General features: G+C 38.6%; 1 protein-coding gene across 1 annotated transcript; it reads right to left on the minus strand.

The window, feature by feature from the left end:
* Window positions 1-25,052: 25,052 nt before the first annotated feature.
* LOC135711769 (neurogenic locus protein delta-like) lies at window positions 25,053-111,552 on the minus strand. The gene is made up of 3 exons (XM_065234735.1): window positions 110,654-111,552; window positions 51,619-51,921; window positions 25,053-25,175 (listed from the first exon to the last, which is right to left on the minus strand). Exons 1-3 carry the CDS (start codon window positions 110,708-110,710, stop codon window positions 25,068-25,070), a joined length of 468 nt encoding a protein of 155 aa, XP_065090807.1. The 5' UTR covers window positions 110,711-111,552; the 3' UTR covers window positions 25,053-25,067.
* Between the last annotated feature and the right edge of the window lie 32,627 nt (window positions 111,553-144,179).

Genomic DNA, 144,179 nt, shown 5'->3' on the forward strand with positions numbered 1-144,179 from the left:
CTTGCACTTGCAGTTGCTAGCGTCTCTAGATCTACACTTTTCTTCTCATTTTCGAATCTCTTTCCCTTCTCAACCATTTTATCCTTTCCAATGGGCGTTGACGGCGATTCTGTAGCTCTTTATTCCTATGGTAAAATCTATAAGTATACGTCAGACAATGCGTGAAACATAGCGGCCATCGTACAATCCTTTCACTCCACTGAAAATTCCCATAGGAAACTGTCAATATTTGCAAGAAGAGACAATTTCTCAACGGTGCTATCAACGCCAATAATATCAAACATTTCCAACTGGAGTGTCTTACTTGGCTCCAATGGTCTATCAGTTGAGTCAATGCAACCATCTTCAAATTATCTACATAGGGAAAATGTAGGTAATGTCGGCCTGCATGTCCCTAATTTGGGCCCATCGCTAAAAGTCTGCTATTTATCAATTTTATCTAGATGAACGCGTTATTTTGGACGTTACTAATGGATATTTTTGGTTCCTATTGAAAATTTAGTTGATTGCTGAATTTATGTATGGGCCCAAATTAGGAACACTTAGGCCGACATTACCTGCATTTCCCCTATGTTCCTCAGATGTATTGCTCTGACGGATTACTCTTTAATTAACGTACAAGCCATCTTGAAGAGCTCCTTAAGCGGAAGGTTCCACTTGAAGTTTTTGTTTTGTCTATGGTCCATTTCCGATGCTGCCCGGTTGGCCATTTAACCACGAGATAGAGTGACTGCTCCACATTATCGGGATAGAGACTGACCATGATCGCCTTCCTTCTTTTTTTCTTCGCTTTGTTTTCCGTCGATCTTGTTTTCCGTCGATCTTGTTTTCCGTACTGAGTACCAATGCTACCAACGCCAAAGAGGAAGCTCCTACATCCCACACCTGGACCCTACCTATCGACCCATCAACTCATGAACCGGGGACCAACCAATCACAGATGTTATGCCATCATCTTCCTTCACGTTTGACAGTTAGATACGTTTGACAGTTAGATTATTTACTTTGTTTGCGTCCAGCTTACAATACCTAAGCCTCCTTGTCCGCTCAACCCGTATTTTAAATTTGCCTCTGTACCTTTTTTTTAAGGGCTTAATTAATCCCACTTGGTTATTATATCGCCAATATCGCCAATGAATTTGACTGACCTTGATGTAAATAAACTTCATAAAATTATACGTCTTCTTGTTCAGCGATTCGTTCAGCTTTAAATACATGCCGTTTACTCATATTCTGGATTTATTCGAAATTAAATCATTACTCATAGCTGGGTATACTGTTTTAAGCGTGTACACAGAAAGCATCTGTCAAAAACAATGATTTTTTTTGTGGTTTCGTGACCTTATTTGTTAACAAAGTAGTACTGCAACTCACAACTACATTGGAGTCTGGTCAAACAGTAACGTCAAGTGATGCCTGCAACCCACCCGAGACGATTATTTAACCATGCTCGATCAATTTTCAGATGGCCTTTCCGACGCACCTTGGACCATTTCATATCACAAATCATTTACATTCCGGGAGTCTTCTAGATGCACCTTAGACCATTGTAGGACACAAACCACTAACACCAATATTTCGGCAGTCTTCTAGACACGCCATTGCATTTTGTTTTTGTTATGTCGATTTCCGATGGTTTTCGAGACACATACATCAACAATAATACCAACCAGTGGAAACTAACGATTTAAAATTGGCTCATTAGTTGACTAGCCTATTGGTCCCAAGCAAATCGATTAACGTACCCCATTTTAGTCGAAATTCTAGTACTACACTATGTTTGTTTCGATTCGCTATGAAAGTTTGACAGATACAATGAGGGGCTCATGGATTTTCCTATGTTTCGAGGGGTTCATCGATTAGCTTGGGACCGAAGATAGTACCAGAGCTGAGCCAAAAAGTTGAGCACGTTTCTTCAGGACCTTCCGGTCTTAGATGTACCTCTTTGATAATACCATAGAGGTAACTCTAAGACTAGAGGGTCCCGACGAAACGTGCCCACCTTTTTGGCTCAGCTCTGATACTCTCTTCGGTCCCAAGCTATTCGATTCACCCCTCGAAACATAGGAAAATCCACTAACCCCTCATTTTATCTGTCAAACTTTCATAGCGAATCAAAACAAACATTGTGTAGTACTAGAATTTTGACTAGAATGGGGTACGTTAATCGTTTGCTTGGGACCAATAGGCTAGTCAAGTAGTGAGCCAATTTAAAATCGTTAGTTTCGTATTGATTGTTGATAATACCATAGAGGTAACTCTAAGACTAGTAGGTCCCGAAGAAAATCATTATTATTTTTGGCTCACTCAGTACCAGAACAACGGTCCCAAGCAGTCCCAAGCTATTTCACTCACCCCTGCATGTTCTGCATGAATCCACACACCCCTGATGTTATCTGTCAAACTTTCATAGCGAATCAAAACAAACATAGTGTAGTAATAGAATTTCAACTAGAATAGGGTACGTTAATCGTTTGCTTGGGACCAATAGGCTACTAAAGTGGTGAGCCAATTTAAAATCGTTAGTTTCTTATTGATTGTTGATAATACTGCTCATGCTTCAGTGGTCTTCCAGGTGCACAATGCGTTATGCCAGACTACAAAACGATTTCAATCAAAGCTTCGGTGGTCTTCCAGACACACCTTGTGGCGTTCCTAACCACAACCAAAATTTCATTTGTTTATTTTTTTAGTTTTTGAACTGACTCCATGAAAATGTGAAATTGAAAATACAAACTTTTTTATTATTTGTGATAGACCAATGCAGTATTCTAAAAAGTTGTAGAACAATAAATTCGAAACAAATTTGCTCCAGACAGCAAATACCTATCTCTAATGGTTCATGAGTTGTGATTTGTTTAAACAAGCTGGTGAGAGTGGCCCTTAAAATATCAGATTTCGGTGAATATCTTTTCATACGTTCCATTCTCGTATTTTGGACACATTTAGAACTTATGATGACGCATATTTTTGCTTGATCAACCAGGTTGCTATCTTTTTTGTTTAGAAAGTTAATGGAGATTTGCTTTGAAAAAAAAAATGTGTTTTTAAATTTTCAACATCTCTGAATGGAGCAAACCGATTTTCAATCTTTTGATTTCATTTGAAAGATCGTGTTTTTATTTTTTATTTTTTGTGAACAAACTGTGAGAGCATTTTTTGTTAAGTGTATTTAATTTAAAAAAGTCACAGTTTTTAGCAAAAACTAGCCATAAATTTTCAAATAAAGGAAATATCAACTTAGTTGCTTCAGCAAAATAAGATGCGTCATAAAAAGTTCCTAAAGTATTCAGAGCAAAGTTTCTACGAGAAATGAACGTTTGAAAATGTATTTAAAGAAATCCAATTTTATAGGGGCCACCCTAACCTGCTTACTTAAAAAAATTATAACTCATGAACCATTAGAGATATAAATTGTATATCTTCATTATAAAAAAATGGTTATCTTCCATTTAATTCCACTTAATTAATTTTGGTATCCATGACAGATACGTATTTCGACTACAATGTGCAGTCAATCGCAATCGTGACTGTATATTATCTTGATAATTAATCATATCATCCGGCCATTTTCCACAGATATGGCGCTGTTTCGCTGGTAGGAAGTGATAAAATTCCCCATATAGAAATTGAGAGAAGTGGGAATAATCTGGGTATTGCGAACTCTGTCGGTTTAATTTTTCAAGTGAGCAAGAAAACATCTTGAAAATCTTTCGACGTTTCAAATTGTTTTGCTGGAACAGCTCACGAAATCGTATATACATGCTATCAAATGAACTCCTCCTTCTCTGCTCCACAAATAAAATATACATGGTGTTGGGAGTGCACCTGCTCACAAAGCTCACATGACTCTTATAAAGTTTGATTAAATTCTTGTTGCAGCAGCTCGTAACCCAGTTTTTGCATTATTATTAATATCAAATAAATCGTTGTATCACGTTCGATGATTTACATTATCCGCCTACAAAGGTTGATGTTTCGACAGTTTCATAATTATAATTCTTAATTTGATTTCAGTAGGTGGCAATACCTTTACTTGTGGTTCAAACAGTAACTACCCACATGACTTCTAAGCTTTTTTGAATGTTTGGCTCCCGTTTGACAGTTCGACTCGGCTCCCAGATGACAAGCATTTTGAGTTAGTTCGCAGTACTCAGGGAATAATTAGCTTTCGGTGCATATTCAGATCAAAAAAGTGAACGACAGCCTAAATAAATTAGTCAGGGATTTTGTCGTTCAGATTTTTTCCGGAAATTATTGTTCTACAAGCTATAATTAAATAAAAAATAAAAATAAAAAATATTTTCCCATTCAGTTTTATCTGCTTTACTACCAGTCCCTAGAGAGCCAAAAAATTAAAATTTGAGAGAGAAAATTTGCTCTCACGACCTCAATCTCTCAACATGCCATGTATTTTGATGACACTCGATTTGTTATTTCCCTTTCACAGATTACAAAATAGAGTACCTGACACTTCAAAACAATTCTGGTACCTCTATATATGCATTTAGATTAGCATTAGAAGTCCCTTCTTTTTACGTATTCTGCACAAAAGATACTTTCTGCCCCGCCCCATTCATAAAAATCTACGGGAAATTTTTTGAGGGGTAAGCTATTTTGTGTGCAGAATGTGTAAAAAAGGAGGGACTTCGAATATTAATCTAAATGCATATAGAGCATTTCTAGCTCAAATCGTTAAAAAAAAATGTCAATTTTGTCTCGACCCCTTCTGATTTGAATGAAACATTGCTCACGTGTTCGCTGCTACTAATGGTTGCATTTTTCATTTAAATATGATTTTTTCCTCCAGAGTAACTTTTGAAAAGGGCGTATAAAAAAATTGATTATTTTTTTTTCAAAAAATCATAACTTGAAAACTATTGATCTGATCAAAACGGCATATGAGAAGAAGTTTTAGGTAGTTAAATTATCTTTGCTGAAAAAAAATACACTGAAAGAAAAAACTTCGTAAATTAGTATTTAAAAAACGTAAACGATGATTATCTCAAAACACCCCCCCCTTCGATCTTTATAATTTTTTTTTTCAAGAAAATTGATGAAATACCCTTAAATTTCGTGAAAAGTGTATGCTGGTAACTTCCTTAAATATAAATCTATATTTTTTTTAAATTTTTGTTTGTTGATGAAAATGCATATTTTTTTGAAAAATAACAATTTATTTGGATTTTACGCATAATTTTCAATAACTTTGCGTATAAAAACTTTTTTCCTAAGTCCAGCCGTTCTCAAGTTAATGCAAATTAAAAAAATATAATTATAACAATTTTCAACATTTTAGGCCATTTTCAAATGTTCGTCGAGATGTCCAGCAACGAGATTTTATTTCATGATTGTATATTAAAAAACAAACAATTCATTCTCAGATATGGTAGCTGTCAGACTTACCCGTTTCTATCTAGAGGCAGCGGAAGAGAAGCACGTTGATGTGGTCAAATGAAATATTTGTTGAGATAAAAAACAGTATATATTTATTATTTTATTTTACAACTCATATTATTTGAATACATTGAATAATTTGGGTGTATCGTTTGAATTAGAGAATATTTTTACTGCAATTTGGTTGTTTGAAACTGGAATATAGCAATGATATTTTCGAGTTCCAGGAATTGGTTTCACTTTCTTAAAAATTGGATCAAATTCCGTGTCAGCCTTTTTGTATTCTTCCGTAGAAACATAACAAAATGACATTTTTGTTTGAAGATCTTCTTTACGACTATTTGCCCAGTCGTACAGTTGTTTAGGGTTCGTTATAGGGTGCTCGTGTTGCTTAGCTAAACTTACTCTGGTTGCCATTCTCTTAAGGGTACCGCCAATCACATCACAATGACCTTTGCCGTGTGAAGTTGCAAAAAAATGCCATTCAATTTCTACATTATGCTTATCTTTAAATCCACAAAGGCTAGCAAATTTTTTTATGTTTTTGTATTGTGATGCTGCTCCATCTGACATAAAAATACACTTTTGGACTGTTATTTGCAACTTTAAAAATTCTAATAATTTTGAGATAAGCAACTGAACTGCTACTGTGTCATGCTTTGAAATTGATTTAGGTAGAGGTTTACAACACTTGAAATTGTTATCCATCGTAAAAAACTACTTGCTTTTTAACTTGAAACGCTAAGAGAGATGAACTGAATGGAACAGGTGAAGATCGTCCCAATATATTTATATATATATATATATATATACAGCAATTCCATAGAAAAAAGTTATAGTGGGTCTCAGAATTTCATGAAAATTGGTATAGTTCTTCCTTATCGAAAAATATTAGACTCGTATTTTTTTATTGCGCCATTACGGTGACTATTTCCGTGTTAGGGTGGTCCAAAAAATCATTTTTTTTTCAAAAATGTCTTTTTTCAAAAATTTATAACTTCTGAACCTCTTGACCGATTTTTACGATTGACCCTTCAAATGAAAGATGTTTTAATGTAGTTTTAAGACAAATTATGAAACACTCGTAGATATTTGATTTTGTAGGAAATTAATATGTTACAAATGCTTTTTCTTGATTTTCACTGCGAGGGTCTTCAACAACTTCTTATTTTAGTATTTTTAATTGAAAGATCATTTAATTTTTTCATAACATATCAAAAAATTAGCAATGTCGGAGAAGCAGTTATTGTTCCGCAATATATGCACCACACGTGCATGGAAACGATGAAGACGCAAGGTAGTTCACAATGCGTCTCCATCGAGTCACAGCAGCTGTGACTAATGAAATCTATGAGTAACTTACAAGCTGGGTGCAACATTCAGTTCAACCTGCGGGCCGTCCATAAACCACGTAGACCAAGTTTTAAACATTGCAGATCCTACCTTTCCCTTCGTATACTCAAATTTTAAAGCGTTTCGTTTCAATACTCCTCCCATAGGGCCTTTTCCATGAGAAGTTGCGAAAAAATGCCACACGGCAGCAATGTCAAAATTTTTTTGCATGTTGCATCAGTACCTAAGAGTCCAAGCTGTACCTCATAGGTATATCACTCGTTCGTAGGCAATGACTTTTACATAAGCTCCAGCCCAATAGGCTTCGCGGTGTTAGTGACATTTGGAAATGTTTAGTGGTGTTTGTATTTATTCGCAATATTCATCTATTTACCTGAAACAGCTGTTTGAAGTGACGTCATTGCTTAAGAACAGGTGATATACCTATGAGTTACAGCTTAGACTCGTAGGTATATCACTCACTCGTAGGTACGATATAATGCTTCACGTAAAACAACGAATGTTATGAAAGAAATGATCAGTTAGAAATCAAAGTTTCCTACTAGAACAGTTGAATTGAAGAATATCTAAAAATGAAACGTAAGTGTTCAATGTGTGATGTTTGGATGTTGAGTTCATGTGCCAGAAAAATCACCAATAAATTGTACGATTATGCAGTGGAAAAAGATTAAAATAGATGAGAGTAGCTCCTTCATTTGTCAACGATGCTACCACAAATTATATGAACCCAATGATGCCGTGACCGAAGAAGCCGTTGCAGGACCATCCAGAATCGCTGCTGCAGGTACGTTATTTGAAAATTCATGTGATTCTTCTTTAAATTTCAATTCTTTTCTTCTAACTACTAACTTAAACTTTTCTTTTTTGCAATCATTTTTCAGAGTCCATCGAAGCAACCAGCATTGAATCAATTTCCGTTGCGGGACCGTCCAGAATGGTTCCTTTTCCCTGCCAAGGTAAATAATAAAAAATAAATCATTTGTATGTTTTTTTTCTAATAATCAATCATTTTTTATTTTTATTTTCAGAATCAGTGGAAACAACCAGTTCTTAATCGATCGTTACCACCTACAACGCACCTTTGTCGGACGAAAATGAATTCCTTATACAACTTAAGGATAAATATAAAGAAACAAGAGACAGCAATGAGCGATACAGGATTTTAACCACACTTCCCAAAAGTGGTCTACATATAGAATTATGAAGGAGTTCAATGTTTCCCAACATATGGCCAACCAAGCAAAAGCACTGCAGCAAGAGAAAGGAATAATGTCGGTGCCTGTAAAGAGGTTAAGCAGAGCTTCATTAGGAGAACCAACGATAATGCTTGTTCGTGATTTTACAATGGTGACGATATAAGTCGTGTTTGTCCGGGGAAAAGAGATTATTTAATATCTAAAAATGATGAAGGCGAAATCTACGTACAAAGAAGATTAGTTTTGTGTAACTTGCAGGAGGCGTACTCCATCTTTAAAAATACATATCTCGATAACTTTTTCAAAGGGACGTATCAGATTTTGTAAACAATGCATTTGATCGTCGATTTGGCGTAACTGGTAGCTCGCCCACGCATGCTAACACTACCATCAGATAGGGGAAATTTCTCCCTACCTGCTAGTAGTGTTAGTAAGCGTGTGCGAGCTACCAGTTACGCCAAATCGACGATCAAATGCATTGTTTACAAAAGCTGATACGTCCCTTCGAAAAAGTAATCGAGATATCCTGATATTAAAATAGGATTTTCCATGTTCGCCAGTAACCGTCCGAAACACTGCATTTTGGCAGGGACAAGTGGCACGCATACCGTATGCGTTTGTATATATCATCAGAACGTTAAACTTATTTTAAAAACACTACAAAGCAAACAATCACTCCCAGATGGTGTTGATTCCTATCACGATTTGTTTAAAAAAAAATAATTTGTCAAAATCCAAGTGAACAATGCTGGCTGTAGTGTTGCAAAAATTGGTCAGGAACGCAAATTTTGGCCACAGAACTAATGACTATTCTTAGTAACGGACATGTTGAATCAATACAATTCAAACAATGGCGTCAAGTAGAGAGATGCATTATGGACTTAGTTGAAATGGACACCCACGAGAAATTTATTGATACTTTTTTAGAAAAATTATTCAATTTATTGCCGCATAACTTTATAGCTGAGCAACAGGCCAATTACATGAAACACGTCAAAAGCAATTTGAAAGCTACAGAATGCATCATAATCTGTGATTTTTCGGAGAATTATTCTTTAGTTGTGCAAAATGCAGTTCAAGGCTTTCATTGGGCGAACGCCCAATGTACTATTCACCCTTGTGCTATTTATTTTAAAGACGAAGAATCTAACGATTTGAAATTTACTAGTTTTATTGCAATTGCTGATTTCACTAAACATAATCATGTCGCAGTTCGTTTATTTCTTACGCATTGTCTAGCGTTCATAAAATGTAAATTGCCAAGCTTACAACAGATTTACTTTTTCTCAGATGGATCAGGAAGCCAATATAAAAATAAGATGACCGCTTTTAATTTATGCAACATGCAAAAAGATTTTGGCATTGCTGCCGAGTGGAATTTTTTCGCAACTTGTCATGGAAAGGGCCCTTGTGATGCTTTGGGAGGAGTATTAAAACGAAACGCTGCGAAAGCGAGTTTGCAAGGCCCCACCATATAACAACGGCCCAAGAACTTTACTCATGGGCTATTTCTAAGCCAGATTCAAAAATACACTATCAGTTTTTTTCGGAATCCGATTACAATAAAATGGAAAGAAAAATGAAAAACCGTTATATACGTGTGAACCAAATTTCGGGGACACAGTCATTCCATAGTTTTAAGCCTCAAAACGAAAAGTATATTATTGTCAAACGGTATTCATTTTCAACGGAAGAAAAATGTGTGAAATTGTAATTAAAGAAAATAAATGCTTCATGTTTTACTTATTTTTCTTCGACCTCGTCATTATTTGTAGCATTTAAGTACTTCTCCCAGAGTTTTGATACCAAAACTAATAATGTCAAACTGGGGCCTGTTTTAAAGCCACGAAGACTTCAATGGGGGAGGGGAGTTCAGCCACAGTATACGCTCGGTAAAAATATTTTAAAATTTTAGTAAAGTATACGAGGAGGGAGGTAGGATCTGCAATGTTTAAAAATTGGTCTACGTGGTTTATGGACAGCCTCCAGGCTGAACTGAATGTTGCACCCAGCTTGTAAGTTACTCATATATTTCATTAGTCACAGCTGCTGTGACTCGATGGAGACGCATTGTGAACTACCTTGCGTCTTCATCGTTTCCATGCACGTGTGGTGCATATATTGCGGAACAATAATTTTTTATTTAAAAAAAATTGTATCGCAAAAACTGCTTCTCCGACATCGCTAATTTTATGATATGTTATGTAAAATTAAATGATCTTTCAATTAAAAATACTAAAATAAGAAGTTGTTGGAGACCCTCGCAGTGAAAATCAAGAAAAAGCATTTGTAACATATTTTTTTCCTACAAAATCAAATATCTCTGAGTGTTTCATAATTTTTCTTAAAACTACATTAAAACATCTTTCATTTGAAGGGTCAATTGTAAAAATCGGTCAAGAGGTTCAGAAGTTATAAATTTTTGAAAAAAGGCATTTTTGAAAAAAAATGATTTTTTGGACCACCCTAACACGGAAATGGTCACCCTAATGGCGCAATAAAAAAATACGAGTCTAATATTTTTTGATAAGGAAGAACTATACCAATTTTCATGAAATTCTGAGACCCACTATAACTTTTTTCTATGGAATTGCTGTATATATATATATATATATATATATGTATATATATATATATATATATATATATATATATATATATATATATAACTCTTATAAACAGTTAATATAAACTTTTCCTGAAGCCATCCAAAAAGCTTCTTCTATTAGAACAGAAATTTCACCAGTAATTTTGCTTTACTAAAAAAAATTGACACTTTACTAAAATTGGTCAAACTTCATGCGCACTCAGTGAATCAAGCCAGGCAAATATTTTCCTTTAGCTTGCCTTGGAAACGCACATGATTTTCATCCATTAACAAAATTGATGATATTCATCTGAATTTCACATAACATTCATGTTATCACATGCATTCTATAAGATTTTTCATACAGATTTCTTTGGCCACATAATTTTCATGTGATTTTGTGGTGAGATTTGCAGTTTCACGTGAAAGCTATGTTAATGCACGTGGATTTTTTCGATTAAATATGTGACTATACACTCACTATACCGATAAATCTTGAATATTTGATCAACCAACTTTCAATATTTCGGAAATCTATCCATTTTCAGTTGTTTTTTTTTTCTCTGTATGATACCTATAAAGACAGCTGCACGGGCAATTTTTTGATACACTGTATGTGTCTGGGAGTGTTTATGCACATTGAAGCAGAAGTATGCAAAAAAAAATATGTCAAGAGCCGCTGCTATCGCGAAATGGTGTACTCTGCAATTCATGCACAAGAAAAGGCTTGCTTAAGCAGGTTTGGGTTGAATCTCAGCAACTAAAGAGAGAAAGGGAAACACGAAAACGATTAAACTTATGGGCGTCTCGGCTTGTATGGATGGATTTCTCTTGTGCCTCTGTGAATGGAATGTCGTGGCAGGGATAACCTTACTCTAAACACATATTGGCTTATAAAGCCGTTTGGGAATGGTTTTGATAATCAAAACTGGCCATTTTTTGTCTTGGAGTATTTCAAACGTGAAAGATTTATTTTCTCTCTGCAAAGCCAAGAACGAGAAAAGGAATAACTTTTCGACCATATTAAAAAAAAAATTCCGAATCGATATTTTGCGTCAACATGGCATTCCCCGCCTTTACTTCAGTTCCTCTCACCTCTTTTGGGTTAGCGATTAACTAGTTCAACAACATAGATATAAAAAACGAATAAGCAACCACGAAGGCGAACTGGACGAGAACGAGCATTCCAAACTCATCGGGGGTAGTCCACGATTGGCGGGTCGATGTGATATCGACTTCAACGTGCGCGCTGAACACACACATTTTTTATACTAACAGACCGTTTTCTGTTTGTTTAACCAAGCATGCAGTGAGAAGATTTTAAGCTACATAGGAAGCACGGGAGTATTTTTTGTTAGTATGTAATATTTTTTACCTTTTCTTTTTGTTTTTTTTTTTTAATTTAATTTAGTATTAAATAAACATTACTGATCTTCACAACATAAAGGACACCATTACGGAGGTATTAGATGTGATCGAATTATTTGAGGTGCTATTTGTCCAACGCCCCCAGCTGGGCGAGGGGTAGATGATGACATACACACACCCACACCCACCCAAATGGTGAGTTGACAACCTAGCTCTGGTCCTCACAAGTTCCTACCTCACACCTCCCCGTGGTGTAGCCTGGGCAATGTTGTCCTTCTGACAATATCAAAGTGAGGGGATGCGACGCGAACACTGGCGCAGTAACCATAGCACGGCGATAGAGGAAATGCTTCGTCAACCCGCAGGAGTGCCAACCGGCACATTAGGATCGACGCCAGTAAGATAATTATTACGGCATACTGGACACGACATGGAATGATAGACACGATACGGCACAATGGATTGGAAACCACGCTACAGGGCTGACAGTCGTGCTATTCTGTTCCCTGAGTAAAGAAGGGTGACATCTTCTTGAAATTGGGAGTGGGCTAATAGTGCAGCAGCCCCCGTCCCGGTAAAACCTTGGTATGCCTCGGATACGTTCAAAACTCGTCACCAATTGGTGGTTGGTGAGTAGTAGGCTCAGATGTAACATTCCTGACTTACCACAGCAAGGACCCCAAAGTTTTCAAGGAGAACAGCCAGTCGTTGGGCTAAGCCAGATATTCACACCGATATCCAGCAGTAGCACATCACAAGAACTGCAACTTGGGAGATCGATGAAATCTATGTGTTCGTTAAGGATAAAAACAACGTACACAAAGAGATCAAGCAACTTGTGACTGGAATCAAATCCGGCACAACAGTGCCAGACCGGGAATTCCAAGAGTGGAGAATAAGAGCCGAAAATGCCGAAAAGGCTCTCCTGGAAGCCAAGGAGAGCATAAGACTGGCTGAAGCACATGTGACGCCGAAGGGACCAACAAATCCACGTCCTGAAAAGAGAGATAGGGACACGCCAGGAGATGAGGAGGAGCCCAAAAAGCGCAGGGACGACGAGAAAGGCATCAAGGAGATGGAATAGAATGGTGGGTGGCGTAAAGTCGAGAACCAGAAGGAGAGGAAGAAAAAACAGAAGGAAGATGAAGTTAGGAATAAGGAAGAGGAAGCGAGGAAGAAGGAAGAGAAGAAGAAGGAAGACAGGAAGAACAAAAAGAAGCCTAGGCCTCGTAGGGATAGAAGCAAGGGTGACGCTCTGGTTGTTGAGGCGAAGGACAAAACGTCCTACGCAGCACTCCTTCGGAAAGTGAGAGAGGATCCGGAGTTGAAACAACTAGGTGAGAACGTGGTGAAAACCAGGCGAACCCAGAAAGGCGAGATGCTATTTGAGCTGAAAAGGGATCCTACGGTCAAGAGCGCAGATTTTAAGGAGCTCGTCTAAAAAATCTCTTTGCGGGACGGCGAACGTAAGAGCCTTATCCCAGGAGTCAGTGGTCGAGTGCAGGGATCTGGACGAGATCACAACGGAAGACGAGGTACGATGTGCGCTGAAGGTGCAATGCAACCTGGGAGACGTACCAATGGCAATTCGGTTGAGGAAGGCGTATGGTGGCACGCAGACGGCGTCGATACGACTTTCTTCGGACGCAGCTAACGAGTGTGCCCGTTGAAAGCTATTCCTTGGGTGTCTAAGAAAATGAAGAGATGCTACAAATGCATGGGATTCGGTCATCAGACCAGAAACTGTAAAGGCCCTGACAGATATGATCTGTGCAGGAAATGCGGAGAGAATGGGCACTTTGCAAAAGACTGTACAAAGCAACCGAGGCGCATGCTCTGCAAAAAGGAGGACGGAAACGGTCATGTGACGGGAAGTTTCAGGTGCCCAGAGTTCAAGAAGGCGATGGTGGGCCATCAATAATGGAGGTAACCCAAATAAATCTCAATCATTGCAACACAGCACAGCAAATGTTGTGGCAGTCGACAACAGAAAAAAAAATTGCGACGTTGCTATCATTGCAGAGCCATATCGAGTCCCTCTTGATAATGGTAACTAGGTGGCGGATAGAGCAGGAATGGCGGCCATACAAGTCATGGGCAGGTATCCCATTCAACAAGTGGTGGCGGGCTCATACGAAGGTTTCGTGATGGCCAAAATCAATAGAATCTATGTGTGTAGTTGCTACGCACCCCCGAGATGGACGATTGAGCAGTTACACCAGATGCTAGATGGGCTCACCAGAGAGCTCATTAGACGGAGACCAGCCGTCATCGCAGGAGATTTCAATGCTTGGGCAGTGGATTGGGGGTGCAGGTGTACCAACGCAAGAGGGTATAGCCTGCTGGAAGCTCTGGCAAAGTTGAACGTCAGTCTGGCCAACTTAGGAACCATCAGCACCTTCCGCAAAGATGGTAAGGAATCCATTATCGACGTCACTTTCTGCAGTACGTCGCTAATGGCAAATATGAACTGGAGAGTGTGCGAAGAGTACACTCATAGTGACCATCAGGCGATCCGGTACAGTATCGTCGAACGGACACCGGTGGAAATATGGAGGATGAAAGTAAGCGAAGTGGAGGACGAATGCATTTAATAAGGATCTTTTCTTCGAAGCTCTAAGGGTAGACAGCAGCGTCCCGGGTCTAAGCGCGAACGAGTTGATCGAATCATTAGCAAAGGCATGTGACACAACTATGCCGAGAAAAGTGGAACCAACGAACAGGCGGCGTCCAGCTTACTGGTGGAACGAAGAAATTAGCACCCTCCGTGCTACTTGTCTTCTATCCAGAAGGCGCGTTCAGAGAGCAAGAACGGAAGCAGACAGAAAGGAGCGCAGGGTGGTGTTCCGATGAAACGAAAGATAAAGCTGAGCAAGTCAAATAGTTTCAAGGAGCTGTGCCGCGATGCCGATGCCAACCCCTGGGGCAACGCATACCGAGTCGCGATGACGAAGATCAGAGGTCCAACGATGCCGGTTGAAATGTGTCCCAACAAGCTGAAAGTCATCGTGGAGAGACTTTTCCCACAGCATGACCCAACGACCTGGCCACCTACACCATATGGCGAGGAAGATGAAGACAACGTTTAAGTCTCCAACGAGGAACTCATAGCAGCAGCGAAAGGGTTAAAGGCGAATAAAGCTCCCAATCCGGATGGAATTCCCAACGTGGTGTTGAAGGCGACGATCCAGACGTTCCCGGAAATGTTCAGGATGGTGCTGCAGAAATGTCTGGACGAAGGTCAGTTCCCTGATAGGTGGAAGGTACAAAAGCTTGTGCTGTTGCCGAAGCCCGGAAAACCGCCGGGGGATCCTGCATCGTATAGGCCAATATGCTTGCTGGATACTGTCGGAAAGCTCTTGGAGGGGATCATCCTGAACAGGCTGACGAAATGCACGGAGAGTGAACACGAACTGTCGGAGAGGCAGTTCGGATTCCGTAAAGGGAGATCGACGGTGGATGCAATTCGGACAGTGATTGACAGAGCCGAGAAAGCTTCCAAACAGAAGCGGAGAGGAGATCGATACTGCGCCGTGATCACGATTAATGTGAAGAATGCATTCAATAGCGCCAGCTGGGAGGCCATCGCCAAGGCGCTCCATAGAATGAGGGTTCCAGACTACCTCTGCAGGATTCTAAGTAGTTACTTCCAGAGCCGAGTCCTGGTCTCCGAGACAAACACGGGGTAGAAATCGCTTAGAATCACGGCGGGAGTTCCACAAGGCTCCATTCTAGGTCCCACGCTGTGGAACGGAATGAATAATGGCATGCTGACGCTCAAGCTGCCCAAAGGAGTTGAGATCGTTGGCTTTGCGGACGACGTCATCTTGACGGTAACCGGTGAGACGCTGGAAGAAGTGGAAATGCCGGCCGCCAGGTGATCGATACGATTAGTAACTGGATGCCAGGAGCGAAGCTGCAGATAGCCCACCACAAAACAGAAGTGATGTTGGTCAGTAACTGCAAAGCAGTGCAGCGGGCAGCAATCACCGTTGGAGAATGTCGAACAATTCTGGTCCAAACAGCAGCAAGAGGCGTATTCTGGCTAGTGTGTCCTCATCGATACTAAGTTACGGAGGTCCAGCCTGGATTGAAGCGCTGAAAACGAAGCAGAACTAACGGAAATTGAGCAGTACGTTCCGGCTCATGGCCATGCGAGTCATGAGTGCGTACAGAACCATTTCGATGGAGGCAGCTTGCGTTATTGCCGGTATGATCCCAATCGGCATCACCTTGGCGGAGGACTACGAGTGCTATATGACGAGAGAAACCAGAGGAGTACGAAAAGTGGTGAGAACGGTGTCGATGGCTAAGTTGCAGCAGGAGTGGGATGCAGCAGAGAACGGTAGATGGACACACAGGCTGATACCGATTCTTTCGACCTGGGTGAACAGGAAGCATGGAGAAGTCAACTTCCACTTGACGCAGTTCCTGTCTGGTCATGGCTGCTTCAGGAAGTACCTGCATCGGTTCGGGCACACAACGTCACTCTTTTGTCCGGAAAGTGGGAATGTGGAAGAATAACCAGAGCACGTGGTCTTCGAATGTCCTAGATTTGATGCTGTGCGAGAGGATATGTTCGCCCTTAGCACGGAGAATGTCATCGAAGAAATGTGTCGAGAGGAGGGCACCTTTAACGCCGTCAGCAGAGTTGTAACGCAGATCATGTCAGCGCTGCAGTAAAAATGGCGAGAGGACCAGCTAGAAAGTAGTAATGTACTGACACATGTGCGAAGTGAAAGCCGAAGCCGAGAGAACTCTCCGTTAGAGTATGCTGAATCCACTATCGGGGTTAACCGAGTAGAACGCGACGCTGGGTGCTAAATGGCTCACAAATTGGATAGACGATCAGCGAACTGGAAGCGCCAAATAGCTGAGGTAAAGTAAGGTGTGTAATGCACGGCCCCCTTCGAAGTAATACAACAAGTGGTTCCGGGGGAAAAGGGCAAGGCGTCCAAGGAGGTTTTAGTGCGGTAAGAATCCCACACACCGTGTCACCGCGACTGTGCGCCCAGTCATCAAGCGGTGGCACGATGGCCTTTTGAAGGTCCCACCGGATTGGTTACTCGATATTTCCTATAGTTAATACTTAAAGATGTGTATATATGCAAGCTAATCTATTCCCAAGCGGACCCTTTGAGTGCTATTCTTGATATCTAGCAACAGAATTCAACATAAATGCTTTAAAAACAATAAAAATAGTATAAGTTTTGATAATATTTTAAAAATATTCAGTATGAATATAATGAGAAAGTATCAAACAAATGAAATATTTTAAAATTGAACAAATATTACATCTTTAACTTATTTGTGAGCATTCCGGAAATTATGCAAACATCAATATGAATCAGTTATACAATTATAAAAGAAAAAAGTAAATGATGAGATATTGTCACTGTGGAACTAGCTCTTAGCTTCAGGTCAGGACAAGTAAGATTCCTTATTGAACCCTTGAGGCACGTGATGGTCCACCACTAAGTATAACATCTTAACCAGATTAGCAAACAAAAATGAGCAGGTTACAATTACAGATATAAATTCTCTCAATGCTTCACAGCGAAATAAATGTGAAAAAGCTTAGGCTTTTTGTCCACCTCAAATATTCATAAGCGTTCCCAGCGACAAGAGTTCATGAATAATCAACAAAGCATTCTAATATACTAGCAACTCCGCAATCTGATGCCATCGTAATTTTCAGCAACGTCAGGAATGCTCACGAACTCTACGTGCAGCCAGAAAACATATGTACTACTAATTCAAGGCATCTTCCAAATAAGCTTCAAAGGTAATTTTGTTTTGTTTACCCAATGTTAAATTCAGTCCTCTATATCCGTAATACGCGCGCGAAGCTCAAACCTTTATAGACTACTCAAAATAACTTTTTTTATTACTAGGGTAAAGCGCTACTTCGTCGTAATCGCCCATTTCCTTTCTATCGTTAATATTATCAATGATTTCACCGTGCACAAATCAATAATAGGTTTGCTCCCATGCGTTAGTTGAATAAATTTAGAAGTTGACAGAAATGTTCAATTTTTTGTTTAAAATCGTTCAGAAAAGAAGGGTACAGCGCAAGTTGTGCTTAGTATAACGGAAATTACATCAAAACCCTACTACTATTAAATCTGTTCGGCCATGAACACAATGCAATCAGGCAAAGTGGTGGACTGGATCGGAAAAGAGCCGTTTGTGACACAACTACCACGGAACCGATGAAGGTCACGATGACCAGGATATGGACTAATGAAAGAAGTTCTTTGCTGCTCTACGTTGGTTTATTGTTGTTTCTCTGCTATAATTTTACTGCCGCAGGAGAGTACTGCTCCTGAATACGGCACCGCTGGATGCAGCTATTGCTACTGCTGGAGACGACTGGTTTTACAATAAGTATCACGCGCGAACTTGCCCGACATATGACTTTTTATGGAATGTTCTAAAAACTAATTGCGTCGTAGGATATTTCACTTCTCGCTGCGAGCGTTTGATCGCGGACAAAATCAAATATTAAAAATCCACCATCAACATCGTAGCGAACAAAATTATTTTTCGCAGTGCTACAATAATTATTAAAAAGTCGTTGATATCGATCCATACAAAATAATCCGTTACAAATTTCGATAAAATACATAATTTATCAATTCATAAAAATAAATAAATTAGATGTTAAGCTCAGAATTCATATTAAGTTCAGCACAAGGGCGTGAATGTATCTGAGTATCAATCATAAACACAAATGTTGAATTTATTGATGATGTCCATTTTTCGAAAAGTTAACTGACTCAGTCCTATAATGGTAAATTAGCCGGTTAGAAAAATTATGTAGAATAGGCTTCCAAAAAATTGTTAGAAGCAATAGCTACATATATTAAAATATTACAAATTAACAATATGATCCAGTTCCCGAATTTCCATATGCTGCTGAAAAGACGCAACAGTAATACCAACCGGTGGAAACTAACGATTTTAAATTGGCTCACTACTTGGCTGAAACGTTCGCCACATAACTAAACATAATATGTTCAATTATACGATTACAAAATCTACAAGGGAGACGGACCTTTCCATAGGATCTGTGATCTATGCCGAATTCCTCAAACGGTGGATCACATTATCTGCTACTGTCCGAAATACGAAGCACCAAGAACCCGCTACGACATCCCGGGAAGCATCAGCGATGCCCTCGGTAACGATTCTACCAGAATTACAGCCCTTTTAGCTTTCCTGCGGGAAGCTGAGCTGTTCGATCTAATCTGATCACCTAACTCACCATCATCATCATCACCACCATACCAGATCACACTCGGAACCAGAGTCTCACAACCAACCACCCACATCAGCAACTATACAGACCAACGCAACGAAAACGGAATTCTCCAACAAAATGACAGAATTAAGACAGCCACTAAGCAACTAAGGGACCCCACCCTCGGAGGTTCCCTTCCAGGGCCACCAAATTCCGGGGCCCCACGCCCTTTTTCGGAAATCCCCTCTGGGATCCAAACTATGTTGTTAGGGTAATTTCCCTCTGGAATTCCCACTCCCCTCAAATAGGGGATTCCCCATCTGGGATTCCCAGAGACGAACCAGCCCAAGGCTGAATCTCTCTTTAATAAAAAAAAAAAAAAAAAAAAAAAAAAATCCAAATTTTTAGAAGCACCTGTTGGAAAGTGAGACACTAGGTAAAAATTTTCAAAATAATAGCAGTTTTTGATTTGATTTTTTATGTACTGCAAATACTTAAAACATTTTTAACTATTGTGTACATTTGTTGATTTAAAATCTCAAAATTGAGCTGAAATGCAAATAATTAGTACTGCTATTATTTTGAACAATTTTACCTAGTGTGTTGGCAGGTGCTTCCACAAATTTGGTATTTTGTAATCGTAAAATTGAACATATTTGTAGTTCTGTGGCGAACGTTCAGCTCAATTGATCTTAAGAGAACAAAGTTACAACTTGTCAAAGTTGACCATTTTGTATGGAATTCGGCATACGCTGCTATTATATTGCACACAAGTATAGTTATTGAAATAAGAAACTTTGTATGAGTGTATAATCAAAAAACATCATAAGCAATAAGAATACAACATTGAATTTGTGATAGCTATACCGGAAATACATTTCATAGGTTTGAGCGTTTTTACAAACAGCTGAAAACACGACAGTAGTTTTTTAATATGTTTGTAAAATATGTAACACATAGTACATAAAAACTACATACGATATCAACGGAAATAGCCTAAGCTACAATAAAGATCCAAAGTTTAGAAAAAGCGCAGAGAGTAAATTTAAACGTTATGTTATACTATCAAAGTTACCCGCATTATCAAAGATACCCCGTTTTACGGTACATATTTTCTTTGATTGGTAAAAAATCATCTTAGAAATGAACCTCACACGGGTAAGAGTGTAAAATAGTAAATAAATATAAATAGTAAAATTATTCAAAAATATCAAAGAAATTGATCATTGTGCATTTAAGTTTGTTTTCATCAAGTTTGATAAAACCAGCTACATAAACAATAGTTTTCGTTCGATTTTATTGGTAAACATGGTTTATTTGTTATGAAGTGAAACAGCTTTGCTATGTTATGTATTGAAACAGCTGCTGCTAGCATCATTAATAATCAAAAGGCTATGTTTATAAACAAGAATTGGTTGACACTCTTGCCCCATTGCAGTTAAAAAAAATTTGTGAGAACATTTAAAAAAAAAATCGTAAAAAACTATTGACGAGAAATAAATTGCATTACATTGCTGATTTATGAAGGCAATGCTATGAACTTACAGTACAGTGTACAAACTCCTATAAATATCCACTATTTGGCATATATAGGACGTACAATTTTTAGGTGGCACTCTTGCCCCACCACTATGCAGCCTAAAAGGCGAAATAATGTTCCAATGGTAAGTAAGGTGTTCATCACAAATTTCTGAGGTCATTTATTATTATCAAAGCCATCACACCACAAAGTAAAGCAAGTTGGTGAAAATCTGCTATCGTACACGTTGACCTTTATTTTTGAACATCATTTAATGATAATAGAAGATAATTAGAACATTTGTTTTGGTTTTATATTTTTACTGGCTTACCTTGTTATTTTGACTTGTGACCTATTTTTTTAAGCCATTTCATGAAAACGAAATTAATATGAATATTAATATATCAAACAGTAGCCCTATAATCCAATGCGAGAACACTTGGACGATACAAACCATCAACCTTGGGACAAACGGCTTAATTTCCTTCCGAAGAAAGGCGAAACCAGAGATATTTCTTCGAATACCGTAACGACTGATATGAGAGGCAGCGCTCCGCCTATATCTAATAAATGTCTGGTTCTAGGCTCACTCAGTTCGTTGTGTTTTTCTGTTGGTTTCTGAAAAAAATTGTAGAATTCAGGGACAACAGGTGATTGCGTCCCGAGCAAAGTCCAACATGTCAGGATCAAATTGAAATCACAATTTGATTTCAGTTTACGCATTTGGAACATCAAATTGAATATTCGTATTGTTATCAACAGGAAAAATGTACATCAAATTGTGTTTGCTCTCACTGATAGCAGAATCAGTTTTCAATTTGATGCCACAGAAAGATTGTTTTGCTCTCCATTTTGATATTTTATCCGTTAAAACGACCAACTGCAAACTGAGTAATCATTATCTGCAACATCACAACATCAAATTTAGTTCTCAAATTTGATCGCAGATTTTGCTAGGGTAAGGTCTCGTTCATTAGGGAATGATGTTAACAAAATGAATGAATGAAGCTGCATCATGAATGAAGCCGCAAATAAACCGAGGGGATATCGATGAAAAAATCGAGGAATGGCTAATAAAATATCTTGTCAATTTTCTATACACTTTTTGACGTTTAATCGCCTTTCTCTATTTAGCACAAATGAACGGTTTGTTTTCCCATTAATCTGTTTCCCTCTTGCTCTCACTTGCTCGATTGTAGTGTGTAGTAATGTGCACCGATTAAACATCAAAAAGCACTATTGCCTTCTTCCACAAGCTAAAAGTGGAACATAACCGTCGTACATACAGTATATGCATACATATACAAGAACCCTAGGTCACGAAAGCATCAATCAATGGAAACTGATATTTCCCTGTATCTACATTGGCCACGTACTGCACGACAACCAGTCGAGCATGTATGAAAATGTGGCAAAACAGTCGCATCTCACCGGTTCTACCTGGAATAATACACGATCCAGAGAAACCGTTGACAGTCTTATGAAATGAAAGTTTTAACTATTATCGTTTTCGTTTTTGCTGTGTTGCAACGCGCACCGCCCCAGTGGCGCCAACAAGCACGAGTTATCATTGACAGCTCAACTCATTTGATCGCAAACAAACGTAAACCCGACATCTACACCCTGAATAAATTTGGTGTACGGTGGGGAAAACCGGCAAAAACGAAAACAACATTATGATAATATTACGTTGTGTATCGTTGTTTGCTGAAGTTGTCCGAGTAGAGGAATTTGAATAACTAGCAAAATCACAGGCACAGAGAATGCAAAAAAATAGAAGGGAAGCGGCAAGGTTAAGACGTCGTTCAATGTGCAACGCGCTGTGCAGTTTACAATACATTGCTTATGACGTCATTGGGAAGGTTTTTGTTCGCTTTCAGGTTCAGGCGTGCAATACTCGTAGTACAACGAACGACAACTAAGATCACGGTTTTCGAAAATAGTAACTGTCGCCACAGTGTAAAACTGGCTAACTCGTTCTTCGATCAGATTAACTCAGAGAGTGGGTTTTAGAAATTAATCATACAACTAAGTAAAAGTAACTTTCTCTCTGAATTAGTTTGATCGACCGTAATAATAACAGTCGTGTTAAGTACTTGGCACTGATGGAGTCTGCAAGCAGTAGATGAAATTCGCGTATCTGTCAAAAGAATTATAACTTAATTAAAAAGAAATAATTTACGTTACGTTAGTCACAGCTGCTGTGACTCGATGGAGACGCATTGTGAACGACCTTGCGTCTTCATCGTTTCCATGCACGTGTGGGTAAATATTGCGGAAAATGATTTTTTATTAAAAAAAAATTGTATCTCCAAAACCACTTCTCCGACATCGCTAATTATTTAAAATCTTATGTAAAATTAAATGATCTTTCAATTAAAAATACTAAAATAAGAAGTTGTTGAAGCCCTCGCAAGCGGCACCGGCGGTGTAGTGGTAAGCGTGATTACCTCTCACCCCAGCAGGCCTGGGTTCAATCCCAGTCGGCGCCGCCGGGATGTTCTGAGGCATAACATCTCTGATCACGCCTTCCTTCGGGAGGGAAGTAAAGCCGTTGGTCCCCGGTTCATGAGTGGATGGGTCGATAGGTAGGGTCCAGGTGTGGGAGCTGCCTATCTGGCGTCGGTAGCATTGGTGCTCAGCACGAAAAATAAGATCGACGGAAAACAAATCCAAGGAAAAAAAAAAGAAGCCCTCGTAGTGAAAACGAAGAAAAAGCATTTGTAACGTATTTTTTTCATACAAAATCAAATATCTCTGAGTGTTTCATATTTTTGCTTAGAACAAAAATTTTTGAAAAAAGGCATTTTTGAAAAAAAAAATAGATTTTTCGGACCACCCTAACACGCACCCTTATGGCGGAATAAAAAATACGAGTCTAATATTTTTTTATAAGGAAGAACTATACCAATTTTCATGAAATTCTGAGACTCACTATACCTTTTTTCTATGGAATTGCTGTATATATATATATATATATATTTTTTTTTTCCTTTGGTTTGTTTTTTCCGTCGATCTTGTTTTCCGTGCTGAGCACCAATGCTACCGACGTGCAGGAAGGCAGCTCCCACACCTGGACCCTACCTATCGACAAATCAACTCATGAACCGGGGACCAATGGCTTTACTTCCCGTGATCAGAGATGTTATGCCTCAGAACATCCCGGCGGCGCCGACTGGGATTGAACCCAGGCCTGCTGGGGTGAGAGGGACTGTATATATATAAAATATAATATAATACATTTATACATAGGTATATGGCGAATGTTTCCATCGGTTTTAGCCCTTTCAGAAGGGATTTACGTTATGTTGTATGGGGTTTAAAAGAGGAAGTGAACCGAATACCAAATGCTACCAGCAATATAGGATTTCCTCTCGCGAATCAGGCAACACACAATCAAAGTGTAGAAGCGTAACCTGATAGTCAAAGTAGACATGTGAAGAGTCGTAAAAATCGACATACTACCTGGATGGCCTCCCAGTTAGCGGCAAGAATCGATGGATGGTTTCATAAAGCTCTGTCAAAGAATGGTTCTCTACATGTTTCCATCATATATGATTTTTTTGGAAATATTTCCAAAGACGTTAGCAGTTCATATCTGGAATAATTTCGCTGCAGCATGAATAATATCACGCTTCAGTTCACTTTTGAAAATATATGTACAAACTGAATAAATAATTAGACGAAGTAAAAGGCTGGCTGCACAAGAATATTACTTCGTTCGTTTTGTACGTTACTACCAAGAACGTGAATAAAGAAGAATAATAACTATAGACCGGAAATTTCACGATCAACTGCAACGAAACGAAAACGATTTTTCCTTCGTTTAAGCGCGGTGGTATCCCTTATGCGCCACGTCACGTGCGCATTTTCTCGGTTCGAATTTTGAGTCACATATACCACCAACAGCCAGAGCGTTCGTTTAGTGGTAGGCTGCTACTGGCGGGAACAAGCGGAATATCTTTATCAGTGTCAATGCCGCCAACGTAGTCGAACCCCTCGTATACCAGTCGAGCATGGTTTGATATCCGGAGCAAAAACGTATAAAAGGGAAGATACACACTACTAACTATACCCGGTTCTCGGAGAATGAAACGGAAGAAAAGGGATTAAACATGGCAGGTTCTATTTAAAATGTAATCTTCTTTGTCACTGCAGCCACAATAGGAATCACTTTTATGCAATTTCCTTTATTCTTGGCGTTGGTTGTTCTTTCCGTTCTACTGTACTATACATAATACATAATGCGAAGAGGAATCCTTACACCACCGAACCAATCTCGTTTGAGCGCGTAAAGGAAGCACATTCTCATGAACTAGAACGATCTAATCGAATAAATTGCATCATAAGTTTGCGAACTGCGGAGACAACCAGTATCAATCAAGATCTGCTATATAAACCTACCTACAGAAATAATCCTCCTAAAATGCAGTTATTTTTCAACTTACCGGGTGATCGCGATGTGCTTTCATTTGTGTCAAGCCATGCTTCCACAATCAACGTAAAGGTGCCCTGCAAAGCAAAAAAAAATATGAATGATGACGAATTGTGCAGTTTACGGGGGTGTTGTGTTTGTCACAAGCATGTTACACGTCTAAGCGCGCCGATTTCTCTGTATTTATTTATGAAATAAATCATCCAATCCAATTGAAAAAGAAGTATGTACTGCTGAGCTGCGCACTGGAGTGAACGGCATATTATTGAACATTTCAATTTCAATTACACCTTCACAGAAGAGCAAGGCACCGCCGTCGCTGTTAAAGACGACAACAACTCGTATAGTTTGGCTTGTACAGTTATTGGTGTCACGTGGAGGTGGAGTATTCATCTCTCTATCTTTCCAATAGGTGTGTTAGAGTTTCATCAATTGAATAAAATGCTGTGTATTGCTTAAGCAGTCCATAGTTGATGTACCGTAAAACGGGGTAACATTGATAGTTTTTTGAAGTATATTTTAAATATTTTTTACAGCAATGAATGTTTTTTTTGTTACAAATTTTATTTCTATGAAACAAGTGCTGTGGATCCTAGAGTCAATTCGTTAGTAATATGTTTAACGGAAATTATTGCATTTGTACTATTTTTTTAGTCTTATGACCAAAAATCAGTATTTTGATTTGGGGTTACTTTGTTAATGCTTGATGAATGTAGAAAAATATCTGTGATACTCACAATTTAGTTAAAACAATATGAAACTTTGAATGAGTATATATTCAGAAAACATCATAAGCAATAAGAAGACAACATATAACGGAAATGCATTTCATAAAAAGCACTCAAACCAGCTTTTTCAAACAGGCGAAAAACAAGAAAATTGTTTTTTACTATGTTTGGATAACATGTACCACATACTTCATAAAAACTGTATAGGATATAAAGGGAAATACCCTAAGCTACAATAAGGAACCAATGTTTCCAATTCGGAAATAGTGCAGAGAGTACATTAAATCTTTATATTCTACTATCAAAGTTACTTGCATTATCAAAGATACCCCTTTTTACGGTACTCGATTTCTTTATTTCCTGTTACAGAGGGATGGAGGGTTATCTCAATATGGCAGAGAGAAAAAACGCATCAAAGAGATAAAATTGCAGGTATAGGGGGAATGGCTCTAATGGGCCCTTCACTAAAAATCTGCTTTTAATCAATTTTATCTAGATTAACACGTCATTGGGACGGTACTAATGGATATTTTTGGTCACTATTGAAAATTTAGTCGATTGATGAATTTATGTATAGGCCCCAATTAGGGGCATTTAGGCCAACATTACATTCATTTCCCCTACCTAATACAAATTGATAAACTACTGCAATAACAAAATGGGTCCCTTGAGAGCAAACTGTGTAGAAATAACACTTTTAAAACGACTACTCGGTGTAATTCTATTAATAGGTCAGGATATTTTCATATACATTTTTAATTTTGATAATTTGTTATTACAAAAATATAAAATGTAAATCTTATCACGTGTAAACAAAATTCAAGTAAATTATGTTTCTTCGTAGACGAGCATGATACCCACTTTCAAAGTTGTTACCCGAAATGTACCATTCCGGGAAAAAAATAACCGGATAGCATCATTTTGCGGATTTAATAAAAAAAAAACAACGGAATAATTCAATGCTGCGCCTGCCCATACAGCGAACTAATTATAGCATGTTCAGCGCAATCGGTGGTTTACAGTGACTCTTCAATAGGGTCTCCGCACTATTTGACTTTGACCTGACTCGCCAGCTGCTTCGCAGAAGGTTTAGTTCGTTTTCTTTTCTAGATCGGTTTAGTTTGTCTAGCAATGTTTCTTTTTTTTACGAGATGACTATTGGCTGATTGATGTTTAGTTTTAGTACTTTTCATGTTTAGTTTAGGTTACATCATTGGGGCCAATGACGCCTGTTGATGTTTAGTCATAAATAAATAAATAAATAAATAAACACCAGAAAGGTCAGGAATTCGATTAACGAGAAGTAACCGACTGCTAGAAGGTTATCTACCAGGTTAGACGCAACTGCAAAGAAGAAGAATGTGTACGAAATTCAAAATGTATAAAAAATGTACACAAATAATATATATTCAAGTGTGCACAAGAGCACCTACTACAAGCAAAAATGTGGGAGACTTGACACCTGTTTTTTTTTCTTCATTTCTCTTCTATGCATTTGTCTATACCTACTTCTCTTACGAACTTACATACTGGTTTGAATCGAACGGTATTTAAGCGGACACGCGTGTACGTGCAACAAAACCACTTTTCCAATGATTTGAAAAGTACGCTTACGTATCTTGAAAGATCATTGTTTCGTCGAGTTTTAAACAGCTATTCAATTGATCTACCTATGCATGAAAAAAGGAAGCTGAAGCCATAAAATTGTTCATTGAACAAGATGATAGAAAAATATACTTTCATACAATTCAGTTGCTTGACGTGCGCGTCTTTTCAATAAACATGGTAGTGTAAGGTGGGATAAAATGGGGTCATCTACTTTTTTTTTGTCAACATCAACAGGCCTGATGCTGGTTTTAAAAAGCAAACCATCAATATGATTGCACTGAACTGTATATCCAGATCAAAATGACAGCAAATCGAAATCATAATTTGATATCAGTTTACGCGATTGACAAATTTTACGATACTGTATGAACAGAGCTCTACAGTGCCGTAGTATTTGCGATAATCAATTTTTTATGAACATTGTATATTAGACTAATGTACAATATGAAATTTTCGCTCTGCAGTGCTTAAACGGTTGCAAATCGGGCCCTAATTAACCTTCCCAATTATAGACTCATTTGGTTAAAAACTGACTATGTTAAAAATTATTTGAAGTTTGTATGGGAATATTCTTTTCTTTTATTCCCTTCTACACTTTTTCTATATTGCTCTTGAAGAAGCTTGGAAGCTATTCCTGTAGAAGATTTTCTCACTTATAACTTTGCTGAAGATTGTTCTTTAGTCAAACAACAAATGAAATAGTTATTAATAATTCAAGAGATTGATAATCTTCTGCTATGAACAAGCAACTGCTTTGTGGGCAACACTGTATTGTGCAGTGTGACATAGTAACCATGATTTTTTGCTCTATTTCACGCGCCAAAAACGCCAATACTGACTCAACTGCTATTGAGCATAATCATAAAACATCAGTGACTTGAACCATTAATAACTTTAGTTCCTTACATTTCTGCCTTCAGCAAAGTTGTAGCTGAGAAAATTTCATACCAGCGTAGCAAACAATTTTTTTTTGTAGAGCAATATGGTGAATTGCTCGAAGGATATGTACAACAAGTTTGCTTTTCCTATAGTAATCTCCATATGAATTTCAAATATTTTGTGCACCGTCAGTTTATATTCAAATTAATACCTGATCAGGACCTGTTTTGAAGCCGATTGAGCACTGCGAAGCAAAAATTTCAAATGTTGCATTGGATATCAGTTCAGTTGAGATGAAGCATGCAATCTTGGATTTCCTCACACCATTTCACAGATGCCGACAAGTGGGTTTGTTTAGTAAACATAATTCGTTATGAGAAGCACAAAACAACAAGTACAGTTTATTTTCCGAAAATAAATATACATAAACCATGGCTTGTTTATTTGAACATTTAAAAATCGATAAACTCTGGGAAGATTTTTTTTTCATATTTTGTTATTATTAAAAAGGAAATCGACGAATTAATAGAAATTAATGCAAAGAATCAATCAACGCGTTTCCTTATATATTACTTTGCGCTTACTGTAGAACGGGGTAATATTGATAGTTTTTTAAGCATATTCTAAATATTTTATACGTCAATTTATGTTTCTCAGATTTGATTTTTTTTAAATCCTAGAGTCAATTCTTTAGTAATATGTTTAACGAAAATTAATGCTTTTACATTATGTTTTTAGTCTTGTGACCGAACATCAGTATTTTGATTTGGGGTTACTTTGATAATGCTAGATGAATGTAGAAAAACATGCGTGAATCTCAAACAATTTAGTTCAAGAAATATTAAACTTTGAATGAGTATATAATCAGAAACACCTTAAGCAATAATAATAAAACATTGAATTTGTGATGGCTATATCAGAAACACATTTCATAAGTGAGTTGAGTTTGAGTGCTTTTTCAAACAGGCAAAAAGCAAGAAAATAGTTGTTCAATATGTTTGGCAAACATCACAGCTTTCATCGTGATGGGCGAAATGCAGAAGCGCGTGATCGGTTGGTGGCCGATCGACGAAAGAATGTGCATGTTGAGGATCAAGGGCCGATTCTTCAACTTTAGCATAATCAACGTGCACAGCCCTCACTCCGGAAGCACTGATGATGACAAGGACGCATTTTACGCGCAGCTCGACCGCGAGTACGATCGCTGCCCAAGCCACGACGTCAAGATCATCATAGGAGACCTAAACGCTCAGGTAGGCCAGAAGGAGGAATTCAGACCGACGATTGGAAAGTTCAGCGCCCACCAGCTGACGAACGGGAACGGCCTACGACTCATCGATTTCGCCGCCTCCAAGAACATGGCCATACGTAGCACCTTCTTCCAACACAGCCTCCCCTATCGTTACACTTGGAGATACCACAGCAGACGGAATCACAAATCGACCACGTTCTGATTGATGGACGGCACTTCTCCGACATTATCGACGTCAGGACCTATCGTGGCGCTAACATCGACTGTGACCACTACCTGGTGATGGTCAAACTGCGCCCAAAACTTTTCGTCATCAACAATGTACGGTACCGACGCCCGCTACGGTACAACCTAGAGCGACTGAAGCAACCGGATGTCGCCTTAGCATACGCGCAGAATCTCGAGGCAGCGTTGCCAGAGGAGGGCGAGCTTGATGTGCCTCCTCTAGAGGACTGCTGCAGTCATCACCGATGCAGCCGAGAGCACCATCGGGTAAGAAGTCAACGGAATGAATGGTTCGACGAGGAGTGCAGAGCGATTTTGGAGGAGAAGAACGCAGCGCGGGTGGTAATGCTGCAGCATGGAACCCGACAGAACGTGGAACGGTATAAACAGAAGCGGAAACAACAGACCCGCATCTTTCGGGAGAAAAAACGCCGCCTGGAAGAAGCGGAGTGCGAGGAAATGGAACTGCTGTGCCGTTCCCAAGAAACACGGAAGTTCTACCAGAAGCTCAACGCATCCCGCAACGGCTTCGTGCCGCGAGCCGAAATGTGCAAGGATAAGGACGGGAGCCTCTTGACGGACGGACGTGAGGTGATTGAAAGGTGGAAGCAGCACTTAGATGCGCACCTGAATGACGAGGAGAACGTAGGCACGGGAGACCAGCGCAATGGAGGAAACTACTACATCAGTGCAGCAGAGGACGGAACTGACCCAACTCCCACGGTTAGGGGGAAGTTAAGGACTCCATTCAGCATCTCAAAAATAACAAAGCAGCTGGTAAGGATGGTATCGCATCCGAACTCATCAAGATAGGCCCAGAAAAGTTGGCCACCTGCCTGCACCGGATGATAGTATCTGGGAAACAGAACAGCTACCGGAGGAGTGGAAGGAGGGGGTTATCTGCCCCATCCACAAGAAAGGCTACCATTTGGAATGTGAGAACTTCAGAGCGATCACCATTTTGAATGCCACCTACAAAGTGCTATCCCAGATCATCTTCCGTCGTCTATCACCTAAAATGACCGAGTTCGTGGGAAGTTATCAAGCCGGCTTCATTGACGGCCGATCGACAACGGACTAGATCTTCACCGTACGCATCATTTGTTCATCGACTTTAAGGCGGCATACGACAGTATCGACCGCACAGAGCTATGGAAAATCATGGACGAGAACGGCTTTCCTGGGAAGCTGATCAGACTGATCAAAGCAACGATGGACGGTGTGCAAAACTGCGTAAGGGTTTCGGGTGAACTATTCAGTTCATTCGAATCTCGCCGGGGACTGCGACAAGGTGACGGACTCTCATGCCTACTCTTCAACATTGCTCTAGAAGGTGTAATGCGACGAGCCGGGCTCAACAGCCGGGGTACGATTTTCACGAAATCCGGTCAATTTGTGTGCTTTGCGGACGACATGGACATTATCGCAAGAACATTTGGAACGGTGGCAGAACTATACACCCGCCTGAAACACGAAGCAGCAAAGGTCGGACTGGTGGTGAGTGCGTAAAAAATAAAGTACATGCTAGTAGGCGGAACCGAACATGACAGGATTCGTCTAGGAAGTAATGTCACGATAGACGGGGATACTTTCGAGGTAGTGGAGGAATTCGTTTACCTTGGATCCTTAATGACGGCTGACAACAATGTGAGTCGTGAAATACGAAGGCGCATCATCAGTGGAAGTCGTGCCTACTACGGGCTCCAAAAGAAACTACGGTCAAAAAAGATTCACCCACGCACCAAATGTACCATGTACAGAACGCTAATAAGACCGGTGGTCCTCTATGGACACGAGACATGGACTATGCTCGAGGCGGACCTGCAAGCACTCGGAGTTTTCGAGCGACGTGTGCTAAGGACGATCCTCGGCGGTGTGCAGGAGAACGGTGAGTGGCGGCGAAGAATGAACCACAAGCTCGCTGCACTCTACGGCGAACCCAGCATCCAGAAGGTGGCCAAAGCCGGAAGGATGCGGTGGGCAGGGCATGTTGCAAGAATGCCGGACAACAACCCTGCAAAGTTGGTGTTCGCTACTGATCCGGTTGGCGTGGAGCGCAGAGAGCACGATGGGCGGACCACGTAGAGCGTGATCTAGCGAGCATTGGGCATGACCGAGGATGGAGAGCGGCAGCCGCAAACCGAGTATTGTGGCGTACTATTGTTGATTATGTCTTATCTTAAATGTGATGTTGTACAAATAAAAGTATATATATATATATATATATATATATATATATATATATATATATATATATATATATATATATATATAGCACGAAAACGGCTCATCCAATCGAAATGACGACTCAGAAAAAGTTGCAGCAAATTGGAAAGCCTTTCAATGCCACTGAAAAAAAATCGTCAAAAAATGAAAACTGTTAAAAAAATTCAATAACAAAAAACATTCTTAAGATTTTTAAACTTATATTAATTTGAATACTAACTTTTCTAAAATGAACGCAATGAACACTTAAATTGACCAATATCGTAGAACATATACTTTTAGAAAATGTTTGAACTTTGTCTCATTGCCCCTAGTGAACAATTATGCTAAGTTTTAATTCTGAGGGGGAAAATAAAATCGATTCGTTACTTTGCGTGGAACTGCTCAAGAGAAGCCAATAGCCTATTTTTAACTTATTCTGCACATTTCCATACGACTTTCAGGTTTTGCGCGCCTAAGGAAAGGACGACGCAAACGTTTCAGTAGCATATTTTTCTCTGTTGGAGGTGCAGACAATGAGCAAAAAACATGTAAATACCAAGCCCATCATCACATGCAGGAGAAACAATCCCTGACGAAGAAGTAGAATAAAAACGTTGCCTGAAGCAATGTGTTTTGAAAATGGCATTTTTACAGACACATTGGCTGAAGGTTACCATCTATCGACGTAAAAAAAGTCAATGTAACACAAAGAGAGGAAAGCAATTATTGTTAATCCAATTACTAATCAAAGCAGTGCTGTTATACACTAAATACACACCAGGCCACCCGCAAATTAACGGCACCGCTTGTTAGCATGATGTAGTCGGATGGTATAACAAAACTGCAATACATGTTGATAGAAAGTAAGAAAAAATGCAAAACAACAGCATTATGGTGAAATAGGAAAGCTACGTTATACAGCAAATTTTTAAAACATCCTACCGCAAAGTGCCATATTTCTGCGCAGCGCCTAATTCCACGCTTTTCACCAAAATTTTACAATATTTAACCATTTTATCTAAATTTATATTTTTGCCCATCCCACGAATAATACCAATTCCATTAAAATTACATACAATTTATAATTATTTTAGAAACTTTCAAAACTGCACGAAATTAGGCCTTAGGTGCATAGAATTATGGCACTTTACGGTAAAAATCAATGAGAAATTATTTTCATTGATTATGGCGATGTTAAATGACATACTTTTTGCTTACATCAACACATCAACCGAAATGAAACTTTGCACCTTCTTCTAATTTAGTGTTCTTTGAGTGCTTTCATATTCGTTAATTGAGAACATTCTATGCGTTCTATTATATAATTATAATAATATATATATAGTAAAGACACTGACAAAAAAGCCTTAATAGGAACATCTTGCATGTATTAATTGATAGAAGAATTTTAACACGACATTGCTATAGAAACTCACTCATTTATACCTCAGATCGATGGATATAATCTCTCATTGCTTCTACAATATCTTTTGATGAATCACTTAAAAATATACGTTACGCTGGCTTGCACGAGCGTGTGTGTTAGAAAAAAAATCGTTACACAATTATCGTATGTGGCACAGTGGAACGGAATGGGTTGATTCCCCTAAATTGCCCAAACGAATTCTTCTTCAAACACTAAACACTCATGTAGGTATAAGTTCGTAATAATCGTTATAAGTTGAAAACGTAAGAAAATATTTCCCCATTCCACAATTAGAGGAAAAATGTACGTTTCTTACTTACTGCGTTACTTGAGTGGTATTTAAAACTAGTATTACACGTATTAGCATGGGGATCAATCAAGGACATTTGAAAAATGAATGAATGTTGTTGTAAGTAGAACCAGCTTCACTGCTAAATCGAGTGTCGCATTATATAGGTGCAGGATGGAAAACGTCATCAAATTAATACAAAAAGGTGATGAAGGTTCATATCGGGCCTCCTGTTCTGGAAATAAGCAGTCGAGTTCGTATACCACGACAGAGCACGCTTTTTACGCATACACAGATCTGCTGCGTGCCAGGCTATTATGTTGTTTGTTACACAGAGAGTAAAACCTGAATAGCAGATGTTTCCTCGCAGCAGAACAAGTGACTTGCTGTAAAAACACGACCGAACACACATATATGTTTAGCATATGGTTTAACCCCCATTGGCGATCCTGTTTCATTAATGAAAACGAACTGTGTGTATGCGCTTAGTCTGTATGAAAATTGGTAGGTACAGTACAGACCATAAGTACAAGTAAGACGCTTTTAATATTTAGAGCTGTTATATTTACACGTGTGCATGTTCCGGTTAAATTTTGAACCCATTATTGACATAGTAGCAATAAGTAAAAGTAAAAGAAAACACCGATCTCTTCTTTTGAGCCCCCCGCTCATACGTACCGTACCGCACAAAAAAACCGTGTTATTTGCAGGGCTGTTACAAGATTTTGGAAATGTTGGTAAGCGTGATTGCCTCTCACCCCAAAAGGCCTGGTTCAATCCCAGTCGGCGCCACCGGGATTTTCTGAGACATAAAATCAGTGATCACGGGGGAAGTAAAACTGTTGGTCCCCGGTCCTTGAGTTGATGGCCTGGCGTCGGTAGCATTGTAGCATCAAGGAAACAAAACAAACAATCGAATCCGTTTCCCTCCCTAGTCTTTTTGCGCAAGCGTTCTTTAATACACAACAGGTGAGACTCCGCTCTATTCATACTGTATTGGAAAACCCTAATCCAACATATGATGATGTAGAACACAAACGAGCTGTGTTTGTTCACGTCGACTGATACTGAGTGGTTGCGGTACAAGCACATATCGTCGATAATAGACGATTGTTTTGTATTAGAGAACGCTTACGCAAAAATACTAGGGAGGGGAACGTATTCGAATCTCAAATGTCATTACCCAAATACATCCGTAAACCATAGGTCCATCGTTGTATAATTGGCAATACACCCGTGTACTGAATGGGAATTGTGAATCCCACCGGTGCCGTTAGGTTTTTTCGCAAATTTTTTCTCTCTCTCTCTCTCTCTCTCTCTCTCTCACACACACACACACACACACACACACACACACACACACACACACACACACACACACACACACACACACACACACACACACACACACACACAATTTTCATTGCTTAAAAATACCAATTGTATTACTGCTACATGACATTTCAAGCTTATGGCTTGCTTATACCACCATTGATAGTGTCAGCACTGTAGTCTACAGTTTTTATGCTATGTTTATATGCGCATTGACGACACGTATGCGTTAAAAAATATTATGTTAATAATCATTAATGAGACTTATATTTTTCATGATTAGCTTGATTAATTAAAAAATATATATATATAATAAATATTTAATTCCTACATGTACGCGCTTGTTGAACATTTATCGAGTTTATTTTTCCGCGCAACAAATCAAACATCTATGTGGACGGAGCATAATTTCTCAATGCATAACATCATTTAAAATTATTAATTTTTGGATTATCCAAAACATTCCGGATATATGATCCTGAAGTTCTGTTGACTCAATAAGACATACGATGATTTGATTTAATGATAGAATGGGTAAACCTTCGTGAAGCCCCATAATATAATTTGATTGGTTTATTACGGTTTCCAAAATGACTGGAGTTCAGATCTTTTATTTTTTATCATAGTCACTTTTAAACTCTTGGACCATTCGTGACTTATCCAGGTGAGATTTGAACTCATGACTTTGATGTGACAGATAGAGATTCAGATCTTTATATTTACAGACTAACCAAGGTATTCTACGATGTCCTGACTAATCTTGTGATTCTAGTTAACACAAAGCGCAGAAATTCTTTTTTATTTATTTTTTGGCCAATCATGAGTTTGAGATCGGACATTTTTATTGGTATGAATTTGCTTCTCTATCTTCAAGTAGCTTCGTGACAAGATATGTCTCGGTTAGGCTTTATATTAACACTACTTTTTTCGGAAAACTGTAGCAAAATAATTCAAAAAATGTCCATACAATGACAACCAAAAGAAATTCTAAAAAAATACTCTGTAAGCTATCTTGGTAGCTCCACATGCTCCAACAAGTGAAAGAAAAGAATAGATTTGTTTTGTAATTTGAGGAATCTTGATACTTTTTTTTTTTTTTTTTTTTTAAACTAGTTCGTTTATTTACTAGGCTCAGTCGTGTGTGACACTTTGCGGAGCCAAAATCAGTAATGTTTGATTAACATTTTAAATAGCAGTATTTCTATGTTAGTATTGGGTACCAATTACTCGTGGCGGGCTCGAGGTTAATAGGTAACAATTTCAATTGGAAGGATCTAGGTAGGAAACTGGTTTCTGAAGCCTCCTTCAGATACTACTCTCGGACGGTTGACCAAATCCTGGCTGGCAGGGGCAAGTAGCACAGGAACAGGAGGATAATAAGACTGGGACACAATGGCGGGAAATTGTTTGGAAAGGAGGGGATAGTCACATCAAACTCTAACATCAGACAAACAAAGGAATTCGTAGATCGCTTGCATGTAGGGAAGATCACGTGTTCCCAATACATCTCTTACTTCACGGAAGGGTTGTCTACCTCGGGCCACTAGGGTATCCAATAGTCGTGCTCTGGAGGCGTCATTACCCGGGCAATACCAAACTGCGTGATCGATGTCATCATAACCGGTTCTGCACCTACATATATTGCTGTCAACGAGGTTTATTCTATAGAGATGTGCGTCTAGCGAGTAGTGGTTGGACATAAGTCTTGACATCACTCGAATGAATCCCCGACTTACATCCAGACCTTTGAACCACGCTCTCGAAGAAACATTTGGAATAATGGAATGTAACCACCGCCCAAGAGATACTTTACCACAGTGAAAGCATAATATGAAAATTGTAAACAGAAGTGTAAACAAATTAATATAATTATATATATTAAAAAAATGATTGATTCCATGTAAAATTGCCAGTTTATAAGGGTTTAAATGATTCTTGAAAACCAAATTATGGCCTACAAGACTAGGATAAAAACAAAAATGTTACTTAGGATGAGTATACATTTTCTTTCCCGGTGCGATTTGGGTTTTCCCGCATTTTTCCTGGTTTACCGACAAATCCGAATTCCTGGTTTTTTTCCGGATTTCCCGGTGGGATGGACACCCTGCATTTAGTTCTTTTAATTGATTAATCATGAATTATCTTTACTCTTTCCGTTTTTGATTTGTAAGCGTACCAAATTTGTAGTATTTTTTTTTTCAAAGAGATAGTTAATGAAGAGAATCTATCAAAATCACTTGCACCCCTGCTTCCAAGTTTGGTTACAAGATTACAACTCTGGAGGGCATTTTGTGTGGTCGTTGGGGGCCTGTGGTTCTGAATATGGACTAGACTGGCCCACAAAAATCAAAGCTCTTATTTTCCACGAGCCGACCCCTAGATTTGTGCCATTAGGTGAGGAAAACACTCTCTGAAAATTTTAGCTCATTCGGATATTACACGAGCTGGCATTAGTTTGATTTTTGTATGGGGAATTTGGATAAAATGCATGAAAAAATAACTCTCATACACTCTATCGATCATAAAAAAGTTTCCTTATTCTCGATATGATTCAGATTTTCAAAACTTGTAGTTCAATTAATGAGCAACAACTTTGCTGAAGATTGCATCATGGATCCAGTTAATTTTATAGTGATATTCGCATTTGAATGTAGGGTTACGGTATGTAATGTGGGTCTAGTCCTTTCATTCGGCCTATCACGCAAATAAATAATTAATTAAGGAATATTACACAAAAAATAAGGAAAATATTGATCACTGATGATTGATAAATGTGTACCACACACAAATCAATTTATATCACAACATTTCAATACATTTTCAGCTCTCGTAAGTAATAAAACTGGTTGAGAATATCACTCTGTTCGGAGTTTTTAGCCGCCATGACTTCTAAGGTTAAGATGGGAAGGTTGCACTGACGATCATCAAATGGCCTGATTATGGCATTTATTGAATGGAATTACCTGATAATACACACTAGACGTAAAACTCACAGTTACTGTTTGAATATTTTATGTTTATTTTAATTGTTTAACAACGTTTTCACAAGTAAATCATGGACCCAACTTTAGGGACACATTTCTTTTCTATGTTCCTAACTTTGGCCCATGAAATTCATTTGACAGCATATAGCAATAAGAGTAACGTCAACAATGTGGTTTGCATTTGGATGATAAGGAACGAACAGGAAGGGAGTTTTTTCTGCCAAATCTGTATAATGAACATCACCAATGTTTTGATTTAGATATTCTGCGGTCGAAAGACGATAAGCGAAATTTTTAATTTTTAATTTTTAACTTGAGTGATTTAATGTAGTTTTCGTAAAATTTTCTCTAAGAAATGTTTTGAGGAATGAAGAGTATTAAGTTAACAGTGATAGTGATAAAAAAATACATAAGAAAACGTTACCAAGAGCGTTTTTTTTTGAGAATCAAACAGGATAGGACGAAGTTGCATCCATAAATAGACCCAATTTGGGGACAATAGACCGATATTACATACATTTCCCTGGTGAGTTTTTGTCTTAAAAAAAGTAAGTTTTTCAACTTTTTGCGGTTCCTGATAGCAAACGACATGATAAGCATATCTAAGCATACCATTTAGCAGTAGAATATCGTTTGCAGGTAAATTAATTGATGAGTTATGATTAAAAACGTAATCTATGGCTGCATATTAGACCGAGGTTAGGGACGTATACCCTATATGAGCATTTTGTGTATGTAAATTTCAACCAAATCTCTTATATAAACATTAAACCAAAAGCGCCAACCGGTGTAACGTCAAAAAGAGCTGAAATATTCAGATAGTGGTTATAGCACCAAAAAAACACGACCCTGGATGTTAAACTGTGGAAAATATGAACTTTTATTTTTAGTGGTAATACGTGGTTGTTACCTTGCCTAAGCTGCTTGTATTTTGTTGCAAAATACGAGCAGAATGCACATAATTGAATCGTGATTGAATCGTGATGCTGACTTCAGCAAAGTTGTTCCTTATAGCTTAAGGTATGTGTAGTGAAAATTCTGAGCTAAATCGAGTTTGCTGAACCAGTTCTATGCACGATAGAGTGAAGGAATATTATTTCTCCATACGTTTCAATAAATATCCCCAAGTAAATTTTAAATCAAAAGCGCCAGCTCGTGATACATCCAAATAAGCTGAAATTTTCAGAGAATGGTTTTCTCACCTAATGACACAAATCTAGGGGTTTGCCCGTTGAAAAAACAATGATAAAAAATTTCCCCCATTTAAATGTGGGCCAGTCTAATATGGACAAACAGGCACAGATACATTCTATTCCAACTCTTTACTGTTATAAGCTTGTTGGCCCTGAAAAGGTCCGTTTTATTGTAGACGACATCCATGGCCGCTTACGCTTGGCGTGTTCAGAGTAGGTGACAGCATTACGGATCACATTTTCCAGGAACACCTTCAGCACACCTTGTGTTTTCTCGTAGATCAGACCGGAGATACGTTTGACATCACCACGGCGAGCCAGACGACGGATGGTGGTTATCTCGAAGAACTTTGCGATGACGCTTGGCACCTCCTTTAACAAGACCTTTTCTTCCTTTGCCACGACCAGGCAATTGTTGCTTGTTGGGTGTAGAAGAGTGGACTAGCCACCACCTTCCTACTGCTGCGAAGCGAAGCGAAAATGAGTTGATGCTAGTAGTAGTAAAATTATGTTTATTTCTGTTGATTATGATAGTACATTGATTTTAACATTTTAATTGATTAGCCTACCTGGCTCTTCATCTTTGTTTAATTTGATATTTTAATTTAATATTTGTGTTTTTCAACTAGTTTACAGAATAACCCTTTGGGGGTGTGTTTTGTTTGAATTGAAAAAAGTGAAAATCTACCTAACTACGAATATAACCTAACGTGCTAGATTACGTATGATCTGATGATTTGATCTCAGACAGGTGTCTCTGAACCTTTCCAGGATGAATACTCTCCGTTCTTCTAATGTCTGAATTCGAGCCAGGAGGTGATCTCAGAATTTTTAGTCCACCGGGGAGTGTTTAGGACCATCCTGAGGATCTGAAGCGTATACATATTCCGAAAATGAGGATAACAATAACAAATCAACATTTTTGGCTAGAGCGAAAGTGAGGATAACAAACTAAGCACTTGGGATTATGCAAGTGTGCGAGTTATAAACTTCAGAAAGGTCAATTGATATAAAAACCATAAGATCGATTCTTTGGTACCGATTTAATCAGTGGATCGATTCTAGAGCCAAATATAAGATCGATCCGTCAAAGATCGATCTTTCTCTGAAGATCGCCCAATCCTACGCTTGACACCTCATTTACCAAGACCTTTATCTCCTTTGCCACGACCAGGCAATGGTTGCTTGTTGGGTGAAGAAGAGTGGACTAGCCACCACCTTCCTACTGCTGCTATTGCTGAGCACGACGCCGTCCAAAGCAAAAATGAGCTGGTGCCAGACAGCAGCGCTTTTTATATCATTTCAGATTAAAGCAGAATAATTTTCAACCAAGTGATTATGACGACTGGGTTTGGGAAGAACGTTTATTTGATGAAAACATTGCAAAAATTATCACTTTTTATTTGTACATTGGACAATGCTTGACATTGCCACTTTTTTCAATAGTTTCTCGTAAAAAAAATCATCAGTTGGCAGTTAGATCGTTAGACAGTCTACGCTATAGAAATATTTCTGATCGATTGGTGATAAAATTATTGAAATTGGTATAGGGGCAGCTGAGTTATTAATGTTCAAATTCTTTCATAATTTTGTTTCATGTTCCATTTTCCGTTTCCACAAAGTGTATAGAAATAAAGGTGTAGTCCTACGTCAAAAGCGTGAGGGAAGGGGTGTCGAAAAATCGAAAAAAATTGTGGATGTCATATTAGAATCGCCCCTTACTTAAATTTCATTAAATAAATTGACAAGAGAAGATGACGAAGACATAAGAATCCCCGATAATTTCAAATAATATTGGTAGATAAACAACAAAGGTACATCATTAATATTAACGGCAAGATTTGAGATGGTTCCATTGTTCTGAGACTTACTAATTTGTTACAAGTTGTCAACACCAGTTAGGTTAACTTTGACATAAAGTTATGCAACTGTCATAATACAAAACATGCAAAATGTGTGTGGATGCTGTGCCACAGCACGCCTGTTCGGTTGCCGTGAAGTGAGCTTAAACGTAGCATCGCCACGCATTTTGCAGATTTGAATTGCGTTGCGTTTGTAACGGAGTAATTCGTAGATTGCATACTGGAAAATGTCATGTATATACTTTAATGCTCTTATACTGATTGTAAAAAACAACTATTTGGTAGTGAATAATTTTCCAATCAGAGTTCAGAACAGGTAAAGCATGACAATTACCATTGCAGGCCATGCCCATCTTCTCCGTTACGGGGAAAGGAAGGATATTGATGATGTAACATCTACTTAATGGGAGGCAAGCGTCTCATCGACGCCCCCATTAAGGAGTTAGATGGTAGGGTAGGATATGGGCCAGGATTCGCTTAAGTAGGCGATACGACCATTGTAATACAGTCATACCTCGATATAAAGCAACCTCGATATAACGTAACTCGATATAACGTAACCTTTTTAAGTCTAAAAATTGAAAAATATCAACTCACAATCGATTATTAACGTTACAAATCCATTTTAAATTATTTTATACAAAGTATTATTAAATTTTTCATATAACGCTGGGTTGAATAAACATCATTTTTATCCGAGAGAGGCGCCAGCTCAATGACGGATGGTTTGTTTTCTTCGTCTTCTTTTTTTTTCCTCTACCCAATCGTGTTGTTGGTTTGCGAAGGCAAGCCTGGGCCCGCACGAAAAAAGTTGTTTTCAAAAGGATTATAGCCCCATTTCCAATGTTCGGCCTAGTTTGCAGTGACAGTTCATGACTGGATCTCGATGACGTTTGCGTGATCGATAGCAAAGTTGTCTCATTTCTCTCAGATTTTTATTATTTCAGTAATCGCTATTTCAAAACTACCCAAATTTGTGAGCAAATGCCTCCAGTGAACCAGAAGTAGTAGTAACATTACGTTTATTTCCATTGACTATGCTTTTGACGTATGGCTGTCTTTCTTTACTATATTGGGGATCACATTACGAAATACGAAATGGGCAAATGGGAGGCATGTAACGAAAAGTCTATAAATGGAGAAATAAACCAATACATACTGGGAAATATTTCTTTCGACGGAGAAAACATCTAGCAATTTTGACCAGTGGCGTCGCCTTAACCACATTTTACCTGTGCACCAACTCTCAAAACAGAAACAATTATCAAAATATTAAAACAGCAAAAAAGGTTATCTTCCATTTAATTCCACTTAATTAATTTTGGTATCCATGACAGATACGTATTTCGACTACAATGTGCAGTCTTCATCAGTGTCATTCCCACTAAAGAACTTATCAAAATTCAACCCCCTTAAGTACTCATCCACTAGGTAAAAAAGTCAAGATCATAGGTACAAAAATAAAACTACAATGTGTTGAATCGGAACCTACCTAACTAATAAAAACCAAAGATTTAAGTAAGCTAAAGGAGAAAAATCTATAAAACTCTCTAAAAAGGAAAATCCCCAAAGGCTTGGTAGCCATCATAATGAAGTAATGAAATTGGGTTGTTAGCGGAATGCTAAATAAAACAGCAAAAAAGGTTATCTTCCATTTAATTCCACTTAATTAATTTTGGTATCCATGACAGATACGTATTTCGACTACAATGTGCAGTCTTCATCAGTGTCATTCCCACTAAAGAACTTATCCAAATCTAACCCCCTTAAGTACTCATCCCCTAGGTTAAAAAGTCTTTAAATGGAAGATGGAATTAAATGGAAGATAACCTTTTTTGCTGTTTTATTTAGCATTCCGCTAACAACCCAATTTCATTACTTCATCAAAATATTGCTTGCAATGGATGGATATCGAGTTAACTAGAAGTTTAAGTGTATTTTCAACCGATTCGAGTATGAATATGGCATTAAATCTGTTTTTGAAAGTTGGTGCACAGGTAAAAAGTGAGGTTACGCGACGCCACTGATTTTGACGTAGGACTATGTCTGGGATTTCTATATGGAGGTACACTTTGTGAAAACCCAAAATGGAAGGTCACTATTGAAAATTGCACGAATGTGCAACTGTTGCTATGATAATTTAAATTATCACCGATTGCCTGCGAAAAGGGCTTTCCCTAACACAGATTTAAAAATTGATTTCACTCCGGTCTTGCCAAACGGTGTGTATTAAATCACTGCGTGTGGTGAGTGGTGGTGTTCGGTCGTCATCAGCAGCAGCAGCAGTGCTTCGGCGCTTGGCGTTCTCCAGTACACAATGAAAGCCTGCCCGCATGCAGGTAGCAGCATGCTCTCGATTCAGCCTTCGATTCTACGAAGAAAGAGGACGAAGCCGCACCGCTACTGATCGGATTCAGTTGCGCGTCGTGCGCCACAGTGGGCCATCTATGCCAAGTGCATCGCCTTCGTTCCAAACAGCATACACCCTAATAATAGTAGCTCAGCTTTACTCAATCATCACGACAAAACGGTCCTTTTCTGGATCACCATAAATTTGTTAAAAAGCTCCTTCTGCAGTTAACAAATAACATTTTTCATATAAGTTTTCCATTGCGTACAACCCCATAGGGCTGTCCCTTGTAGTTTTTTGATGTATGTATAGTACAAATAGTGAAAATAGAACAATTGAACAATTAAGAAATTTAACAAATAAAATATGAATATGTCGCGTACTAATAAGAATCGCGAACGGATGGGATGAATCTATATTCTCTCGCACGGACTTCACAAACTAACACTTCTTCCTTGTGTGGCACGTTTCATTAGGCACCTAGATTCGCTTCAATGCATTACCAATGCATGAATTTGTATATTGTGTGGCAAGCACAATGATACTCTATGTCCAGGGAAGTCGAGAAAATTTTCAACCCGAAAGATTCCCTCGACCGAACCGGGAATCGAACCCACCGCCTCTGGCTTGGTAATACCGTGCCTTTACTGACTAGGCTATGAGACCCCGGTAGAAAACTCATGGGTAACAATGCAGCGGTTGTACTAAAAAGTTGATTTACTTCGTAACGTTGCTTTATATCGAGGTACGACTGTAATGTGATTACAATTATAATTCCTCATCACATTCATTAAGACGACAAAAAGACAGATAAATAAATAAATAAATAAATAAATAAATAAATACATAAATACATAAATAAATAAATAAATAAATAAAACTTAGGAGGAGCTTGGGAGTAAACCCACGATGTTTTACTCAGTGGGGACTGGATGCACCCAAAAATCTGGAAGAATCCAGTTTAAACAGGAATGTTGGCATCATTGCTCTTTACATCATAAAAATCGTGATAATTTTTCCTAAAAACTACCATAAGCGATTCGCTCCATTGAAATGAAATTCTCAATGTGTGTGATAGTCAGTCTCTTCGCGATTTTCTCGACATAATTTAATGCTTCCGCGATTTTCGCACCTGAAAGTTCAAATCCCCGAAATTCACGATATCCGCGCCTGTTGTAACAGGTTTGTATGGGGAAAATAGCGTAAAAAAAATATTGTGATCGGTAGAGATCGAACAACGATATCCAACCATATTTTGGAATCACATACCCATCAAACTGCTCCTATCGCAAAACGCAGTCTATATAAAAATGGGTATGATGTATGTCTGTTAGACTGATGCAAAATTTGACTTTTTTGCTCCACAGTGCTTAAATGGTTTCAAATCGGGTCCTGATTAGCCTATAAAAGTTACAACTCATTTGGTTAGAAACAGACTTCGCACAAGCCATTTGAAGTTTACATGTAAATTACTATGGGAAATCTCAACTTTTTGTTAATTTCCTTCTAGTCTTTTTCCATATTGAGCTGCGAAACAGTTCAATAGCCATTCTTATAGAAAATTTCTCAGCTACAACTTTGCTGAAAATTGTTTCTATGTAAAACGAGACAGGAAAAAGTTATTAATTATTTAAGAGATTGGTAAACTTATGACATGATCTAGCAGCTGCTCTGTAGGCAACACTGTATTTTGCAGTGTGACATAGTAGCCATGATTTGTGTGTCCTACGCCCCAGAAACACCAATGTTGCCTGCTGAGAAATTGATTGAGCATGATCATAAGACATCAGCGCATTGAACCATTGATAACTTTCTATCCTTGCATTTAATCAAGAAGTGGTCTTCAGCAAAATTGTAGCTATTTCCTACAAATACAGTTGCAAACTTTTGAAGTTAATTATTAGATAAACATGAATAAAAATCTTGGTTTTACCATAATAATTCCCATACAAACTTCAAATGGTTTGTGCCATCTCAGTTTCTCACCAAATGGGTTCAAATTTTGAGAGGTTAGTCAGGATCCGATTTGGAATCGTATTTAGGAGCGAAACATTTCAAATTTTGCGTCTCTCTAATGTCTGTATGCCTCACCCTGGCTTACGTTGGAATACACCAACTCAAGGTGATTGCACTACTTAGGTACGATTTTTTTTAATTGTAATCAGTCCAGGACTTGTTACAGTAAACAACAATTATGTATCTACCGTAAACGTGGGTTACTAAAAAACAGAACAAAAAAAATTGAGTGTCATTAGTCATAAGATAAGATCCTACCTCGTAAATAACTATTTGGGCCACCATTTAACATGCATATTTTGAAGTGAAAATGTGTTGACAGGTAAAAATAACTGTTCTCTGCCAATTTCAGGTCAAATTCTACAAATATAAAGCCATATCACATTTTAAGTGCAGAAATAGTGCGCGGATATGTTGCTGTTCATATTTCCGCTCATATGCATCAGGATTACAGTCAGGAATCCTTATTGCCGGGGTAACGGGGGCGTGAATAAGGAAACCCACAGCTTAAGGGATTTTCACTAATGGGGGCTGTGGTGGATTATCTCATTTATTTCAATATATAAAGCTATACTGTTTTCGACAAAGTTGTTGTACTGGGATAGACCAACAAGCCTGTGTTGTGATTCAGGTTTAGTTGGGAACATTTTATCGTTGGTTAAAAAAGAAATAGAAAGTGTTCAGTATTGCCTTAACCAAGTGTTCAACTGCGATGAAACAAAACTATTTTATCAAAAAAAAAACGCTTCAAAGATCTTATGTCTCAGAGCATCTGAAAACAATGCCGGAACCGAGAGGGGACAAACAAGGGTTCTCAATCATGATTTTCTCTAAAGCGAAATTTACAGGAGTAACTCTCCCTGGGCATTATCTGGAGGACTGGATAAACAACTGCTTCTCACCACTGTTGGAGTAGTTTTGCGCAGCCAAAAAACATTAGCTTCAAGGCTTTGCTGAAGCTCTCTTGATAACGCTCCATCTCATCAGCCACCATAAGCAATCCCAACATAATGCTTCTATACATGCCACCAAAAATCACGTCTGTGATTCAACCCCTTGATCAAGGCATCCCAATCCCAATTCCAAAAGTGAAGCTGAAGTATGTCAAGAGAAGCTACAGGAAACAGCCGAGAATGAAGGCCTTTCACTAGCCGATACACGAAAGTAGTTCAGCATCAAGAATTGTTTCGACTGCTTGGATGTGGTTCTAAAGGACATAAAACATAAACGTATTTCGCGAATTTATAATACAATGAAGACGACAAGTAGGATTTGCAGATCATGTCCGAAATTCAACAAACTCACTGAAAGTTTGGTGCCCCGGGGATAAGAAATACGGTGAAATCAACGAATTCATAAGATATTAATCGGCTGCAGCAGATGAAATTGTTAGCGAACTGGACCCATCTACAATGAATATGGATCCACGTTAACTGTGCTGAACTGATACGAGGCTGTACATAACCACTAAAATAGTTGCAGACATAGATTTTACGCCGATACACGTCGTCCCCATTAATAGTTTTCGTTAAAGCAAAGCCCGCCATCTTCAATTTCAAAATGGCACACGTCGTTCCCTATCCAAAAATACCCATATTGTGGAATTGGACAGTTTTTATTGAACCGATGCCCGCCAGATTTGATTCCAAAATGGCGACTTGAATAGATATATAGCTTCTACACGTCTTCGCCTCGCCGAAAATACCCATATTGTAGGGTATTTGACAGTTTTTCTTGAATCGAAGGCCTCCATCTTGGATTTCAAAATGGCATCTGGCATCGATTTCCGGCCTCTACACGTCGTCCCCTTTCCGCAAATACCCATATTGCAGGGTATTTGACAGTTTTTCTTGAACCGATGACCTCCATATTGGATTCCAAAATTGCGTCTGGCATCGATTTCCAGTCTCTATTCGTCATCCCCTTTCCGAAAATAACCTTATTGTAGCATATTTAACAGTTTTTCTTGAACTGATGGACGCCATCTTGGATTTCAAAATGGCGACTGGCATCGATTGCCAGCCTCATACCCATATTGAAACAAATGAGATAATCCACCACAGCCCCTATTAGAGAACATTCCATAAGCTGTGAGTATAGTTATTTGCGGATAGCCCGGCAATAAGGATACCGGCAATAAGGATTCCTGACTGTATGTCCAAATAGAATGTAATGCACTACACCGCCTAAAGCTTTACAGACGCTCTCGAAAAGGCGAGGAAATGTTGTTCACTACTAGGTCCAATACACTGAAGTCTTTTTTTACACGGTTTTTTTTTTACGCGGTTTTTTTTACACGGTTTTCCACGATTTACACGGTACGTTTTTAACGATTTCTCGACAACGATACAACCTATCGACTTGATTCCAATCACATTATCCGTTTCAAGCTATTTGTAATCGAATGGCATACTTAAAAAAAAAAATCACAATTTTTGGTGTACACACAGAATTTTTTTAAATATGTCTATATGGACCATACCATGCTTTAATTACAAATGGCATCAAAATCCGATTTTTTAAAAACATTTAAGCATGCGAAAAATCAAAATCTCGTAGGTTTTTTTTTACACGGTTTTTTTTTTACACGGACCGTAAAAAAAGACCTGAGTGTACATAATGCACCAATAATGAAAAATACATGCTAAAGTAGTAAGTTTAATTGTGAACTACGCCGCTAGAGGCGCTTCACTTTCATATTACTTATGACAGGCGCTATATATAGTATCTCGTGATCATGGCCATGTGGAAAGTTGCCGTCTTGAGCAAAGTTGTTCAGGTGAGCACTTCCTTTCGGACGGTGATCATACTAGATCAGAACTCTACCACTTTGCGGTGCAAGTGTTCACATGAACTTCACGCTACACAGCAAAAAAATAATTTTGATATCACATCAAAGTGGATGCACTACAATCATGTCGAAAATTTCATGTAATTTTTATGACCACATAAATAAACAAATGCAGTAAAAGCAGCGTAATGTCAGTTCATGCATTGTATTAATGATAATTTTGTCCTTTTTAGCAAGTAATATTACACCATATTTTCGACATGATTGTAGTGCATCCACTTTGACGTGATATCAAAATTATTTTTTTGCTGTGTAGTGTTCACGCAGAGAAATGATTTGTAAATTCAAATGGATATATGTTTGGCTCAGGGCCTAATATATTTTTGGTATTGATTGAAATATATTATTCGGTTAATTCAAAGAAAAATATTTGTCTATCAACAAACCGGTTGTAGAGTCAATAATCTGTTTGTTGATTCTAAAAACCATTTTGTTGATTCAAAAATATGTTTTGTTGAAATAGTGATACAATATGTTTGAATCAATAACAACATACATAAGGCCCTGAAACAAAAATCCATTTTTCTGCGTATTCACATGAATATTGTTTACGTGACCAAGTCCTTTCGGATGGTAGTCATACTAGTTCTGAAGTCTATCACTACGTGACACTAGTGCGCATGCGAATTTCCTGAATATGCTGTCTGGAAAGCCTGCTCAAATAGGATGTTTCTGTACAATGTGAGTATTTTCGGAACAGGAGTAACGTGTATAGGTCAAAAATCGAAGTCGGACGCCATTTTTTACTCCAAGATGGCCGCCATCGGTTATAGAAACACTGTAAAATACCCACAATATGGGTATTTTCGGAACGGGGACGACGTGTAGTAGAGGTCGAAAATCGATGTTGGACGCCATTTTGGAATTCAAGGTGACAGCTACTACACCACTTAGCCGCTAAACCATCGGTTTTAGGAATACAATACTATAGAGGTCGAAAAATCGATGCCGGACGCCATTTTGGAATCCAAGATCATGGTATTGAATTCAATTGTCATATTTCAAAAATCAGTTCCTACCCCATTCAAAAATAGATTCCAAACATTTACAACAAATTTTCATGTACCTACTGAATAATGTTTATTTACAGTGAAAATTAGCTTATTAAAATGCATTTTATATAACAAACCGGTTTAAAATAATTCAAAGTACATCACCCCGTATTTTATAATGTGTATGTTATAAAATTATGACAGATAAACTGAATCCAATTTGAGTTATCTGTGTTGAAACAAAAATCGATCAAATAGCGAACGCTGTAATTTAAAGAATTGAAATTCATTAAAATAGTTTCATATTAACATATGTTTGTGATTTTTACTGATCTTCGTTTACACAAGGCATAGGGCTGTATTTAAATTTACAAACATTATGGTACCAGACCTATCAACCGGCTTATTTTTCGCTAATGTATGCCATGAAAGTTGTAAATCGTATACTGAAAAATTAACACGTTACAAGACAATATGTTACATTCATGTGATATACATTTCACATGTAACGACGGCAGTTCCAAAATAGCAAATAAAACTAAATTTGAAGTAAATAGCAAAGTATTAGTTGGGACGTAATAACTATGAAGAATAAGAAGAACTTATCAAAATTTCGATTTAAAGAAACATTATTGCAAAGGGACACTTACTTTCCTGGTAATAGAATTCTGAACTAAACTTCTTTGTGCATCTAATCAACCCGGCCAAAGAAAGCAAGTCACTTAGAACACTAGTGCTACCGGGTGAATGAATTTTCAACTAAACTGGTCACCAAACAATAAGTCTTATAAATCTGATCAACTTTGCCAAAAACAGCAACCATCTATCTAGTTGAGCAAGCAATTATAAGTAAATCGTATACTCACATCTCCTGGTGTGAGAATTCAGAACTGAGCTGTCGACTATACAACGAGATGTCGACTTAAAAAAGCCATTGGTCAAATGGCACTAGTGGTTAGTGATTTTTTCGAATGAAATAAGATAGGTCTTTACTAGAACACCTTTACTAAGCCAGCTAACTTTCACCTAGTCATGCTTTTAATCTAAAGCAAATAATTAAAAGTTAAGTCTTATACTCGCGCCGCCTGGAGTGAGAATTCTGAACTGAGCTGTCCACTATAAAATAGATCGTGTTGACAGCAACCTTCTATCTATTCACTCTGAACAATTTTACCTAAGACAGTAAACTTATATCTGAGACCTATTCTGCACCTCAGTAGTGACAGCGAGTCACTTCAGGTCACTCGCGGCGCAGAATAAGGGGTCTAGTTGTACTGTCCAGTTACAGCAAGCAATAAGATGTCAAATTGCACACTAGCGTCCCCTGTTGTGAGAATTTTAAACTTTGTTGTAGCTTTAGGTAGCTGCACAGCAAAAAAATAATTTTGATATCACGTCAAAGTGGATGCACTACAATCATGTCGAAAATATGGTGTAATATCCCGAGCAAAGTCTGAAATCAAATTGAAATCTAAATTTGATGTTGTGATTTTGCTGATAATAATTGCTCAGGTTGCTGTCGTTTTGGTCGTTTTAACGGTTAAAATATCAAAATTGAGAGCAAAAAAATCTTCCTGTGACATCACATTGAAAACTATTTCTGCTATCAGTGAGAGCAAGCTGAAAACTCAATTTGATATCAATTTTTCCTGTTGATAACAAAACAAGTATTCAATTTGATGTTATGCTAAGGCAATGAAAACAAACCCGCAACAACATATTTTTGAAGAGCAAATGTACAGCAAAATGAAAACAAAATTTGTCAATTGCATAATCTGAAATCAAATTAGGATTTCAGTTTGATGTTGATATCAAAATTTGATTTCAATTTGCTGTCATTTTGATGCTGGACTTTGCTCGGGATTACTTGCTAAAAAGGACAAAATTATCATTAATACAATGCATGAACTGACATTACGCTGCTTTTACTGCATTTGTTTATTTATGTGGTCATAAAAATTACATGAAATTTTCGACATGATTGTAGTGCATCCACTTTGATGTGATATCAAAATTATTTTTTTGCTGTGTGTAACACTTCCTTCAGCAAAAAGCAAATAGATCCGCACGGCAAGAGAGCACGATGCGGACTGAAATGACGCCTTTCTGGGCCAGGTAAATGCGACGACGACGATGGAGACTGCAGCGACTATATCACCGTACCGCATGAAAGTTGAAAAGACCGCGAAAAAGAAGAAAAAAAAAAACTTTCCAGTTACGCATGTTTGCACGCTCACCCAAATATTGTTGGCTTTGATGATTTATATTTCATGGCACTTATTAAAGCACTGATTCCGTGACAAACACTACTTGTGCATAACTTACCGGCCATCCAAATTCGAACGGAAATCGTATCGGATTTTCGAATCCTTCTTGCTTGCTTTTCTCGGTCAGGTTTAGCGAACTTCCTTCGAGAACGGGCGTAATGACATCACCGAACGTGCACGGCGATGAGGTGTCAATCTTGGCTTGATAATGTTTCAAGCACGCACGAAATCTCGTTTTGCATGCGCCGATACAGTTGCCGTTGGAATCGGATCGTCCTGTGCAACAAGCGCCTTCGTTATCCACTCCTCGCTCGTTTTTGAAGTATTTTAGTTTCAGCTCAAACAGACCCGAGCTTTCGATCTGCAAAAGAAAGGAAAAGATTGTCACGATTAGAACGTCAAATATTTGTCAAATGTTGGTCTTCCAGAAACAACTTAATAAAAACCATAGTTTATAGGAGTAAGCAGAACACACAGATTTCAGTTAGGGACGCACCTATGTTGGCCATGTTTTCATTATATTTCACAGTGTTTATATGTTTGAGATTTCAACTTGTGTCAAGATTATTGATTCAATTTTTTTTTAAGTTGGTACATTACACATCGCCCGCAAAACGCACGAAGATTGTGATTTAATCATTTTTGTGAGGTATGGCCAAAATAGGAAACTATGGCTAAAACTGGTCCACTTACCCTATGTGAAATACTGGATTCCATCCCCGCAGCATCTTGTACGCCATATCACATGTACATGACTTTTGCCCGTAACACCCAACAAGACGATTATAAGTATCAGACTACTTATAAAACAGACTTAATTAGACAACAGATTCCAAGAAATGAATAAAACAAAATTTAAACTTAAAAAAATATATATTTAATTACATTTGTTTTCTCTGCATTGCCTACTTTCGTGTCTTCCTGTCAGTAGGTATAATACGGCCGGTAAGAGTAGATATGTGAGAAAATCTGAGCGCCTTTGGTAGCCAAGATTATACTGTGCACCACCGTTGTGAGTAACACAAGAGGAGAAAGAATCTTTGGCATGCTGTTAATTCCCGCGAGATTATTTGATCTCTCTATATAAAATAATCATCATAAAATAGAGCCACAACTGTCCCGAAGAAGGGAAAACAAAACTCATTATCATAATTAATCATAAAATAGACAAAGAGCAGCAGCATCTAACCGAATATTATCTCAAACGCATTTTCGACCACCACCAGCTAGCAGGCACGAACCGGCAATGGATTCTGTTCTGTTTTTTCTGTTCCCTATGGGTAATGACGATGTCCGCTTTACTGACACACGTTCACACACTAAAAGTTCCACGAGCGCCGTTGATCAGCTATTTATTACTACCATATTAATCACGAGAAAATCTTCTCTCTGAAAAAAAATGATTAAAATCAGTGTCAACCTTTGCTAATTCCTCAAAACGATTCATCTAGTTTTGTTCCAATTTCTCTTGTAGCGGATTCGTCTTGTCAAGACTAACATTTGGCTTAGCTGGAAACCACTATTTGTTCATATCATACATTTTTTAACCCTTTGCACCCTTTGACCGAGGGGGCGACACATCTAAATCTCAATTCTAGATGCTCAAAAAATCTCACCCTAGCTAATCAATCTTCGAAAAATCATTTTTCATTTCTCGCATCTACTTGCATCGTGCTTCATCTTTTTGCAGGAAATCTTCAAAATCGACATAAATCTTCCTTCTATCTACTCAGCGTGCGTGCAGCTAGCCACAGCAAAACACAATCTTTTCTGCATCGTAGATAGAGTCGCCCCCTCGCCTTTGACGGATTTGTTGCTTTATTACACTGAAAAAATTCTACACGTCATCATATTGTGTCTCCCAATTAATTTTGCACTTATTGTGAAACACATCCATTTCATGTGTGAATCTTATGCAATGAACCATGCCTGAACACTATTGATTTGAATTGAGACACACTTGGATTCAATGTTCTACAATATTCTACATTATCGACTTCTACTTTACCTTTCTGAGCAAGAAATTCACATCGCATTGAAATACAAAACACCTTAAATCCATCTGTTTTGAACAGCAGTGTGATTCAATGTGCAATACACTTGAATAGATAGTGAAAGATTTACAACATTTCACAGATTGAAACACTAGAAAATAACGGGTAAAACACATTGAACCAAGGTATAGGTACTTAAAAAAAATGTGATTGTGCTTTTAAAAATTCAAGTATTCAAACACATCGATCAGACGTGTGGAATTTTTTAACTGTATACACTTTTAGCATATCCATATTCAAAAGCATGGAGAGAGCAGAAGAAAAAGCACAGGTCTGCTAATTGCCACGTTCGGGGTTCGAGTCCAGTTGACAACCTTATTTATATTTTTATCGACATAAAATTCATTTCACTCCCTAAAACAAATGTTTCATTCTCAAATTTTCTTGCATTTGACCGCAGATCGGTATAGATGAGTGCACAGATGGACTTGAGTTCACTCACTCGACAAAAGTGACACAACAGCGGGCCCTGTTTACTTAAAATGAACACATGAATAATACTCGCGTAACATTTGAAACGAGCCTGTCACCTTTTGTACACAAAACTTGTTAAGCCCTTTTCGCGCGAACTACTACTCACTGTAGCAAGACAACTGTCGGTAAACTGTGGACTATCCTCGCTGTTTGACTTGATCAAGTCTAATAACCTCTAATAGTACTCAACCTGCCATTTGTGTTCCGTCGATCTTACCGTAGTGATTAACAATGCTACCGACACCATGGAGGTAACTCCCACACCTGGACCTTACCTAACGATCCATCAACTAATGGACCGGGGACCAACATCTTTACTTCCCTTCTGAAGGAAGGCGTGATCAGAGAATCCTCAGAAAATCCCGACTGGGATTGAACCCAGACTCTTTGGAGTGAAAGGCAGTCACCCTAGCACAGAAGTGGAAGTGTGAACGAATCAGTGTATCAAAAAATGGGAGAACATTTTTCTTCACCAAGCGATGCTTGTGGATGCGCTTCACACGGATTTTCTATGGACACTTGGCATGCGCAATTCACACAAATAATATGGAGCTACTTTTGGATCCGAAGTTCCACTTCTGTTCTGTTCAGTCACGCTTATCACTACACCACCGATGCTGCTTTTTTGTTTCTAGAGCTAATTGGTTACATGGTTCAGCAAAATATAGTTGCAGAAGAAACCAAAATTGTAGGATGCCTAGAAAATCAGTTATACTAAAACACATGATTTAAAGGGGCCTTTCACGAAAAATGATACATATCTCGCAATTTATAAGAGCTAGTAATTTTGAGTGTTCAGCAAAGTTGCTTAAAATAACATTTGCTACAACTTTATTGAAGACGTTAAGTCTCTATCTGAATCAGATAAAAAAATATTTTTTTGATCTCACTTTTAGGTCTACATCAAAAGAAGCGGATTAACATATGCAAAAACATCTATGAACAAACTATACCCCTAAAATCAATGTTTGAGAAGCTATTAAAAAAGCGCACGAAAACGGCAAAAAGCAACACTGTGCGATGAAGGCAAGAATGACAGCTTTATCAAAACCGTATACTTCATAATTTATCAATAGTGATGCACAGATAAAAATTCTTAATTATAATTGTGATGTAAACATTCATTCACGTAAACTTGTATTTCATTTCACGCAAACGAGCAACTAGTATGCAATGTTGTTTACAAATATGGGCTTTTGTATACAATATCTGCAACATTTCATGAAATAAGGGGGTTAAGTACTCATCCCCTAGGTAAAAAAGTCAAGATCATAGGTATAAAAATGAAACTACAATGTGTTGAATCGGAACCTACCTAACTAATAAAAACCAAAGATTTAAGTAAGCTAAAGGAGAAAAATCTATACAACTCTCTAATAAGGAAAATCCCCAAAGGCTTGGTAGCCATCATAATGAAGTAATGAAATTGGGTTGTTAGCGGAATGCATTGTAGTCGAAATACGTATCTGTCATGGATACCAAAATAATGAAGTGGAATTAAATGGAAGATAACCTTTTTTGTTTTTGCATTCCGCTAGGATACTCGTAAGTTTTTGAAAACACAGTTAGATCCAAAAACACACAAAATCAGTAATTTCAGGAATGGTAAAGATGGCTCCATCATTGTTGAGTGTGCAACAGGATCTATTCTAAATGATGTGAAACCAAATATAAAGCCTCATTTTTAGCTGTTTGTGGAGTAACAGTATTTTCGAAGATAAAAAAGCTTTTTCCGGGTCAGGATGTAAAGAATCTGACGTAAGAAGTACTTAAAAAACGATTTGATAAATGTGACTCTGAGGTGATTCATAGCTACAGTAAGCAAAAAAAAGTTTATCCACTCTCCTACCAATTTACATTTTTTTTTTTGTTTCTCTGGTGAAAATCAGTTTAATTTTATGAGTGTTCCTCCATGATTTATCAATTTATGTTTATTTATCACATTGCCATTGAAAATACGGCGTTTATATCTTTTCTTGAGATTTCATGTGATAAATGATGAAAAAATTACGCAAAAATAGTTTATCCACCCCCAAACGGATACTACGATTTAAGTGTGTTTTACAGAGTTTTAGTGTGTATTCTGCTACTTTTTCGAATGTAAACATTGTGTCTAGCTGTCATTTAGTGCTCTTGAAGTTTTCGTGCTCAAAATTTCAGTTTCGTGTTCAAAATTGGAAATTACGTTTGCGATCAGTATCCGAAATTTGATTATTGAACATCACAAAACTGGCAATTGTGACGCTGGACAATATCGGCAATATCACGGTGGCGATATTGCCGATATTGTCCAGCGTCACAAAGATACGGTCGCTAGAATTGTGCAGATGTACAAAACGCGTGGTTCTATCTCACCAGATAAGCGATCGGGGCGTCCTTCAAAGACAACTGGCCGAAATGACAGAGCTATCTTGAAGAAGGCGGAGCAGGACCGGGGACTATCAGTTCCGAAAATTGCGAAACAGATTGAAAGCGAGTTTTCCATTCAACTGACATCACAATCCGTACGAAATCGTCTTCATAAGAAAGGTCTTAAGGGCAGAGTAGCTCTTAAGAAGCCATGGTTGTCGGCAAAAAATACCAAAAAAATATTGAATTGGGCCCAGGATTACATTTCATGGACCAGTGATGACTGGAATAAGGTGATCTGATGGTAAACGAAAAAGAGAAAAAGACATTGAGGATGCCGGAGCGGTCTCTGACTCTGAACTCGATTTTTATGGATTCCCAGCGGATTCATTCATCTACGGAGAAGAGATTCCAATCGATAATCCTGTTACAGAAGTTAACCAGAGTCCACTGGTAGTCAGAAGATCGAATAGAAATTCCAAGAAGAGGAGAAAACGAGATTTTGTATACTATTACTATTACACTCGATTGAGGTGATTTGAAACGTTTTTTTATGAATCTATTTCATTATGGAATAATTTGAATTCAGCTATTTTCCTTCGATTTATAATTATAGTATTGAGTGAACAGCTTCTTGTTTAGATTTAAAAGAAAAAAAAGTCGAATAATGTTTTTTTCTTGAATCAGGGAGGAGTTGTTGTGGTCGTGCTGAATAGCAAGCACTCACGAAACAAGATCAAAATTAGTAAAAGAGAAAAAGGGATATATTGGTGTCTACCGCTCGAAACTGAAAATAAATGATGAGTTTTAGCTTGAACGTAAACTGAAGTAGACGTTTATTTTTTATTTTTTTTTTTTATAGTCACTTTAACACTCTTGGGTCATTCGTGACTTGTCCGGGGGTGAGATTTGAACTCGTGACTTTGGCGTGAGAGGTATGGATGTTAACCACTACGCCGGGTGAAGTAGACGTGTTTCCATTTACTTCTAAGAAAGATACCTATCATATGATTATTCGAGATACTTGTCCTCCTCGTAATTTAGTCCGCTTCGTAGTTAAAATAGAATTATTTTTGGGTAGTTTGAGGCAAAAACTAAGAAATTTTACCATATTTTTTAGTACCTAAAATTGTGTTATAGCCGATTACAAAGTGAAATGTCAATCGATTTTAATAAAACCAGTTTCATTTCAAAGCTAAGATTGGCCATCATAGTCGTATGTATCAAATTAAAAACAATACTATAATAATTACGTCATTAATATTAGCCATTTAACGATAAAATAGTGGTCCTCGAGGACAAAACCCACTTAAATCCCAACTTCCCGTATTTTTACCAGAATTAAACGTCTTTAATTAGATTCCTCGGGGTTTTCCGTTTAGAAATGATATGATTTTTATTCAGTTTGTATCTAAAAACCCAACCAAATGTGCTTTCATATATTTTTATTGTTTTTACTGAAAATGATACTGCTGAACCTTAAGAATTGTAAGTCTTATTTTTAATTTGATACATACGATTATGAAGGACAATCTTAACTTTGAAATGAAACTGGTTTTATTAAAATCGATTGACATTTCACTTACTAACCGAAACACATTTTTAGGCACTATAAAATAGGTTAAAATTCCTTATTTTTGTCTAAACTAACCGAAAATTATTCGTGCCGTGCACAACCACCAATGCCTAGGATTTATAGTAAAAAAAGTTGACTTTTGATGCATAAATATCCCATCATATCCAGCGGCGTTTTGAGATATTTATTTAAATACCTTATATTAAAAAAAAAATCCATTTTTTTTTAAAAAAATGGATTTTTTGTGTTTTTTATTTGTTGATATGTTTTAGGGGACAAAATGCCATCTATTGCACTATAGGTCAAGATGGAGAAATGATGGATTAAAAAAGTTCTGATTTGCTTTAAAAATTCAAGTGCTGAGCACCAATGCTACCGACGCCAGGAAGGCAGCTCCCACACCTGGACCCTACCTATCGACCCATCAACTCATGAACCGGGACCAACGGCTTTACTTCCCATCCGAAGGAAGGCGTGATCAGAGATGTTATGCCTCAGAACATCCCGGCGGCGCCGACTGGGATTGAACCCAGGCCTGCTGGGGTGAGAGGTAATCACGCTTACCACTACACCACCGGCGCCGCTACTTTGCGAATATTCGCCAACATTAGAGTCGATTGTTTCTACCGATGTTATTGATGGTACAGTTACTAAAGATTCCTGACTTGAAACATTCATGATGATATGTTGTTCATCGCAGTTTGATAACTCGTCGCTACCATAGAGTTCGGTACGTTAAGAAAGCTGTATACGACAAGAATCACAAATTTTTAATTTACTGTTAAGTTGGTTCTGTTCCGCAAAACCCAGATCAACCAATTTCTGTATATTAGTATCCGTGAGATTTCGGCAATTTTTCGATGAACTTTTTTTAAACACGATTAGGCACTTATAATGAAAAGTATTCATTTTAACTACCAATTCGTCTTCTGAATTACTGAACTTAAGCAGGTCACTTTCACAGATACACTGCGAATTATATTCTAATGTTGACTACGTGTCAGATTAAGCTTATATATGGACGTAAGTAGCTTAGCAATAGGTAACATGTTAGCATTTTAGCAACAAGTTTATATCTATGAGGTGCATGAAAAAAGGTCGCAAAGGTTTTTTTTATATATATAATGCGTTTATTTTTATAGGCTCATTTGCTGTAGCTTTGCAAAGCCGATATTCATTGTGTAGATTACAAAATTACCTAAAACTAACGTTAGTAAAGCGGGGCCGATTACTCGCGGCTATCTCGAGGTTAGGGGTAACAAATGGATGGCAGGGTAGGGATAGTGAACACAAGGTTTGAAGAGCAATGTGCTCTTGATCTCGAACTAAGCGACACTCTGATGAAAAAGACAAACATGGGGATACACCGATGAACAGCTAACAACTTGGGAGAACACAAGATGACACTAACTACTAAATCCTCAGATTTATTCGTTTTAAAAACACATAAATTCAATTCAAATAGTCGAGGTCTCGGCTCGCCAAGAAATCTCTAACGGGTATCGCGGGTTGTTTTCCTCGGGCCAAGAGGGATGTGGATAACTCAGATTTGGCAACACGGTGTAAGCTACATGACCAAACAACATGCTCGATATCGTGATAACCACTGCCACACGCACATAAATTGCTGCCTGAGAGCCCAATTCGATAGAAGTGCGAGTCTAACGAGCAGTGATTGGACATAAGCCTTGATATAACGCGTATAAAGTCGCGGCTCATGTCCAACCCTTTGAACCACGGTTTGTTTGACACCTGTGGGAGAATAGAATGTAACCATCTTCCCAAATCACCATCATTCCATTTTTGTTGCCAACTGATGAGGACTTGCTGACGAGCAATGGAGAAAAATTCGTTGAAGGCAATTTGTCGCTCGAAAATATCGCCTTCCATAGCACCCACCTTAGCCAGCGAGTTCGCTTTCTCATTACCTGGAATTAATAATGATCAGAAGGCAGTGAGACAACTCGCTCTACTGCGTAAGATATGGCTGCGAGTTCCGCAACGTATACGGAGCATGGTGTTTACAGTTTATAGGAGGCGCTATGAAATTAATTAAATACACCAAATCCAGTGGAAGCATTTATGGTTGACTCATCTGTGAAAAAACTTTTATCGTTACTCACATGGTGGTACTTGATTGCAAAAATTGAGGGAACAACCATCGACCGATAGTTGTCTGGTATTCCATGGATTTCATGCATCATGGTCAGAACTATAGAAGACTTGGAAGCAATCACGATTGGAGATTAATTAAGAAGGAACAACCTCCACCGTCATGTACTCATTGTACAAACTCATGAATCTTGTTTGAGGATTTCGGTCGAGCAGCTTCTCAAAGTGTTCTATTACCAAAGCATTCATTACTTCACAACGGATGAGAAACCGGAAGGACAGTTCAGCGAAACGATCTGTCAGTGAGAGAACACCCGCGAGTACTTCGAGGCTCATCGTATGAGTCGAGTGCATACAGCCTAGCGCAATACGAAGGCAACGGTATTGAATCCGTTACAGCTTAAGGATGTGTGTTTTTGCCGCGGATTGGAAGCAAAAGCTGCCGCACTCTAAAACCGAAAGGATGGTTGTTTCGCATAACCTGATCAGATCCTCCGGGTGTGCTCTCTATCAAGTTCCGGTAATTGTACGAAGAAAATTAATCCTTTGCTGGCATTTTTTGTTCTTCTTCTTCTTTCCTTTATTTAACGTCGGTCTCTGTTCCGCAATCTAGAGCCAATCACCGACGGACATCGATTGCCATCCATTGACGGCAATCGAATGTGCAGGAAGGCAGCTTCCACACCATTCACAACACATATGGGCCGGGACCAACGGCTTTACTTCCCATCCGAAGGAAGACGTGACCAGAGATTTGTATGCCTCAGAAAAATCCCACCAACCTCGGCTGGGATTGAACCCAGACCCATTGGGGTGTTAGAAAGCAGTCACGCTTACCACTACACCACCGGCGCCGGCTCAGATACGCAATATGTTTTCCCCATGTGCATTTGGAATCGAACCAGACGCCTAAATACTTGAAAGATATAGTTTGAGTGATTGTTCTACCCTATAGTTGAAGCTGTAACTGTGTAGGATGATGCTTCCTAGAAAAAAAAAACCAATCAACTCAGTTTTCCCCGCAGAGAATTCGATACCCAGCTTCATAGCCCAAGTAGACAAATTGTCTAAGGTATCTTGCAATGGTCCTTACAGGTCCGGTGCACTTGGCCCTATAACGGGCACAACGCCGTCATCTGCAAGCTGCCTTAGCGAGCAATTTTCATCAAGACAACCATCAATGTCTTTTACATAAAAATTATGAAGAAGGGGGCTTAAACATGAGCCCTGGGGGAGACCCATGTAACTAATTCGTGAAGTTGTCGAGTTTCCATGAGAAAAGCTCATATATTTCTCAGACAACAAGTTGCTCAAATAGTTGTTTATAATTGGTGAAGGCCCGCTATCCGAAAGGACATCGATACAAACAGAATCAAAAGCCCCCTTAATGTCCAAGAAAACTGAACCCATTTGCTGTTTTTGCGCATAGGTCAGTTTAATTTCAGTTGAAAGCAACGCAAGACAGTCGCTCGTTCCTTTGCCTCTCCGAAATCCAAATTGCGTATCTGAAAGTAAACCATTCGACTCGACCCATTTGTCTAGACGGAAAAGGATCATTTTCTCCAACAATTTCCGTATACAGAACAGCATCGCGATGGGACGGTACGAGTTATAAGCTGACGCAGGTTTACCGGGTTTTTGAATGGCGATAACTCTTACCTGCCTCCAGTCATCCGGAAAAATGTTGTGCTCCAGAAATTGATTGAATAAGTTCAACAGGCGTCCCTTCGCGACGTCTGGGAGATTGTTAAGCAAGTTGAACTTGATTCTATCCATTCCTGGAACTGAGTTGTTACATGAGAGAAGCGCAAGTGAGAATTCCACCATCGAATCGGGGAATCTATTTCGTAACTACACGACGGACGATCACGAACGTTGGTTTGAACCGACACCGAATCCGGGCAAACTTTCCGCGCGAAGCTGAATATCCAACTGTCTGAGTACTCCTTGTCTTCGTTGACCGGTGATGACGCGTTTCGCATTCTCCTGCCGTCATTCCAGAGCTTTCTCATGGAAGTCTCTCGTGACAAACCATCGACGAACCGACGCCAGTAACCAGGTATTTTTTGGCTATAACCAAGCCCTTAAAAGTTTTCTCGAGGTCGGATACTACTCGAAGTCCCCGACCTTACCGTGTTGGCGGAAGCGTTTAAACGTAGCGGACTTCTCGCTGTTTGCGTCCTTATCCCACCACGGAGTGGGAGGTCGTTTGCGAACGGAAACACCCGGAACGCGTTTCGTCTGTGCTTGAAGACCGCAGTCAACGATAAGTCGCGATAAAAAAGGAGTACTCATTCAGCGGAGGGTGTATCTCAACCAATTCAATACCACCAACAATCGTGGCCGCAAATTTTTGCCAGTCGATGAGGTCGTACGCAATGTCAACCGAGCGAGTGGAACATGAACCACTGGTAATAACGGTAAAAATAATACTTAAAAAGCAAAAAAAAAAAAGGAAAAAAATGTGCCAGGCAAGTTAATCAACACATTAATCACATTGCAAAAAAAAACAATAAGTGAAAAAATAAGAAAAAAAAATGAAAACTTTTTCAGAAAAGACAAAAAGGTGTCAGAGAAGTTAATCAACACTGTATGAAGATTAATCAGGTTGCGGAGAACGGAACATAACCGTTTGTTACTTAACTCTCCAAACAAGCGCACGGAGTGTGGCTGATGACGATGACTCCTGATGTGAGGATGATGGTGATGATCGTTCTATTGTTGCCCTCGAGTGTTTGCAACAAAGCACCGGCTGGTGAACTCGATGACCTTGATTTTGCAATGGCGTGATGCGATGAAATTTGTTGTTTAGAGATGTACAGCTAATCTGCCGGACTCGGCCGGAAATGACTGCTTGCTTTCTCGAACGATTGGGCGACAATTGCAATTCCACGATGCTCATAACACTGCTGTATACTACAACACCACTCAGTATGAAAGCGAATAGAAAAAAAACCTTAATAAGGGAAAAAAAAAACTAGTACTGATAACGGAGTGCAAGCAATCCCGAGCAGGAACGAATATCTCGATACCTTAAATTGGTATGGATGAGCCTGACATAAGAGGTAAAATACCAAAAAATAATACCAAACAAATGTTCCCACAAAACTATTCCAATACCAAATTATGATAATGCAATACCAAAACAATACAGCACAAGTATTCTTTTGGTATCCAAATACCAATGTTTGGTATTTACAAAGTATTTTGCATGTAATGTTTTGGTATTCTTCGTTGGTATTTTACCTCTTATGTCATGCTGTTCAATACCAAATTTTGGAATCAGATCAGAATTAGGTATTCATTAGTAATTTTCTCCTGCTCGGGATACTAGACCGAAACAGTCGAACGTTCGATGCGGAATCAGTGTATTTTTTTTATATTTTAGAAGACATTTAATATATTGATGAGCCATTTTTATTGTAAAACTAGCTGAGTGTGCCCGGTCTTGCTCGGGATTCAATATTAGCTTGAGTTTATGCGCCGATCTAAAAAAAAGCATGCTATATTGTACGTAGCCCCCCCCCCCTATTATCTAAGGGGCTACCCTCTATGATTATCTCCTTATACCCCCACACTCGGCCCCACATGCCTAATTTGGTTCCATTTGCTTGATTAGTTTTCGAGTTATGCAGAAATTTCTGTTTCATTTGTATGGGAGCCCCCCCTTACACAAGGGGGAGGGGTCTCGAACCATCATAAGAACCTTCCACGGCCCCAAAAACCCCTGTATACAAATTTTCACGCCAATCGGTTCAGTAGTTTCCGAGTCTATAAGGGTCAGACAGACAGACAGACAGAAATTCATTTTTATATATATAGATAAATAGATAGATTTCTGATCTTTCCGAAAAAAATATTGTTGGAACTGGAGAAACGCGAAATACATTTAAAAATGGCCAAAAAATAAACACTTAAAAAAACATCTACTTTCAAAACCGCTATATCTCGAAAACTTAGAAATTTTTTACTTATGTGCTTTTTTATTTTAAATTTGGTGTAATTTGGTGTGTGGACCAAGTTTTGCATATATTTTACAAAAAACTTGAGTTTTTTTTTTGAAAATCAGAACTTTTTTTTGTCTATTATTTATCCATCTTGACCTATAGTGCAATAGATGGCATTTTTTGTCCCCAAAAACATATCAAAAAATAAAAAAATAAAATAAAAATCTTTTTTTTTGAGAAAAAATGTTTTTAAGATTTTTATTGAAATCTAAAAAAAAGTTGGGTATTTTTTTTTCAAATAGTCTTATTTATTACCTGCAATATTTCCGTAGACACCAAACCCATCGGGCAAACAGTTTTCAAGTAAAAAAATGTCTAAAGATAACCTTGATATTTTTCTATAGGCCCTTTTCAAAAATAAGGCTGGATTCAAATTGGCGATATGAAGATGCAAAATGGCATAGTCAGTCATAAGGAACGTTTCTGCAAATTTTCAACCAAATCAACCAAAAATACAAAAATAAACCGATTTGCGAATTCGTAGGGAATTGCTCTCTTTATTTATGACTAAACATCAACAGGCGTCATTGGCACCAATGATGTAACCTAAACTAGACAGAAAAGTACTAAAACTAAACATTAATGAGTCAATAGTCATCTCGTAAAAAAAACGAACATTGCTAGACAAACTAAACTGATCTAGAAAAAAAAACGAAGAACTAAACCGGGCAACAACTTAGCAACGAGCGAGCTAAGGAGCAGTACAACGATTTAAGGGGAGGTTCGTTTAGATTTTGTCGAAAAAATCAATTTTTTTTACATAAAATGAAAACTACACATGTGTAGAATATATGTGTCACAGGAAATTCCGATACAATACGTATTTTTCGAGTTAGAGCGTCTCGAACGGACCCATGTCACGCCAAAAACTTTAAACGTGTTTTTCTCGGAACCATGTTTTGAGAACTCTTGTCAATGATAAGTCTTGTTCTATTCATCCGATTCGCTTCATCCAAACATAGTTTTAAAGTGTATACTTTTCTTTACGGCTTATACCTATTATTGGCATGAAAAATTGTTTTTTTTTTCAATTTTTAAACGAGATCAAGCAAAAATAAAAGATAAAAAATTAATTTTTTTTTGTATGTATGTATGTATGTAAGGTAGCCACCATCCCTTCAAAGATCTTGTCTTGTATGCAGCTCCACTGAATAGCAAGATCAATTTGAGCTATCGATCTGAATTCACAATATCGCTGTATGAAGGGCCAAAAACGGAGGGGTGGACCCGTAAGCAGAGACACTTACGCGAAATCCACGGGAATTTAAGAATCTCCTTCCAACGATACGATCCAACAAATCGAATAACGCAATTCGCAATACTTATTAAGCTTCCTACAGGATGGTTTGTTAAGAAGGGTGCGTCAATCTCACTGAAAATGTTGAAATAGAATTCACACCACCACAATCGAATCGGTAGGATAAGGAAAATGATAGTGTTTATTCCCTTCTAGACTCCGGTTGTCATACCACTCCATCGTCCAATTTCAGGTCAATTGATACCCTGATGCTCCCTCCCAACCCAGTATTTATTTGTATAATGAAAATATATGTAATGTGCAATGGAATATATCAGAACATTAATTATGAAATAATGAATATAATTTTATAAAGATACAATAGTTGATATTCTGCACTGAAAATAATAAATATTTTACATATAATAAGATGCAGCTCTATGTTTCCTCAGCTCCCAATATCAAGTGGATGTAACACTGAAATTTCAAGGTTATATTAAGCAATTATATATTTTTATCTGTAATTATACTTGATATTATCTCTTTACAATAATGTAAGGATGTAAATGTAAGGTGTAAAGTGTGACTGATGACTGACAGGACTAACAATCTCCTCTAAATGATGCCATGCACAACGAAAAATATATTATATATTATAACCTGTATAAAAAAATATATGCATATAATGTTATGTATTGTTGTTGCTTCCACTACGTCATCCGCTTAATAATAATTTCGATGAGTAATGCAACACGGTATAAATATATAATTGTTCCAGCTAATGTTGGTTAGGTAGATCTAGTAGTCTGCAGAAGGTTGATTATTTTAATGTTTGTCTTTTTGTGATTTATCCTCGAAGAGCTGAAATAAACCTGAATAATTTATATCGATGAATCCAGTATTTCAGATAGGTTTTGGATTTCTTTTGAATGGATAGATTATCTTTGAATTTCAACATTTTTTGGTCCATGAAGAAGTATGCTGTTGAAGTGAACAATAAAATGAAAATAAATAATTTCAATATGTGCCTCCCTTAGATCAACCGCCAAAGGCATAGCTACTTGGCACCGTCAAGCATCGTGCCATCATTAAAATAAATGAATATAAACGCATGAAAAAATACTGCTGTTCTTTTCTCATCTGTTCAATCACTAGTTTTCAATTACTTGTAAAACTTAAACTAAATTGCTATGTGATATAAAAACACCCATCCAAATTTACTCTCATTTAATCAACATAATCATAGATCAAAATTTACAGTTTGAATTGATGGGCGCTTGATTGATACTTCGGAATTTGAGCTGCCTATTATGACCGGTTGCTCACTTTCAAGAGGCGGGGCATGGAAAACCAATCTAAAGTTAGGCACTTCACTCCGAAATATGTGGTAGGAAATCTAGTATCATTTATAACAAAACGTAATTGTCCGATGAACAATTTGATTTTTTTTATATATATTTTAGCATTAATTTCAAAATAAAATTGTGCTTTTACTGTTTCTACCGAATTATTATTCACTGTCTATTTTTTTTAATGCTCAAAAAGTTAGGTTTTTTTCGTTAAAAATGTGTTTAGGTTAGGTATATGCCGTAGTAAATTTTATGTATTTTCATAATATATGACAGTTACTCATTTCAGTTTACCACTACAATTGACAGCAGATTGTTTCGTGCGCAGAGGCCGACGAGATCCACCATTTTGAAGCCGCCATTTTGAATTTTTCAAAAAGAAAAACATTTTGTAGTCATCAATGTAGAACACATTATATCTCAATAGCACAACTTTGTATGTCTTTTCGTTTTCCCATAAAAAAATTCGCAAAGTTTACACGATTTTCGGCCAAATCCAAATAAACCTTCCCTTAAGGCAGTAGATATCCGTGAAGTCTTTGGCAATCCTGAAGATAAACCCTAGAATTCTGGAAGCTTTGTCGACAGCATACGAGATGTGCTGCTTGAAAGAGGGTTGTGTATCCAGAATCACACCTAGGTCCTTAATTTCACTGACGCGCTTAATTTCAGTGTATAACAAAACATACTTGAACATAATAGTCTCCTTCTTGCGCGAAAAAGAGCATTTGGACGGGTTAACCAACCTCCATATGATTCAGAATACATTAATCACCAAAAGCATTCAACTGACGTTGAAGGAAGCAACAGTCTTCAATTGAGTGAATTCGAAGGAAAAGTTTAAGGTTATCTGCGTAAGTTAATCGTGGTCCCTCAATCACGTCGTTGAAGTAAATCAGGAAAATCAGCGGTCCCAAGTGACTACCCTGGGGTATGCCGGACGTGGCAGTGAACATACGGGACTGGTGATCACCAATGACAACAGTAAGATAGCGATCGGTGCGGTACGACTGAAACCATAGCAAAAGGCAGCCGTGGATACCTATCCTCCAGTTTGGCGATAAATATCGTCTGAGCACGATCCGACATACTGTTAGAGATGTATGAAGTAAGGCACAGCAAGTTAGTGGCAGTGGAGCGACCAGCCATGAAACCATGCTGGTGGATACTGATATACGGCTTACAGTGAGCGAGTACCGGTTCCATAACAACGAGTTCGAAAAATCAGCCACGGTAATTGCCAACGTCCTGTTTGTTGCCTTTCTTGTGTACTGGAAACATGTGTGCTAGCTTCCAACAGGATGGAAAACGCCGACGTACACGGACCGTTGAAAAACTTGCAGCAGTGGGGACAACAAACTGTCCAAGTGCGTTTTGAGGAACGCCGATGGAATTCCGTCAGGACCCGGATTGGACGACGACTCTCTAGAGGAAGCTCTAGAAAACATCTCGGGATTGATATCAATTCTGCTCATGGTTTGGCGTAACTGGCAGCCAGTCGGGCATGGTCGTCACTTAGTCTCTCGTCCGTGAAGACACTAGCAAATTTTTCAGAGAACAGCTGACAGATATCTTGCGTAGATGAGGCCACGTTACCATTATGTATCATAGACGACGGCAGACCAGCTTCATGACATTGTTCGTTGACAAACTTCCAAAACTGCTTGGGACGTGACTTAAACTTTCTCTGCAATCCACATCGATACTGAAGAAAGCACCGTTTCGCAACTCGTTTGTATTCGTGAACGATCCTAACATAGTGACATTGAAGGGATAATGTGCGGTGCTTGGTGAATTTCCTAAGAGCGGCTCTCTTTCTGGATTTCAGTCGATGAACATTCAACAGGAGGATGCCCCAATGAATGGGAAGTAGAGCGCGAACTCTATTCAGTGCCAGCATCTCACCGGCCGAATTAACTCACAAACAACGCCGAAATCAGAACCGACAACTCCAGCGACCGAAAACAAACGTGCCTAATAGCGGCCACGGCACACTTCGATTGCATGTCTGAAACACAATCTCAGCGCACAAACGCGATTAAAAGCGCCTTTCGTCCGGGAGGCGGAACACCAGCAGCAAAGGGAAGAAAATATACTGCTAAAGTTGCTAAAAAAAAACTGGCGCACTTACCCTAATATATTTCAAGAAGTTAATCGCTGGTTAGTTTTTTTTTGTTTTTATCGAACACAATAAATCATAAAGTTGATAACATGAACAGAAAAATAAAAACTCTAACATATACTGTTAGATTATAGAAGAACATTAGTTACATTGGGCCGGAAGCGTGGCCAAAATCTCATTAATTTGTCGTCAAAAACTATATACTATCGCAATACGTTCCTATTATGTGTTCCAATTATGACCTATGGGAATTCCATATTTTTCGACCAATGTTTTTTAATTCTTATGCTTGTTATTTTTTTTTTGACTGCGGGGGCGACATGGCGCGGTAGCGCACAGGTCTAATCGAATCCAGCCGGTTGATCTTACTTTATAGCTGCGCCTTTACCGACTGAGCTAAGGGAGACCCAATTGATTGAAAGGTCGTATTTGCTGATTAAGATGAATGGAGTTGATTTTTTATGAAGAGTTTTGTTTTTTACTTCTTTAAAAAACACGGAGCACTTCTCTTATTTTATTTTCAACAATGGACCTTCATTGACAAAACCGTTTATGAAAAAGTATGCTTTCAAATTAAACCTGCCAAAAGCGGGCTTGAATACTTAGTAGAAGGTTATGTGTGAAAAACTTTGTGGTAAACGATTGGCTAGATTTTTTTTTAACGTACTACGGGAATGACTATGAACATGGCCTTAAGACCCCCGTTAATATGTCGATTAGTTGAATGTGTTAGTGAGTGATCGGTCATAAAGCAGATCATGGTGAGAGCGACATATTCGATTCCACAATATACCAATGCCAGTAGAAACCAGTATCGCTGGTAGCTCACCTTTTCGTGGTGCGTTACTGGTATGATCTACCTCCGAACACTAGTCCTGACAACTTCTAACTGGGGGATTTTTTCAAAGGAACACAATTAAGTTCTTGTTACTTTTTATGTCTTGTTCATAGTGACAAGACTCGGAGAAGTAGTCACAATTTCTCAATGAACTCGGCGGCATGTTGCGTATCAAATTGCCTTGTGCCTAATCGTATTTTATAAATTGCTATGTACGCGTCCGGAGAAAAGATTTTTCATATATTTGATGCTTGCAGATAATTTCGCTGTATATAATATGCTGAGATTCAAAGAGTTCCATAGAGGTTTATGGTAGTTGGTTTTGTATTAGGAAGTTCCATATATGTGTTTTTATATGTATGTGTATATGTTTTCCTTTGTGTTACAATGGTGATTGTATTTAGTGAGCTTATCCAGTTTAAAACCATCCGTTTGTCGGTGCCGGGTTTGAATGGTTACAACAACTCGAATAACGGTATGATGTTATAGGAGGGGCTCGGTTACCTTAGAGCGACCGTTTTTGCTTACTGAGCAAAACATCATTAGTCTAATCTCAGGCAATTTCACATTCAACATTCGTCAATCGTTTTATTTGTTAATATATACTACATGTTAATAACAGCAACTCGATGATTAAAAAGAAGCTCGTTTGCCTAGTGGCAAACGTTTTTGCTTACTGAGCAGAAGACCGTGGGTTCAATCCCAAGCTCCTTCGCGTTATATGATCGTTTGGACATTAATTCAGCTTATCGTTTACCAAAACGAAGCCTGCTGCAAACCCAACCCTCGTACCCAACATCCCAGTGATTCTTCGGGGAAGTGCAGATGACTCCTCAGCTTCCGTCAAAGCGAGTGTCACGTCAACACATTCCTACCCATTCCTTTCTTGACCTGCGTTCGGGCGCGGTCGGCGTTTGAGATCACCAGTTTTTACACATTGAGGATGATTACAAGTCCCAAGCATTGTCAATTGGTTCTCTGTGTAATTACAGCTGATTTGGCAATAACAGAGTAGCAACCGTAGGTGGTCAATCATGCTCATGCTCACAATATACCACACACTAAAAACATCAGAATTTTACTGGTGATTAAACATCCATGCATGCAAACATTAATGCATGTAAACTTCCTTTTCACGTAAACTAGCAGCTTGCAAGAAATGTTGCAAACAAAGGTGGAAAGTTGCATACAATATATGGAATATTGCATGACATGTCTCATAAATTTACACGATTTATAATGTAAATTTGTATGATTTATGACGCTCCATTTATGTGCATCATAGTAACGGAAATTTACACCACTTTTTTTTAGCTGTGCAAGGGGTTGGAGGTTCATTAACTACATAGACAGTTTTTTTTTGGATTCTTGAACGATCTATATGCAATATTCGTAGGCACGCATTGTGTTCGGAATGCAATTTCAATTTCCGAGAAGATCATTTGAAAATGGACGGAGCGATAAACGTGTGCAAAACGCACGTAGACAGACTGCAGTCGCCTCTGCTTACATGAATACAAGAGGATGATTCAGTCTAATTACTGTTCAAAAATTAAATCATCGGAAGCGATCGCAAGTTTTTATAGAATTTATTTCTGCCGTTTGTATTTGAAAGCGACAGGTTGGTAACGTTGGAGAATGGAGAAAAGAAAGACAACAACGGACAGGTTTTCTGCGCCGAATGTTGCTTGACTGCCACACGCCGGGCGGCATCATTGCACATATCTTTATCAGTAGCACAATGTCCCGACTCTTGGTCATTCGATAGTACTCGTCCGTGATCTCGGTATAGACAGACAAGCAGCATGTGCGTATCTCTTATAGTTTCACAGTTATCAGCGTCAACATGACCGTCGCCAATGTATGGCTGGCTGGCAATTGACTGTTTTTGTACCATACCCACCATTCGGCGATCACATTGTTAATCGAACTGATGCTCGCTCCAGGGCCCCCGTTAATGCGTTAAGTGACCGGTCATAAAGCATGCGAGAGTGATAGATTCGTTCCACAATATACCAATGCATGTTATCTCTCACTGATGGATTGCTTTTAATAAAATACTAGGTTGATGATAGTTTTAGTTCGAATATTATAAGCCAAGTTTCTGTGCTACATATGACCATTTCGATGCACGATGGAATCCGGTGATAAAATTAGGCTCATGCATTTTTTTTGTTATTAATTTATGTCAATAATTAAAAAATATTGAAGAGGCTAAAACATAATTTACTCTGTTCAAAATCGTCTTTATCTTTGCAATTTATCTTAAAACAATACAAACTATTCTTTTAAGGTTCAATTTACTTTGATGATTTTTGAAAAATTTCAAAAGCAGTTTTTTCCAACGCATTAATTCAGATTGCAAAAAACTCGCACTATTCGATTACTTTTGATATTTTACACAAAATGACGCGAGCTTTTTGCAATCTAAAATAATGCGTCGAAAAAAACTGCTTTTGAAATTTTCCAAAAAGCATCAAAGTAAATTGAACCTTAATCATTAAATTATTGATTTAACATTAAATTAGTTTTATTGCATATTGTAATTTATTTTATACTCCCCCCCCCCTTTTGCCCCTCGACCTATTGGGGTTATTTAAAATGAAAATATTATTTGCGTCAGCCCTAGAAATATTCAATAGACAAAGAATTCCTAAGGAATTAGTCGACGCAAGCAGTTTATCTTACATGATTATAAGTAACGATGGAGAAAAGATAATAGCCTATCTAATTTCCCATATCTAAAACTGAATGAAAACAACACACATGCATACTGTAGAAGATCGAGCTTGGCGGTTGTTTTGCGCGAATGCATTTACGAAGGGAAACACGAGAAACCAAACTAATAAAAAAAAGTCTGGCCAATCAGTAGTCTTTGGCATGGCACGACCCTTTGCTGTGTTCCGGTTCTACCAGGTTTTCACCTTCTCACTAGTGCTAGTGGCTCCACAGCTGGAGCCGTTTTTACCAATCGTCCGTTCCACCGATGGAGCCAATGTGTGTCGGTCGACCTCTCTTTTCTGATAATGGAAGCGCGAAGACGTAACAAAAACTTTCCGAAAAATGTATTCAATCATGGGAACATAACAAAAACAGACTGCAAAACCTGAAAAACTGCACGATTTTTCTTGTTTCTTTTCCAGAATCTTTCGCTTTTTGTGCCTTCTTAAGAATGGCTTTACCACCGTTCGCTTCATCAATTTATTTCATCATTCTACAGCTTGTTATTATCATCTCTTTGATTTCTTTCATTCTTGAATAAGTTTTGTCTTATTCATACTAAGACACCTAACTTTCTCAGCGTACAATCGTCTAACTTCGCAGTTCGTAAATAGCTACAGTGAATTTTCATTTTGAAATTCCCGGGTTTTTCCCGGTTCAAATCTTAACATTTCCCGGTTGTTAATATTCAACAAAAACGAAATTGTATGCAGGGGAAATGTCTCTAATGTTGGCCTGTGGATCTAAGATGGGCCTATCGCTACAAATCTGCTATTTATCAATTTTATCTAGATGAACGCGTTATTGGGACGTTACTAATGGATATTTTTGGTTGCTATTTAAAATTTATTCGATTGCTGAATTTATGTATGGGCCCAAATTAGGGACACTTAGGCCGATATTACCTGCATTTCCCCTATTTTTAAAAACGTGGACAACTGTAAATATATTTCAGAGTAAAATAAAAGCAAAATTACAGAAAGTATTTTTTAAAGCTGAAAGTATAAATTCAACTCTATGAATGTCACTAAATGTATTCAAAACAAATCATTGATCTTTCGAGATACTTTGAAAAATCAATTTATATCACTTTTTATGCTCGATACATGACGGCACGATTTCGATGATTTCAAAGCCCTAGAATTTTTTAAGTAACAGAGATTAAGGTCACTAGGCCAATTGCTATCTGGGATGAATCGTAGTGTGCTGTGCTCGAAAAAAGACATGGAAAAATTTTCAGCCGTCAATTTTTGCTCCGTTTTTTCTCCAATTTTGTGAAGTTGTAGGTAATTAGATTTCGCTTATGCTCCCGCTCCAGAAATTTGTGGCATCGCAAGTGATAGTTGTTAAGTTCAGTTTATTTATGCGTTGTATGATTTTATGAGCGGTCGCTTCGTGTTTGCGTCAAGGAGCAATTGACTCTATTAAACCTGAGGATTGATCCCCGTAAGGCGGGTCTATGATCGGAACTACTACACCAAACGTGACAGAGCTGCTTGCAAAGGATTCACTTAGACTGATTTGGTGAGATTGTTCCTTTTTTTACTTTTATCTATTTAAACTTAATTTCTATGAATCCGTAGCATTTGGAATCATTTGATTCGGATGAGACTTAACTTTCATCCTATGGATTTTAGACATCCTATTTTTTTTAGGAGACATCCTACTAAATACGTGCCATCTACAAAGCAGGAATTGCTTTGGTGATGGAAGTGTACACGCAGTACCAATATACATTTTATATCGGTACTACGTGTATGCGGGGCGTGTTGTAAGTTCATGCATTGTTTCTTCTCATTGTAGACAGCGAATATCGAATAGCGAGCAAGGGCGCTATAACCTAGGCGAATGCAGCATTCCCTCCGTATAGGTTACGTCCGCACACCGCTCTCTGTTGTCCTTCGACTGAGGTCGGCTGGATCGATTGAGGGATGGCAGTGGGTGGGCGGTGCCGTCCACGCTTGTACGGAGGGAGGACTGTACGCTCGAACACAAGGGGTAAATACCTGTGTTCCATCCCAGGAGATCGGACAACCAAGGAGTGTACATTAACTTTCTTAGCTCTGTCACTCCCAACGATTTATATAGCCTATTTTCAAATCCTGCATACGGAGCGGTTGGTACGGTATGTCCCCGCTCTTTGATTACCTGTGGATTAAATGTTAACCACTGTCTATACTTATTAAGTAGACATGGTAAACATTCCACAACAATTAACTAAACGCTACACAGTAGGCCTGGCCGCTTTATTGTTTGTTTCACATCCTTGATGTGCAGCAGGCATTAATAATGACAAGAAAAATGATAGATGTATTTCTATCATTTTCCAGGATTCTTTCAAGTACTGGCTGTGTATGTGTAGACTAGACTAGACTAGGCCAATTGCTATCTGGATGAATCGGTTATAAGACAGAATAGTGAAAAATAAGACATATAATTAAAAAAATGTTTCAGAAAAAATGAACTTGATACAAATGAGAGTTAGAGGAAATTGATAGGGATATCGGATAAAGAAAATGTGTCTACTCCATTGTCTATACTAACATAAATATTAACATTTCATTACTTGCGCTGATGTACAAAGTTAAAAGCGAAAAAAAAAAATTACTGGCGGTGGAAACTCGCTCAACGTGAAACTAAACAAGATTTCTGATTCTGGGGCTTTACAATTTGTGTAGAGTCTATAACTAGAACTTTTCTTCAAAATGTGTGATTAGTAACAATCTTCGTGAGGCAAGATTTGAAGAAAAAATAATTAAAATGTGAGATTTTGAAAAAGATTAAAGATCACAGATTTGAAAAATATATCATACTTATGAGTCGTGGAGTCATAATTGTCAAGGCTCTGATACTTGGAAGCATTTTAATGGTTATAATAAATTACAGAACAACCGATAGGTTCTTGCGGATAAACTCTGGAATTTTTAATAAAATTTAAAAGTATTCAAAGTGTTGATTTCAAATATTGAGGAGGATTGCCACAACATTTTCGAAGGAGAAGTTCTGAGCAGAATTCCAGAATTATTCTGACATGAAGTCCTTAGAAATTGTTCGATGAATTTGGAGGGATTCCTGTCGAGAAGAATGCAAGTTTTAAATTAAATTCTTAGGTAATTTTTAAAGATTTCAAAAGGAGTTGTGAAAAAAAACTGTTAGGAAAATTCCTTTATGATTTTAAGGAGATTTGTTTGAGGATCGTGAGGAAAATGGCAGATGAATTTTAGGAAGAATGATGAGAATTCAACAAGACACAGAATTATAAGAGTATTTTGGCGATAATTTCAACCCCAGTACGAAAAATTCATCACAGAGCTCCAACAAAAATTAATTGCTAATAAAACTGAATCTTATCTAATTGCCAATTGAATTGATCACTATTATTAATTATTTTGTTGAACATTTGTTATAAAGTCTCAACATTCGAAAATCTATGTTAGTACTGTACCTGAGTGGTGCGAAGTGAAATTTTCTTCATGTTGGTAGTGTTGAAATAAACGTTTCATCACCGTCGGTTGGTAGAGAGAAGTGTCAAACGGCTTTTTGTGCAGAGCCGATTCGTGACTTTGTGATTGTTTGTTGTCATTGTTCATAGCTGGAGTTTTTACGGAGTGGAATAAAATTCAGAATGAAGTGTTTTGCTCACTTTTGCAATTATAAAGATGGACACGACGAAAAGCGAAGCCTATTCAGGTTTCCCAAGGATTCAGCAGTACGAAAAGAGTGGCTCAGTTTCTGTGAGGTGGATCTCAATTTTCAAATCAAACCCAGTGACCGGTTGTGCAGTATTCATTTTTATAAAAATTGTGTAAAACATCTGAATTCAGTTGCTTAACGTGATAAAAATGCAATCCCTACACTGCGAACATATGATGATCACGTTTTTAAAAAGATCAAAAACATTACTGAAAAATATTTATTTTTTATTTTGGACGATAACAATACTTCTATCTATTTCAACGAACCACAATGATAAAAAAGTGGTTCGATTTGACAGCTCGAAAGTGGTTCGATTTTGAGGTCCGTCTTCGCACCACTCAGTACTGTACCAAGGAGACAGCTTCAGATGATTATCCTTTGAAGTGCGTTTTTCCTGGTAGTGCAACAACTAGGCCATATTGGCCCGGCGTAAAGAAGTTTTTTCTCCAAGCAAAGTCTAGATTTCGTGTTTATAAGAGGATACAAACATTTTACATATTTGTTACATTTGGCTTGGTTGCCCTCAATGTGATCTTTAAAAGTAAATTTTTGGTCAAGTACTAGTCCAAGTTATTTCACTTGACTTAGTTTTCAAGACTTACCCATTTGAATAAATTTTGCTTCTATCTTTGACAATACAACAGAAGGACTAGCCTATGTTGGTAGCTTGAACACTGGATTCCGTGTGTACTGGTTCAAGATAGTTATGGAAAAATAAATGTGATTGATTAATTTTGGTTTTCTCCCTAGATATTCTACTTATTTACTACTGAGCTTTGTATCAAATTAGGTAATTTAACGGACGTATCAATCATTTCAAAATTTCGCAACCGTACCGTTAAAAAATCTATACTACATAAGCTCGAAAGCGTTTGACAAGCTCTACCGAATTGCGTATCACTTCTGCATAAGCTCCGTAGACGTAGGTGCGTTGAATATTTAGATACGTGTGATAAGTATCAATCATCTCAAAATTTCGCGACCGTACCGAAAAAATTCTAAACTACATAAGCTAAAAAAAAACTTTTGGCAGCTCTACCGAATTGCGAATCACTTCTGCGTAAGCTCCGCAGACGTAGGCGCGTTGATTCCGACAGCCGCGAAAAGTTAAATATGCATCAATACCACATAAGAAAAGATCGATTTTACAGTCACGTAGGGTTTAGTTCATAGATTAACATTGACTGCTGTTTACAAATGTAAGTACTTGAACACTAAGAAATAAGTTAACTCAAATGCTTTAACCGCATATTATCAGAGATTTCGCGTATTGAGAGAATAATATAGTTTTTTTTTTTGTTTATTTATTTATTTGATAAGGCTCAACCGAATTAACTTTACAGAGCCGAGGATTCTTGGTCACTATTCAATACATCTTAAAACTATAGTCAAAAGGTACAACACAATAAACACTTTGTCTTCCGCTGTCCAAAAAGCCTCCTCCATCAGAACGGGATCCACTTCCAGTAGTTTCATTGTATGGCAAATTGTTGTACGCCAACGAGGGTCAGAGCGCGTCCATTGTAGCAATGGACGCAAAACGTGGTCAGCATTCACACACTCATCACGAAACGGTTGCTTTCCAAAGTCGACGACGCATCGACCGAAAGAACTGCTGATGAAGAACAATGAGGAGGACCACACAATGGTTGCTGCCGAGAAAACAGACGATCGCGTAGCACACATCGAGAGTGGCCTGCTTTTGTCGACAGCCGAGTGAACACTGGAATAATATAGTTATCGAGTACAATAAAATCAGGGGAAAAAATACCTACAAAAGATTAAAAGTTATCAATGGTCACATGCCTCTACTTTTACTTATTTCCTAAACTATTCCTCTCTTTGTTAATTTGCTAAATGCTATTGGTTTGCTTACGTTTTCTTAATGAATTTCAAGACTAAATAAACACCGGTGATTTGTTTGCTGAAGGTAGCGCAAACTTTCGACGTGGCGAGTGGCTTTTTTTAGCAGTGTTAACAGTTCCTTAGGGTCTATCCATAAACTATGTAGACAGTTTAGGAAGGGGGGTCAAGAATAAAAAAAAACTGTCTACGTAGTTTTCATTATCAGCAGTGAGTGTAACGATTTGCTTGTGAGCAGCGGCCATTACTGATGATTGTTATTTGCCATGGCTCTAACTCTCACTGCGTGACAAAACGATCTGTAAGCGATATTCGGTTGATGCGAAGACGAGTGTCACGTGAGTGTCATGATATTTTGCATCACTGTACCGTTTAATCGCAATGTTCAGTCAACGTTCTCGACCAAGATACTGAAGTACCACGATTTGGCGGAGGAGTTAAAGCAAATGTGGCACCTGGAGGATGTGCGTATAGTTCCGGTAGTAATCTCGGTTACCGGAATTGTTCCCTGTACCCTTATACGTTCCCTTGAAGAGTTGGAACTACGTAGAGAACTGAACAGCATTCACAAAGCAGTGATTCTTGGAACCTGTAGTATTGTCCGGCGGTTTCTGAATCATCATAACTGATCCGACTGAAACAAACAAATTAGGATGTAAGTCAACTGACGAATGGAATCCACACAGCCTAACCCCCTTGGCATAAAGACAGCCCGGGGTAGGTGACATTTTCCAACATTTTTGCTGAGAAGTGCCAAAACTCTTTAATAATAATAATAATAATAATAATAATAATTATTATTATAATAATAATAATAATAATAATAATAATAATAATAATAATAATAATAATAATAATAATAATAATAATAGTAATAATAATAATAATAATAATAATAATAATAATAATAATAATAATAATAATAATAATAATAATAATAATAATAATAATAATAATAATAATAATAATAATAATAATAATAATAATAATAATAATATTAATAGTAATAATAAAAGTAATAATAATAATTATAATAATAAAAATAATAACAATAATACAAATAATAATAATAATAATAATAGAACATATGATACCATTTAATAAAAGATGGCATTGTAGCAACGATTCTATAGTAAAAATGAAATAATCAAAAACGTTATCTATTTACATACATTTATGTATGGAATCAGAATCATTCCTTGCTTTTTTTTCCTTTGTTTGTTTTCCGTCCATTTTGTTTTCCGTGCTGAGCACCAATGCTACCGACGCCAGGATGGCAGCTCCGAGGATGGAGTCTAACTATCGACCCATCACCTCATGAACCGGGGACCAACGGCTTTACTTCCTTTCCGAAGGAAGGCGTGATCAGAGATGTTATGCCTCAGAACCAGTGCTGATAATGTTCATATCATTCGATTGAAGATGAATCAATACAACCATTCAATCAATTATGTGAAAACAAATTCTCACATGACCATAATTTGAAGAGCCCCTTTCTCATTCGAAGTCATCGTCACTGTCAGTTGAGTCACTCACTATCATTTGATATACGACAGTGGAGTATGGAAAAAACCCAGCAAAATGGTCCCGAACAAACAATTAGACCCGATGTCGGATCAATGTAGGGCAAATTTAAGGTAGATGTCGACCCAATGCCGTTTGTTTTCGGGTCAATGTTGGGTATATGTCGGGTCAACATCGGGTTGGGGTTTGGTAGAAGTCAGGTTGGCTTAGCTTTTTTGTCGGAATGTCGACCAGAGCTCCGTTTATGTGTAGGTTACACTCAATTGAATGATATCAAGCGTTTCTCAAATGAGAATGATCCATTCCTTCGTCAAATGACTAAGCAACTGATAGCACCCATTCGAAGGAGTTTCCGTTTGATAGCGGATAGATGCTTTTTTTCATTTTCATCAAAAATGTTCAATTGATTTGCACTGCTCATGACGCTATTCTGTCACGGCATGAGCCAACGACGCCGAACCTAAACCAACCGTCTCCAACGCTCCACTATGAAGCATAAGATTAGGCCCACCACCAACGTCCAGGTTAAAAAACTAGCCAAGGGGAGGGAGTTAACTTATTTCTTAGTGTTCAAGTACTTCAAGTATGAACTAAACCCTACGTGACTGTAAAATCGATCTCTTCTTATGTGGTATTGACGCATCGATACTTGTTTAACTTTTCGCGGCTGTCGGATTCAACGCGCCTACGTCTACGGAGCTTACGCAGAAGTGATTCTCAATTCGGTAGAGGTGCCAGAAGTGTTTTGAGCTTATGTAGTTTAGAATTTGTTCGGTACGGTCGCGAAATTTTGAAATGATTGATACGTGCGATAAAATAACGTAATTGAAACAAAGCTCAATAGTAAAATAAGTTGAATATCTAGGGAGGAAACCAAAATTAATCAACTTGCTATCACATTTACTTTGGTGGTCCTTAAATGATAATAAGCCTTTTTTCTCGCTTCGGTTGTCTCGCGCGGCGTTTGTAATTTGCGCGATTTTCGTATCTTACGAAATTTAGATGTTTAGCTCTAAACGGTTTTACTGACTCGAGGTCGTTCCTTAAGCGGTTTTGGTGCAGGTTAAACCTTTGGCGGCTGTCGGAATCAACGCGCCGATGTCTGCGGAGCTTACGCAGAAGTGATTCTCAATTCGGTAGAGCTTGTCAAACGCTTTTGAACTTATGTAGTATAGAACTTGTTCGATTCGGTCGCGAAATATTGTAATGATTACTACGTTCTTTAAATTAACTAATTTGATACAAAGCTCAGTAATAAAGAAGTATAATATCTAGAGGGGAAACCAAAATTAATCAACTTGCCAACATAGGCTATCACATTTATTTTGGTGACACTCTTTAAATGATAATAAGCCTTTTTTTCTCGCTTCGGTTGTCTCGCACGGCTTTCGGAATTCGCGCGGTTTTCGTAACTTACATAATTAAAATATTTCGTTCGAAACGGATTTACTTATTCAATCGGTTTACTACGCGGTTTTATCTACGCGCACACGTCACAGCATTTTTTCCATAACAATCTTGAAACAATACCCACGGAATCCAGTGTTCAACGGCGCCGGTGGTGTAGTGGTAAGCGTGATTACCTCTCACCCCAGCAGGCCTGGGTTCAATACCAGTCGGCGCCGCCGGGATGTTCTGAGGCATAACATCTCTGATCACGCCTTCCTTCGGATGGGAAGTAAAGCCGTTGGTCCCCGGTGCATGAGTTGATGGGTCGATAGGTAGGGAGGGTCCAGGTGTGGGAGCTGCCTTCCTGGCACGTCGGTAGCATTGGTGCTCAGCACGGAAAACAAGATCGACAAAAAAAACAAACCAAAGGAAAAAAAAAAAAAAAGAATCCAGTGTACAAGCTGCCAACATAGGCTAGTTCTTCTGCTGTATTGTCAAAGATAGAAGCAAAATTTATTCAAATGGGCCAAGTCTTGAAAACTAAGCTGTCACGCAGCTCCAGCTTGATACCCAAAAAAAAAAGACAAGTGAAACATAGTTTCGATACAACGTAACGAAATTAATAGTTAAGTAACGTTATATCGAGGTATGACTGTGCATGACTTCACTCGCAACAAACAAGTTGATGCCACTCTGCCGTCTTGCACATTAAGTGGCCTCGATGGCAGCAATGAGTGAGTGGTGGGTGAATCTGTAAAATTAAAACTAGATCAACAGAAATGAAAAGGGAGAAGAAAAAATAGAAATGACAAACGGATACGGTATTTAACCAACAGATGGAAGGATGGACGATGCTTGGACGTTGCTGGGTGCATGGATAATGGGGTCATCGGTCATCCACAAATTATGTAAGGTAATAGCGGGGAGAGTAGGTCTCAAAAATTCTTACAGTTTGACAACGGATAGAGTAACGTTTACTAATATTTAAAATTTAGAAGCAAATCTCGCATCACTTTTTATCGACTTTCTTTTTTGTTAATAGCTCAGCGGCAAAAACATAATGTGTGTTTCGTCTAGAGTGTACCGTAGGGTTTTGTGTATTTGTTTGCTTTAGTCCGTATTACAGTCGACGACGGATTTTGACTTGTAGAGGGTACGGTTATCCTTTCAGTACTATTCGAAATGTACTGTTTATTGCCCCCTCTGCTCGGTGGATGGACGAAGACTTAAAAACTAATACTCAATTTCTAGACTTAAATTTGAACACGGAACAATAAATTAAATTATATCGATTATTTCAAATCAAATGAGCTTTATAAACAAACCATGAAAAGAACACAGGAAAAATAATAGCGACGACTGTTCTGCTATTGTGGTTAATATGTTATATGTATCTATTAGAGCCCGAAACCAAGGCGAGATTGAACAATCTGTTATGTTTAACATTTTTAACCTTCTTTTATCAAACTATAGGGTTTTTTAAATCTAATTTCCGTCCTACTAAGCACAACCCACGCTTTACCTCTCTTTTCTCAACGGGTTTGAACAAAAAATGGAATATTTATGTCGAAGATGACTTCTAAATGTATTCACCTTTCTATACGTATCGTTGGATTTGATAAAGAGTCACCAATTGTTGAGATATTGTTTAAAATCTAATACCTGAGGCGTCGCGTGACACATTTGTTTGCCTGTGCACAAAACTTTGTTCGTTTAAGTTTACCACCACATATTAGTTTTTGTTTTATTTGCTCCATTAATTCGAGGGACACATTCTCAATTACTTTATTAATCACTACCTAACGAAACATTTAAAGGGTCTATCATCTTGTTCAAACAAAACTTGTATGGCCCTTTTCACGCTAACCGAAGCAGGAGGAATTGCAAAACTTAACTAATTCTCGTTTTTATCACAAGGCTAACTCTTTCGATTGAAGTGTAATGAAGAATATCCGTCAAACACTACCGAATTTTTTTTATGCAAAACAGTATCAAACTCTAGAGAAAATTCATAAAGTCTTTCCTGCGTAGCAAACTTGAATTAATAAACTCTTTATTCATCAAAACAACACTATCAGAATGAACCAGGGGAAGCTCATAAGTTTTGACAGGCGCACCGGCGCAACCATCGGTAATTGAGAGATTTACAACTAACAAGAGAATGAGAGCGAGCTTTTGCGCTCTCTTTCTCTATTACTCTCTTTGCCTGTAATCAGATATCCAAGTGCACAGAAAGAAATGCACACTTTAGGCACCCATACACCACAAATCCAGAACAACATGTGAAAAGGGCACACAAGCTTTTTGTAAACAAACCTTTGTAGGCCCTTTTCTCACCAACCGAGGGTCGCCCACGCAAACCAGCAATATCATCAGGAAGGGGAAAGTGTCCCCTACCCGGTGATGTTAAAGGTTTGCGTTTGTGTCATATGGGTGGCGAGAAAAGGGCATAAGAAGGTTTGTTTACAAAAAGCTTGTATGCCCTTTTCACATGTTGTTCTGGAAATGTTCTTCTAATTTAAACTCACACATTTAAACCGGTCAGCAAATATGATACACGTCCAAAGTGTACCAGACTGCTGTTTCCGTGTTGCTCCCGTTTGACGCGTGACTGCTAAAAGTTCCAATTACAACTAGTGGTGCAAACCGCCATGTATTGTGGAAAATTTATGGTATGTTTCATGAGGTGATAGAAGGTCTGCTTTGCTTACATCAGGCATTTGACCATTCACAAACTTGCCACCCGCCACCCAAAAAAGCTCGCTTTTAGGTGCACTATTTAACGAGTTTTGTCATGGCAGTGATATCGACATGCTTAGAAATCAATGCAATAGGGATTAAGCAGACCATCCGAACTGAATGTAATCCTTTTTGAAGCAAACCAAGTTCGAAGATTTAATTGAGTCACACTATAAAATAGTGTATTCATGGTCACTTGTGGTCTGGAGTAAAGAAGTATAACTATAATGTGACCATAAAAACTATAAAAATCTAAACGCATTTAATTATTTACACCTGTGCCGTGCACAGGTTGCACATGTGGACGTGACGCCACTGTAATACTGCATCTTGATTCTAAATTCGTCCTACGAGTTTCAATTCCGTCCTAACGCATTGAAACGCCATTAGATTTTCTTCGTCCTACGGATAAACGTAGAAAAAGGGGATTCGCAAGGAGCGCTTCTTTTGTTTTGAGAACAATGAGCGTAAATATTCAAACAATGCGCTCTAATAGGATTTATGTTGTAGCTAATGAACATACGCATCGGAACAAACCTATTATTGATTTGTGCACGGTGAAATCATTAATATTATTGATCTTTTCTGATTGATAGAACGGAAATAGGCGATTACGACGAAGTAGCGCTTTACCCTATAGCACGAATTGTGTTTGCATGGTCGTAGTATTCTAAAGAGAAAGTCGAGGAAAAAAACTATCAATGTAGGACATAACGAAAAGTGACGCAAGAAATCATTTCATCTTTACCGTTTTTATACAATACTGAAGATACTTCAACAGTCACAAATATTACACTGTCTAATCCTTTACATAATTTGTGAATAACCCCATCTCAATATTTCCGATAGAATGATGCGACAATGAGAGAGAAAGAGAGAGGCATAAACGTATGCGTTTGAGCAATATTTTTTCGAATATTAATCATTGAAAAATGAGCACCAGATGTTTTCAGTTTTGTGTTGCCTTGTAGATTTCAGACTTCCACGAATACGACGCGGAAAAAAGCGTCTGCTGCCACGTAAAGGTCACAAAAAAGAGGAAACTCATTTTTCTCCTAGCTTTATGTGCAAATGGAGTCCTATGTGAAATAGACTGCAAGCAGAACATACTCAGAAATCATGACTACTTTTATGGTATACGTCCTTTGAATTTACTTTGCAACAAATCATGCGTCCGGCTAGTTGATTTAGTGTTTTGCCGGCAGGTGCTTCCAATGAAAATAAGAAATTAATTGAATGTTCAGCATCTTTCCTTTGACCTAAATGTGCTAAATATGTGTTTAACTGTTAAATTACGATTGACTTTGCACAAACATAATTTTCTTCATGCTATAATGCAGACCTGACAGCATACCACGATTCATCAAGTACTTCGGCAGCCGTGGGAAATTCAAATTCATAAATAATCCTGCGCAATTCTTAAAATTATTATTAATGTGATAGTATTTACGTCAAGATACAAAACGATTCTTTCAGAAATGCAATACGACAACATGTTATGTATTTTTGACACTGAAAATAAATACTTAATGGCAATCGAAGCACTGTCAGTTATGGTTATGCAAAAAATAATTTGATCTAGACAAACGTAGAACTGGTTAATAAACAAATTCCAGTTTGTGTGAAAATGTGTGCTAAGCATCAAGTGATTATAATTAAAGCTTTCTTATTATTATTATTATTATTAGGCCCATCTGTTTTAAACTATGATATCTGCATGTTCACGAATAGACCGATGAAATAGGAAAAACTGGCAAATCTAGTCGTTGTGCTTGTGCTGACATATAGATTTTCTTTGGTTCAGTAAATCTAAAAATATTTTTTTGGAAATTTAAGAGGCCATAGGCACGAAACGAATTTGATTCTGTGTGTCACGTTCATTCTATAAATGTGTTGGTGTGTGTATTCGTTTATTAGTTTTATATGTACATAAAATTTAGTTATTCCAGTGCAGGATGAGGCAGACTAACTGCCACCGATTTAACACGTATGTGATTCTCAATGAATAAAATGAATACATGTGTAAGTATTTTAGTTTTAAAGTGTATACAAATATTTATCGTTTCCGATTTCAAGGAGCTGTGTACGTGAAAACGGAGGATGTTATAAAGCTGTTTTCAAAAATCCTCGGTCGTGACATCTTCTGGAAACTGAAATCGATCCGCGGGAATGAAACATATTTTTCGCAACATTATAACACAAGAAACTAATGCTTAGAAAATCCGTCCTAAATCAGGGCATAAACGTACCGCCAAGACTCCATAAGTGCAAAATCTGAACCGTGCGTGCCAGCTGTGATGACTTTGAATTTGGCTGGTAATTATTGGAAAGAACGATAGATTTGAATTTGTGTAAACTACGTTGAAAGTTATATATGTACTAGGGGAAATGGATGTAATGTCGGCCTTAATGCCCCTAATTTAGGCCCATACATAAATTCAGCAATTGACTAAATTTTCAATAGCGTTAGCGTTGTTATGATATACTTCGTAGATTGGATACTAGCGACACTCACGTCTCTTCTGAAATTCTCAGTTAGACTACTTTCAGGAATAATGCTGAGGAGTAAACATTGGTTCCAATCTAAACAAGAGTACCAGAAGCATGACTGTCGCTATTCCCGGCCACGCCCATCTTTACCATAACTAGGGATAGGGAAGGAAATGTTGATGTAGTACTTACTTAACGAGAGGCCACCGACTTAGCGACACCCTCATAAGTGCTACGGAGTTGGAGGGTTGGGTAGGGTATTCGGTTAGGATTCACCTCAAGTTGGCGATGCAACCAAAAGTATGTATTGTTTATTTGTTGTTTATTTAATCTCTCGATAGCCGGCTATCGAAAGAACATATTAATTTTGTTTAGTGATAATGAATTTTAAGAGTCATGACGGAGAGCTTGGGATTAAACCCATGATTTTCTGCTCAGTAAGCAAAAACGATCCCTCCAGGGTCATCGAGCATCTCAGAACCATAACACTTCGCGACAATACAGGACTACGTTTTCGCTTGATATGCAAATAGTTTCCGAGGTTAATGTTCAATATCAAATATACAAATGATGGTGGCGATTTATTGTGCTGTGGAAGAGCTTGGGGTTAAATCCATGATTTTCTGCTCAGTAAGCAAAATCGATCCCTCGAGGGTCATGGAGCATCTTATAATCCACAGCGCTTCGCGTCAAAGTACGAATATAGGGATGAACTATCTATTATTGAATAACTATTATTTACGATAATTACATGAAATAAATAAAATATAAACTACAAACAAAACGTGACTGCTAAAATCTCAAAAAGATATTCTCACAAATATATTTCACGCCACCAGGAATCTCAAAACCATTAGACGTTATAATGATACTCTGCACATGTTAGACACAAGAAGAGGCAAAAAAGCAAGCGTCCGACACACAAAACCCGTCAAATCCACTTGCAGTCACAATCAACGATTCTACGAATCGCGAGCGCTCACGAATCATAAAACCGCTGACTGCGACACTCTGAAAGCGAAATTGACAGGCTCTATGCGTCAAACACCCGCCCTCCAATCTCCTCCCGCATCCAACAGCACAAATCTCCAATACAACATCTAACGAATCCAAACTCCGAAAATCACTCATCTATAGCAAGTGAGTGGAAGCAACCCTGCATGCAACCATTCTTCATGATACACTTTTTCTGCCTTTCTTTCTATTAGGCCTGTGGACATGCGTTAGCTTCGAAACTTCTAACCAAACTGGGTAATTTTCAGATCACAAAAAAAACTTGAAAAAAAAACTTTCAAAGGTAATTACAAGTAAAATAGATATTGATTATTTTACGCAAAAACGAGCAAGTAATATTAAATCTCTTGTATCATATGCTAATGCAAATTGACTGTAACAAAAATAATATGCTTAAATAAAATTAAATTATAATAAAATTATATGCAAAATTTACAAGAAGATCATACAATACTTTATTGGTGAGAAGTTTTAAATAAGCCCTCCCAGTTCCTCTGTATATAGAACAAATCTGATACTATAATCAGAATTGCTCAGTCTGCACGAAGCAGCCGATTTCATCAAGGAAGTTCTATTAACAACCAAGAATTAATCGTTTGAACAATTGACTAAATTTTCAATAGCGACCAAAAATATACAATGACGCGTTCATCTAGATAAAATTGATAAATAGCAGATTTTTAGCGATCGGCCCAATCTTAGATCCATAGGCCATCATTAGAGCCTTTTCCCCTATCAGATTGTTGTGGTACACACTTAGATTTTTTTTTATTGATGATAATGATAAACGATTTATCTTAAAGTTCTTATTTATCTTAAAGAGTCGCTTTTTACCCCGGCGTAGTGGTTAGCATCCATACCTCTAACGCCAAAGTCACGAGTTGAAATCTCACCCCCAGACAAGTCACGAATGACCCAAGAGCGCTAAAGTGACTATAACAAAAAAGTAGAAGGGTCTGTGCTTAGGGGCACGAACGGAAGGTTGACGTAGGACCGCTAGTGTACGGAACAAATATGTTGATCATTTAATTCTTAACTCTCCGTTTTTGAATTGGTGACCATTAAAAGGGCCGGTTGTTTTACAAATGGTGACCACACCAGTGCAACTCGATGCCGACCGGATGACGGCGGCCTAGCCATGCTGCCTATCGCGGGAAGCCTTTCCTCCGGTCGATGGGAGTGTTTTCGTCGTCGTCCGTCGTCTTCGTATTGGTGCGATGCGTGCTGTTACACTCATACGTCGTGTTCGACGCTTATCCGTCCGTTGCTCGAAAGCAAGTGACGAAGAAAACACTGGCAAGCGTTTTTATTATCGGTGCTTTTCTCCTCCCTTCCTTTCATTGGTGAAAATGTGAGCGATCAACCGAGCATTAAGCTCGCTCATGTGATCATGGTCAATGTGTTCGATTTGTGCTCTATCGTTGCGTCCGTGTTTGGGATTTTTCGTTACATGTCTGAGGTTTGATTTTTTCAATGTGACCCCCAGTATAGAAATTAAAGACGTAGTCCTACGTAAAAAAAAAAATTAAAGGGTTGTGTCCTAGACACGACCGCAGTATGACGTAGAACCACACAAAATTGATGTTTTTCATGCATTTTTGACTATTATACTTTATCTTAAAATTTTCAAGTATTTCAATGTTTCGGTTATGGTTGACTCAAAACAATTTACACATTTTTCTTGACAAATATCCATGTGAAATTCCACATGATTTTCATTTGACCACACATAAACAGAATCCACTCAGAAGTACACATGAAATTTACACGCAAATGAATAGTATGTGTGGTCACGCATGGTTTTTATATGTACATATATTAAGTATGTGGCCGACACATAGATATTGATTTGTTGATCACGTTGCAACAACTCATGTGTGGGACACATAAAAACAATATTTGAAATTTTGTTAGTGTTCAATGTTGGTTCAAGTATTTTTCCTGGAATGTAATAAATAATGAAAGTTCAAATGTATGGTCCTAAACAAGCCGTTACATATTTTGGCGTAGACACTGGTAACTGTTTGAATTTCCATTATATGCAATTAAGTTTTAAAATCAACTCTTTTAATTTTATTTGTGTTTTGGTGTGGGAAGAAATTAAGGGAAAAACTTCCGTTTTTACTAATAATTGTGATTTAAAATTTATTATTATATTGATACATAATAGAGATCGTCAAAGTCTATGTCTTTTTCAGATTATTGTTGAGGGGGGTTAGGAGAGGTTGTTGATGGGGGGGGAGGGTAGGAAAGGTTGTTTATGGGGAAGAGGGGTAGGAAAGGTTGTTGATTAATGGGGGGGGGGGTAGGAAAGGTTGTTGATGAATGTGCGGAGGGGGGGTAGGAGAGGTTGTTGAGGGGGGAAGATTGTTGTGAAGGGGGGAGGGGAGGGGTTAATGTGAAAGGGGGAGGGGGTTTACATATATTGCATTTCCTCATTGTGGTCACACCGTGATCCACCTTAAGCCGCTGATTTAGTCCTGCTTACTGCTGCTAGGACCAAGTGCTTCGCCGTCCGAAGCGACAATGAGCATGACAGCAGCGCTGTTTTATATCTTTTCAGGTTCAGAACCTAATAGGATTTCCCGCAGTTTTTTATGAATGGGGCGGAGCAGAAAGTTTCTTTTGTGCAGAATATGTAAAATAGGATGGACTTTGGATGTTAATATAATTGGATATATAGAGGCACCAGATATGTTTTACCGTCAGTTGTGTGTAATTCACCAACTGAATGCATCAAACATGTCATTCAAGCAATTTTTTTTGTCCAAATTTGAAAGTTTCGGTGAGGGAAGAAATTAAGGGAAAAACTTGGTTTTTACTAATGATAGAGGTTTGTTTAAAATTTATGTCCCGGAAAAAAGGGGGGGGGGGGGTGGCGAGAGGTTGATGGGGGGGGGGCGAGAGGTTGTTGAGGGGGGGGGGCGAGAGGTTGTTGAGGGGGGGGGGGCGAGAGGTTGTTGAGGGGGGGGCGAGAGGTTGTTGAGGGGGGGGCGAGGGATTGTTATGAAGGGGGGAGGGGATACATGTATTGCTTTTCCTCATTGTGGTCACGTCGTGATCCACCTTAAGCCGCTGATTTAGTCCTGCTTACTGCTGCTAGGACCAAGTGCCACGCCGTCCGAAGCGACAATGAGCAAAAGCATGACAGCAGCGCTGTTTTATATCTTTTCAGGTTCAGAACCTGATAGGATTTCCCGCAGTTTTTTATGAATGGGGCGGAGCAAAAAGTTTCTTTTGTGCAGAATATGTAATAAAGGATGGACTTTGTATGTTAATATAATTGCATATATAGAGGTACCAGATATGTTTTACAGTCAGTTGTTGGTAATTCATCGAGTGTATGTCTCCTATTAAGCAATATTTTTTTTTTTGAAAATGTTGGCTCTGCATGTAAAAAATTAATTGTTCATACATTATTGGGGTTTTGCTTAAAATTTATTTCTCGAAAAAAAAAATGATCGTCATACATAGTCCATGTCTTTTTTGGGTTATTGTAAAGGGGGTGGGGAGGGGGTTGTTAAGGGGGAGGGGAGGGGGTTGTTAAGCGGGAGGGAGTTTTGCATGCACGTTTTTACAAGTATCATTCATTGTGGTGGACACGCCGTGCTTGATGCAGGACCTAGCGTCACGCCGTCCAAAGCGGTAATGAGCAGTGGCATAAGAGCAGCGCTCATTTATATCTTTTCAGGTTCAAGCAGAATGATGTGCAACCAAGTGGTATTCGTTTATGATGACTGGGTTTGGGAAAAAGGCTTATTTCATGAAATCAGTGATAAAATTATCATTTGTACATTTTCAATAGTTTAATTACAGAAAAATTGGAAAAATATTTATTTCAACAGGTTCGTAATGTAATATCCTATCGATTGGCGTATTTGGATTTTAATTTCATCTATAAATGACAAAGTTACAAGCGTTCAAAACCTAACACTCCTTTACCACACATATTTTTTGACTTGCACCCCAGTATAGTCGACAAAGACGTAGTTCTACGTCAATAATCATGAGAGCCAATTCTTACGCACAAAGTTCGATTCGTCAGGTATGATCTGAACCAATCGACCAAGCTGAGGGAAACGCCGCATTTCGCTAATTTCTGTAGAAGTATTCGATGATCTACCCGCTCAAAAGGCGAATTTTAAAACCAAATATACGGCATCCACTTGTTTACCAGCATCGTAGCATGGATACAATGTGAAGAAAATTCAACCATATTGGTATTCACGGATCATCTCGGTAAAAAAAACCATGCTGATTAGTTGAGATGAACTGCTTATAACTGGCAAAAAGCGATTAATTTATGATGGTTTCGAACACTTTGGAGCAGGCGCATACATATATGTATAGGTAATACCAAGATAGTTGCTCACACATCGTTTAACGCTTTTTTGTGGATTGGAAAGAGGAACGATTTTGTGCAGCTGCAGGGAAAAACACGTTGCTGCAATGTCTGGTTCAAAAGTCTCACCAGAGGAAGCGTCCGCTCAGAGCAGCATTTTATCAGTACTGCTAGTGGAATACCATCTGATCCTAGAACATATAAAAACATCAGCGTATTAACCTATTTCAATACATCTTCCTTTGAGATTTCGAACAATTCATAATTAAAAGCATCACAAGCAGTATCAGTTTGAACTGCTTAGCAAAAAGTTTCCATTTTTCACTGACCGATTCAGCAGACAGTTCGTTGAGATACATTGATGTCGGAAGACCGTCTTCGTTTCTCTTTGAATTGGCAAACGACCAAAATTGTGTTGGATTCGTTCGAAGGTTTTATTCAATTTGAATCTTGTATCGAACATACAGGTACCCGTTGTTTTTTTTTCTGTACGTGTGCCTTGCCCGATTGAATTTTAGTTTGGATTGTTGAGACCGGTGATTGCAATAGAAGCGAAGAGATGAGGAACGACGACGTTTAAGTAAACGTAATCAGCTATTTGACCATGGCGGTTTACAAGGCGATCGCAGCGGAGGAGTATGTGCAGCAACTGTACGAAGTACTACGTGAGAGAAGAATTCTACGGCTTCATCAATATCCTTAATTAAATTCAAAGTGTTTCAATCTATCATAAGTAGTGCTGTGCTCAACTGCTCGAAGTTGGCACTTTTGAAATCAAATCCAGTATTATCGTGTACTGCTTCGTTTTATTTAGTAAAAGATACTCCACCTCACACTGTACAGTTAACATTTGTGACATGGGACTCATGGGAGTAATACACCTGTCCCGTCGTAAACTTGTATAACCTCATACGAAACTTTAAAAGGAAGCATGAAAACACCTTTCAGAAAGTGAAACACAAACAGCGAAATCTCGTTTTTGGCAACACGACGCTAAGGTCTTTAATCTAAAAATATACAACGCTAATCCAATTACATGTTTTTAATTTTCGTAAGCATATGGAATGTTGAAGGAAGAACTTACACAGAGCCGACTTAAGGATGAGCATAAACCCTGTGAAACGCACACAGCATTATCATGCCATGGTTGCTACTCTGTTATTGCCAGATCAGCTGTAATTACACAGAGAACCAATAGACGATCGTTGGGACTAGAATTCATCCTCAATGTGTGAATACTGGTGATCACATACTAGGCAATACCAGCAGCGGTCGCGCCCGAACGCAGGTCGAGAAAGGAATGGATAGGAATGTGTTGACGTGACACTCGCTTTGATGGAAGCTGAGGAGTTCTCTACACTTCCACGAGAGTGACCTGAGACCGTGTTTTTCTGCTTAGTAAGCAAGCCACTGCAACCGACGATCTTTCGAATCCGACAACTAAAAGCTACGAAAAAGTACTTAGGCCTTCATTAAGTTCCACTTTCACATGACGTTCAATGTTTCGAATTGCTCTTTAAGCATTGTTCAGTAGACTGACCCACATTTATATGGGGAAACAATTTTATCATTTTTTTTAACGGGCCAACCCCTAGATGTGTGCCATTAGGTGAGAAAACCACTCTCTGAAAATTTCACCTCAGTAGGATGTAACATGAGCTGGCGCTTTTAATTTAAAATTTATATGGAGATATTGGTTGAAATGTATGGAGACATAACATTCTTTCACTCTTTCGTGCGTAGAAATTGTTCAGTAAATTTGATTAACCTCAGAATTTCAGCACACTAAACTATAAGGAACAACTTTGCTGAAGACAGCATCAAGATTCATGTTAGTATTATGGAGACATTCTGCTCGTATATAGCAACAAAATACAGGCAGCTTATGCAACGTATCAACTAGATTACCACTAAACATTAAAGTTCATATTTTCCACAGGCCAACATCCAGGCTCGTGTATTTTGGTGCTATAACCACTATCTGAATGTTTCAGCTTTTGACGTTACACGGGCTGGCGCTAATTTTCATATACAAAATGGTCATATACATTTAAAAGCGAATATTTCAATAAAAATAACTGGATTCATGATGCAATCTTCAACAAAGTTGTGTCTTCTCAGTGTTATTCCCACTAAAGAACTTATCAAAATCTGGGAATGACACTGATAAAGACACATTCTAGTCGAAAAACGTATGTCACACACACACACACACATACAGACACACACACACACACACACACACACACACACACACACACACCACACACACACACACACACACACACACACACACACACACACACACACACACACACACACACACACACACACACACACACATACCTGTCCCCCGAAGTAGTCGCTTCACAGTGGTCCCGGGGGGATCCAGGCAGAGGAGAGAGTAAGGAATGGGTTTTAGTGGAGCTGCACTAGGCAACTAGTGGATACCACACCGTGCCAACTTCACTACAGGCCAGGCTTCTTGAAGGTTTCCTAAACCTTACTATAAAAAAAACACACACACACACACCAACAATAGCAAAGTGAGGGGGTGCGACGCGAACTCTGGCGCGGTAACCATAGCACGGCGATAGAGGAAATGCTTCGTCAACCCGCAGGAGTGCCAACCGGCACATTAGGATCGACGCCAGTGAGATCCTTATTACGGCATACTGGACACGGCATGGAATTATGGACACGACACGGCACAATGGATTGGATACCACGCTACAGGACTGACAGTCGTGCTATTCTGCTCCCTGAGTAAAGAAGGATGACACCTTCTTGAAATGGCGAGTGGGCTAATAGTGGCTAATAGTGGAAGACGAAGGCTTTCGACAAGGATCTGTTCGTTGAGGCACTTCGTGTGGACAGGAATCCCGCAGATCTAAATGCAGACGAGCTGACAGAAACGTTAGTGAGAGCATGTGACACGACCATGCCGAGGAAACTGAAGCCAAATAACAGACGGCGTCCAGTCTACTGGTGGAACGAGGCACTTAGCACTCTCCGCGCTAGTTGTCTCAGAGCCAGAAGACGTGTTCAGAGAGCAAGAACGGAAGCAGACAGAGAGGAACGAAGAGAAGTATTTCGAGCGGCCAGGGTCACACTTAAACGAGAGATTAAGCAGAGCAAGTCGAACTGTTTGAAGGAGCTGTGTCGAGACGCTGATGCCAATCCCTGGGGCGACGAATACCGAGTCGTGATGGCGAAGATCAGAGGTCCAACGATGCCCGCTGAAATGTGCCCAGAGAAGCTGAAATTCATCGTGGAAGGACTTTTCCCGAAGCACGACCCAACAACCTGAACCTGGCCACCTACACCGTACGGAGAAGGAGAGGGAGATAAAGTCGAAGTCACCAACGAGGAACTCGTAGCAATGGCGAAAGGATTGAAGGTGAAGAAAGCTCCCGGTCCGGATGGAATCCCCAACGTTATTGGTCAGTAACTGTAAAGCGGTACAGCGGGCAAAGATCACCGTCAGGGAGCACACCATAGCCTCGAAGCGTGTGTTAAAATACCTGGGAGTGATGATCGATGACCGGCTAAACTTCAACAGCCACGTCGAATATGCCTGTGAGAAGCCTTCGAAGGCCATCAACGCGATAGCAAGAATCATGCCGAACAACGCTGGTCCCAGAAGTAGCAAGAGGCGTCTTCTGGTCAGCGTGTCATCATCGATACTGAGATAGGGAGGTCCAGCCTGGGTTCCAGCGCTGGAAACGAAACAGAACCAAAGGAAACTGAGCAGTACGTTCCGACTCATGGCCATGCGAGTCGTGAGTGCGTACAGAACTATCTCATCGGAAGCAGTATGCGTTATCACCGGTATGATCCCAATCGGCATCACCCTGGCGGAGGTCAGCGAGTGCTGCAGGCGGAGAGAAGCCGGAAGAGTACGGAAAGTTGTGAGAGTGCAGTCATTGGCTAAGTGGCAAAAGGAGTGGAACACGACGGGGAACGGTAGATGGACACATAGGCTAATACCGATTCTTTCAACCTGGGTGAACAGAAAACACGAAGAAGTCAATTTCCACCTAACGCAGTGCCTGTCTGGCCACGGCTGCTTCAGGAAATACCTGCATCGGTTCGGACACGCAGCGTCACCCCTCTGTCCGGAGTGCGGCAACGTCGATGAAATGCCGGAACATGTGGTCTTCGACTGTCCAAGGTTCGAGGCAGTGCGAACGGAGATGCTCGTCCTTAACGTGGAGAATGTCGTCGTTGAAATGTGTCGAGAGGAGGACACTTGGAATGCCGTCAGCAGGGCAGTCACGCAGATTATGTCGGAGCTGCAGCGTAAATGGAGAGAAGAGCAGCGATCTAGCAACGACAGCTAGCGCTGAGATTACGACAAGTGCATGAGCACAGCCACCCCCTCGAAGTAGTCGCTTCACAGTGGTCCCGGGGGGATCCAGGAGAGAGTAAGGAATGGGTTTTAGTGGAGCTGCACTAGGCAACTAGTGGATACCACACCGTGCCAACTTAACTACAGGCCAGGCTTCTTGAAGGTTTCCTAAACCTTACCATAAAAAAACACACACACACACACACACACACACGCAGTCACACACTCACTCACTCTTTCACTTGGCCTTGGCGCAGCTTATGGATTTTTTTATTAGGGTTAAGCTACAATATCCAATACACTGGAGTCGCTTTTTACGCGGGTGATACGTCCCGCGTAAAAAAAACCGCGTAAATTCCGGAATCCGCGTAAATTCCGAAATCCGCGTAAAAAAAACCGCGTAAAAAGCGACTCTAGTGTATAACGATATATCGCGTCAATTCTGAAATCCGCGTAAAAAAAACCAAAATCCGCGTAAAAAACCGCGTAAATTCCGGAATCCGCGTAAAAAAAAACCGCGTAAATTCCGAAATCCGCGTAAAAAAAACCGTGTAAAAAGCGACTCCAGTGTATTAGTTCGAGACTGAAGTCAAAACTCTTGATGGAGGATGCCAAAATTTGTCTATGTTGAGCACATACTTGTACAGTGCTATTGGTGCTAAGTGAAAGAAGTTAGCATCCTATCGAAAGGAGCTATATTAATTGTTATTTTTATTATTATTATTATTATTATTATTATTATTATTATTATGATTATTATTATTATTATTATTATTATTATTATTATTATTATTATTATTATTATTATTATTATTACTTGTAACCAACAAAGTAAATAGAAAATCCAATCACCTCTTCTTTACGTAAGAGAGAAAGTAATGCATACAATTATTTCACTACCCGACCGGCCAGAAACTCGGAAGCACTTCTGCTTAAATACAAACGCGATGGAACTGAGCAACTGAGGCACACCAGCATGCTTCAATACTGGTAGGTAGCGCGCAAATGGGTTCAAGTTGAGTGATCATTTTTTGTGCTTCTTGTTGCTGCTCGTCGATGCTGTTGTTCGATTGCATTCACACATGACTGGTCATAACGAGACAAGTGCTAAAATTTTCCTTATAAAAATGGATGGAAATAAAGCAATTTATTAGCTTCATGGCTAATTAATATAATTAATCACGGCACCTGATGAAAGAGAGGGGCCAGTAAGTTTAGGCGCATTATCGTTTGACTGAGGTATCATTATTTTAATTGGATCAAAATAAGTTTAATTGGTTTCAACAATGTTGTACTCCCTAAACAATACTTGGTTTCAGCTACAAATTCCACTCAAACGCAGTACAGTGGTAGTAGTCTACTAATGATAAATTGTAATGTGTGTTTCAATATCTCACCGTACCTTTATTTTCAAGCAAGGTAGTACAGGCTACTTATTGGCTATCCTTTGCAAACAAATCGAATGATGATACAACGGATAGAGTAGATAGATAGGTTTAGAGGTTACTTGTATTTTATTTGTATATTATATGAGTAAGCATGAATTTCCTTCTATTTGAATCCAGTTCCAAACAGTGGTCGACTCATCTAGAAAGACCGGTACTCGTTTTAAGTGAAACAGGCAATATGCAGGTGTGTACCAATACGTGTGTGCGTGTGTTTATGTATATATATATATAAGTTAGACATATCTTATACTCGAGCGGTATTAGATGTTACACACCCCTCGTCTTCTTCCAGCATCATATGCGCTGGAATACTCAAGAGATGGAATGCTTTCAATAGACTCCTCCGTCTGCCTCTACTACCAAGCGGATGATTACCACTAGGTAGAGTTGGGTCGGGGGTGATATTCGTCATCGCTGTCTGAGGAAAGGCAAATCGCTCATTCTAGACTAGGTGATCAGTAATTCAGTTTAAACGAAAAGTAAAATACATCAAGAAGCGAAATATTTACCCATAATCCCATTTCGCTGACAAAATATCAATTCAGCTCATTACCAAGAATGGTGCGACATACACACACGCCAATTGTGGGTTAAAAGGAGAAGCCGGAGAATATGCAAAATTCATTTAATTAAATTAATTCGTGCGTTTAATACAAATTTATACCTCGCAGCAGCACACTGCTGAAGTCACCGTTTTTTGCTGCTGTTGCCTTAGTACTCTTCTTCCTCTTACTCGCCGCATCACGAAGCCCGCTGCACAGCTCTGTGCTGACCGACGAATCGTGTGCCGTGGGAAAACAATTCGTTCCTTCTATTCTTTTTTTTTTTCATTTTAGCCTCCTCCTATACATATACCTCTTTTTCCTGCCTTCTTTTTATTCGTTTACTTCGCGCAACACAACCTGGTTTATGTATGCGAATGAACGGACAGTTGGTGTGTTTGATATACCAGCTTGCTACACCAACAAGAACAACATCAGCTACACAACAACAACAACATCAGTAATGATCAAGCTGATGGCCAAGGCACTGTTGCTCCGTTCGTTCGTTCGTTCGTTCGTCAGTCCGTATGTTAGCAGCCAGCAGTAAATCCACGGGCTCGTCCACCGGCAAGGGGACCGTGGATGGAAAGAGAACGTTCGAAAAAGCAAAACCAGCTAGCGCAGATGAAGTGTGTAAAAGAACGAGAGAAATAGAGAGAGAGAGAGAGAGAGAAAAAGAGAGAGAGATAAGGCACAAGAGGGATACATCAATATGCACAGATTATCTCCCTTGCATAGATACGGGGGTCCACCGATGAGGTTAAGGGCATAGATGTATGAATAGGTCAAGCTGAATATAGGGTAAATGGTGGCTTCGACACCCATTGACTGTTTTCGGAAACCACAAAAAAAAACGCTAATTTCGCTTACTTTCTCTCAAAAACACTTCACTTAATGTATTTAAACGATTCCTTAGTGTTACAGCTTCAATCTGATTACATTTTTACGACTGAGCAAACCTGTAATGTCAGGTTTTACTTCAAATGAAATATACGCACTACAAAATACGGCTGATTTCGAGTTGCCGATAATAGCTGGTTAACAAGCAGTTCAAATGGAAAGCTTGCCGAAGAAAAATAGGCTGCCGACATTAGTCACAATCACTTGAGAAGTTTGAAGCGCTGTAATAACGTTTTCAACCCGTTTTGGACAATTCTGTCGATTGGAATGGATCGAATAGCGAGCGGCAGATAAATTTAAACAATCAAATACGTCACATGCGTGCCGGACGCTGACAAATTGCTGATAGACATGGGGACGCTGCTAAGATTGACGAGAATACGTAAATTCCCCTAGGTACCTGTTTTTATGTCATTTATTTTTCAAATACACTCTTCAAATGCAAAAAAAAATACCATCCACAAAATACCGTTAGTTATGTATTGTCACAAATTATTGCAATAATTTGTAGAAAGCTATCTATCTATTTTCGTCGTTACCTTTAAAGGCGTTATTTCGATGTCAATCGGATGAATAACTCCATTAAAATAAAAACAGAAAAAAGATCCTTTCCTTTATTTAACGTCGGTCGCACATGGGTGGAGTGAACCTTATGGATCGCTTCATTGGTCGATACCGAATAACAGCAAAAAGTCGCAAGTGGACCATTAGTCTGTTCTATCACCTGCTAGATATGGCTATCGTGAATGCGTGGATAATCTACAAGCAGGTTTCACTTGAAAATAATTCAGATATTTTGACTCTCCGGAAATTCAGGCTACAGTTGGCAGACACTCGTTGCAACCTTGGTTTGCCATCTACAAAACGTGGGATTGAGCTTCAGCAGAAGAAGCACAAAGGTCCTGCGCAGCCAGTACCAACTAAATATGTTCGACTGGATCAACTTTCACATTGGACGATGTGGTCAGATAAGCAGAGCCGATGCAAATATCCAAATTGTAAAGGTTTTACCTATAACTTCTGTCAAAAGTGTGGAGTTTCTTTGTGCAATACGAGAAATAACAATTGTTTCTACAAATATCATCACGATTATATACTTACATATGAAGATCAAATCTGACAATAAAAAGTGATTTGTTTTAAAAATACATATTTGAATTTCTTACTGTTTACTATCCGATAAGGACGCAATGTTTTTTTAAAACAACATACCTATATCTTCAGATTAAAACGCTCATTTTCTCTATTATTTATGCATACTGGTTAGTTTTAGAGAAGAAAACGTGTTGTAGAAAGATAATTATTGTAATATGTTTTTTTTTTTTGTTTTAATATCGTGCGCATTTAAGGGTTAAGAGCCGCGTCGTAGTACGCTTACGTATAGGCACTGACGTTGGGTGCGATACTGGCGGGTTTTGCCACAAATCACACTTATTTTTTTTTTACGCAGATAGATTTATTTGGGTTTGCAAGGGAATTATACTATTGAAATATTTCAGAAAGTGCCCAACAGTGCTCCTTCTATTTGCGTGACAAGTTTTCGTTGTTGTTTTCATCGAAGGATTACTCAGGGAATAATGTTAAACACCGTTTGTGTACCTGCTATTGTAACTAATCTTATATGTGCTTCATTTTGATTTGGGATAAGTGTTTGAAAAATGGCTCGGGATTTCCACTGTGGCGTTCTTCTATTGTGACATACCCATATGTAGTTGGAGCATATACCCTATAAAATTTTAAAAATCAGCTAGGAAACTAACTTCAAACTGAAGCATTTTAGACACTTGAAGGTGTCATTTGAATCGAACTAAGATATAATTAATAGGTCTAGGTTAAAATCAAAAGTACTTGAAACACGTTTAATTTTAGATTACAAGCACAAGTGCAGATACTTAATAAAGCATGGACTATGATTGATTAGGTGAATTGGAGATTTCAATTATTTATTAAATTAGACTAATGAGATATCATAATCATAAACCGTACGTAAATAAGAAAATTCAGAAAGTCTAATAACATTAGGTAGATTAACAAATGAATTCGGATGCGGGGGGTCCGCTTAGGGAGGCGACTAACCTTTAAATTTGTAGAATAAATCTTCCTATTTAGTCTTGAACTTCAATAAGAAAACGCAATCAAACCAATAGCATTTAGCAAATTAACAAAGAGAGGGATAGTTTAGGAAATAAGTAAAAGTAGAGGTATGTGATAATTGATAACTTTTAATCTTTTGTAGGTATTGTATTCCCCTGAGTTTGTTGTACTCAATAGCTATATTATTCTCTCAATACGCGAAATCCCTGATATATGCGGTTAAAGCATTTCAGTTAACTTATTTCTTAGTTTTCAAGAACTTACATTTGTTAACAGCAGTCAATGTTTATCTATGAACTAAACCTTACGTGACTGTAAAAGCGATCTTTCTTTATGTGGTATTGATGCATGTTTAACTTTTCGCGGGTGTCGGATTCAACGCGCCTACGTGTACGGAGCTTACGCAGAATTGATTCTCAATTCGGTAGAGCTTGTCAAACGCTTTTGAGCTTATGTAGTATAGAATTTGTTCGGTACGGTCACGAAATCTTGAAATGATTGATACGTTCTTTAAATTATCTAATTTGATCAGTAGTAAATAAGTAGAATATCTAAGGAGGAAACCAAAATTAATCAACGTGCCAACATTTAGATATTTCGTTCGAAACGGATTTACCTATTCAATCGGTTTACTACGCGCACACGTAACAACATTTTTTAAATAACTATCTTGAAACAATACACACGGAATCCAGTGTTCAAGTTGCCAACATAGGCTAGTCCTTCTGCTGTATTGTCAAAGATAGAAGCAACATTTATTAAAATGGGTCAAGTCTTGAAAACTAAGCTGTCACGCAGCTCCAGCTTGATACACAAAAAAAAATCTTTTAACATTTTTAGAATTTATTTCTTTTAATAAGATAAGGTATTTCATTAAAAATTTAACATTGAACGCTAACGCTTTCGTGGCCTGCATAATTAAGACCGTTTGCACTGTGTGCTTCAGAGTTAGGCTAGATTAATTCCAGCCACTGAAATCGAAATAAATACAATTAGCTATGTATGTCGGTCTTGAAATGATGTAAAATAATACCAAAAATACCTTTCACGTAGGTTTTTACGTCCACATTTTGTAGAGTGCACATGCGTACCACTCACTTTTTACGTGAAGTTCCCGTAGTATCAACCGACATGAAAATCACGATAATTTTATTAAAATTATATTGGACATTGACGTGCGGCACGTGGAAATGATCGAAGTGGAATGTTGAAAGGGGTAACGTGAAGATTTTTTAGAGTGTAGAGTTTCAGCGGGGACGTAATAAGTAAAAATCTAGAAGAATAAGAAGTAGGAAATGATGCGTTTTTCGTATGAACGCTTGTATGAAAACAGTAGATTCGACTTGTATCCATAATGTGGCCCTAGATCATCCACTCATCCCTCGTTGCCCAGATCGTGGTGGTGCATATGTATCTGTAGAGCCTCGTCTTCTACTGTGTACTGATGCTCTCTTGAGATTGAGACTCAAGTGCCTTTCTCGTTTTTTATCCGTTTAGTTCAGTTACAAATTGGTGCGGCAGTATGGGTGAGGCTTATTTTTTATGTGCCAGTCGCAGTGCCAGTTGCTCGCAAAGATATGAACTGAAAACGCCACGAGGAGAGATACAAACAGCACAGGCAGCAGGTAAGTTTGGTTAACAAATATACACCTAAACGAGAGATATAGAAGAAGGTGATCAGGTAGAGAGAAAATAAAAAGATATGCAAGGTGAGTGAAGCTCTTCCTCTTCTTGTGAATATATGCAAAAACGAAAAGAAAACGAAAAATGATAACTGGAATGAAGAAGCACCCTAATTCCCAGCTTTCCTTTCTCACTGTCTGTAGTACAGCTGCTGTTGCCGGTCGGTTCGCAAACCACCGTGAGATTTCCTCCCTGACCTGTTATGAAAAATAGCTCTTGGAAGACTCGTACGCGGTACCGTGGTTCGCGTTTATAGCGAATAAAGGAATTATATGGAAAGGAGGATAACAACATGTCGTAGACGGACGTTGTTTCGATCTTGTACGGATCTCTTTAACCTAACCTTATTGAAAGGAATTCAATTTGTGTATGCTGTCGTTCGATAAACCTAAATGTCAACGCGTTAAGTATCACAATAGCTTGCACTGTTTCACTTTATCCTTGTGCTCTTTAGATCGTCCTAGAATTATCAGCGTTCATTGTTGAGTAATTAAACCCGTTCATGCATTTAAAGCTGCAGAATTAACTGTTTATCTCTTTTTTTCCAGAGGGATTTTATATTTGTCTCAACAGCGTTGGGGTTCATTTTCAGCATAGCAAAAAAAATTACTGTCTAAAATATCTCTATTGCCGAGAGAATCGAATCTGTTCAACGCCGTTTTCTTCGTTCTACGCATAGTAAATTGCCTTGGGATGATCCGTTTCAAAGCCGTTGTCAACTTAGGGGCTGTTCATTTACTACGTAGACAGTTGTTTTGGGATTCTTGAACCCCCCCCCCCTTCCCCTGCGTAAACCATCCCCCCATACAGTCTACGTAGTTAAGCTGTTCAGCCCCGAAGGACAGGTTATCCTGAGACAAATTGGCCTGAACGTTCGTAATACCCTTATGCTAAGGCCGCCTCTGCGTCGCACGAACTATGGAGCATACGGTGCGATTTGCGGGCTGCATAGAGTGTTCAACAGAGTCGCATCTGTCTTCGATTTTCATCTCACCCGTGATGCGCTTTTTCGATAGTTCTTTTCCGTTTTTCGCCGGCAGGAGTAATTGAGAATAATGTTGTTTTTTTTTTATGTTTATGACTATGTTTTAATGTTTGTTTTGCTCTTTTTGACTTTGATATGGTTAACATCATTGGGGTTACAACGGTTGGTGTTTAACTACAATACACAATAGCACTTCAAAATAGCATAAACGCATGCACGGATTACGTAGATTTTTGATTTAATAATTTTTTTTAACTCGGGTGTCTTTATTCGTTCAGGTTTCGTGTTTTAAATACGTTTTTGAAAGATTATTGTAGGTGGTTTTTTGAATTTACGCATCACTTATCCACATTTTTCCACATGAGTTATTTAGAATTCGTTACTGAGAGTTCTGCTCTGCTTTGAATCAGACCACTGGATTCCGTATGTATTGTTTCATGATAGTTATAGAAAAAATGCTGCGACGTGAGCGCGCATGATGCTTATTATCATTTGAAGAGTGCCAGAAAAATAAATTTGATAGTCTATGTTGGCAAGTTGATTAATTTTGGTTTCCTCCCTAGATATTCTACTTATTTTACTAATGAGCTTTGTTTCAATTTAGTTATTTTACCGCAGGTATCAATAATTTCAAAATTCCCTGCGCTTCGGTCAGAAGCGTATAGGGCGTCGTTGTGCCAATTTGGTCGTGGCACATTTCGAGTATGAGAGAGTAATTGCAGTTAGATCAAAAGTGCCTGAGAAAAATGCAAATACTTTCGCAGATTACCCGAAGTTGCGATAGTGAAGGTATAATCACAGACAAGCAGACATGACACTCTTACAACCTTCATCGAAATCGTTTTTAACGGTCAATTTAAATGTTTCTTTGTTGGTAGTACCGCCACTTGTGGTGCACATAATCAATTCCCTAGCGTTTGACGTTTACACACTACAACCATCTGTTGAGTGCATTGCCCATCAAAGTATATACGACAGATGACGGTAGGGTTTACAATGATTAATGCTCAATGTGTTGTGTCTGCTTGTCTGTGATATAACATGGAGGTAACGTTAGGATAAAATCAAAACATTGAGAAATATAACGCTTCACTTTCAGAAATATTTCACTTCGCACCAATGATGAACCATTCTGACGGCCATATGAGTACCCAAGTAACCCAAGTGCAATATAGCTTGTATATTCTTACTTTGCTTGACTATGGTTAGTTGGGGAATCTGATGAAACTGTCACTTCTTGAAACTGATCCCTTTCGTATTTCTTCCATTCTCTTTTCGCACACGGAGCGCTCGGTGAAACAGCGACTTTGGACGTGAGCCTCGTCCCAGATCTCCATGGAAATTCAATTCAATTCAATGAAGCCGACCAAAAAAGGCGGAATCATATTAGAACCAACCAAGGACGATCTACGGAAGGAAATTGCCGGTGAAGCACGGAATGAAATACGAAGCGTTAGAGAAAAAGTCCAAGGGATTCCAAAAGACGTAATCAACGACGGCAAAAGAGCAGAATATAGTGAGCTTTCCAATTATTAAAAAAAAATATCAAAATTAAACTAAATACATGCCAGGTTTGAAAAAATATATTTTCGAACCTGGAAGCGTGTATGTAATACCAATATCCATTTGATAACGGTGATGCATACATGCGGGGCTTATTGTAAGTGAAAGTAACCTCGGAATGGGCGTGACAATCCAGACATTCTGAAATGGGTTGCTGGATCTGCAATAGAGCTATCACCTTCTAACTCCCGGACTAAAGCTGTCTACAATGACCATGAATGCGACATTGTAGAGAGAGTTCTTCCATGATAGCACTGTCGGCCAGTGGGGGTTAGATTGAACACACACACACACACACACACACACACACACACACACACACACACACACACACACACACACACACACACACACACACACACACACACACACACACACACACACACACACACACACACACACACACACACACACACTCACACTCACACACACAGACCCCCCCGCATCCTTATTCTTTTGTTAATCTACCTAATGTTATTAGACTTTCTGATTTTTTTTTTTTTTTTTTTTAGTCACTCTTGGGTCATTTGCGACTTGTCCGGGGGTGAGATTTGAACTCGTGACTTTGGCGTGAGAGGTATGGATGTTAACCACTACGCCGGAGTCGCCCCCTCTGAATTTTCTTATTTAAGTTCGTTTGATATATATGATATCTCATTAGTCTAATTTAATAAATTATTGAAATCTCTAATTCACCTAATCAATCACGTGTGCTTGTAATCTGAAGTTAAACGTGTTTCAAGTACTTTTGATTTTGACCTATACCTATTTATTATATCTCAGTTCGACCCAGGCGACACCTTCAAGTGACTAAAATGCTTCACTTTGAAGTTAGTTTCCTAGCTGATTTTAAATTATATAGGGTATATGCTCCAACTACGCTCACACGTTCCCACTATGTCGTGCCACAAAATTACGTATGGATATATCACAATAGAAGCACGCCACAGTGGAAATCCCGAGCCATAGTTCAAACACTTATTCCAAATCAAAATGAAGCACATATAAGATTAGTTACAATACCATGTACAAAAATGATCTTTAACATTGTTCCCTGAGTATATCATACTTCAATGAAAACAACAATGAAAGCTTGTCACGCAAGTAAAAGAAGCACCGTTGGGCACTTTCTGAAATATTTCAATAGTATAATTCCCTTGCAAACCCAAATAAATCTATCTACGAGAAAGGAGTAACAAGTGTGATACTATCACTGCTGGACTAGATCTTTGGTTTTCTCATGCAGTGGTTCATCAGAGAGGGGAAGCTTAGCAATCCCCATTGCCTGCCCATGGCACAATTCTATCGCGGCATGAGCCAGCAACGCCGGCCATAAATCTACCGTCTCCAACACTTCACTAGCATGAAATTAAGCCCGCCCACCAACAGCAAGGTGCAAAAACTAGCCAAGGGGAGGGGTCTTTATTCGCTCAGATTTCTTGTTTTAAATACGTTTTTAAAAGCTTTTTGTAGGCGGTTTTCTGAATTTACACATCACTTATCCTCCGAGTAAAAGCCGACTCCAGTATCCATGCTGACGCCATACACGCAGAAAAAAATATTATCGAAATAAAAATATTTGAGGTAAATATAAACGTAAACTCAGTTTGTTCTGGCCACAAAAATATATTAAATTTATTTCAAACGTATTTTAACCTCCATTTCCTCACTCTGCAGATCACGAATTTGTTATTAAATCGCGAAATTGAGGCACAGAGAAAAATGTTCAAAGTACCGATTTTAGACAATTTTTTACAATTTTAGGACAACATTTTTTGAAGATCTAGGATATTTATGAAGCGGTGCAACAACATGAAAAACTGCAGTATAGTATTAAATGTAGTCGCTATAACGAACTGGTCGTCTTTTTACTTTGCTTCATACCTCCCAAGAACAGAATCTTCTGTAACACCTCAAACATAGAAAAAGAATGAAAACTCAGACACAACTTTTCTAGATCGCTGTTTAAGAAAAAATCTCATTATTATGGCACGAGGAAAATTTTCCCAAATGGAATGATCACGGACATAAAACAACATTGAATGCGTCTAGGACTTAAAATTTCGATCGTGAAAAATTAATTTTTTTTTTTATTTCTTTATTTTTTTCTAAGACCTGGATCTGGAATTTTTGTTTTTGTATTACCGGAATATTAGTATGGAAAAAATACAATACAGTTTAATGGACTTAAAAAGGAACTCAAGAATCTGTGTCATGATTTTGTTTTATCGATGTTTGGACAAATACTAAAGCTACCGGGGATTAAAGATTATTCAAATTTCTGGCTTTTGAACAAATGTCGAGAGCTTGAAAATTTTCCTACACCATTTTTTGACATTATACATTGAACCAAAGGGAAAGGTAATTTTTACCTGAAAATTCAGGTAACCTCTTAAAAATAGGAATTCAATAAGGTTCACGTGCCGGACATAAAATGCAATGACATGGTAGTGAATTCCACTGGTTTCACTGGACCAGTCCACATGTCATGCTGGTGCAGGTTAAGTGAAATTCAAGTAAGCTTTTCGTGATTTCACCATTTCACGGTATGAACAATTTCTTGTCGTATTCGTAATTCAAAAATTGCGGTGCGCTTTCGTTGTTATTGGACGAGTTGGAATTAACAGGATTCTTCTTGTTTTCAAGCGTAAGTTTTACAATTTTTATAAATTAAAAATTAAATTGAATAAGACGGGAATGGATTGTTCGAGGTGCTAAGAATCAACAATTGAAGAACAATAAGTGCTACTAAATATACGGTTAATGTACTCATAGATCATCAGTGCCATTATTAAATAATGTAAATTAGTGTCTTTTCCTAGAATGCAATCATTTAATGACTCAAATCAATCGAAATATATATATATAGTCTATCACCAATTCACTTTATCATTACTACAAAATCCAGTCACATTTACTTGCTGGTTACCGTAACTTTTAAGTGATGCCAATTTGAAGATTATCGGAAAGTCCAATAAAATTTTCGTGCAAATCAATTGATTTGTGAATCACTCAAATGTAATCTCTCCCCCAAAACACGTATTATACACCTGAAAAGTGTGATGAAAAATATCTACTTGCCTTTTCAGGTGAATTTTACGTAACCTTTTTTTTTACAGTGTAAGCTTGGACAACTTTCAAGATCTTAATGTAAAATAGCCTGACTATTAAGTGTAGAACTTTTTTTGAAATCTCTGAAAATTTATGATAGGTCTATGCCAATTTCAAGATAAAAAAAAATCAAAATATTAGATTCCGTCAACAGTTAATGTTTCCATATGTTCGCAACTCTTCTTATCAGACTTTACTCTGAGTTTTTAAAATCAAACTCTTTACTCTCAACATTGGTCGTAAAAAAGTGACTTTAGTGACTAAATTTGAAGAAATAGTGATTTTTCTGACTTTTTGATGAAAAAAGTGACTTTTTAGTGACTGACTTGAAAATAGTGACCATGTCACTAAAAAGTGACTTCAACCCTGTGAATGAAGTTACAGATAGCATTAGGTACTGTTTTCATAATTTTCAAATCCACGTCTGAAAACTTCAAACGCAATTTTCTTAGAGAATGAGTATATTTTAATTTCCAATTTTATGGCACAATCTTATTTTTTTTTATTCCTTGGATTTGTTTTCCGTTGATCTTTTCCGTGCTGAGCACAAAAAATGCTACCGACGCCAGGAAGGCAGCTCCCACACCTGAACCCTACCTATCGACCCATCAAACTCATGAACCGGGCACCAACGGCTTTACTTCCCTTCCGAAGGAAGGCGTGATCAGAGATGCTATGCCTCAGAACATCCCGGCGGCGCCGACTGGGATTGAACCCAGGCCTGCTGGGGTGAGAGGTAATCACGCTTACCACTACACCACCGGCGCCGCTGTGGCACAATCATAACGACATGCAGTAATTTGCGTAATTCGTGAGATATTGCATTTTAAGGCATCAAAAGTTAAATAAATTTTTATGAAACATAATAACAAAAAAGTTTTTTTACATAGTCGCCAAATTTATATTTTATTTAGCGACTGAATACTTTAAACTTGATTTTTTTTTTAAGTAGATGTAGATTTTTACATACGATAGATTAACTAACCCAAAGTTGAAACGGTCAAATGATCGTTTCATATAGAAGCGCTAGAGTTGGTTGAACCTAGTGATTAGGCAATAGGTAAATTCGAGTGCTCTAATCAATTTCTTTTGAAATGACGATGATAGTGGGGTGACTGTGTTTTCACCCATGTCAATGATTAATGACAGGGAAAATCTAATGATGAATTTTTAAAATCAATGGAAATGGAAACAAAACTTGGAAAACTGAAAAGATGAAATGAATAAAAGGGAAGTTAATTGGTTGGCCAGGGAGAGCTATTTTGTATTTCTCTTTTGAACCACCGAGTGAAGAAGACAAGTTACAGAATTTTAAGAAAATCAGTGCACACACTTATGTCGTTTTCGTTTTTGCGGTGTAGCTACACCGGTGCTACACTGCCGTACACCGAAATATTTTAGGGTGTAGATATAGGATGCACCTTTGTTTACAAACAAATTGTGTTGAGCTGTCAAAGACTCGCGCTTATTCCTGCTTACACTACACCAGTGCTACACCGCAAAAACGAAAACGACATTAGAAAAAAATCATGTTAATTTAGATACTCTAAGGGCCGATTTCTTCACCTCCGCTTAAGCCTTAAACCACGTTTAACTATATGGGTAAGCTTGGTTTAAGATTTAAGCGGGGGTGAAGAAAACGGCCCTAAGACTGACATATAGGGTTAACTACCCCATTTCCGGCCTATTAAGCACAACCCGCACTTAGTCTTTCTTATTATTGCGCAGTTTAGCACCACACAGAATGTTATTATTACTGATGGCTTCCAAATTTATTTACCTTTCCGTATGTACCGTAAGATTTTAAAAAGAGAAACTAATCGTTGAGATATTGTTAAAAATCTAACGCTGCTTCTTGACGCCAAACTCGGCTTACGGATTCTAAACTCGGCCTAACGCATTGAAACGCCAATGAATTCACTTCGGCCTATCGGATGAAGATAAAAATTGATTCAGTCGGAACGCTTCTTTTGATTTTGGGAATAATGGGTGCATATCACGCGTTCTCATTGACTTCGTTCCGTAGCCAATAAAGTAAAGTATAGTACCAAACGCACAATTGACTTGTTAACTCTGAAATCAAGGATTTATTTGAAGTTTTCTGCTCGATAGGTTCAAAATGGGCGATTAGGCCGAAGTAGTTCTCTACCCTACGACCGTCAATTATAGCGAATTATTTTATTATTCAGTTCCAACCTGGATCGGGCATCAATATTGGGTCTGCTTGTTTTCTGACAAACGTTAATTTGATCGTTTGTTCTTAAAACCTACCTCAGATTAATGTTCGCACTGACAAGAAGTTCGGTTTCGCACTGGTTCAAACTTCGATAATAAACGAATTCGCTATTAGTGTGTTTAAATTATATTATATTTTAAAAACTCTATTCCTTTTCTTAATTTTTTATTGTCTTTGCTAGTGGTGGGATTAACAATTATATTTTACCATGATTCATTGCAATAATACGACAGTTTGCAGACAAGCCCAAAATGCAAAATAATAATCTTCAATGTAAATCTTACCTGACTGAGGAATGTTGACGTTAAGCATAGGATATAGAAAAGGTAAATCCTACTCATTGTGCTTTGCACGTTTTTGGTCTCGTTAGAATAGTGTAGAAGAAGGCGGATGAGCACGTTATTCTTTGTCAGCCTAGCTTAGTTGGTTGGCGGTAGTAATAGTGTAAATCCGGCAGCAAGATGGCAGCCTTGATAGATCGATTAAAATTACGATAATCGATTAGTATGTATAACCGCTCATCTGCCCTGCATCACAGAACGATACTGGATGGTTAAGATCTATTCTTGATTTTCGGCAACATTGCAACATTTATTTGTTTCCTACAGCGATCATCACAACACATTCGCACACAGTAGGATCTTCTTCGACGTATTATCAAATCATGATATGAAAGTTGGGGCAGGTTTCTTTGACTACTTTTTTCTTACACTTCTTTTGACACAATCCAGCTTTTTAAACACTGAAACAACCAGTTTGCAAAAAAAAATCCTTTCTAGGTATTTAAACACTTTTGTAAACTGCTGTTGCACGGATAAACTTAATTTCCACTATTTCTTATTCCCACGGCTTGTTGCTTCTTTTTGCCGGCTACTTTTTCGCGTCGTATCCCGGTCACTGCAATTTATGCACGAGCACGTTGCTGAAAAGAAGCAGCACAGCGATGCCAATCACAGGTCAATAAACACTTCAAATTTCGTTTTTTTTTTTCCTTATGTAAACGAAAATCTTCAACACTACGCTTACCACTCGAAGTAAAAATTTTTAAACCATGCCCGGATATGGTCGAAAATTTGTTCCAGTAATGAGGTAAAGCGCTTTTCACACCGTAAGGATCTATGGATGCAGCTTGCCACTAAACGCGACCTAACAGAAGAGTAATTTTCAAAACCGAACCGCGCAACGTTCTCTCACAGACTAGCTTGAGAAAAGCTCTTAATGTATATTCAACTTCGGTTCGGCTCACTTCGGCTCGGCTCACTTCGGCTCAGCTCTATCTCTCGTTGGTTTTCACCCAATTCTTTCACACATACACGGTATAATAGTATTGTATTTCACGCTCAGTCACCACACAGCTGCCACTACCAGACGCAGCCATAATATTATTCGATGCTGCGAATAAGGTTGCCAGATTATGTGATCGCCCTGAACAATCATAATTATTATTCAAGGATAAGTTTTGTCAATGCCGTATCTGCTTTTATAAACAATAATTCAAACATCAATAAGTCGAAACTTTTAGCTCGTCCACGCAAAATAGGGCCCATACATTAATAGGCCCTTCCCATTCACCATCAATGTAGAGTGCGCTAGCCAATTTTTAAAGAAAATGTCATCCAATCCATTTTTTAACATCATAATGACAATTTTCAAAACTCAAAACCACAAACGAAGTGACAGACGACTAACTGGCGAAGAAATCCATTTAAATAATGTGGTTCACTGTAATAGAATTTTCTTAGAAGCTTTTGCCATCATCCACCAGATGGGATAGTATTTTTGTTTTGATTTGAACATAGTTGGTTTTGTGTGCAATATGATCTTTGACAGTGTGCAAAGAGTGTACCATTTTGTCATTTTTTATGCATTTCAGTTTAGAGTAGAGTGAAAGAGATAGAACCAAAACTTTCTAGTACAATCCATTAGTAGTGTTGCCATGTGGTACAATCCAGTAGTAGTGGTGTTGCCATGTGGTACACTGAAAAATTGAAATAGCAGGTGCGTCGCCAAAGTTTTCGAGCTGCTCCGTCGGTCATTTCGTTTGTGCTCAAAAAAATGTACATTTTATTGGCAAATCAAAGTTGGCACTCGTGGAGAATAGAAGAACTATAATAGTGATGATGGTTTCAAATTTTTACACGGTGAGGTATACGAGTGCAATCGTAAAATGCTTTTATTTTGCAAATGGAGCATTTTATTTAAATATCTGGTTAATGCTACGTTAGTAGAAAACTTTAGGACTACTCAATACGCCTTTTTAATGCACCACCAACGTAGAGTGCGCCACGCGAGTTCGAGAAGAAACGTCAACCAAACCGTTTGTTTACATCAGAATAAGTATTTTCCCCAACGCAAATAATAGCATTTTTCATTCAAAATCTTGCCAATTTCTATCGGTAATTGTCTTTTTGTACGATTTTCCAGAAATCTGAACTGATTTGCACCTTAACTATTCACACACAAGAAATCCGGAAGATCATAACCACTAAGGCACATTTCTAATTTTCCATTTTTCTCAACAAAAATATTCCTGAACACCAGCAGGATCTTCGTAAAAACGTTACAGAATTAAATGTTTCAACTGTAGATTAAGTTTTGCAGCATCTCAGATGAATCAATTTATCAGGAAAAGTAAAAAAGTGTTCCGCTTCCTATGTCTCAAGGCAAACATTTATGCTCACAACACTCTTTTTGACGTTCTCCTATTCACCACCAGAGGCTGAATCGATCGTTTAGTTTCTATTAAAAAGGCCTATAGACATATAACATAAAAAAATAATTTCTTTTCAGATTTTTAGGTGTATACATAGATTTCAGTTTTTCTACCACTGTAGCAACAACTACATTTAAATAAAATGCTCAATTTGCAAAATAAACGCTTTTAAAGATTATACTTGTATACCTCCCCGTGTAAAATTTTGAAACTATCATCACTTTCATAGTTCTTCTATTCTCCACGAGTGCCAACTTTGATTTGCCAATTGTAGACAACTTTGCAAATTTCCGAGCAGTAGTGGTCGTATTTTTTGATTATCTACAGATCTGAACTGATTTCCAGCTGAAATAACCACACATTAAAAATCCGGAAGATCATAACCGCTGGGATAATTTAATAAATCTTAATTTTTTTTATCAAAAATATATGTAAACACCAGAAGGATCACTACAAACCCGATTGGCTAATCAAAGTTGGCACTCGTGGAGAATAAAAGAACTATGAGAGTGATGAAGGTTTCAAAATTTTACACTGTGAGGTATACTAGTGCAATCTTTAAATGCTTTTATTTTGCAAATTGAGCATTTTATTTAAGTAAATCGATTAACGTATCCCATTCTAGTTAAAATTCTAGTACTACACATTGTTTGTTTTGATTCGCTATGGAAGTTTGACAGATAATATGAGGGGTTCGTGGATTTTCCTATGTTTTGAGGCGTTCATCGATTAGCTTGGGACCGAAGATATTTAGTACCAGAGCTGAACCAAAAAGTTGAGCACGTTTCTTCAGGACCTACTAGTCTTATGTTCACATTACAGCCTATATCACGTAATATAGGCTGTCTTGCAATGAGCACTCATACATAGGATTTCCAGTGAAAACTAGATGTATGAGTGCTCATTGCAAGATATCGTATATCACGTGATATACGCTGTAATGTGAACGTAGTATTAGAGTTACATTATGGTTATTATCATTGCGTAAGTGGTGTTCATATGTGGGTCAATATGTAGAGCTTTGTGCCACTTACGAAGATTTTTTTTGTGGGAAGGTTCCATATCTTAGCGTATTTTCGCACAGCAACGATGGATGCAACATAGTCCAGTAGTGTGGAATTTTGTACATTCAGAGATGGTAATTTTTGGCTTGGAACAGCGTTGATGTTGAGCAGTGTTGGGAAAATATCCAAAAATCAAATCTCACAAACGCCCAAGATCACGCTTGATTTCCGTAGACGAAAATCAACAAGCAAACAACTGCGGTTGAATTTGCAAACTGTGATATTGGAGCTCGGAATATCAAGCTAACAAAACTCACCAGCTGCAAATCTCGACAAACTGTGGTGAGATTGAGTTTCATGATTTTTGCTTTACACCCGAATGCAACCGGAACTTCCATAACGGCTGGCAGCAGTCACTTCGTGTCTGCCATCGGTGAGGAGTAAAAAGAGATAGCAAACTGGTATACTTTCTCTTTCTAAGAAAACGATGTGCAACAGAATCATTTTTGTGTCGAATCAACTCTCAGCATGTTGAGAATAGTCTCGCAATATCAAAGGAGCTTGTAAAATCAACATCAAGCATGATATTTTGTTCCATTATCACGCGTGATATTGCAAGCGCATGAGAGCGGAAAAATATCAATGGACCACTTTGTCAAGCAGTTTTGGCGTAACTTTCTACCAGCGATTTCTCCAAACTGGACCAACAAATTACTATTTTTTAATGAAACGCACAAATGTGTTACCGTTTTGGTTCCTGTACCCTATTGGCTCACTTCGAGCGAGAAAAAATCAGGAGATAGCGAGAGCGAGGAATAGGGTATATGTGTGTTCATTGTGAATTCAATATGTATGTCAGTTTCTTGTATGCAATATTGTATTGTTTTGAATGTAAGTAAATATGTACTCCCAAACCAACGGTCCAATTAAAAATTGTAACCCAGTCACACCAACAACACATAACACATAACACATAACGGGAAGGAGTAAGGATGAAGGTGGGCGTTGGAAACAGGAGAAGGATATGGACAAGGGGTGGTGGAAAAGTGGGAGGGAGGTGGAAATGGGCTTAGGTCAAGGGGGAAGCTACTGGGTCAAACTGAAGAGAAGGTTCTCTTTCACTTCAGCCATTGCGCGAGATAGTTCGATCTGCCAAGTTTGCTTTAAGTTTCGAATAATAGTGAAGAGTTACCAACAAATACCGGTTAATACCACCGAATACGGAGTCAGGTAGGACCCAATCAATAACCCGGTAGTGGAATTCCCAGCCCTAAGACCACCTCTCATATTCCCCTCAGGACCCATTAATTACGGGCTAAAACCACGAGGGCGTCCGTTAATACGCCAACACCCGTGTAGCAAGGGTCCATCGGTTATATACCGACGACCACTGGGAGACCACCGTCGATCACCCGATCGACTTCCAGTACAACATCCGTCGTGCCACACGGTGATAACCGTCGAGTACTGGCATCCACCGTGAGCAGTCCGTTCATCCGCCGCCGTAAAACCCCACCCGCTGCAGAATCCCGTCATCGCTGGCCAGCATTACACACACATACACACTACAGACACCTAAATCGTAAGTAATAAAAGAGTAAAAGTGATAAAAAGGTGTTTTGTTCTTTTGATCAGTGCCGACAAGCCAGGAGCCGACCTTGAAGCTCCAGGGTTTCAAGCTCGAGCTAGCCAACAAAAGAGGCGAGTGTAGCCCACCCCAGACGATCTCCGTGGCTAGACCAGAGGCTAGGGGAATCCCTTTTAACTAGCCCATCTGGCTAGCCATTAACAAATGTTGGCTACTTTTCTCGTGGTTCTAGAACAAAAAATCTCAAAATAATGTTTTATTTCAAAGTTCGAGTGGTAGTAAATGTCATTTTAACTGCTCGAATGACGTGGTTAATTGATTGCTGATTTTTCCATCACTGGTGCAAACAGTGTATCATTTTGTAATTTTTTTATGCATTTCAGTTTTGACTAGAGTGAAAGAGATAGAGCCAAAACATTCTAGTACATGTAGTGTTGTAATGTGGTACAATCAACAATCAATACGAAACTAACGATTTTAAATTGGCTCACCACTTTAGTAGCCTATTGGTCCCAAGCAAACGATTAACGTACCCTATTCTAGTTGAAATTCTATTACTACACTATGTTTGTTTTGATTCGCTATGAAAGTTTGACAGATAACATCAGGGGTGTGTGGATTCATGCAGAACATGCAGGGGTGAGTGAAATAGCTTGGGACTGCTTGGGACCGTTGTTCTGGTACTGAGTGAGCCAAAAATAATAATGATTTTCTTCGGGACCTACTAGTCTTAGAGTTACCTCTATGGTACAATCCAGCAATAGTGTTGCCATGTGGTACAATCCAGCAGTAGTGTTGCCATGTGGTACACTGAAAAATTGCAATAGCAGGTTCGTCACCAAAGTTTTCGAGTCACTCCCTCTGTCACTTCGTTTGTGGTGCTACACGATAACCGCAAAATACCCAATTATGACTGCAAAGTAAGCATTTTCGAGGGAATCTGGTACTACCCATTATATGAGTAAAATTTTACCCATTTATGAGTAATTTCAACTACAAAAACAAGTAGGAAGTATCAATTTTTGAATAACAAATACTCATAAATGGGTTATATTTTTACTCATTTAATGAGTAGTCCCAGTCTCCCTCGAAAATGCTTACTTTGTAGTCATTATTGGGTATTTTGCGGTTACCGCGTACGTTAGTAGAAAACTTTAAGACTGCTCAATTGGCAAATCAAAGTTGGCACTCGTGGAGAATAGAAGAACTATGAAAGTGATGACTTTTGGCAACTTTGATTTGCCAATAATTTTTCAGACTGCAGTGAGATGCTACACTCATAAAATTCGACACATTTTTATTGGCGAATTTCCATGTAAAATTCCACATGATTTCCATGTGTCTACACATAAACAGAATTTATGAGACAAACGAATAGAATGTGTGGTTAGACATGAATTGTATGTGTACACATAAGAACTATGGATCCGACACATATATATCATTTGTTTATCACATTGACAAAATTCATGTGTGGGACACATAAAAATAATCATTGAATTTTTATCAGTGCAGAGTTACTTATTTTTATTTTAGGTACTATCGGACGGGAAGAAAACACAACCCAACCCAAGAAAGTGGAGGAGAGTCATGACAAAATGACGTAACGATGGAAATTTCTACAGCAAACAAATAAATAATTAATGAAAACGCAAAAATAAATCAATAACATAAATAAATCAATCAATATTAGCTTTCTATAATATATAATAAAATAAATAAATAAACTAGGATCAATAATAAATAAAATATTCAATGAATAAATAAATGAAGTAATGTGGATATGTAAATAAATATGAAAATAAAGCATCTTTAAGGTGCGAATAACTAACACCATCAGAAGCACAACCCTAATAAAATATGGAATGGTTCAATCATTTGGGTTATCATTCGTTTATGGTATTTTTTTTAATTAGGGAGGCGAAGTGACTGACGACTTTCTCCGAAGAAATTAATTAAAATAATGTGGTTCTCTGCACTAGAATTTTAGTCCACCTTCCACCCCTCACCACCAGGTTTGCTAGTATTTTTGAATTAATGCAAGTTGGTTTTGTGTTCAATGATCTGGCAACATGTTCCTTGGGATACTTATATTCATATATTATCAATATCACAATTGTGTGTAATACCCTCGGTAATACCACAAACGAAGAGACAGACGACTAACTGGCGAAGAAATCCATTTAAATAATGTGGTTCACTGTAATAGAATTTTCTTAGAAGCTTTTGCCATCATCCACCAGATGGGATAGTATTTTTGTTTTGATTTGAACATAGTTGGTTTTGTGTGCAATATGATCTTTGACAGTGTGCAAAGAGTGTACCATTTTGTCATTTTTTTATGCATTTCAGTTTAGAGTAGAGTGAAAGAGGTAGAACCAAAACATTCTAGTACAATCCATTAGTAGTGTTGCCATGTGGTACAATCCAGTAGTAGTAGTGTTGCCATGTGGTACACTGAAAAATTGCAATTGCAGGTGCGTCACCAAAGTTTTCGAGCTGCTCCGTCTGTCACTTCGTTTGTGGTAATACCACAAACGAAGTGACAGACGGAGCGGCTCGAAAACTTTGGTGACTAACCTGCTATTGTTTGTTTGTTGAATGTTTTGGTTCTATCTCTTTCACTCTACTCAAAACTGAAATGCATAAAAAAAAATGACAAAATGATACACTCTTTGCACACTGTCAAAGAATCATTGTACACAAAATCAACTTTGTTCAAATCAAAACAAAAAAACTAACCCATCTGGTGGATGATGGCACAAGTTTACAAGAAAATTCTATTACAGTGAACCACATTATTTTAATGGATTTCTTCGCCAGTTAGTCGTCTGTCACTTCGTTTGTGGTAATACCATAGAGGTAACTCTAAGACCAGAAGGTCCCGAATTAACGTGCACAAGTTTTTGGCTCAGCTCTGGTACCACAAACGAAGTGACAGACGACTAACTGGCGAAGAAATCAATTAAAATAATGTGGTTCGCTGTAATAGAATTTTCTTAGAAGCTTGTGCCATCATCCACCAGATGGGATTGTATTTTTGTTTTGGTTTTGCACAAAGTTGATTTTGTGTACAGTGATTCTTTGACAGTGTGCAAAGAGTGTATCATTTTGTCATTTTTTTTATGCATTTCAGTTTAGAGTAGAGTGAAAGAGATAGAACCAACAATCAATACGAAACTAACGATTTTAAATTGGCTCACCACTTTAGTAGCCTATTGGTCCCAAGCAAACGATTAACGTACCCTATTCTAGTCGAAATTCTAGTACTACGCAATGTTTGTTTTGATTCGCTATGAAAGTTTGACAGATAAAATGAGGGGTTATTGGTTTTTCCTATGTTTCGAGGGGTGAATCGATTAGCTTGGAACCGAAGAGAGTACCAGAGCTGAGCCAAAAAGTTGAGCACGTTATTTCGGGACCGACGATGGATGCAATTCGGACAGTGATTGACAGAGCCGAGAAAGCTTCCAAACAGAAACGGAGAGGAAATCGATACTGCGTCGTGTTTACGATTGATGTGAAGAATGCATTCAATAGCGCCAGCTGGGAGGCCATCGCCAAGGCGCTCTATAGAATGAGGGTTCCAGACTACCTCTGCAGGATTCTAAGTAGTTACTTCCAGAGCCGGGTCCTGGTCTACACGACAGACACGGGGCAGAAATCGCATAGAATCACGGCGGGAGTTCCACAGGGCTCCATTCTAGGTCCCACGCTGTGGAACGGAATGTACAATGGCGTGCTGACGCTCAAGCTGCCCAAAGGAGTTGAGATCGTTGACTTTGCGGACGATGTCGTCTTGACGGTAACCGGTGAAATGCTGGTGGCCGAGGCGATAGATACGATTGGTAACTGGATGCAAGGAGCGAAGCTGCAGATAGCTCACCACAAAACAGAAGTGATGTTGGTCAGTAACTGCAAAGCAGTGCAGCGAGCAGAAATCACCGTTGGAGAGTACACCATTGTTTCGAAGCGCGTGCTGAAGTATCTGGGAGTGATGATCGACGACCGGCTAAACTTTAACAGCCACATCGAATATGCTTGCGAGAAGGCGGCGAATGCCATCAATGCAATAGCCAAAATCATTCCGAACAATTCTGGTCCAAGCAGCAGCAAGAGGCGTCTTCTGGCTAGTGTGTTCTCATCGATACTAAAGTACGGAGGTCCAGCCTGGATTGAAGCGCTGAAAAAGAAGCAGAATGAAAGGAAATTGAGCAGTACGTTCCGGCTCATGGCCATGCGAGTCGTGAGTTCGTACAGAACCATTTCGATGGAGGCAGTATGCGTTATGGCCTGTATGATCCCAATCGGCATCACTAGAAGGAAAACCCCAGGCATCGTAGGGAGAGAAGTAAAGGCGACGCTCTGGTTATCGAGGCGAAAGACAAAACGACATACGCAGCACTCCTCCGGAAAGTGAGAGAGGATCCGGAGTTGAAGCAACTAGGCGAGAACGTGGTGAAAACCAGGCGCACCCGGAAAGGAACTCTTCGAAAAATCTCTTGGCGAGGACGCGAACGTAAGAGCCTTATCGCAGGAGTCAGTGGTCGAGTGCAAGGATCTGGATGAGATCACAATGGAAGACGAGGTACGATGTGCGCTGAACGGGCAATGCAATCTGGGAGATGTGCCTATGACAATCCGGTTGAGGAAGGCGTATGGTGGTACACAAACACAAGTCGTATCTTGCGACGGACGCAGCTAACCAGTTGCTGAAGACAGGACAAGTCAAGGTTGGGTCAGTATGCCCCCTGAAAGCTATCCCTCGGGTTACCAAGCAAATGGAAAGATGCTTTAAGTGCATGAACTTTGGTCATCAGGCGAGAAACTGCAAAGGCCCTGATAGATCGAAGCTGTGCAGGAAATGCGGAGAGAAGGGGCACGTTGCTAAAGACTGTATGAAGCAACCGAGGTGCATGCTCTGCAGAAAGGAGGACGGAAACGGTCATATGACGGGAAGCTTCAGCTGCCCAGCTTACAAAAAGGCGATAGTGGGCAAATAGTAATGGAGATAACCCAAATAAATCTCAATCATTGTGAAACAGCACAGCAACTGTTGTAGCAGTCGACAACTCAAACAAAGTGCGACGTTGCAATGATTGCGGAGCCGTATCGATTCCCTCCCTATAACGATAACTGGGCGGCCGATAGAGCAGGGATGGCGGCAATACAAGTTATGGGCAGGTATCCCATACAAGAAGTCGAACTTTCGCATGTAGTTGCTACGCACCCCCGAGATGGACAATGGAGCAGTTTCACCAGATGCTATATGAACCTTAATTATGGTTTCTCCATATAAACTACAAATGGTTTGTGCCAAGTCAGTTTCTCACTAAATGAGTTCAAATTTTGGGAGCCCAATTTGGAACCGTTTGAGCGCTGTGGAGCGAAAATTTCAAATTTTGCATCAGACTCATAAATTTCATATGTGCTTCTGGGTGGATTCTGTTTAAGTGTGGTCACATGAAAATCATGTGGAATTTTACATGGAAATTCGTCAATAAAAATGTGAGGAATTCTATTAGTGTATATAATACTATGATGCAAAAACAGCCAATGCTGCCCGAAAAAGTCGATCAAGGATGAGTACCTGAAGATGCCAAGTACTCTGGTCAGTTTAAGACTTCTTCTTCTATCCATTGTAATAAACGCAATATTATATTTCAGACTACTCCAAACCAACCGGCAAAACCTCCTGTTAGATCTGCTTCTCATCAATCTAGTACGTCCTGCAGTACATCGTTGAGAGAACTAGCCATGGACCCCAAGAGAAAAATTGTACTAGCATTAGCGTCTCCATCGAGTCACAGCAGCTGTGACTAACGATCTATGAGTAACTTACAAGCTGGGTGCAACATTCAGTTCAGTCTGGGGGCTGTCCATAAACCACGTAGACCAAGTTTTAAACATTGCAGATCCTACATTTCGCCTCGTATACTAAAATTTTAAAGCGTTTCGTTTCAATACTCCTCCCATAGGACCCTTTCCATGACAAGTTGCTAAAAAATTCAACACGGCAGCAATGCTAAAATCTTTTTGCATGTTGCATCAGTACCTACGAGTCCAGCTGTAACTCATAGGTATATCACTCGTTCGTAGGCAATGGCATAAGCTTCAGCCCAATAGACTTCGTGGTGTTAGTGACATGTGGAAATGTTTGTATTTATTCGCAATTTCATCTATTTACCTGAAACAGCTGTTTGTAGTGACTTCATTGCTTACGAACGAGTGATATACCTATGAATTACAGCTCGTAGGTATATCATTCACTCGTAGGTACGATATAATGTTTCGCATAAAACAAGGAATGTTATGAAAGAAATGAGCAGTTAAAAAACAAAGTTTCCTACTACACGGACAGAAAATTGTTTGCATTGAACCAAAAAAATCTTTAATTGTATTTAAGCAAACAATTCCAGTTGAAATTATATTGCTTTTTGTTGTTTCAATAATACTTATTCATATAAATTCAAAATAGGATTCTTTTTGTTTTAATCAGCCACTTTTCAAATGCAACTATTGTAAAAATAACAATATTCTATTATTAAGCCAACAATAGTTAATTTTAATTTAGCATTTATTTGCTGTGTCCATTCTCTGGGCCATGAAAGCAAAAATAACTACCAACCATTCCCTCGTTTTCACCCGGACAAAAATGTAAACAATAACAATACCTACGCGTTCCACGTAAGTATTGTTTTTAATTGTAAATTTCGGGAAATAAGTGCAAGATTTTCGAAAATCTTGAGACTTGAGTTAAGTAAGTATGCTGCAATTCGAGCTGCAGTTGATAAATATAATCAATATTTTTGTTTTTTTTTTCCTTTATTTTTTCCATCGATCTTGTTTTCCGTACTGAGTACCAATGCTCCCGACGCCAGGAAGGCAGCTCCCACATCTGGACCCTACATATCGACCCATCAACTCATGAACCGGGGGCTTTTATTTTATGCCTCAGAAATTCAATTACAATTTCTGCAATTTTGTTTCAAAATGAAAACGAAACATAAAAAAAAATGCCATATTATTTTTACATCAATAAACACATTTTTATTTCTACTGCGTGAATTGTCAGACTTTATAAAATAAATATGATTGAATCAACAAGAAATCTCTTTTAAAAACAAACATATTTTTGTTGTTGACCCAGCTGCCAAATTTGACAGCTTACGTCAAAACCATCTAAGCTCTTGTAAATTCTAAAAGATTTTCTTTTTGATTTAACAATCCATGGGTTTTTAGAAACAAAAATACTGGATTGTTGAAACAATAATGATTTCTTTTTGCAGCCAAAACAAAATGAAATTCTTATTGATTTTACGTCAAATATTATTACTTTTAAAATATTTTTTTCTGCGTGTAGAACAGTTGAATCGAAGAATATCTAAAAATGAAACGTAAGTGTTCAATGTGTGATGTTTGGATGTTGAGTTCATGTGCCAGACAAATCACCAATATATGCAATTATGCAGTGGAAAAATAGATTAAAATAAATGAGAGTAGCTCCTTCATTTGTCAACGTTGCTACCACAAATTATATGAACTCAATGATGCCGTGACCGAAGAAGCCGATGCAGGACCATCCAGAATCGCTGCTTCAGGTACGTTATTTGAAAATTCATGTGTTTCTTCTTTGAATTTCATTTCTTTTCTTCAAACTACTAACTTAAACTCTACTTTATTTGCAAACATTTTTCAGAGTCCATCGACATTGAATCGATTACCGTTGCGGGACCGTCCAGAATGGTTCCTTTTCCCTGCCAAGGTAAATAATAAAAAATAAATCATTTGTATGTTTTTTTTTCTAATAATCAATCATTTTTTATATTTATTATCAGAGTCAGTGGAATCAACCAGTTCTGAATCGATCGTTACCACCTACAACGCTCCTTTGTCGGACGAAAATGAATTCCTTATACAAGGATAAATATAAAGACACAAGAGACAACAATGAGCGATACAGGATTTTAACTACACTTCCCAAAAGTTGGTCTACATATAGAATTATTATTATTTTTTTTTTTTTGTTTGGTTTGTTTTCCGTCGATCTTGTTTTCCGTGCTGAGCACCAATGCTACCGACGCCAGGAAGGCAGCTCCCACACCTGGACCCTACCTATCGACCCATCAACTCATGAACCGGGGACCAACGGCTTTACTTCCCTTCCGAAGGAAGACGTGATCAGAGATGTTATGCCTCAGAACATCCCGGCGGCGCCGACTGGGATTGAACCCAGGCCTGCTGGAGTGAGAGGTAATCACGCTTACCACTACACCACCGGCACCGCTATATATATATAGAATTATGAACAGAAAGGAATAATGTCGGTCCCTGTAAAGAGGTTAAATAGGAGAACAAACGATAATGCTTGTTCGTGATTTTTACAATAGTGACGATATAAGACGTGTTTGTCCGGGGAAAAGAGATTATTTATTATCTAAAAATGATGAAGCCGGAATCTACGTACAAAGAAGATTAGTTTTGTGTAACTTGCAGGAGGCTTACTCCATCTTTAAAAATACATATCCTGATATTAAAATAGGATTTTCCATGTTCGCCAGTAACCGTCCGAAACAATGCATTGTGGCAGGGACAAGTGGCACGCATAACGTATGCGTTTGTATATATCATCAGACCGTTGAACTTATTTTTAAAACACTTCTTCTTCTTTCCTTTATTTAACGTCGGTCTCTGTTCCGCAATCTAGTGCCAATCACCGACGGACATCGGTTGCCATCCATTGACGGCAATCGAATGTGCAGGAAGGCAGCTTCCACACCTGCGTAGGATATCACACCCATTCAACACACATGGGCCGCGACCAACGGCTTTACTTCCCTTCCGAAGGAAGACGTGACCAGAGATTTTTATGCCTCAGAAAAATCCCACCGACCTCGGCTGGGATTGAACCCAGACCCATTGGGGTGAGAAAAACAGTCACGCTTACCACTACACCACCGGCGCCGGCTTCTTAAAACACTACAAAGCAGACAATCATTCCCAGATGGTGTTGATTCCTATCACGATTTGTTAACAAAAATAATTTGTCAAAATCCAAGTGAACAATGCTGGCTGCAGTGTTGCGAAAATTGTTCAGGAACGACAACGGCCCAAGACCTTTATTCATGGGCTATTTCTAAGCCAGATTCAAAAATACACGATCAGTTTTTTTTCGGAATCCGATTACAATAAAATTGAAAGAAAATTGAAAAACCGTTATATACGTGTGAACCAAATTTCGGGGAAAAAGTCATTATTGTCAAACGGTATTCATTTTCAACGGAAGAAAAATGTGTGAAATTGTAACTAAAGAAAATAAATGCTTCATGTTTTACTTATTTTTCTTCGACCTCGTCATTATTTGTAGCATTTAAGTACTGTTTTAAGGCCACGAAGACTTTAATGGCGGAGGGGAGTCCAGCCAAAGTATACACTCGGTAAAAATATTTTAAAGTTTTAGTAAAGTATACGAGGGGGAAGCTAGGATCTGCAATGTTTAAAAATTGGTCTACGTGGTTTATGGACAGCCCCCAGGCTGAACTGAATGTTTCACCCAGCTTGTAAGTTACTCATAGATTTTGTTAGTTACAGGTACTGTGACTCGATGGAGACGCATTGTGAACTACCTTGCGTCTTCATCGTTTCCATGCACGTGTGGGTAAATATTGCGGAACAATGATTTTTTATTTAAAAAAATTGTATCTCCAAAACCACTTCTCTGACATCGCTAATTATTGTAAATGTTATGTAAAATTAAATGATCTTTCAATTAAAAATACTAAAATAAGAAGTTGTTTAAGACCCTCGCAGTGAAAATAAAGAAAAAGCATTTGTAATGTATGTTTTTCCAACAAAATCAAATATCACTGAGTGTTTCATAATTTTTCTTTAAATTAATTTAAAACATCTTTCATTTGAAGGGTCAATCGGTCAAGAGGTTCAGAAGTTTTGATTATTTTTTTTTCTTAAATCAAAAATTAAAGGATTTGACCGATTACTCGCGGTCTTCTCGAGGTTAGTGTATGACAACTGTTTGGATCGGAAGAGGGAAAAGGAGATTTGGAATATGATTTATGATTCAAAAAATTTCACTATTTCTTAAACATATACTTAATCCTACAGACGTTATATCAACTCTGTAATTATACAATTATTACAGACTCAAATATGCAAACACACACACACACACACACACACATACACACACACACACAAACACACACACACACACACACACACACACACACACACACACACACACATATACACACACACACACACACACACACACACACACACACACACACACACACGCACACACACACACACACACACACGCACACACACACACAAACACACACACACACACACACACACACACACACACACACACACACACACACACACACACACACACACACACACATATACACACACACACACACACACACACACACACACACACACACACACACACACACACACACACGCACACACACACACACACAAACACACACACACACACACACACACACACACACACACACACACACACACACACACACACACACACACACACACACACACACACACACACACACACACACACACACACACACACGGGACCCTCATTCTATGCAGTGCTTCGGTGATGGCCTCCCAGCTGGCGCTGTTGAACGCATTCTTGACGTCGATCGTTATCACGGCGCAATATCGATCTCCTCTCCGCTTCTGTTTGGACGCCTTTTCAGCTCTCTCGACCACTGTCCGAATTGCATCCACCGTCGATCTCCCTTTCCGGAATCCGAACTGCCTCTCCGACAATCCGTGCTCACTCTCCGTGTTTTTCGTCAGCCTGTTTAGGATGATCCTCTCCAAGAGTTTTCCGAGTGTATCCAGCAGGCATATAGGCCTGTATGATGCTGGATCCTCCGGCGGTTTTCCTGGTTTCGGCAGCAACACTAACTTCTGTATCTTCCACCTGTCAGGGAAGTGACCCTCGTTCAGGCATTTCTGCAGCACCATCCTGAACATGTCCGGGGATGACTGGATCGCCGCTTTCAACGCTACGTTGGGGATTCCATCTGGACCGGGAGCTTTCTTCACCTTCAATCCTTTCGCCACTACTACGAGCTCCTCGTTGGTGATTTCGACGTTATCTCCCTCTCCTTCTCCGTACGGTGTAGGTGGCCAGGTTGTTGGGTCGTGCTTCGGGAAAAGTCCTTCCACGATGACTTTCAGCTTCTCTGGGCACATTTCAGCGGGCATCGTTGGACCTCTGATCTTCGCCATCACGACTCGGTATGCGTCGCCCCAGGGGTTGGCATCAGCGTCTCGACACAGCTCCTTAAAACAGTTCGACTTGCTCTGCTTAGTCACTCGTTTAAAAGCGGCCCTGGCCGCTCGAAACACTTCTCTTCGTTCCTCTCTGTCTGCTTCCGTTCTTGCTCTCTGAACACGTCTTCTGGCTCTGAGACAACTAGCGCGGAGAGTACTAAGTGCCTCGTTCCACCAGTAGACTGGACGCCGTCTGTTATTTGGCTCCAGTTTCCTCGGCATGGTCGTGTCACATGCTCTCACTAACGTTTCTGTCAGCTCGTCCGCATTTAGATCTACGGGACTCCCGTCCACACGAAGTGCCTCAACGAACAAATCCTTGTCGAAAGCTTTCGTCTTCCACTTTCGGTCACAAGTTCTCGTCCTCCGTACTGCCACAGTATTCCGTTGACCGATGCCATATCGTATCGCCTGATGGTCGCTATAGGTATATCCTTCGCACACTCTCCAATCCATGTTTGCCATCAGCGACGGACTGCAGAAAGTAACGTCGATAATGGATTCTCGGCCATCTCTGCGAAAAGTGCTGCTGGTGCCTTTATTGGCCAGCATAACTTCCAGTTTTGCCAGAGCTTCCAACAGACTGTGCCCTCTTGCATTGGAACACCTGCTTCCCCACTCCACTGCCCAAGCATTGAAGTCTCCTCCGATGACTACCGGTCGTCGTCCGACCAGCTCTTCGGTAAGTCCATCAAGCATCTCGTGGAACTTCTCCATCGTCCATCTGGGGGGTGCGTAACAACTACACATGAAGATTCCGTTGATTTTGGCGATGACGAAGCCTTCGTATGAGCTCGCAACCACTTCTTGAATGGGGTATCTGCCCATAACTTGTATAGCTGCCATCCCAGCTCTATCCGCAACCCAGTTCAGTTACCGTTATCGGGAGGGACTCGATACGGTTCCGCAATGATTGCAACGTCGCACTTTGTTTCTGTTGTCGACTGCCACAACAGTTGCTGAGCAATGTCGCAATGATTGAGGTTTATTTGGGTTACCTCCATTACTGTTGGCCTGCCATCGCCTTTTTGTATGCTAGGCATTTGAAGCCTCCCGTCGTATGATCGTTACCGTCCTCTTCTTTGCAGAGCATACACCTTGGATGCTTCGTGCAGCCTCTTGCAATATGGCCTTTCTCTCCGCATTTCCTGCACAGATCAGATCTGTCAGGGCCATTGCAGTTCCTCGCCTGGTGACCGAATCCCATGCACTTGAAACATCGCTCCAATTGCTTGGTAACCCGAGGAGTGGCTTTCAGCGAGCACAATGACCAGCCAACCTTGACCTTGCCCGTCTCCAACAGCTTATTCGCTGCAGCTATCGAAAGCCGTATAACCGCCGTTTGCAAGCCGCCGTACGCCTTCCTCATGCGGATTGACATCGGGACATCTCCCAGATCGCAGTGCACTCTCAACGCACTTCTTAGCTTCTCTTCTGTGGTGATCTCGTCCAGGTCCCTGCACTCGACCACTGTCTCCTGGGATAGAGCTCTTACGCTCGCCCCTTCGCCAAGAGACTTTTCAACGATCTCCTTGTAGGCTGAGCTCTTGATAGCAGGATCCTTCTTCAGCTCAAAGAGGATCTCGCCTTTCTGGGTTCGCCTGGTTTTCACCACGTTCTCTCCTAGTTGCTTCAACTCCGGATCCTCTCGTACCTTCCGGAGGAGTGCTGCATACGACGTTTTGTCCTTAGCTTCGACGATCAGAGCATCGCCCTTACTTCGCTCCCGACGAGTCCTGGGTATCTCCTTCTTCTGTTCAGCTTTCTTCTTCACGTCTTTTTCCTTCCGTTTTTTCCACTTCTCCTTTGGCTTCTCGACGGTACGCCAGCCTTCCTCCTTGTTGTCTTCTTTGTCGTTCTTGACTTTTTTCAACTCCTCTTCCTCTCCTGGAGTTTCCCTTTTCCTCTTCTCCGAGCGTGGATTTCGAGGTCCCTTTGGCTTCTCCTGTATTTCAGCTGCTGCTTTCTCCTTGGCCTCGATCAGTGCCCTTTCGGCAGTTACGGACCTCGTCCTCAGCGCATCCTGTTCACGTTCGGCAGCAATAATGGCGGATTTGATGCCCGTCACCATTTCCTTTATTGCCTTGTGGACGTTGCTCTTATCCTTGATGAAGTCATGGAGTTCATTGATTCTCCTCCTGACCTCCATCAATTTGGTCTTCCCAAGCTGCAATCCTTCTTGGGGTGTGCTACTGCTGGATTTCGGTGTGAACACCTGGCTTAGCATAAGACCTAGCTCTCCTTGGTGTCCTTGCTGCTCACCTTGGGGCTTACTGCTGCTGTTGGAACTCGCTGTTGCCTCCAGGTTCAACACTGGTGATCTCTGCAATATCCCGCTCCTTGCGAACACGTTCGCTCCTCCGTTTTCAATTTCTGGCGTCTTGCCGTCGTCCTTCATATTTTTTTGGGTTTTCTCATTTTCTTATTTTTTGTTTTTTTCTCCGTTTTTCTCCATTCTGTTGGGTCCCCCCTCCGGGCCGCTATCTCCACTCGTTGTATGTAGTCGCCTATCGTGATCCCATGGTTATCTATGCAAGCAGGGAGGCCATGCTAGGGTTGACACGGTCCTTCATGGGGGCCGTGTTCAGAGCCAGATCGGCGTAAGTCAGGAATGTTACATCTGAGTCTACTACTCACCAATCACCAATTGGTGACGAGTTTTGAACGTATCCGGAGGCCTGCCAAGGTTTTACCGGGACGGGGGCAGCCGCACTATTAGCCCACTCGCCATTTCAAGAAGGTGTCACCCTTCTTTACTTAGGGAGCAGAATAGCACGACTGTCAGCCCTGTAGCGTGGTATCCAATCCATTGTGCCGTGTCGTGTCCATAGTTCCATGCCGTATCCAGTATGCCGTAATAAGGATCTTACTGGCGTCGATCCTAATGTGCCGGTTGGCACTCCTGCGGGTTGACGAAGCATTTCCTCGATCGCCGTGTTATGGTTACCGCGCCAGTGTTCGCGTCGCACCCCCTCACTTTGCTATTGTCAGAAGGACAACATTGCCCAGGCTACACCACGGGGAGGTGTGAGGTAGGAACTTGTGAGGACCAGAGATAGGAAAAACGCTCTTCCCAGGTTGTCAATTCACCACACTACCTGTGCAGGATCCTGAGGAGTTATTTCCAGAACCGGGTTCTGGTCTACGAGACAGACATGGGACAGAGATCGATTAGGATCACAGCGGGAGTTCCACAAGGCTCCATCCTTGGTCCAACGCTCTGGAACGGGATGTACAATGGCGTGCTAACGCTGAAACTGCCCAAAGGAGTTGAGATCGTTGGCTTTGCGGACGACGTCGTCTTGACGGTAACAGGCGAGACGCTGGAAGAGGTGGAAGTGTTGTCAACCGAGGCAATCGACATGGATGAAAGGAGCGAAGCTGCAAATAGCCCACCACAAAACGGAAGTGTTATTGGTCAGTAACTGTAAAGCGGTACAGCGGGCAGAAATCACCGTCGGGGAGCACACCATAGCCTCGAAGCGTGTGTTAAAATACCTGGGAGTGATGATCGATGACCGGCTAAACTTCAACAGCCACGTCAAATATGCCTGTGAGAAGGCTTCGAAGGCCATCAACGCGATAGCTAGAATCATGCCGAACAACGCTGGTCCCAGCAGTAGCAAGAGGCGTCTTCTGGCCAGCGTGTCATCATCGATACTGAGATATGGAGGTCCTGCCTGGGTTCCAGCGCTGGAAACGAAGCAGAACCAAAGGAAACTGAGCAGTACGTTCCGGCTCATGGCCATGCGAGTCGTGAGTGCGTACAGAACCATCTCGTCGGAAGCAGTATGCGTTATCGCCGGTATGATCCCTATCGGCATCACCCTGGCGGAGGACAGCGAGTGCTACAGGCAGAGAGAAGCCGGAAGAGTACGGAAAGTTGTGAGAGTGGAGTCATTGGCTAAGTGGCAACAGGAGTGGAACACGACGGAGAACGGTAGATGGACACATAGACTAATACCGATTCTTTCGACCTGGGTGAACAGAAAACACGGAGAAGTCAATTTCCACCTAACGCAGTTCCTGTCTGGCCACGGCTGCTTCAGGAAATACCTGCATCGGTTCGGACACGCAGCGTCACCCCTCTGTCCGGAGTGTGGCAACGTCGATGAAACGCCGGAGCATGTGGTCTTTGACTGTCCAAGGTTCGAGGCAGTGCGAACGGAGATGCCTGTCCTTAACGTGGAGAATGTCGTTGATGAAATGTGTCGAGAGGAGGACTATTGGAATGCCGTTAGCAGGGCAGTCACGCAGATTATGTCAGAGCTGCAGCGTAAATGGAGAGAAGAGCAGCGATCTAGCAACGCCAGCTAGCGCTGAGAGTACGACAAGTGTAGGCTTTCTATGGACTTTAAATGGATCATTGACTACATTGACCACTTCCGAAACCACTGGAGTACCCCCGGGGGAACCTGTAGTAGGGGAAAATTGCATTTTTACACCTAAACATGACGTGCGCCCGCTCTTTCTTCATGGTTTTGCATCAGTAGGCTTTCTATAGGCTTTAAATGGATCGTTGATCGCAGTGACCACTATCAGAACAACCGGAATGCTCCCAGGAAACCATAAGTAGGGGACAATTTCATTTTTACACCAAAACATGCCGTGTGACAGCTCGTTCTCCATGGTTTTGCATCAGTAGGCTTTCTATAAAGTATAATTGGATCATTAATTATATTGGCCGCCTCGGAACCACCGAAATGCCCTCTGGGAAACCTGCAGTAGGGGACAATTGCATGTTTACGCTAAACTGTGACATACGATAGCTCTTTCTCATGGTTTTTCATCAGTAGGCTTTCTATAAACTTTAATTGGATCATTGATCACATTTTCCGCTCACTGAACCACCAAGAGGCCCCACGGAAACCTGTAGCAGGGGACAATTGCATTTTTACACCAAAGCATTCCATATGGCAGCTCTATCTTCACGGTTTTTCATCAAAAGACTGTTTAAAGACTTGAATTGGATCATTGAATAGATTGGCTGTTCTCCGCACATCCGGGATGTCTCTGGGGGAGGGATCCCATTGCGACCAAGATAATCATAGCATAGCCTTGATGTTGACTTGCATCTGTATTAGTATTTCGAGAATAAGCTGATAAACTGTTTTCCAGTTGTTGTGATCCATTCAATGGTATAGAAAGCCTACTGATGCAAAACCATGAAGAAAGAGGTGTCGCATGACATGTTTTGGTGTAAAAATGAAATTGTACCCTACTGCAGGTTCCCCGGGGGTACTTCGGTGGTTACGGAAGTGGCCAATGTGGTCAATAATCCATTTAAAGTCTTTAGGAATCCTACTGATGAAAAACCATGAAGAAATAGGTGTCACAGGGCATGATTATTGAAAAAACTGAATTTGTTCCCTACTACAGGTTCCCCCGACGGCACTCCGGTGGTTCCGGAAGTGGCCAATGTGGTCAATGCTCCATTTAAAGTCTATAGAAAGCCTATTGGTAAAAAACCATGAAGAAAGAGGTGTCACATGGCATGTTTTGAGTGAATGATACGAACCCTCCCTCAGGACCGATTCCAGGGAAATGGCCATATCTCGGTTGATTCTGAGTCGATTTTAGCTCTTGGTACGTCATTTGATTTGGAAATGGTTTTATTTTTGGCGTATGAACAAAAAACACAGATTAGTAACGGACACTCTAAGAAAAACTCATCACAAATTTAGCAATTTAGACATGTCCTCAGGAAACCCGGAATATCTCCGGTATCCGGTAACCATGGTCAGTTCCATTGCCTCACCATAAAACTTGATTAGTTTTCCAGTGAAATGTTTCTTGAAGATTAAAAAACGAACAATATTCAACGAAGTTTCAACAGTCCATAGTTGGTGGACAAAATTTTGCTAGTACCATATATTTCTCACAACCCCTGTATATATATATATATATATATATATATATATATATATATATATATATATATATATAGATTAGTCAACAGGTAAAATGTTCGCCCCAATGCTACAACTAAATACAAAACATACAAGTTAACGGTAGGGCGATGGTGGGCCAACTAGGAAGGGGACCCCGGTTCATAGATATCGATCTTATCCTTCTCATTAATATGTTTCAAGAAATTAATCGTTGGTTAGTTTGTATTTGTATCAAATCTACTAAACCATTGGAAACTTGAAACAATAAATAATACAAGTTGATAACATAAATTAAATTTAAAAATTCTCACATATACTGTCAGATTACAGAAGAAGTAATCTTGTTTGATTTTAGTAAGCCAGTTCTGAAAACAAGATGAGTTGTAAAAACTAATAATTGACATATGGACAGCACCCAGGGTAGTATTGCAAATCTTTTTTTGTATTCCTTTATTTAACGTCGGTCCGGTCACGACAATGGCGTAGACGGTAGAAGTATAGTGTAATGGAAAGATGTGGTAGATAGAGTTGGTGTGGAATAATAATGATTAAAAAAAATGAAAATTAAGTCATGTAATGAAACGCTTAATTTGAGTAAACCCAAATTAGCGTGAATGTGAATAAAATCTAACTATCATTGCTTTGTGAGGGTAAATCCCGAGACATTTAGCAGCGCTGTGTAGAAGGAGTGTACCCCATTAGGCATAAGTACGTTAGGCATACTGACGTTAGGCATACGGACGTTAGGCATAATGGACGTTAGGCATAAAGTCATTAGGCATAATGGACGCTAGGCATAATATACGTTAGGCATAATGGATGTTAGGCATAAACGTAGCTACATATTTACTTAGATCCAAGATTAGTAGCGATAGTGGTTAAGTAATCTGGCAATGAATATTCAGCATAATTTTGAACTATTTCTAGAAATCAATCGCATCTAGAAATAAAAAAAATCACACCTTTGTTCTAATATATTCTTACACACATATTGCAACTGTCAAAGAAGAAAAGATTTTCCTCAAAGAACAGCTCATGAAATAAAGAATGGTGAATTCTGTGATTTTTCATTCAATAACAAAAAAACAGCTAAGGTTGAATAAAATATGATGCCAAAGAACAGCTCATGAAATGTAGAATGGTGAATTCTGTGGTTTTTCATTCAATACCAAAAAAAACATACCTGCTGCTTCCAGGATTTCCTGCTATACTTTTTGATACAACGATTCTGTTTTTGTTGTCATCAGAATGAAAACTAGTGGAACCGTCTGCTGATGTGAGGGAGCGATACTTCCATGAACAGTGACGAGTTGCCGAAAGAAACAAGGTACAGTGGCAAACGTACCATCTGTAACCCAATACTTTGGCTGTCCAAGACGTCACAAGTTTTCATGAGTACCAAAAATTAAGGCTCTTTCATTAATGCCACCGAAGTCAGCAATCAATAGAAGGTCCCAATTATCATCGTTATGGAGTTCATCGGGTAGATTATGCCAAACATCCATTATGCCTAACGTCCTTTATGCCAAACGTCCATTATGCCTATCTTACATTATGCCTAACGTCCGTATGCCTAACGACCATATGCCTAAAGTCCGTATGCCTAACGTCCGTATGCCTAACGTCGTGTACCCGTGTAAAAGAGGGAACATTCCTTGGGTATAAATATGGGCTACCTAAGCTCGCAGAAGGCATTCTTGTGACGAACGTTGAGAGCAGCAGCAGCAGCAGCAGTAGCAGGAACAGCAGCAGCAGGAACAGCAGCAGCAGGAACAGCAGCAGCAGGAACAGCGGCAGCAGCAGTGGAAGCATAGCAGACGAGATTCGTGTAGCCGTGACCGAGGCTGGAAACGTAGGTCCGGTCACGTTTCCACTCATTTGGCTAAATAAAGTTCCCTGAGTTTTCCAGGTTATTGCATAACTTTGGCGGTAATTTCCAGGTTTATAATATGAATGCTATTTATGAAATGTGTTAAAAATATGTTTTTAACGCAAACGTTCTTAAGACATGACAATCAGTTTTAAAGAAACAGCTTTACTATTAAATCCATTAAATGTTGAAGTTGAACACTTACTTCATTTTAGCAAATCTAAGATCACAACATTTTTAATGCCTTGACGTTTTGTACTAACAAAAATGTGGAAACTTAAATGAAGTTCTATTAATATCAGAAAAGCTAGATCTCGAGATCTTTGGGAAATTCCAGAGATCTTAAGGGGAAGTCCCCAAAACTTTAAAAATCTTTAAAAGTGAGTTTAGACAAATTCACGATAGTTCCATGATGTGCTGAAATCAAATCGAGAACCCTGAAGATGTTCCGAAAGATTCATTACAGAGAGTTTTATGGCAGCTCCGAGAACATCAAGACAGATCAGAGAATTAAAGAGCAGTTTTAAAAATTTCAAGGAAATTGCAGAAATCGTAATTTCCGGAAACTTAGGATTGCTCAGAGAAAATTTCTGGAACGCAATAAAAATATATGAACATAAAAATACTAAGATATTCAGGGCAGTCTACAAAATTTTAAGGAAATTGAGAAATATTCTGGGCAGTTTAAGAAACATCAAGAAACTCTAGACTATTGAAGAAGTTATGAATTAGTTTCAATAATTTGAACTTCAGACAAATCTTGAGAACTTCAGTGAAAATCATAGAACTATTTTGATTATTTCGCTGCGGAAGCTTAGAGAAGTTTCTGAAATTTCAGAATATCTTCGAAAACTTCATAGAAGTACAGAGATCTACATAACTTTTCGAGAACTTCATAATAGTGTATGGAACTTAAAAATTCACAGATTTTCAGAGAACTTTAGAGATGTTAAGAAAATTATTGAGTTTTTCACATAAGCTTAAACATTTTTAGAAAAGTTCAATTAAATTCATGGTTGTAGAACAAGCTTCATACAAACTGCAAACACTCAAGATAAGTTTTGAGAGCTTCGAGAAAGATATTGATCTCGCTAATAAAACTCCAAACAAAAAAAAGCCTCAAAAAAGAACATATATCCTCAGAGCAGAGATATTCCAGAACAGGGAAATTACATAAATTTTAAAAAAGGTTCGAGAAATTCAGTGAATTTTGAACACATTAGAGAAGATTCATGTTCGTTAGGAAAATTGTGGAAACTTTAGGAAGTTCGAACAAGTTTAGAGAAGTTAAAAAAAAATTATGAATATTGCGAGCATCAGGCTAGTTTCTCAAACTACAAAAGAACTTCAAGGTAATTTAATTAACATCAGGAATATTTTGGGAACTTTCCAGTAGTTCTAAATACCTCAGAACAGTCCATTCCATATACAACGGAGATTTTTCATGAAAATTCGCTTGAGTTTACTATCTTAGGCTTAGGCTTCACATGCCTCTGAATTTTAAAAATGTATTTGTTACTGAAGAATAATCCATTCTGGATCTATAAATTGAACTTGTGTGAATGAAAATAACTAGGAATATTAAATGTATTCTTAGTAAGAAAATTATTATAAATAAAATTTCCTGAGAATTCCCAAAACAATTTTGTTAGATATTCTTGCAACAAAATTCGGTGATCAGGAATTATTCCAAAGACCATCAGTTGATCAAATACAGAACAGGAAATAGAATATTTAATGTGTTAATTAACAGAATTCAACCAAAATATGTACCTAAATATTTTAAGATTGAATTCATTTTTCCGGCTATTTACCGGTTATTTTTCGGTTTTCCGGTTTTCCCGGTTGGGTGGCCTCCCTACAGATTATTATTATTATTATTATTATTATTGATCTACCGACTTTCTTGCAAGAATATCTGAGAGGAATGATTTGAGCTATTCAACAACATGAGATCTTCAGAATAATTACTTATTAACCAGAAGAGTGCTAATGCTTGAATTGAAGGTCTTTGGAATAATTACATCTGTGGACTTCAAAACATTCTTGTAAGCTTCAGAAGAGTTCAAAACAATTCACTTTAATTTTGTGTATTTCACATGTGTTTTGAAACTTTTTTTTTTAATTCAGCAAACATCATCAGTCACGCCAAGAGAAAAACTGTTTAACTAGCATTATGGTTTTCGAATGTAACAATGTAGCTTTTTTTGATTAATAATTATCGATGCGTGAAAACATCAATGAGTAAAAAATTTGAAAACCGATAAATTAATAAATAAACAAATATGTTTTAGAAAGGGATTCTTTTCAGATTCAACGAACCATCATTGAATTTTCAATCATCAAAAGCAGTTTTTTCGTTCAAATTCAAAATTCTGCCAATGAAAATGTCATCAGTGTTTCCGGTAGGCAAGTAGAATGCAATGATGACATTTTCGTTGGCAGAATTTTGAATTCTGACCAAAAAACTTGTTTTGATTTTTTGATGATGATGGCAAAAACAATGATGGTTTGTTGAACCTTCACTTGGCAATAGAGGACTTCTACATCAACTTAAAATCACTTCTAGCGAGAAAAAAAAAATAACGGCTGTAGTAAATCATTACGTCAGTGATATTGTCAAATTATCTTAACAAAAAATAGTGGAAATTCTCATTACTGATCATTACCAAACGTACCAAATGACAATATAATGCTCTCTGCGTGTTTATGATCATTTCTTCGATTATATTTTATATTTTATTGCAATACCTTTCGTGGACCTTTCAGAGCATCGTAATGTTTGTTTACTTTGCACGATAGGTAGCCGGTTTGACAGTAGACGGTAGACTTGGCTTCACTCTTGGCGTGACTCATTAAACACCGACTCTAGACAGAACATAGTTGCATTGCTTTTCAATGACGACCGATGACTGTTTAATTGATAGGTGATTTTTTTTATAAACATTAATCCTCAGTAGACGTGTTTTTTTTTATCAAAGGCAAGTGTCACTCGAGCCATAGCAGCAATTAAAACATAACGAACTTTTTTATATATATAATTTATTACATGATAAAATTAATCAATATATCTATCAAACAATGCATTTATAAATCGTTTAATAAATACATGTTTAAACAAATCAATAAATATTGATTGATTAAAAAACAGGTAAAAATTGATGAATAAAAAAAAATGAGAATAAATTAAATATTATAAGCAAATTGATAAGCAAATATATCTATCAACAAATAAATAATTAAATAATAGGTTAAAAAATTAGTGCATCAATCTATCGATCGATCAGTAAATTTAACCTTTAAATATTTAATCACAACCTATCAAAACATAAAATGCTTATTCAAAACCAACAATGTAGCTTTTTTTGATTAATCATTATCGATGCGTGAAAACATCAATGAGTAAAAAAATTTGAAAACCGATAAATTAATAAATAAACAAATATGTTTTATGTATGAATTAGTAAAACAATTAATTAATAAATCAATACATATAAATTTAAATCAATAAATAACAATTAATAAATTAATGGAACAAAACATCAATACCAATCAAGAAATTTATTAATAAGTCAACAAATTAATCTTTAAACCACAACATGCTTTGGTAAAAAACAAAAGTCAATATGTCAATTCATTTATGAATTAATAAATCTATGAAAGGTGTATTCAATGGAGTCTAAAGTTTAATAAGTTTTAAGTTTAAATATGAAATTATTAAATATCGAGATGAACTACCCTACGGCTAAAAATATCTTTAATAAAGATTTTTTTTTTAAATCTATAAACTAACTAAATAATTAAGTAACTACATTAACGGCGCCGGTGGTGTAGTGGTTAGCGTGATTGCCTCTCACCCCAGCAGGCCTGGGTTCAATACCAGTCGGCGCCGCCGGGATGTTCTGAGGCATAACATCTCTGATCACGCCTTCCTTCGGATGGGAAGTAAAGTCGTTGGTCCCCGGTTCATGAGTGGATGGGTCGATAGGTAGGGTCCAGGTGTGGGAGCTGCCTTCCTGGCACGTCGGTAGCATTGGTGCTCAGCACGGAAAACAAGATCGACGGAAAAAACAAACCAAAGGAAAAAAAAAAAGTAACTACATTATTTAATTAATAAACAATCAAGAATCCATAAACTGGATAACTGCTGGAATGGCTTTTTTAGGAGCGAAAAGTTAATCCCTCATTTTAATACAAATAAAAATATATTTTCATTTATTTGCAGATGTTTGTCGACGCTTCTAGGATTGAATGCGGTGCTTATACCTGTAAAAGCAGCAAAAGGGTTCAAACCTACTGTGGCCTCAGCACAAAACGAGACGTTTTGGCTTTGCGTGGATGGAAATGCAGCCCAATCTAAACTAGAAGCTGAGCGTGCTCTTTGGAATAAGCAAGGAGATCCGAAGATTCCAAAGTTAATCGTTTTTGGAACTAGCTTCGAAACAGTATCGTCGACGTGCTTCGTAACTTACAAAGATATTGAATATAAATTATCAAGTATGTCTCGAGGATCGGATGTACTTTTGAAGCTGATTCTTGCTTTCGATCTTCCAGTTTCAAAGATTTCGAAAGTTGTGTGGCTATTTATTCAGCAGTTCGTGTATGGGGTGAATGCAGGTTACACGTACGTCAACGTAACTAAACTTATGGAGTATCTTCTTGACAAAACAGGTAAATTAACTGTTATAAATAAAACAGCGAAAAAGGTTATCTTCATTTAATTCAACTTAATTAATTTTGGTATCCATGACAGATAAGTATTTCGGCTACAATGTCCAGTCTTTATCAGCGTTATTCCCACTTATCAAAAACCTAACCCCCTTAAGTACTCAACCCCTAGGGAAACGTCAAGATCACAGGTATAAAAATGAAAATACAACATGTAGAATCGTAACCTACCTAAATAATAATAACCAAAGATTTAAGTAAAGTAAAGGAGAAAAATCTATTCAAATCTCTATTGAGTAAAAATTCCCAAAGGCTTGGTAGCCATCATAATGAAGTAATTAAATTGGGTTGTTAACGGAATGTTTAAATAAAACAGCAAGAAAGGTTATCTTCCATTTAATTCCACTTAATTAATTTTGGTAACCATGACAGATGCATATTTTGACTACAATGTGTAGTCTTCATCAGTGTCATTCCCACTAAAGACTTATCAAAATGATCAATCCCCTTAAATACTCATTCCCTAGGTAAAACTGTCAAGATCACAGATATAAAAATAAACACTACTGAATAACCTAAAATCTGCGCAGCTAGTAAGGTGAGGTAATTAGTGAAGTGACAATAGTCACCTCGTGGTCACGTGACTCTCCGGGCAAACAAAATGGAGTATCACGTCACCACTTGGTGACCATTGTCACTTCACAAGTCATTTGCCGCGCAGAATAGGCCTGAATATGGAAACAATAATAATTTATCATTAATATCATTAATATATTTTCATCGATTTCCCGCATGAATTTCATACGAAATGACATACGAAATTGATTGTAATATGCAATGATTTTTTTTGTATTATAGTCACTTTAACACTTTTGGGTCGTTCGTGACTTGTCCGGGGGTGAGATTTGAACTAGTAACTTTGGCGTGAGAGGTATGGATGTTAGCCACGCCGGGGTCGCCCCATATCCAATGATACCTACCGTTCGTTTATATTTTTTTTGTTTATTAATTTATTTGATAATGCTCAATCGAATTAACTTTACAGAGCCGAGGATTCTTGGTCACTATACAATACATCTTAAAACTAGAGTCAAAAGGTACAACACAATAAACACTGTATCTTCCGCTATCCAAAAAGCCCCTCCATCAGAACGGGAGCCGCTTCCAGTGGTTTCATTGTATGGCAGTATTGTATCTCTGTTGTAAGTATATCTCCCTAATTGAATCATACAAATTAATATTACCAATAGATGGGGGATTATCTCATCTGTTCGATGGTGTTATTACTTTGCTTGTTTGAAGATCGTTTGCGAGGAATCGGCGATGGAAGTCAAAAGTGACAGTTACGTCATATCGAGGTATACCTGTACTAATAAATATAATGGAAACATGAAACTGAATCTGATACTGTACCAAGCCTTCGACTCTGTACCGGAAATTATCATCCTGAATCGAGAGCAACGTGGTAAGCAACAAGAATTTGTACACTTCCAACATCACATTCGCCAGCAAGATGCTCGGTTTACAAAAATTAAAACAGAAACTGGGGACATGTGTGTGAATCCCAGTCCATGAGCAGCTTTGAACCTTTTCTCTTTTTTTCGATATGCCTGCCTATTTGTACGCCTCTTTTCCGCTACTATGGATGCTGCGCGGAGTAACCCTAATAAAAATTGTATGGTTAATTTGCTTAACGACGTGTTCTGGGTATCATCCAAACCATTTGTGGAATAGTTCAATGATTAGGGTTATCGTTCGTTTATGGTTATTTTTTATTAGGGAAGCTTGTACCAATATAATATTTCCATCGTATGAATGGTATGAATGAGCTCCAGGCTACCTAAAGAGAGCAGCGGAAATAAATTTATTTTTACTTCTTGGGATTCCTTGTTCTAGTAACACGGGTTTCGGTTGGGGTGCGTTCAATATAGAAATGTTTGAGAGGGTGCAGATTATCGCTTAACAAGAAAAAGAAACCATGAGACATAGAATCTCATGTGCCGTCACTATGGTGCGGAAGGAAATAAGATTAGGTGGGCTGTTTTTTTCTGTTCAAATATAAGGCATCCGGTGAACATGGTGCACATGTGAATGTTGATTAGGATAGAAAGGTGAAATCTTGTTGAAATAATCCGGTATTAGTTGTTCATCCTTTTTCGTGTTGCTTCTAAATGCTACCTGTCACCCTGCACTTTAACTGTAAAGTACCCATTAATGGGTGAAATAGAGCCTATTTCGAAATAAAGTGCTTAAACTCATTTAATGTGTTTTTTTATGGGCGATTTTTTTGTTATATAATAAATTCAAATTTGAAATAATTAATTATGTGAAGCGGATTTGTAAAACCTGTGTAGTTAAATTATGAGTGGACCTCTGTGACCAAATGGAGTGCCACTCCTTTCAGTTGCTGGCGAATAGTGTAGTTCCGGAAGACAGCAATTGGTCCAGTTATATTTAAAAAAGTTGGAGGACGGTGTACACTAGACTGATGCAAAATTTGAAATTTTCGCTCCACAAACAGTTTCCAACTTTCACATCGGGTCCTGATTAGCCTCCGAAAGTTTAAACTCATTTGAAAGAAACTGACTAGGCACAAACCATTTGAAGTTTATATGGAAATAACTATGGGCAAAACAAAACTTTTTGTTCATTGTCATTTAGCCTTTTTACATATTCTATTGCTATTCTTATGGTAATTTTTATCAGCTACAACTTTGCCGAAAATCGTTTTTCAGTCAAACGTCAAATTAAATAGCTATTAATTGTTTAAGAGATTGATAATCTTATGGCAAGATTAAGCAACTGTATTGTGGGCAACACTTTATTCTGCAGTGCTACATAGTAGCCATGATTTTTGTCCTCTATTCTACGCGCCACAAACACCAATGTTGCCTGCTGAACAGATGATTGAGCATAATCATAAGACATTAGTGACTTGAATCATTGATAACTTTTGTTTCTTACATTTGATTGAAAATTAGTCTTGAACAAAGTTGTAGCTGAGTAAATTTTCAACAAGCTCAGCTATAATTTTAAAAAGTAGAGTAAACTGGTGAATTTTGAGATAGATATGAATCGAAATTATGGTTTCTCCGTAGTAATTCCCATATAAACTTCAAATGGTTTGTGCCTAGTCAGTTTCTCACTTAATGAGTTCAAATTTTTAGAGGCTAATTAAGGCCCAATTTGGAACCGTTTGAGCACTGTGGAGCGAAAGTTTTGCATCAGTCTAGTGTACACGTAGGACTACGAAATTTTTGTTCGATTTTCTAGTTTGTTGTTTTGGATATTGTTTTGGAATAAAGTGAATTTCAAAACTCAACTCTCTACAGGAGTGTTCGTTGCGTTGTACACTGAAAACGAATCTTACTCAGAAAGTGAGTCACTTTTACTCATTCGCATGAAGACATTTTTAAAAGCGTAGGTTACTCATGCGCTGAGTAACCTACGCTTTAAGAAAAAAATCAATACGAATGAGTAAAACTAACGCACAAATGAGTAAAAGTTAATCACTGAGCTAGTTTTGTTTGTAATGTACAACGCAACGAAATCCCCTGATAATCATTCAGCAGTCAAACGATGGCTGCAGTCAAACTTCCTACGTTTCCCTTAGCATTGTACACACCAAATTTTAGTTTTCATCGTCAGTAAAACGGTTTGCTGGGCCATGATAAGCAACGCAAAAGTTTTACTGAAAAACAGCAAACAATTTTTTTACCGAAAAATTCAGCTAACATAAACGGTTTGCTGTAGTAATCCTATTCACAAAGATAAGCGGAAATATTATCAGACGATTTGGCAACGTGATTTGTTTTGTTTACAAAAACTGCAAACACTTGCCGTGGAGCAAACTGTGTCAGCTTTCTGCGTGACTTTATCATTGTCCACGCTACGAGTTCGTTTACGTTGTTTGAATTCTCAGTGAACTGGTCAACTATGTTTCCTTAAATTTCAAATAACATTTATAGAATATAAAGTACATTGCCATGTTTTTCCCTAATCGCGGTCGTGGAAGTGCAATTAAGTTTAACAAAGTGAGAATTTTTCGGTTTCCGAAAAACGCTGAACTTCGAAAAATGGCTCGAGTTTTGCGGACTACCGTCGGATCTCTATATATAGGATTACTAGTTTGCTGGACACCCAGTAAAGAGCTGTCAAACTGTTAGCGTTACTGTCGCAAGTGTTCGCATTCGTACATACCACCGAGGAAAAGGTAAACAAAACTACAAATATATAAAATTATATTGGTAAGAACACTGGTTATAAATTTTAATAAACCATGCATGGTGATTTAGATTTATTATTTGTGAATTTGAATCAAAAATATTTAACAGAAGCTGCCTTGGGGCTGCGAAAATGAATTCGATTTACTGAGTTTATTTAGCAAAATGCTGTCAGCTGTCCGAATTTTTTATCGCTGAAAAATTCGTGAAGAAATATTGCTGAAATGTTTGCTGATTATCAGTAAAATTTGGTCCTTTTGACAGAAGTTGGAATTATTGGAAAATTAAACAGCAATATTTTGCTGGAGAGTTTGCTGTCTTTCATCACGCAGAAAAATATATCGTCAAAACAAAAATATGTGAGATAAATTTAAACGTAAACTCAGTTTGTTCTGGCCACAACAATAAAAAATGCTTTTTTCAAACATGTTTCATTTTTTAAGTCAATACCATCGATATTTAAAATAAGAACTAAGTTACGTTTATTTTAAAAAAATTCGAGCTTAAAATAAACGT

Source organism: Ochlerotatus camptorhynchus, unplaced genomic scaffold (genome assembly GCF_037179485.1).
Source record: "Ochlerotatus camptorhynchus isolate MF236.1 unplaced genomic scaffold, CSIRO-AGI_Acam_v1.1 ptg000438l, whole genome shotgun sequence".
Lineage (NCBI taxonomy): Eukaryota > Metazoa > Arthropoda > Insecta > Diptera > Culicidae > Ochlerotatus > Ochlerotatus camptorhynchus.

Bases quoted from the DNA above. Each gene is read 5' to 3' on its own strand.
- LOC135711769 (XM_065234735.1), bottom strand. From the start codon at position 110,710: ATGAGTAGGATTTACCTTTTCTATATCCTATGCTTAACGTCAACATTC. The intron at 51,922-110,653 runs GTAAGATTTACA...TTTCTTTTGCAG, and splicing joins CGTCAACATTCCTCAGTCAG to ATCGAAAGCTCGGGTCTGTT. The intron at 25,176-51,618 runs GTAAGTTATGCA...TTTGCTTTGCAG, and splicing joins CGTTCGAATTTGGATGGCCG to GGCACCTTTACGTTGATTGT.